At 38.0% G+C, this 144,179-nt stretch overlaps 1 protein-coding gene across 2 annotated transcripts; it reads left to right on the forward strand.

The window, feature by feature from the left end:
* The first annotated feature begins 5,693 nt into the window (after positions 1-5,693).
* On the forward strand, positions 5,694-113,109 carry EPC2 (enhancer of polycomb homolog 2). 2 transcript variants are annotated; one of them, XM_082840741.1, is made up of 14 exons: positions 5,694-6,071; positions 48,124-48,283; positions 72,716-72,861; positions 83,765-83,971; positions 90,085-90,233; positions 91,228-91,360; positions 93,749-93,940; positions 97,220-97,309; positions 98,588-98,733; positions 98,843-99,186; positions 107,648-107,784; positions 108,958-109,117; positions 110,060-110,393; positions 111,384-113,109. In XM_082840741.1, the coding sequence occupies exons 1-14, from the start codon at positions 5,919-5,921 to the stop codon at positions 111,454-111,456; spliced, it is 2,424 nt and encodes an 807-aa protein (XP_082696867.1). In that variant the 5' UTR covers positions 5,694-5,918; the 3' UTR covers positions 111,457-113,109. The 2 variants fall into 2 exon arrangements, with proteins under 2 accessions (XP_082696867.1, XP_082696868.1); XM_082840742.1 differs by lacking the exon at positions 5,694-6,071 and adding an exon at positions 6,201-6,551.
* The last annotated feature ends 31,070 nt before the right edge of the window (positions 113,110-144,179 follow it).

Here is a 144,179-nt window from a genome sequence, read left to right on the forward strand (position 1 = left end):
CCAGGAATAATTGTAAATCTTCTGAGCAATCATTTTATCTAATGGACATTGTGACCTGTGAAGCTGACAAGGTTTCCTAGTTTCACACAGCTATGAAACGCCACATTACTAGGAAACTTACAGCCCAAATGTTATCCTAGCATTTTAGCTACTCTCAAAACCCACCTGAAATCCCTTCTGAAAAAAAGGTGAGGGGTGTAGGTGAGCCAGTAAATATCTAGGTAACTAGTGTATTTTATTTCAGTGGTTTCTGTTTCTTTCTCTGCCAAGGTCACCATTAGTAGCTGATGAAAGACAAGCAAACCTGTTTTCTAATTTGGAGACAAAGTTGTTTTCCTTTCTGCCTCCTAACAAGTCACTCTGGAGTTCAGAGGTCTCTCAATATGCTGATATCAGGCCCTTTTCTTAAGAAACAGGCCATTTTGTTCTTGGGAACACAAAGATAAGGTCAACAAGGTGTGTGGCTATTACTAAATCAATTACCAATTTTCTTTAATTCAGGATTCCAACGGCATATTCCATTCACAAATCTGTGTTTATAAACATTAGTCTTTTTTTTCCAAAGAAGATGTTGGGGGTAGGAGTTTATTAATTAATTAATTTATTTTTGCTGTGTTGGGTCTTCGTTTCTGTGCGAGGGCTTTCTCTAGTTGTGGCAAGCGAGGGCCACTCTTCATCACGGCGCGCGGGCCTCTCACTATCGCGGCCTCTCTCGTTGCGGAGCACAGGCTCCAGACGCGCAGGCTCAGTAGCTGTGGCTCACGGGCCCAGTTGCTCCGCGACATGTGGGATCCTCCCAGACCAGGGCTTGAACCCATGTCCCCTGCATTAGCAGGCAGATTCTCAACCACTGCGCCACCAGGGAAGCCCAACATTAGTCTTTTGGTGGTGGGAGAGAGAAAAAAATAGGTAAAGGAAGCCACATTTAGAATAGCAACCCAAGGTTCCTAACAATGGACTCCTCTCATCTAATACTTTGGACCCCAGAGAGCTCGATGCTCTGAGCCTGGTTTACTCGTCTGAGATGCACCAGCACATCAGTGAAACTGAACTGCCCTCACAAGGAGAGAGAAACCACCTTCCAAGTTACTTTTCAGAGATGCTTGAGGAGAAAAGGATGCGCTAGTGGAGGAGGCCAGGGAAGGCAACTGAGAAGAATGGATGTTACGGGAGACCTAAGCCAACAGGAGATGTGCAACTGCAGCCCCAAAGCCCCAGATTCTCCACTCCAACTCTCTACTGAAAATAACATGAAAGGTCCAGCCAGTTCCATGAATGTAACGTGGCTTCAGCTGAATGGCAGCTGTGCTGAATTTAAAGTGTGGAATTTCCCAAGGGCAAGGTAGGTGGATTGGGAAGGAGCCTATGTTACCTCCTGTGGACTTGCTCCAACAATTATTTCTCTGTTTCAAACTCAGCACTTTATTAAAATAAGTAGGATCATAATCATCACCTCCATGGAACCTAGTGCCTCTCAGAAATCCAGAGCCCTGAAGTTAAATCTACATAGCTTACTTGCTGTTTGGACACAGATAACTGTCCTCGTCAGATTCATTAGCTCTGTCACAAGAGCTTTACTGATTTCTGGTATCTCTATTCAGAAGCTTGAGTGAGCAGCGTCAATCTATTCCATGTGTGGGGTACTGGGTGTGTTTTCCGGTCAGGATGGGGCAACAAATGAGACAGGCTGTCGGCGTGATTCAAAATTGAGTGTTGTGCACCCTCTGGAGCTATGTGTTTCCAAATCTGTTTCCTCCAATTACATGTGTCTCATTTTTCCTTGGTTAATAAAACACAAAGCTTATGGGCTGATTATTTTTGAGTCTGTCTGGACCCTTTGTGGAACTTGGGAAGTAAATCGTCAACTTATACACAAGGTGGCACCCTGTGATTCCAGCCAGGTCTGAGAGGAGCGTTGCTGCTAAGAGACAGAAGCACAGCCGCCAATTTTTATTTAGCATCTGGTTTTCCCACTGTGGGGAGTATAAAGGTGGAAGTAGATGTTTGGCATATCACCTCTGAGCAAAGCCTCTGTCCCCATGTCTCAAAGATTCAGAGTTGCCTCAGTAAAAGGGCACTGGAAGCAGGGGGCTGATTCCAGTTGATGGTAATGAATGCAGACCCCACATTCAGATTACATATGGAAAACAAGGAAGCTTTATTGGTACTGGGCTCATTCCTGGGAACATAAGGGGGAGGGGTGGGGATGCAGTTCACATACCAACCCAATTAACTTTCAATTGGGTTTGCCGAAATAAGGAGCCAATTAGAAAGAACGTGACATTTACAAAACTCTGGAGTAGTTGAATAGCAACTGTGTTTACTAGTTTTAAGGTTCCTTTCAAAAGGTAATTTGTTCATTATTTCGAAGCTGCCTGCCCTGATCGTAGTAGTACGGGGAAGTGGAAACTGGAATATAATTTCAATTCTTACAGTTACTTGACCTTTCTAATTTAGAGTACATTTAGAAGTAGTTTTATTTTGATATAGCTTTAAAACTATTTCTAATTCTTGGGTGTTTATATATTACACTTGCTTGGCCAAATTCATGTCCTTTGGAATTGGTCCAGAGAATATTTGAAGTGGACTGATTTTAGAATGACTATATTCAGTGCATTGTATGTGGAAACTAAAATAGACTATTAGGCTGCACAATCATTTGAAACAGGTTTTGATAAAGACATTTTATAACAGGCTGTACTTCAAAAGTTGAAGAATATTTTTCTGTTTTTAGCACTAACAAGTGTATGGGTATTCAACAAATAGATTAGAAATAAACTTTATGAAAAATAATATTTGTATACAAATAAAAGCTACTTTCCAAATGTGAAACAGAGGCATTCTGGTTTGGGCACTGAATTTGAAGCCAAGAAAACACAGGCTGTGTCTCACTTGAAAAGTGTATTATGTTATTTGCCTCAAACTGTTTTATTCCCAGCTCTATAATCATTGCCTACAGGGCAAGAGGAAAATGGAGATTTGGGGGAAAAAATCTGCTACGTGGTCAAAGAAAAAGAACAAACCAACAACTACTACAGCAAAAACCCATTCCTGTAATAGAATTTCAGGTTTCACAAAAGTTTCTTTGAATGGCTTTAACTGGTTCTAAAATTCCTAGGCCCAAAAACAGGAAGCTGAAGAGCCAGTTAGGCCATAAGAGCAGATATTGGCAGCAATGGCTAGGTCAGGTGACAGGCTAAGAAGATATGTGAATTCCAAGTGGGAGTGGAATGGGGTCAGTATCACTGAATTTTTTCAGGGGATATCAGTCAACAACTATATAGTAGGTGCCGGCTATGCGTGAGGCATAGAACTGGGGATACAGTGATTAACAGAGCAGATGTTGGTCCTACCCTCCTTGAGGCTATTGCATCCTTAGGCTCTGGGTTATGCACTCTATTAGCCATTGGTTGGAAGGTCTCAGTAATTTGGATCAGCAAGTTTAGAATGATGAGTGGTCAATAAACTGAAGAGCTTGGATAACAGGGTGGCATTGCTGAGAAAACAAGAGTTTTGGAGTCAGGCTAGACCTGGATTTGAACCTACTTCTTCAAGTTTATTATTGTTGAAACTTGGCAAACTATCTGTCTGAGCCTGTTTCCTTATTAGTAAAATTGTAATTGTAATTTCTTCACAGGGCTATAATGAGAATTAAGTGGGATTCTATTAAAATACAATTAATTGAGATAATAGATACACAGTACCCCTAGAGTGGCTGGTATATTATAGATACTCAGTATTTTCTTTCTTGAGAGAGAGTAGCAATAAATACAGGGAACAGAAGAAAGCTATCATTTCTGAACCTGAGAAGAGCCAGATGAAAGTACTGGATGACTCATTTCTTCAACCATTGCTTGCCCCCACCCCTCTCAGGCTTGAATCCAGGGCTGACCCCCTCCCAACAACATCTTGTTCTTCCTTGCAGAGAATTGGAACTGTTCCAGAGGGTAGTACTCGGATCAGGACATGCCCATAAGCTTGAGGAAGGTATTGCTTACAAGAAGTGAGTCACTGCACCTCCATTCTTTAGATGGAAAACACTCAAGCCCCACTAAAAGCCTGAATTTCTTGCTGGGCCAAAGGGGTTAGACTATGCCATGCAGTCTATACCCACCATTTTGCCCTCAAAGCGGGAGGTGGAGAGAAAAGGGAGGACAGGAAGGAAAAAGATAGAAGGGAAGAAGTAGATGAGGAAGTGGAGGAAGAGATGGGGCTTTGATGTCCCATAAAAATGACAGTAGGAATAGGTTTTTTTCTATTCTGGATGTCAGCAAACCATCGACTTTCCTCTGAGCTAGGCAAAATACTTATCAATTATTAGAAAATGGCAAAATGTGTTACACTCTTCCTAGGGATTTTGTAGGAAAACTGTAATGCTTAAAGTCTAACCAAGGAACTCAGCTAAACGAGGTTGATGTCAACAATAGGTTGGTACTTATTTGAGTTAACTGGATTTTCTCTCCTCTTTAGAACTTTCTCTAACCGGTTCAGGCTAAAGAAGTCTCCTTTCTCTGAACTCTCGCGGCAGTTACGGCCTGTACGACTCATTTGGTAATTACTCATGTTCTAGTGCCTTGTATCGCCTATATAGTTTTCTTCAAGTGATAATTTTTTTTTGCCGTCATTTATCTTTACGGCTGCCCTGTTCTTCAACTATTTAAATCTCTTGCTGTTAATCATCTGTCCAACCTTTCTGTCATCCCATCAATGTGAAAGCTGCACAGGGCAGGAACTATGTATCTCAAACTTCTTTGTGTCTTCCACAGCACCAATATTTTACACAGATCGGCCACGTGTGGAAATGTGTGCTGCCTTGGTTAAATGCTACAAGCTTAATTTTTAAGAACTCTAATATTTTTGAAATCAGAAGTATCTATCATCCACTAAAGAATTCTATGAAGTTTGGGTGACAGGTTCAAGCGCACTTGTTGCATCTGGCAGCCTCAAGCGTTTTTCCTCATTGCCGTTAGCATCCTCCCGGCGAAAGCGAGGATGCCTTACCTTGGAGAGCTCTTTCGGTCAGGTACTAAAGAGAGGATGCGGGGAAGAGGGCTGGGACTGCGTAAGCGTTTTCCCGGCAGGAGAGACCCGGCAGGTCTGCGCGTCTCGGAGTGGGCAGAAGGAATGGACCTTTCGCACCTCTCAGGGATGTGCGAATTGGAGGATGCGAATTAGCCAGCGCTCGGGGCGCCTTGGAGATAAGCTCTTTGTAAGCAGAGGCTCGGTGGGGCAGTTGTGGCTCCGGTTGACATTTTCCTTTCGCGCTCACAGACTTCTGCACGCTCGCGCTGCTCAGCGCGGCTGTGTTTTGCCCGGCACCGTCCTCCGGGGCACCCAGCGAGATGGGTGGCGGGGCCGCGGAGGCAGAGGCGCACGCTCGGGGGCGCGGGTTAACTTGCGCACCTGGCACCTGCCACACGGCGAGAGCGCGGGCTGCCGAGCGGAACGCCGCCACCGCCCCCTCACCCGGAGCGGCCCGAGGCTGAGCACGCTCCCGCGGGCCGGCCGCGCCGCGGAGAGAGTGGGTGGGCAGGCGAGGGAGGGGAAGGGAGAGGAAGGAGGGAGGGAGGGAGGGAGAGGGCGAAGCGCGTCCCCGCGGCGGGGGCGCGCTCTCGCGCGGGCTGCCGGGATCGCTCGCCGCCGCTGTGGTAATGTCCGCCATGTTGGCCATGGCGCAGGGAGCGGATCGGGCGGGCGAGCGGCGGATCTAGTGTGTGGAAGCGGCCGCGGGCGGCGGGGGGCTGTTTTCGGGCGGGGTGGGCGCCCATGCTGTGGCCGGGGGCAGTGAGGAGGAGGAGGAGGAGCGGGCCGGCCGCGCTGCACTGAGGAAGGAGGTGGAGGAGGCGGCGGGAGTCCTCCCCCCCTCCCCTCCCGCCCCGCCGCCGCCGCCCGGGCTGTTCCTGTAAGGCGGGGAGACAATGAGTAAACTCTCCTTCCGAGCGCGGGCGCTGGACGCCGCCAAACCGCTGCCTATCTACCGCGGCAAGGACATGCCTGATCTCAACGACTGCGTCTCCATCAACCGGGCCGTGCCCCAGATGCCCACCGGGATGGAGAAGGAGGAGGAATCGGTAGGGACTCGAGTGTTTATTACCCCCCCTTCCCTCCTCCCCCCTCCCCTTTGTCAGTCGGGCTTCGCCATTCACAGAGCGCTTTACGCTCGCTGGAGGGCGCCGCAGCCGCTCTAACGCATGGGACCCTACGCCGGCGGAGTAGCGTAAACCCTCTCGGCCGGCGCAGCGCCCGCCCGCGGCCGCCATGTTGTTGCGTCCCAGTGTTGTGATTAGCTCGCAGCGCCGCTTACGCTGCCGTAAGGGGGCCTTGCCGTAAGCGGCGGCCCGGAATGGCGCAGGGGATGTTCTGGCCGCACTTGGCGTACGGCCTCTGTTTACCTTTTTTTTTTCTTCCCCCGGCGCGGGATGCGAGGGATCCTTTAACTAGGGAAGATTTCCCCCCCACTTTTAGATTTAGTTTTGCATTGGGTTCTCTTTGAAATGACTTAACGGAAAGTAAAGCGCTTTCAAAACAAACATCATCTTGCTTCTAGCAAGGTAATCCTCGCTCCCCGGCCCGCTTGGGTGCCCGGGATGGAGGTGGTTCAGCACTGCGGCGGGGGAGGGCGGGGGCCGCCACTACCAGCAGGATGTAGCGCTAGAAAGCCGCTGATCGGCTAGCTCCGCTCCGCGGAGCGAGTTCGTTCGGCCTGCCTAGCCGGGACGGCGCCCGCTCAGTGCGCGGCGTTAGAAAGGGACCGGGGATGTTCAGCTGCGAGCCGCCGGCGCTGCGCTGTCCTCGCGCCGCGCTCCGGAGAATTGTCATGTGCGTTGGGGGGGTGTCTTTTAGAAGTTGAGGACCTACTGCATCGAAATTGACAGCTGCATTTTTTATAACAACAGCAGTTTAGGGCAAAAATGCTTTTTCCCCCTGATGGGTTAAATTTTGGATACGGTTGAATTTCTCCTGGCTTGACAATGTTTATGACTCTGGAGTGGTGTTACTTGCGTGCGAAGTTCATAGTAACTGCAACCTCAAGAATTTCTTCAATGAACCTGTGGTCCCGCCTTATTGTCAACCCCGGGTGTGCGTGGATTGGTTCTCTTGCTTCTGTGACTGTCAAAAGAAGGCCTGAGGTTTCTGTGATTGGTTTTCTCTTTTGACTATTAATATTGCAGGAAATGCTTTTATGCTTTTGATTGGCTGCTCGAGTTGTGACCTCATTATATTACCCTGTTATTACTACTTTCTGCTGTGATTGAATCACGTTTCTCGGTGTTTGTTTTTGAAAGCCTTGCACTTGCCGTAGAAGAAGTATGTCCTCAATATCAGATGAACATTCAACTTTTTAAAAAGTAAGCAAGATAAAAACCCAACATTTATGCTGAAGGTTTAGAGCTACGTCAAATGTGAAAATTCTTTCTGTTTTTAAATAAAATTTATTTCTAGCTTAGCTCAATTTTCCATGGGAAAGATAATTAAAATAAGGAATAGTATGTACAAGAATTAATTTAATTGAGCTTTAAAAAACACAACTTGGGATTCCACAAAGTTACATTTCTATTAATGTTATTTCCCAAAAAGAAAGGTGGCTAATGAGTCTTTTTAAAAAAATTATTTTATTTATTTATTTTTGGCTTAATTAATTAATTAATTAATTTGTTGGGTCTTCGTTGCTGCGCGGGGGCTTTCTCTAGTTGCCGCGAGCGGGGGCTACTCTTCGTTGCTGTGCGCGGGGTTCTCATTGCAATGGCTTCGCTTGTTGAGGAGCACGGGCTCTAGGCGCGTGGGCTTCAGTAGTTTTGGCACACAGGCTCAGTAGTTGTGGCTCGCGGGCTCTAGAGCGCAGGCTCAGTAGTTGTGGCGCACGGGTTTAGTTGCTCCGCGGCATGTGGGATCTTCCTGGACCAGGGATCAAACCCGTGTCCCCTTCATGGGCAGGCATATTCTTATTCACTGCGCCACCAGGGAAGCTCATGAGTCTTAAAGTATCAATATTGTATGTAATTACTTGGACCCTATTATTTTGGTTTGGGAAGAACTTGAATCAAGAAACTTGTTCTAGAATGAATAGTTAGCCCCTGGAAGATATATTACTTTTTGCAAACAGTGATTAGCAATGTACTTATTTATTGCTTTAGGTCCTTGGTCACATAGGTCTTGGTATTTTATCTTAATTTAGAAGAAAACTTGCAATTTAGTTCCCGTTTTAATGATGCATTACAAATAAATGCTTAACCCCCTTACAATTTTGTACTATAATGCTAACCTTTTCAGTAAAACTTGTGATTTTCAATCTAGAGCATGGGTGCTAATTTTTATTATTTTCAGTAGCCTGCTTCAACTGCCCAATTTTAGGTAAGAAGAAATCCAAATTCTGGTAGAACTAGAGTTGCAACTCAGGACTTTTGACTCTTTATCCTGTCTTTTCTGCCTCTTCAATGTTACAAGTGAAGGTTCTTAAAATCAAAACTGTGGGCTTCCCTGGTGGCACAGTGGTTGAGAGTCCGCCTGCCGATGCAGGGGACACGGGGTCGTGCCCCGGTCTGGGAAGATCCCACATGCCGCGGAGCGGCTGGGCCCGTGAGCCATGGCTGCTGAGCCTGCGCGTCCGGAGCCTGTGCTCCGCAACAGCAGAGGCCACAACAGTGAGAGGCCCGCGTACCGCAAAAAAAAAAAAAAATCAAAACTAAGCAAACTCTGACAGTTAAGATTTATAGTCTAGAGTCTTTTGCTTTCCATAATGTCCAGTTGGGGTGTTTTTTTTTTTTTCTTTTTTAGTAGTGCATTGCCTTAACCACTTGGCCACCTCGTCCCATTCGTTTTCTTTTTTAAAGTAACATATAGGTCAGAGGACTTGTGCTTCAGTGAGTAACAGCCAATTCAGTTGTTCTCGTCGTATTTATAGGACCTATTAAACATAATTATTTGTTCTCTATATATTCTGCCTTGATAAACAGTTCTAAGAAGCAGTAAAATATAAATTTCATGAATGTGTCACTTGAGTTGTGTTTCAATTTAACTTCCATTATGAAAATATTCTAATTAGTTCCCTTTGTAAGTATATTCTTTTTAATCACATAACTTGTTAAAAATCAACAACAAAAACCTTGGTTTATGGGTTTATAGTTGTTGCTTGGCATTTCTAAATCATCCACAGTATGTCCTCTTCCTGCTTGGTTGGCAGAATAATTTGACTTCACTTTATGGGCTTCATGGATCCACTGCCCCCATCTCCCTATCCCCACACCCCGGCCATAAGATGAAGGACTGTCTCCGTGTAGCTATTGGACTATTATTAGACTTTGTTTATGTAGTCATAAACTCAGTTTTGAGTTACATTTTGATAATACCTAGGTGAGGTGGTCTAGGTGTCCTTTGGCACTGAAGCACTCTGTCATGGCTGGCCATATCATTCTTTTAGTTCTTCTCTTTTGGACACGAAAGCATACTTCTTTTCTTTCCTTTCCTATGTTCATCGTATGTGCCTAAGGTCTGCAGTTGGCATCCTCTTATAACTCAGTGTCTCTGGTGCTCCTCATGGCACTTGGTCTAGGTCAGATACTTTAGAGTTACTTAGAATCTAAACAACCAGAAAGATCAGGTAATTGGTATTCTGCTACCTCCCCAGGAGTGTTGTATAATGATAGCTGATGATTTTAATAATATCTACCATTTTTTGAAAACTTGTTGAGCTGCAGGTACTGTGCTAAGAACTTTAAATATATTATTCCATTTAATCCTCTTTCAAATCAACTTTTTGAGGTATAATCTATATAAAATAAAACAGACCCATTTAAAGCATAGGGTTTAAAGAGTTCTGGCAAATGTGTACACCCATGGAAATATCATCACAGTCAAGATATAGGAACATATCAAATACCCTAAAAGTTCCCTTTTGCTTCTTTGCAAGTCTGTCCTTCCAGTGGTTCTAAGCCTTCTTTCACTAGATTAGTATTGTCTTTTTTAGAATTTCATATAAATGGAATCATACATACTTTTTTATGTCTGGCTTCTTTTGCTTAGTGTGATGCAGTAAAGATTCATTCCTGTTGGGTATATTAGTCTATATACTGAATGCTGAATAACATTTCAGTGAATTGATATACTATAATATATTCATCCATCCGTCTGTTGTTGGATGTTTGAGTTATTTCTAGTTTTTGGTTTTCATTTAATCTTTGTAACAGCCCTAAAGTTCTCACTGCTGATAACTGACAGGGCTAGAATTCAAACTCTTGTCCTTTAGTGTAACAAAAACCCATTCTCATAACCACGGTGCTTCGTATTGACTTCTTACGGAACCCCGAATTATCTTCTGAACTGTTATTAAGTTCATTATAGTTTCTGTGAGTAATTTTTACCTTTTATCATTATGGGAACTTTAAAAAGTGATATTGATTTTATTGGAATATTAAATTATTAAGAAGTGTAGTTTTTATCACTTAACTGTGTCTGACTTTTGCTCTAGGCCTTTCACATTTTTTTGGTCTTTTTTTTTTTTTCTTAGAAGTCTATCAACTTTGCTTCTCCATATATTGGCATCATTATGTTTGAGTGTTTATGGTATCTTAAGTATGTAAGAAATTTGTGGTAAACTATTTTATTTTTTAGATTTTTTCCTAATAGAATGTAATCTCTGTAAGGGCAAGGATCTTTGCATGTTTTGTTCATTAATATACTCCAGTTGCCCAGAACTGTGCCTTAACACGTAACATATGCTTGATAAATGTTTGTTGAGTGTTGGATGAGCTTCTACTTCTATACCAAGAGCTATGTTTTTGTGAAACTCTAGCTCTGTGTGTGTGTGTATGTGTATAATTCATTAGCAGAATTTGGTAAATTACTCTTCCAGATGCTCTTTTTGGTTTCTTACTTTGGAACATGTATACTTAAATACTAAATCTTTTTATTTCCTCTTGAGTCAGAGGCCTCTTTAAATGCAGAATTTCTTACGCAGAGTATGGCTGCAGTATTGGTCTTTATCTTGCGTTTATTATTCCTCTCATAGGTGTATGTAGCTTTGCGTAAAATACCTCCTCACATTAGAGTGAGCCAAAATCTACATGAAGTATATGATTCCGCTTGTTTTTAAAGTAAAAGACCATGATTGATTTAGATTGCCATTTCTCTGCTCATGTTAGTTGCCTGATTTTTGTCGTTATCTTAATATTTTAAGTGATATTTTGAATGATAGGGTCAGAATATATTCAGTCTTTCTACCATTTCAGAGTTATCTTTGGTACTAATATATTTCATGTTTCATAATAGAAGGGTTCTAGGATATAAAATACAATTTTGTAGATTGATATTGTAAAAACATTACACATTTATTATTTCATCAAAAGCAAATATTGGCCAGGTATCGTGTAAGTGCCAGGCTTTATCTGAATAAGATATTGGAAAACTGTTTAAAGGGGTTTGAATATCAAAAGTATTGTAAAGCTGTGTGCTGAAGTGTTGTTAGGATTAAAAGAAGCGTACGATACAGATCTTGACTTCAGGGAACTTAAATGAGTCATTGGGGACTTAAATGAGTCATTGGGGTCCAAAACATATCTTGAAAGTTAGCAAAAAACTACCAGGTTAAGTCAACCTGACAGACATTTAAAAGAGCATTAGAAAAAGTTAGATGTCAATATAGTTGATAGGAATAAGAGTAAACTGTTGCTGGAATGTATAGAGAAGTCTTCTTGGAAAGAAATTTAGTAATTTGGGCTTTAAGGTTTGATTTTATAGTGTATGTTGAAGCAAATACTTGAGTACAGGAATATTTAAAGCAAGTTCTATGGATGTTAAGTAGACTAAAGGAAGGTTCTTCCGTGTTATATTTTTAATCTGTCCTTGTTTATTCTTTTTCCCCTGCTGATAGAAACTTCAGGACGGTAACACTGTTATTTCTGAGCACATTATTCTCTTAGCTCTTTCTCCTTTATTTGGACATGCAGATGGCTTTCATTTCTTTTCTTCCCCTTCCTTTGTTCCCTGCTATATCTTCAGCACTAGAAACTGTTTAGAACATAGACAGCACTATGTAAATATTTGGTGAATGAATGAATAAAAGTTGGGATGGAGATTAGATTTTTGAAAGAGGAGAATTATACCAGATTTTAGATAGTTTTAAATGTTAGGTCCAGGAGTTTGTAGGAAGGTGTAGAACAAAGTATTGAGGTGTAAGTATGAAGTCTGTTTCTAGTTTTGGTTCTGTCCTTAAGGGGCCATGTTATCTGGGAAAGTTTGCCTACCTTCTCTGAGCCTCACGTCGATCATCACTACCATCACAGCTACCATTTATTGAGTGTATGTTAGTGAGTGTGTTGAGCATGTGCCAGGCACTTTATTAAACTCAGTAGGTGATTTAGAGCTCATTATAATGGTAGGATGTGTAGATGCTATTATCTCTTTTCCAGAAGAAGAAACTGAAGCTTTAGAAATTAAGCAACTTGCCCAGGGTCACCCCTACCTATACCAGAACATGGGAGAGCTAGTATTTTAACTCATGCCCTGTGGGTGATTGACTCCAGTGCTCTCATCTTCACCATTGCTTCATCTGTAAAATGAGTGGGTTGAGAACTAGATGATATCTAAAGTTCATTACATCTCTTCTGTTCAATCATTTATTAGCCCATGGGCACGGAGGAGTCATTTTGTCTCAGGGAATGATGTTATGAAAGAAACTTTGTAGAGAATGCCTTTTGTAAACATGTTCCTTTTTTAAAAAATGTAAAGGAATGGTTTATCTGTTGTCTTAAGTTTAGATTTCTTATGCATCAGTTCTTTAAAAATGAGGCCTAGGGTTTCCCTGGTGGCGCAGTGGTTGAGAATCTGCCTGCCAATGCAGGGGACACGGGTTCGAGCCCTGGTCTGGGAAGGTCCCACATGCCGCGGAGCAACTGGGCCCGTGAGCCACAGTTACTGAGCCTGCGCGTCTGGAGCCTGTGCTCTGCAACAAGAGAAGCCGCGATAGTGAGAGGCCCGCGCACCGCGATGAAGAGTGGCCCCCGCTTGCCACAACTAGAGAAAGCCCTCGCACAGAAACGAAGACCCAACACAGCCATAAGTAAATAAATAAATAAATTTAAAACTCTTAAAAAAAAAAAGAGGCCTAAAGATATTTGACATGTGGGACCATTAGGTTGGTTTCAAGTAACAGAAACCAAATTTGATTTCTTTAAGGTTCCTGGGGGTTGTCTCACAGGCACCAAGGAAGGTTTGAACAGTCAAGGCTTGGCTAGCCAGGAACCAGGGCAGCTGTGGGCCCTTCAGCAGCAACTGGCATTAATATCACTCAATTCTAGTAATTCTCGACTTTTGAGAAGTAGTATAGGGTAGTGGTTAAGTGCATGTATTCTGGAGCCAGACTCTATGGGTTTGAGTCCTTGGGCGGATTAATTTCATCTGTAAAATTTCATGGGGATTGTTGGGAAGATGAATTGTAGTGTGCTTGGAATAGTTTGTGACATGCAGCAAGCATTCAATAAATATTAGCTATTATCATCACTGCTGTATTTCTTTTAGCTTCAAACTCCAGATTCCTTGCATAGCTCTAATCCAGAGGGCCGACTTTGGGGGAAATATCAAGAAGTAAGGGATGGAGACAGTGATCAGTTCTTTGATGATGCATTCTGAAGATGGGCATTAGGATAATCTCCTAAATCTCTGTCTGTTGAGATGTGGTTATCTTATATCAGAGTTTTTAACAAGTATCAAGATCAATGTCAGACACTTCTGAAGGCAAGAATTTTATAAAGTTACACTAAGGAAGCTTTTGAAATAATGCCCAGTTCATCTGTCAGAAGATGACTTTCATGTGGTTGAATGTTGTGTTTAACCACATTGTATTAAAGTTTCACACTATTTCATGCAAAACAAACAAACCGACAAAGAAACAAAAACAAAGCCCTCCAGATTCCTGAGATAGAGGACATTATTGATTTAGCTTGTATCAGGTATCTATCTACTTCTAAGTCAAGGAACAGGGGAAGTTAGTATACAAGTGCTGTTAAGGGCTACCCTCCTGAGAATGGGGCTTAGCTAGAGAGCTGCCCTGAGAGACCTACTACTGGTGATATATAACATCATTATTAGAAGTTACGAAGTTAGATTGGTTTAATCCGTGGTTTGACCCAAGGTGAATGTGTATACTTAGTTGTGTTTTTGCAAACCTCAATTTGTAAGGTGTTCTAAGGAGATTAGAATATTTTGTATTATGGGTTTTTTTTTTTTGTTTTTTTTTTGCGGTACATGGGCCTCTCACTGTTGTGGCCTCTCCCATTGCGGAGCACAGGCTCCGGACGCGCAGACCCAGCAGACATGGCTCATGGGCCCAGCTGCTCCGCGGTATGTGGGATCCTCCCAGACCGGGGCACGAACCTGCATCCCCTGCATCGGCAGGCGGACCCTCAACCATTGTGCCACCAGGGAAGCCCCTGTATTATGTTTTTTAATGAAACTTGAATTAAGGACTGTAGAAGAAGTCTCCAAAATCCTTTTAAAGAAAGCAAATGTTCCACACTTACTAATATTCAGAGCAGTAAGGGATGAAATTTTCTGTGACTTCAAATAAATTATTTAACCTTCCTGGCCCTTAGTTTCCTCATTTGTGAAATAGAATTGGACTGAGAATTGGACTGAATGACCTTTAAAGTACCTTTGGCTCTAAAAATTACTTGCTTCTTTGAATTCACATGTCTACTTACTGGGCATATTGTACAGAATGTAAATCAGATGAGAAGAACTAATAAATGAGAGACTGAATATTAGGAAGATATTAATAGGTAAAATTTAACTCTTTAACACTATTGGAATGCTGTCTATTTGGTTTAGAGTTCTTTTTTTATGAGGATCAGTTACATTTATCCACTATCTTGTACTATTTTTTCCTAGAGATCAAGAGAGCAATCCACTCTGTGTGTTTTGCGTATGATCAGTTCCCTTGCTTTCATGAAATTTTCACTATCTTTACTGTTATTACTGATTGCTATAAATGTTTTGAATTTTGGTATACTTACAGCTCATAACATGAGTTTATTTTAATTTTTTAATATCATGTTTTTCACTTGAGGGGTGTGTGTGTATGGGTACGGTTATAGCATGACAGAGTAAGTACATGTGAGAGAATAGACATTTATTTTCTCACGTAGACCAGATGCCTTAAGGATGCTTTCATTTCTTTGTTTTATTCAGCACAGGCTGGATACCTACCCAGGCACTTATGTGATAGAAAGTTTGTAATACAGACATTGACCATGATCCTGGCACTGGGATTGAATTTGATTGTATTACTAAATATACAGTTGGGCATCTTACTTCATTTTAAGTAGAGGTGAAGTAGAGAAAGTAATGGAAGCATAGGGGACAGCATGAGGAGGAAAGGATGATAGGTAGGAATAAGCCATGAAGCAGACCCATGTAGATGGCAGAAGGTCCATTATAATTATTTGATTTTTATCTTAAAACTGATTTTTTGCCTTGTCTACACTTAAATGGAACAGAACTTCAGATTTGCCTACTTCATTATGCGTTACTGTTCTTTGTGGGATTAATACTGGAGGAAGAGGGCAGTCACTTCCAGATTCTCCCTACCACCATTTCCTTATATCTGCTTTTAGGTTTCTTTTTTCTCGTCAGCTAGTTTTACTTGCAGAGGAACGCAGAGTGGAAGAGTCTGCCTGTCTGTTAGCTCTCTAACTCGCATCCGTATCTTTGCTTTTCGCTTTCTTACCTCCTTTTTTGTCGTTGTTGGCAGAAGAGCATGAGATTGTTGGTTGGGGAGTTGACGAGCAGCCCTAAATTGTACAGCTAATTTGATGAAGTTGTTGGAACTTTGAAATTGTGACGTAGGTTTCAATTTTGGCTTCTATCACTTTCCCTCTGGGCAAGATACATTACTTTATCTCTTTAAGTCACATTTCTTCGTATGTTTAATGAGAAGTATCTCAAAAGGTAATTTTAAAGATTACCTTTTTTGTAAAAACTTAAGTCAGTGCCTTATACAGATGACTGCTATTTTTTTAATTATTAAAGACGATTTTCAGTTATACAGGATAATAAATGTGAAGGAATATAGAAGAGTAAAATATACAGAGTATCTTCATACATTACTCTGTGGTGTGGTTTCACATTTTTTCTCCTGCCAGTTAAATATATTTTTATAGCTTTCAAACATTAGCAAATCAGTATGTATATTTTGCTCCTTCCATCTTTGTTTCCTGGCAGAGCAGTTAACAATCAAATTGATTAAAAAAATGAAAGTCTTTAAAAATTAGCAGCCAAGAGGACTAAATCTTCAGCTAATTCTCAGAGTAATAATTGAATCCTGAATAATTGCTAGTTAAATATTGTATTTGTTTTTAGAAGTTACTATTTTTTTTAGACAGATTAGTCATGGAGGAAACTCATGGAGATTTTAGTGATGAAAATCTGTTCAGTGGGAGGTGTACACTAGAGAATGAATGATGAGAGATATTGTAATATACCAATGAACCCTGGGATGAACACCTAAGTTTGGGAACTAGCAGGCTACTGAAGAGGGTAATCTTGCCATTTGTTTGATCCTTGAGATGTTTCTAAACTGGGACATTTTTGACATTCAGTTCGTAGCTGGTTGAATGGACTGTCACAGGCATACCAGGATGTTTGTTACATCAGTCTTCTGCCCACTAATTCCTGGTAGTATTCCAATTGGAATAACCTCCAAATGTTCCCTCCCTCAAGTTTTCCCAATGTGGACTATTGCAGTTGATTTGAGAACCATTATCCAAGGCTTCTTAAATTTTTTTTGTGACTTGGACTCCTTTGGCAGTCTGTTGAAACTCCTCAGAATGATGTTTTAAATGCATAAAATCAACTAAACTAGTTATATTGAAATAAGTTATCGAAGTATTAAGACAACTTTTAATTTACATGCTTTATTAACACATTAATAATAGGATCTAGAGTTGGATCTGATTATCTTTTCGAAGTAATGGTAAGTATAAATATTTTGACAAGTGCGACCACTGTAACATGACAATGAAAAGGTTTGTGATTTCTGTTGCATTGCTAGGTCACAAGTATTGCTAATACTACTGTGGTCTGTTACCTATGTTAATAATTGAAGGAAATGGTAAATTTGTTAGAAGTTAGTGAAATTAGAGAAATGATTATTTTCTCATCCAAGTTCATGGGCCCCTCAATGCTTTCTGTGAATGTTTTGGGGAATATGACCTGAGGTTCAGAACCCCTCAAGAGTTTCTGTCGCCTAAATGGCAGTTCTATTTCTGTGTCATCCTTGTCCCCAAAATATAGTCAGGCTACGGATTTTATCCCCATCATTATAAAGGAGATGCTACTATAAACAGAATTTTTTTTTCATGTTTAAGACATTTTGTAGCTTTTTAAAATTGAAAAGTAATAGGCCCACATGATTTAAAGATAAAAACCTTATAGCAGAAACTAACATACATAAAAAGTAAATGTCCTTCCCTACGTCCCCAGACACTCTACAGAGGCAGCTATTGGTAGCATTGTGTGCATGTGCGTGCGTTAGAAAATTTCTAAACAAATGCTTTTTACTTGGTAAAGTGGACACATTTTTCTTTTGTTGTTCATTTTATAAGTGAGTAATATGTGACCTTAGAGTTAATTTTTTAATCTAGAGTCATAAAGTCAGGTAATTTTTTTTTTTTTTAAAGTCAGGTAATTTTGATTTTAAATTTCTTCTCTTTAAAATCTCTCAGGAATTGAGAATTGGCGTATTGTAGTTTTCCGTTGGATTGTTTGGAGTTTGGTTATCAAACCTTAACTTGTTATTCCCATGTGGGAATTTGGTTGTTAGTACGCCTTGCATTGTACATAGTAAGGCTTTTATTTATTTTCCTATATATAAAGTATGTTAAAGTCAGATTAACTATTAAGTAACTTGTCAGTGTGTGTTTTCTCTAACAATTATTTACAGTTTTGAATAGCATCCTAGGTCAGAAGAGCAACAATAGGATACCCTTTTGAAGAAAGCTGTCTTATTTCAGGTATCACTTCGGTAAGGTGGATCTTTCGTACAGATTGCACCCTGTCAGACTTTCACTGTAGTAGTCTGTAATGTTTATTTATTTAGTAAATAGCTCCATGAACACAGGAATTGTGTGTGTGTTACCTTTGTGTCGATCATCCAATACAGTAAATGACATATGGCAGTTACTCACTAAATATTTGCCAACAGAATGAACAACGTCTGCTTTGTACTTGAGATACAGAAAGGGATAAGATGTGCTACCTGTCTTCAGCTTGTACTTCCCCCGAAAAGAGTACACAGATAACTCCATGTGAGGTTTAGTGTGTTATGTGGAAGATAAAAATGATATTGTGGAAATTTGTGTCACAAGGGACATGATTTGAATTGGAGTAGTATATATGAATTTAAGTAATAGCTAATTGAGTATAATACATTATTTAAGTAATTTTTACAAATTAGTTTTGAAATTATTTCCATATGCCAGAATGCCATGAGTTTTTAAAGATTCATGTCATTACTTTTCATATTGAGAAGTGTGTAACGCCCAGGAGAGTTGTTAGAGGGTTGAAAGAATTTTTGTGGTCTCATGTAAGTTCACCTCTTAGGACAGGCAAACTCGTGTTAAGAATAGTGCCTGTTTAAAGAGTTCTGGGGAAAAGGAAACTTTGTGTTATGGAGAATGGCCTAAAGAAACAGTGCTGCTTGATTATTAGACAGTGTACAGATTTACTTCCTTTTGTTTAAAGCACAGGGGCCACTTTCCATAAAGAAAGCACTATACTAGGAAGAAGATTGTCTATACATTATAGGTGCTTTGATAAGTAGTAGTTACCCTTCAGTCTTATTTGAAATAGCTCAACCATCTTAGCAGAATTCATCAGGTCTCTCAAAATACCTCAAGAAAAAAAAAATTACAAAAGGTTTAGGTCAGTGATTTTCAAATTTCGGCATGCCTCAGAATCACCTGGGACACTGATCAACTGGGCTCCATTCCCAGAGTGTAGGGTTCAGTAGGTGCAGGATGGGGCCCACAGAATTTGCATTATTAACAATTCCCAGGTGATCCTAATGCTGCTTGTCCAGTGACCCCACTTTGAGAACCACCAATTTAAGAGGGAAAATAGTTGTTCTCATCTTGGCCACACATCACATTATCTGGGATGCTTTTGTAAAGTACAGGTGTAGGCTTTCCCCTAGGTTTACCAATCAAATCACAATTTATGGGTGATTCTGATTCTAGATAGGAAAAAAGGATTAGTATCTGTGCCTATGATCCCTGCCTTTCTGCCTTGCCATTTTACCACTCCTTTCAGGGTTCCTTCTCTTGTGCTCTCATTCATTGGCTTTCAGACTTTTTTGACTGTAACTGTGTGTGTGTGTGTGTGTGTACCCCAAATAAAGTACAGCTTGACACACACATACGAATATACAGTCAGTTTTTATTTTTTGTAGTAGTTATGTTCTATAAAGTTGCCATGTACAATGAAGTAGCGAATATTGAACCATTGCTCCTCGACTCCTTTTAGCCTCTGGTCACAGTATTTCATCAAGCAATCAATGCATAACCTTGCATTATATATGTTTCTGTTAAAGATACTTTTATGTGTTGTTGATTTATTGACATTGAACTCAGAGCCAGCAGCACTATAGCTCATGCCTGAATGAAGCTTGTCTAACACATATTTTCTCTGTAAGGCACATTACAGCCTTCTTCTGCTTAGAAACATTAGACAGCACCTCACTGTATTTGGGGGAGAGGCGCGTAAACAATGATATCTTCAAAAAAACCCCACAAAAATGTGAAAAGCATGGCACTGAATAGAATGTTAAAAGGACACGTGTTTACAGTATGAGAGCTGAAGCAGGAAGTCAGAGCATTGCCTAGTTTGACCTCAGCTGGGAGCCTGTGGACCAGTGGGGCGACTCAAATTCTTTGCCACTCTGCACATTCTGTGAATGACTGTGAAATCAAAGTATTGATTGGGGTCACAGATAAACTTTAACTAGTAGATGAATTTGCAAGAATGGAATTTGTGAGCCAGTGAGGATTGGCTGTACATATTTTTTCCCTTTTCATTTCTGTTTTGTTAAATGAGCTACTCTGTTGATTTCATTTCATGATTCACCAGTGGTTCAACCTACAGTTTGAAAAACACTACTCTAACTCAGCAACAGAGATTATGTATTATTTACTCCTTATGTAATGATAAAGTAGTAAGTGATATTAAACTCTCTCTCCATGTGTACACACACACTCTCTTCTTTCATTTAGAGACCATAGGGTTTAATCTTGATAATAGGGAGCTAGGCTTTTGGAGGTACATCATCAGGTTTGTCTTTGTAAAAGGTCAGTATTGTCAGATGGATCGTGGAGGGCGGCACATGGGTGGTAGCAGCAGTGGGGGCGGCGGCGGCAGTGGCAGAAGACTAGAGACAAAGCTAGCTATGAGGCCAGTGCACTGGAAATGGGATTTCTAGCTGTGTGTTTTCAGTAGATTTGTGATAGAGTAAAAACAATTTCGATGCCTCGCGAATTAAGAGGTTTCAGTTGTCTTAATTTTATATCAGGGTTTCTTAACTAATGTCTCTGGTACCTAGATAGACTTAATGGGGTCTGAGAACTTACTGAATTTTTTTTTTAACCACAGTTTTATATGTATGTCTCCTCCTTCTCTCCAATCACCAGTTATCATGGACTAAATGACTCAGAGGAAGTTAAGAATCTCTTTTTAGTAGATAATACAGATTTTTTTCATTGTTAAGCCTCATTTTATATGAATTTCAAAGTTCTAAATATTCTGAGATGTCTAAGGAGGTATTTAAAAAGCCCTATATTGAGTTTATACTGTTGTGAAATGCAGAATTTTTTTTTTTTTTTTTTTGCGGTACGCGGGCATCTCCCGTTGCGGAGCACAGGCTCCGGACGCGCAGGCTCAGCGACCATGGCTCACGGGCCTAGCCACTCCGCGGCATGTAGGATCCTCCCAGATCGGGGCACGAACCCGCGTCCCCTGCATCGTCAGGCGGACTCTCAACCACTGCGCCACCAGGGAAGCCCAAAATGCAGAATTTTATTCACGGATTCTTGGAGTTTTTACATGGAAACCCATCACCGAAGAATATAAATGTATTGATTATAAAGGAAGAATCTTTGTTTTAAGCACTAAAGTAAAATGTATTGTTCGCCTGTATTGCAGTGGAATTGTGTTTAGAAACAATGACATAATTAAGAGTTGCCTAACTTGTTCACGTTCTACTGTTAGGACATTAATACAGCACAGTAAGGTACTCATTCTGTAGATCCAGTTTTTTCATCCAAATGGATATCTAATTGTCCAAACACCATTTTTTAAGAAATTATTTCTCTCTGGTTTGAGATGCGACTTTCCTCATATTTGAATTTTCTGAGGCATTTGGGTTTATTTCTTAACTTTCTGTTTTGTTTCATTGTGCACAAAGTTTATTGTCTTTATCGTTAATCATTTCATTATCTTTATTTTTTTTATTTTTATTTTTATTTTTTTGCGGTACACGGGCCTCTCACTGTTGTGGCCTCTCCCAATGCGGAGCACAGGTTCGGGACGCGCAGGCTCAGCAGCCGTGGCTCACGGGCCCAGCCGCTCTGCGGCATGTGGGATCTTCCCGGACCGGGGCACGAACCCGTGTCCCCTGCATCAGCAGGTGGACTCTCAACCACTGTGCCACCAGGGAAGCCCACTTCTACCATTCTTATTACTCTCCTTTTGCAGAGTGTTTCTTATCATTGTTGCTTATTTTTGCATATGAATTTATAATTATTTTGTCTAACTCCAGAAAAAAAATGTTGGTGTTTTTATTGGAATTCGCCATACATTTATAAATTAGCTTGTAAGGAACTGACGTCTTTGTGATGTTGACTTCCTATCGAGGAACATGGTTTGTCGCTTCATTTGTTGAAGTCTACTTGATTATCATTCAGGAGCATTTTTCTTATATTGGTTTTGTGTGTTTTTGGTTAAGCTTATTCCTAGGAATTTTATCTCTTTGGTTGCTGTTGTAAATCTAATCTCCTTTTCCATTATACGTTATAACTTGTTATTGCTTGTGTTTTAAAAAGCTGTTGACTTCTGTATGTTAATTTTATATCCTGTGACTTTATTATTTAATTGTTGGTACTTGTTTTTGAATTGCTTCTCTTGGGTTATTGAAATATAGATATCATATCACTTGCTAATAGAGGTAGTTTACCTCTGCTTTTCCAAATAGTATACCTCTAATTGCCAGATAGAAGGAGATGCATAGGGCAAGGTGTGGGGAGAGGGACAGGGAGTGTCCATGTCTTCACTGAGAGTGCCATTCTCCCAGCACCTCCATGTGTTCACCAACCTGGAAGATCTCTGAACCCAGTCCTTTTGGGTTTTTTTATGGAGGCTTCATTGCATAGACACGATTGATTAAATCATTGGCCATTGGTAATTGATCTACATTCTGCCGCACCTCTCCCTTGCCCAGAGGTCAGGGGAGTGGGTCTGAAAGTTCCAACCCTCTAATGATGTGATTGGTCCTCCTGGCAACCAGCTCCCATCCTTAGGTGCTTTCCAAATGTCACTTCATTAACATAAACTCAGTGGTGTTTAAAAGGGATTTGCTAGGAATATCAAGACACTTTTATTAGTCTTATCACTAAGGAAATTCCAAGGGCTTTAGGAGCTCTGTGCCACAAATGGGACAAAGACCAGATATATATTTCTTGTTTTAAATCTCAATATTACAGTATTACGTGTAATTTTCAAAGAATTAGAATTTTGTTACATATAGTGACATTATTTTAGCCAGAATTTTGTATTTGGCAGATATTTTTGTAAAATAGATTTATTGAGGTATGATTGACACATAAACTGCACATACTTAACGTGTACAGTTTGGAAAGTATTTACATCTGTATACACCTGTGAAGCTATTACTACTGTCAAGATAATAAACATATTCATCACCTCCAATAGTTGTTTCCTCATGTCCCTTTATAAGCTCCCTCCCACTTCAGGCAAACACTGATCTGATTTCTATCACTGTAGATTAGTGGTTGCGTTTTCTAGACTTTTATGAGATCATACAATGTGTTTTCTTTTTTGGTCTGGCCTCTTTTACTCAGCATAGTTGTTTTGAGATTCATACATATTTTAGCATGTATCAATATTCATTCCTTTTTATTGCTGAATAGTGTTCCAGTTTATGGACATACCACAGTTTATCCATTCACCTGTTCATTGGATTTTGGCTATGACAGATAAGGCTGCTGTGAACGTTTATGTATGAACATCTGCTTTCATTTGTTTTGGGTAAATAATACCTGGTGGGTGAAATGGCTTGAATGTATGGTCGGTAAATTTAAAACGTTTCATTAAAAAAAAAAAAAGAGCTGTCCAGCTGTTTTCCAGAGTGGTTAATACCATAGCGGTACCTTCTGGGAGCTGTTTACATAGTTTAGGACCTTGCTACTCAAAGTTTGGTCTGTGGATTTGTTGTTACCTGGGAGCTCCTTAAAATTGCAGAATTTCATACTCCATCCTACAGCCTGTTGAATCAGAATGTGCATTTTAAGTAGATCCTTAGGTGGTTCAGAAGCACATTAGAATTTGAGAGCTCTGGTTTAGAGCTGTAGTTCTCAACCTGCTCCACTCTCCCCCCACCCCCCCTTTTTTTTTTTTTTTGCTATAACCACTTGAGGGCTTTGACACTTCTGTGAAATTCTCAAATGTGGCTGGGAGATGGAGGAAGGTTTTTAAAAATCTTGACAGATAATATTGATAAATTTGAAAGTTCTGTCCCTCTCAGATGATTGCTTTCTGGTGATTTGCTTATGGCAATAAAGTGTTTTTGCCTGTTGCCCGTTTCAGATTTGGTAGTTTCAGGAGGAATTGCTTCCCAGGCATTTTTCTAGTGTAGAGCTCTCTAGTTTGGCACAATTTCTTGTGGGTAAGAGATACTCATTTTCTTTCTGTGTAATTTATCTGGTGAATGGGTCCATTTGCTAGCATTTTTTCCCCCTAATGTTCTTACTTTTCTTTTTCATAACCAGTGGTCTAATTTTTGGTTATTTTCATATATAGGTATCTTGAAATTTTCAGTATGGGTTATCTATCTACTCTTAGTATTCAAGGGATGCAAAATAATAGAAGTTGACTGTTAATCAATAGATAAATTAACTGAATATCAAATAATGCCTTTTAAAGCCAAATATCCATCATTTATTTTGCCTGCTGTTTCGAATTTTTTTCTGTTACTACTCATCCTCATTTATTGTGTGAATATTTAAGACCAAGCCACATTGATGTTAGTGTCACCTTCCTAAATTAGTGTTGATGTTGAAGGTCATGGTCTTAATGAGCATTAGAAAATTCTCAATTTAAAACAAGGTTTCCAAACTTCCCTGGTGGTCCAGTGGTAAGACTCCACGCTTCCAGTGCAGGGGGCATGGGTTTGATCCCTGGTCGGGGAACTAAGATCCCACATGCTGCACCACAGGGCCAAAAAATAAAAATTCTAAAAATAAATACATAAAATGAGGTTTCAAAACCCACAATTAGATAACAAGAGAGTAAACATTTACTTTATCAAGTGGAACAAGTTAGTGATGTATAACTTTAAATTGTTTTCCAAAAGTTGATTTGTTAGACATTCTAGAATTATAATGCTTGTGATAAAATATTTCTACACAATAAGATTGCTTTCACTTTTTCACTTCTGTTTAAGATGAGTTACTCAGACCAGTAAAGCCCCTTATCCCCATTTCTTCTTTATATCCCCACAAGCAGTTAAGGGAGAAGGAGAAGCAATGAGTGATTCAGTTCTTAATCATTTAAAATTTAACACAGCTGTTTTTCAGAAGAGAAAAATCTTTACCCTGTTATTAAATTCTAAAAGGAATTTATTGCAAATGGGCACTTATCTGTTCAGTTGATAAATGCCTTTATTTTTTTATAAATTTACTTTACTTTTGGCTGCGGGGTGGGGGTGGGGGGGTCTTCCTTGCTGTGCGCGGGCTTTCTCCAGTTGCAGCGAGTGGGTGCTACTCTTCATTGTGGTGGCTTCTCTTGTCGCAGAGCACGGGCTCTAGGCACGCCGGCTTCAGTAGTTGCAGCACGCAGGCTAAGTAGTTGTGGCTCACGGGCTTAGTTCCTCCGCGTCATGTGGGATCTTACCGGACCCATGTCCCCTGCATTGGCAGGCAACCACTGCGCCACCAGGGAAGTCCCGATGAATGCCTTCAAATACAGTTTTACAGGAAAAAAATAACAGAAACATGAATAATCTGACTTTATTTTATTGATTTTTAGCTAAAGCTGATTATTTCTTTGGGAGGCAAAGTTAATGAAGTACCTGCAAGTTTACTTACCAAGGCAGTATTTAGAATACTAGAGGAGTGGACGACTAGTATGTGCTTTAGGCCCATGTTTTTCAAAATTTCTGTGGTGAAAGACCAGTTTTTTTAAATTAATTTTAATTCATTGCTTGCTAATACTTTTCTCAAGTATAAGGAAAATGAGTTACTAGAAAAGCTAAATAAAAGAAAAATGTGGAAAATACAAGGACTCTTTTTTTTAATTATTAATTTTAACAGACAAAATTACTGTCAAAATGCTTCAGAACTTCCTAAATGCTTGTTCTAAATTTCTATACCACAATCTGAGTACCACTGCTTTAGACTGGTGGTTCCCACAGATTTATTATCACATTGGAACTTGTTAGAAATATAAGTTTTCTGGTTCTATCCCAGACCTACTGAATCAGAAAATTCTGGTAGTTTTGCTAAGCAATCTGTTTTGAAACAAGACCAACAGATGATTCTGAAACACACTGAAGTTTGAGAGCCACTGCCTTGGCCTTTTTCCTAAAATGCTGATTAACTGGGCTTTTTTAGGTGGAACTGGATAGAGTTTAAACTTGAGTGCCATCTATTAAGTAAAAGAATGAAATATAGGGTTGGTTACAAAATTAAATCTGTCGCAGATTCTTAAAAAATAACACATGTAATTAAAGTAAAGATTGAAATGTTTGATGTGCTAAATGAATAAAGAGAAGATTCTAGTGTTTTGATACCAGGATTATGGATCACATAATTAAAATTATTTTGATAGAGTTGAAAAGCTTGACACTGGTCTCACCTAGATGAAGACTTAGTTGGTCAGAACTCTTCATGCTTGTTAAGACCTCAGGGTTGCATAGCAACTGATTCAAACAGCTGTAAGTTGGATGGGTGGCAGGTTGTTTCAGTATATATTCATAGGAACTAGAACATTGTTATATTTCAGTGTTTGAAATGGGGTCTTTGTCTTGATTAATCTGTTTTATCTTCATTGTCCCGTTGTTTGTAACTAGGAGATAGAAATACAGTTGATTTTTGTATATTGATTTTGTATCTTGCAATATTGCTAAACTCGCTAATTTTAGAAGGTTTGTCTATAGATTACTTTGGGTTTCCTACTTAGAAGGTCAAATGGGTCTGTGAATAAAGGCAGTTTTACATCTTCTTTTCTCAGTCTGGGTGCTTGCTCACTCCATCTTTCTGCCTGCCTGCCTCCTGTCTGGTGATTACACTGAGTAGAACCTCCAGTACAATATTGAATAGAAGTGTTGAGAGCAGATATCCCTGTCTTAGTCCTACTTTTAGGGAAGAAGTATTCAATATTTCAATTAATTATGATGATGTAGTTTTTTTGTAGATGCCTTTGATCAGGTTGAAGAAATTCCCTTTTATTTTTAGTTTTCTGAGAATTTTTGGAGTGGATGTTGGATTTTGTAAGTGCTTTTTTCTATGTACAGAGATGATCATACAGCTTTTCCTTTTTTGATTTATTATTATGGTGATTACATTGATTTTCGGTGTAAACCAGAGCTGCATTCCTGGGATAAACCTCATTTGGTCATGTATTGTCCTTTTAATAAATCATTGGATTTAATTTGCTAAATTTTTGTTTAGAATGATTACATGTATGTTCACAAGGGATATTTGTAGTTTTCTTTTCTTGTAAAGTCTTTTTCTGATTTTGGTATCAGAGTAATACTGGCTCCATACAATGAGTTGGGAAGTATTCCTTGCACTTCAGTGTCTCGGATAATTTTTTTGTAGAGTTGGTATTATTTCCTCTTCAAATATCTGGTAGAATTTACCAGTGAAGCGATCTGTCTCTAGGTTTTTCTGTGTATGAAGGTTTTTAACTACAGTTGAATTTCTTTAATAGACATAAGATTACTCAGGTTACCTATTTCTTCCTGAATGAGCTTTGGTAGTTGGTTTCTTTCAAGCAGTTTGTCCTTTTCATCTAATTGACAAGTTTATTGGCATGGATCTGTTCATAATATTCTCTAGGATGATGTCTCTCTTGTTTCTGACATTGGTAAATTGTGTCTTCTCACTTTTTCCCTCATTGATCTGGCTAGAAGTTTATCAATTTTATTGATTTTGTTAAAGAATCAACTTTTGGTTTCATTGATTTTTCTCTGTTGATCGTCTTTGTATTTCATTGATTTTCACTTTGATCTTGATTATTTCCTTCCTTCAGAGTTTACTTTGGGCTTAATTGGCTTTTTTTTTCTAGTTTTTTTTAAAGTGGAAGCTAATGTCATTGATATGAGACATTTATTTTACAATGTTTAGAAGCTATAAATTTCTTCCAGAGGGCTTCTTCAGCAGCATCTCACAACCTGTTTTTTTTTTATTATTCAGTTTAAGATACTTTCTAATTGCCATTTGATTTCTTCTTTGATTCTTGAGTTATTTAGAACTCTGTTATTTAGTTTCCAAATACTTAGTGGTTTCACAGAGATCATTCTGTTAACAATTTCTAACTTAATTCTACTGTGAGAACATAGTTTGTGTGATTTGAATTCTTGTAAATTTTTTGTAATGTAGTTTAGAATATATCCTGTCTTGGTAAACGTTCCCTGTAATTGTGAAAAGATGTATGCTGCCTTTGATGGATGGAGCATTCTGTAAAAAGTCAGGTCAAGTTAGCTGGTAGTGTTGTTGTTTTATTTATTATTGAGAGTGTGGTATTGAAATCTCTAATGTGGATTTATCTATTTATCCTTGAAGTTGTATTCGTTTTACTTTATCTTACTTTTTAACATTTAAAAAATTTTTATTTTTGGCTGCGTTGGGTCTTTGTTGCTGCACACGGGCTTTCTCTAGTTGCGGTGAGCAGGGGCTACTCTTCGTTGCGGTGCGCAGGCTTCTCATTGCGGTGGCTTCTCTTGTTGCGGAACATGGGCTCTAGGCGCACGGGCTTCAGTAGTTGTGGCTCGCAGGCTGTAGACTAGAGTGCAAGCTCAGAGTGCAAGCTCAGTAGTTCTGGCGCACAGGCTTAGTTGCTCAGCGGCATGTGGGATCTTCCTGGACCAGGGCTTGACCCCGTGTCCTCTGCATCAGCAGGCGCATTCTTAACCACTGTGCCACCAGGGAAGCCCTGTATTCGTTTTAGTTTCATGTATCTTGAGGCTCTGTTATTAGGTGCATAGATGGGTCGGGCTGTAATGTTCTCTTGACTAATTGATCCATTTAAGCATTATGAAATAAACTTCTTAATCCCTGGTGACAGTCTTTGCTCTTAAATTTATGTTGGATGTTAATATGGTCATAATAAGTCTCTTTGATTAGAGTTAGTGTGGTGTATCTTTTTCCATTTAAAAATTTTTAACTTGTTTATGTCTTTATATCTAAAGTACATTTATTGTAGGCTGCCTATAAATTGGGTCTTAAATTTTGTAATCCAGTCTGGCAATTTCTGTTTCTTAATTATCTTGTTGAGACCATTTATGTTTAATATGATTTTTTTTAAGTTAAGGCTTTATTATTTTTTTCTTTTTTTAACATCTTTATTGGAGTATAATTGCTTTACAATGTTGTGTTAGTTTTTGCTGTATAACAAAATGAATCAGCTATACATATACATATATCCCCACATCCCCTCCCTCTTGCATCTCCCTATCCCACCCTTCTAGGTGGTCATTTTTAGAGCAGTTTTATGTTCACAGCAAAATTGAGGGAAAGATACAGAGATTTCCCATATAGTCCCTGTCCCCACAAGTGCATAGCCTCCCCCATTATCAACATCTCCCACCAGAATGGTACGTTTTGTTACAATGTTACATGTTTTTAACTATTAATGAGCCTACATTGACAAATGATAAATGTCCAAAGTCCATACTTTACATTACAGTTCACTCTTGGTGAATTCTGAGGATTTGAAAAAGTGTATGATATGTATCCATCATTATGGTATCATAAGAGTGTTTTCACTACCCTAAAAATCCTGTGTTTTTATTGCTTCCCTCCATCCCCCTTCAACCACTGATCTTTTTACTGTCTCCATTGTTTTGCATTTTCCAGAATGTCATATTATTGGAACCATTTTCAGAGGGGTGACTATGGGTCTTGAGCATCCATGGATATTGATATATGCAGGGGCTCCTGGAACCAGTCCCTCTTGGATACGGAGGGATGATGACTCTTTCATGGGTGGTGCCTTTGGTGTTGTATCTAAAACATCATTGCCATACTCAAGGTCATCTAGGTTTTCTCGTATGTTATCTTATAGGAGTTTTATAGTTTTGAATTTTACATTTAGGTCTGTGATCCATTTTGTGTTAATTTTTCTGAAGGATGTAAAGTTTGTGTCTACATTAATTTTTTTGCGTGTTGATGTCCAGTTGTTCAGGTACCGTTTATTGAAAACTGCCTTCACTCCATTATATTGCCTTTGCTGCTCTGTCAAAGATCTGTTGACTAGGGCTTCCCTGGTGGCGCGGTGGTTGAGAGTCCGCCTGCCGATGCAGGCGACACGGGTTTGTGCCCCGGTCCGGGAGGATCCCGCATGCCGCGGCGCGACTGCGCCAGTGGGCCATGGCCGCTGAGCCTGCGCATCCGGAGCCTGTTGCTCCGCGGCGGGGGAGGCCACAGCGGTGAGAGGCCCGCGTGCCGAAAAAAAAAAAAGGTCTGTTGACTAATTATGTGAGTCTCTTTCTGGGCTCTCTGTCTTCTTCCATCGATCTATTTGTCTGTTTTTTCCCCAGTACCACTCTGTCTTGATTACTGTAGCTTTATAGTCTTGAAGTCAGGTGGTATCAGTTCTCTAATTTTGTTCATCTCCTTCAATATTTTGTTGGCTGATCTAGATGTTTTACCTCTCCATATAAACTTTAGAATCAGTTTGTCAATACCCACAAAAGAACTTGCTGGTTTTGATTGGAATTACATTGAATCTATGATATAAATCAAGTTGGGAACAATTGACATCTTGATGACATTGAGTCTCCCTATGCATGAACATGGGCTATCTCTCCATTTAGTTAGTTCTTTGATTTTGTTCATCAGAATTTTGTGGTTTTCCCTCAGAAATAGTGTATACATTTTGCTAGATTTACAACTATTTCATTTTTAGGGTAAATGATATTGTGGTTTTAATTTCAAATTCCACTTGTTAATTACTGGTAGATAGGAAAGTAGTTTATATTTACCTTGAATTGTGCAACCTTGCTATAATTATTTTATTAGTTCCAGGAGTTTTTTGTCAGTTCTTTCAGATTTTCTACATAGACTATCAAGTCATCTGTGAACAAAGACAATTTTATGTCGTTTTTCCCAATGTGTATATCTTTTATTTCCTTTTGCTGGTCTTGTTGCAGTCACTAGAACTTCCAGTATGATGTTGAAACAAAATAGTGATAGGGGACATCCTTGCCTTATATCTGACCTTAGTGGGGAAGCTTCAGGTTTCTCACCATTAACTATAATGTTAGCTGTAGATTTTTATCAAGTTCAGGAAGTACTCTATTACTAGTTTACTGAGACTTAATATGACTTTTTTTTTTTTTTTGCGGTACGCGGGCCTCTCACTGCTGTGGCCTCTCCCATTGCGGAGCACAGACTCCGGACATGCAGGCTCAGCAGCCATGGCTCACGGGCCTAGCCGCTCCGCGGCATGTGGGATCTTCCCGGACCGGGACACGAACCCGTGTCCCCTGCATCGGCAGACGGACTCTCAACCACTGCGCCACCAGGGAAGCCCTAATATGACTTTTTATATGGTTAGGTTTCACTCTGTCATCTTAATGTTTTCTATTTGTTTCTTCTGTTCTTTGTTCCCTTTTCTTATTTTTCCTTCTTTTTGGATTATTTTTTTATGATTCCATTTTATCTCTGTTTTTGGCTTATTACACATAGGTCTTTGTTTTGTTACTTTAGTGATTGTTTTAGGGACTTGGTTCTCAATTGGGTCTGATTTATTTCCCGGAGGACACTTGATAATTCCTGGAAGCTTATTATTTTTCACAAGTAGAGGGTGCTACCGACATCTCTTTAGTAGAGGTCAGGGATGCTGGTAAATATCCTACAAAGCACAAGGCAGAATTCCACAACAAAGAATTACCTTGCCCAGAATATCAATAGTGCCAAAGTTGAGAAACTCTGATTTTGGGTATACATCTTTATTCCAGTCTACCTTCAAGTGACATACCACTTATGTACACTGTAAGATCCTTACAATAACATACTTCCACTTCTCCCTGTCCAGCCCTTATGCTATTGTTTTCATGCATTTTACATATGTATAAACCCTATAATACATTCTTATTTTTTAATTTAAAGAACCAATTATTTTCAAATACTTCAAAATAATAAGAAAAAGATGTATATATTTACCATTGTAGTTATCATTACTCCTGCTTTTCATAAATATATCTTATATCTAGACTTTCATCTGGTATCATTTTTCTTCTTCGCGAAGGACTTCTGTTAACACATCTTGTAATGCAGGTCTTCTGGTGATGAATACTTTCTACTTTTGTACATCTAAAAATGTCTTTATTTCACCTTTTTTTGTGTGTGTATTAAAGCACATAAGTTTATCTTCTTAACAATTTATAAATGTGCATTACAGACTGCTAGCTGTGTGAATTGTACAACAGATCTCTAACTTTGTTTTTGAAAGATATTTTTGCTGGACATAGAATTATAGGTTGACAATTTTTCCTTCTAGTATTTAAAAAAATGGTGCTCTAGTCTTCTCACTTGGATTATTTCTGATGAGAAATCAGATGTCATCCTTATCTTCGTTCCTCTATGTTAGCATATCTTTTTTCCAGTCTGGTTAATGGAAGCAGGTGATCTTTCTGGCCCTGAGTGACAGGCACTGTTCCTGCTAATCCTTTGTTATAGTTCATTCTCCACTGTTACGTAGTTTCTTCACACACAAGTACTGATGAATATTTTGCTGAATACTCCAGGGAACCCTCTGCAGATCTCCTGCATCCTCTCTCTGTGTAGTTCTTTCCTCTTTGGTACTCTTCCCTATGGACTTTAGGTGCCTTAGTCTTCCTGGACTATTATTTCTGTCCCCTCAACTCAGGAGGTCTTCTAGCCTCTGCCTCCGTTTCATCCTCGTGCTCCACAACGTGGAATATTCTTTGAAGGTAGTAAGATAAGGCAGTCGTGGGGCTCACTGGTTTTAGTCATTGTCCTTTATTGCCTGATGTCTGGTGTTTAGAAAACCATTGTTTCAACTCTTTAGCCAGATTTTTGTTGTTGTTGCTTCAGGTATAAGGGTAAATTCATTCCCTCTCCCTTTTTTTTTTGCAATTTTTTATTATGATAAAAATTCACATAATATTTAATTCACCATATTAAAGTGTACAGTTCAGTGGTTTTTAGTACGTTCACAGTGTTACGCAGTGTCACAGCTGTCTTATTCCAGAACACTTCCATCACCCTAAAAAGAAACCCCATACCCATTAATCACTCTCCATCCTACTTGTTCACCAACCCCCTCCTTAATAACCGCTAATATAGTTTCTTTATGCATTTGCCTATTTCTGAACATTTCCTATAAATGGAATCATACAATATGTGGCCTGTTGTATCTGACTTCTTTCACATAGTGTAATGTTTTAAAGGTTCACCCATGTTGTGGCATAGATCAGTATTTCACTCTTTCTTATAGCTGAATAATATCCACTATATGTATTTCATCTTTGTTAGAGTGGAAGTTAGCTGCTGAAGCCTTTTAACTGGTTTCTGCTGCTGCTTTTATCTCCCAGAGTCCATATTTGACCTTGGCAGGTGATTTTAATATGCTGTCAGGACTAAGAATCAGATTTGGAAAGTTAGTTCTAGAAGAGAAGCAGGTTTAGTTAGAATAGGATAAGGACTTATCTAGAGTCCTTTTTTCTTTGTCTTCCTCCTTTTTTTTTTTTTTTTTTTTTTTTGATCATGAAAGGGATCAGTTTAAGTGGTTTTAAAGATTAGCACTGGTTGCTTTCTTGTAGTACGTATTCTTTGAGAAAATTGTAGAAAATATAGAGAAGAAAATAGAGACCAGCTACAGTTTCAGTACCTAATACTTTGACACATTTCTTTCCAGCTTTGTTTTTTTACTTTTTAATTCTGCATTTATGCATGCTATCACCTGTTATTCTATTTATTTCACTATAATTGAGATTATCTTCAATATGTGATTTTGTTGCATGCTTTTTCTACTTAATGTGTAAGCATTTTCATGTCATTAAACTGCCTTGCAAAAAGTTTTGAATGGCAGTGTGTAAGTTTATCATATGCCAGTATTGGAGATAATAAGGTTTTTTCCAGTTTTACTTATTATAATTATTGTGTAAATAATAGATTAACTGTTAGAAAGTTTTTGAAGGCTTAGAAACATATTACCAAACTGTTCTCCAGAACATACCAATTTACACTTTAACACATTCACTAGCACTCATTCTTGAAAGTGTCTGTTTTACTCAGCACAATTTCACCAGCATTGTGAATAATGATTGCCATACCAGCATGTTTTGTTTACATTAAATTTTTGTTTACATCAAAGGTTATTTTTTCTAGATTTTTAAAATCAATTTTATTGAAGTATAATTTACATACAGTATAAAGTATTTGTTTATTTTTTATAATTTATGTTATTTTTTTGGCTGCGTTGGGCTTCCGTTGCTGCGTGCGGGCTTTCTCTAGTTGCGGTGAGTGGGGGTTACTCTTCCTTGCGGTGCGCGTGCTTCTCACTGCAGTGGCTTTTCTTGTTGTGGAGCACGGGCTCTAGGCGTGCGGGCTTCAGTAGTTGTGGCACGTGGGCTCAGTAATTATGACTTGTGGGCTCTAGAGCTCAGGCTCAGTAGTTGTGGCACTTGGGCTTAGTTGCTCCACGTCATGTGGGATCTTCCCGGACCAGGGCTCGAACCCATGTCCCCTGCATTGGCAGGCAGATTCTTAACCACTGCGCCACCAGGGAAGCCCAAGCATTTATTTAATTTTTAATTTTATTTTATTTGACCGTGCCATGTGGCATGCAGGATCTTAGTTCCCCAACCAGGGATCAAACCTGTGTCCCCCACCGTGGAAGTGCGGAATCCTAACCACTGGACAGCCAGGGAATTACCATAAAGAATTTATTTTGTTTATGGTTTTGTGTTTTAATAAACAAATATACCTGTGTAACCACCATCCCAAACAAGGAATAGAACATTTTCATTCCCCACAGAAGTTCCATTTAACCTATTTGCAGTCATATCTTCCACCCCCTTTTCAGGCAGCTACTGATCTGATTTCAGTCGCTATAGATTAGTTTTGCCTGTTCTCAAACTTCATATAAAGGGAACCATACAGAATGTAGCTGCTTGTATCTTGTTGTTGCTTGTTGTACTTTTGAGATTCATCTATGTAGTATATATGATTAGTTTGTCTCCCCCACCTCCCTCCTCTTTTTTTCTTTTAACTGAGTAACATTCCTTTGAATGAATGTATTTACTTTAGTCACCTGTTAATGTGCGTTTTTATTGTTTCCAGTTTTTGGCTGTTTTGAGTAAAATTGCAGTTAACGTTCATGTGCAAGTTGTTTGTGGACATGCATTTCACTTCTCAGGTACACACTTAGCAGTAGGATTGCTGGGTCATGTGATAAGTGTATATTTATAAGAACCTGCCCAATAGTTTACAAAGTGGTGATACCTTTTGACCCTTCCACCAGCAGTTGCTGTTGTCAGTTTCTTAATTTTAGTCATTTTGTGGGTGTGTAGTCAAAACTGTCTGCGATTTTATTTTGCGTTTTCCTGATACAAAGATGTTGAACATTTTTTCAAGTGTTTATTGGTCATTCCTGCATCTTCTTTTGTGAAATATCTGTTTAAATCATTGGCTCATTTTCTTTTAAAAGTGGGTTGTTTTGGGGACTTCTCTGGCGGTCCAGTGGTTAAGACTCTGCTCCCAGTGCAGGGGACACAGGTTCGATCCCTGGTCGGAGAACTAAGATCCCGCATGCTGCAATCTGCAGCCAAAAACAGAAAAGAAAAAAAAAGGGTTTTTTTTTATTATTGAGTTATAAGAGTTATTTATATATTCTGCATACAAGGCCTCTCACATACTTATTGTGAATACTTTTTCCCCCAGTCTGGCTTGTCTTTTTATTTCCTTAAGAATGTATTTTGAATAGCACAATATTTGCATTTTGAGGAAGTCCAGCTTATCAGTTCTTTCATTTATAATGTGTTTTGCTTTATGTTCTAAGAAATCTTACCCAAACCCAGAGTCACTAAGATTTTTCTCCTGTGTTTTCTTGTAGATGTTTTACAAGTTTAGGCTTTGTGTTTAGGTCTGTGACCTTTTTTTTTTTTTAAACACAGATTCCTAGAATCTTCTCCCAGAGATCCTGGTTTAATAGGTCTGGGGTGGAGTCAAAGAATCTAGTTATTTGTTTTGTTTTTTATAATTTATTTATTTGGCTGTGGCAGGTGAGTTCCTTAGTTGTGGCTTGCAGGCTCCTTAGTTGTAGCACGTGTGCTCCTTAGTTGCGGCCAGTGGGCTCCTTAGTTGTGGCATGAGAATTCTTAGTTGCAGCATGCATGTGGGATCTAGTTCCCTGACCAGGGATTGAACCCGGGCCCCCTGCGTTGGGAGCTTAGAGTCTTAACCACTGCGCCACCAGAGAAGTCTCTGTGACCTATTTTTGAGTTAATTTTTGTGTATAGTTTGAGTTAGGAGTATAGGCTTATTTTTTTCCAAACTGACGTCCAGACAATTTGTTGGCAAGACTATGCTTACCCCCATTCAGTTCCCCCATTAATTGGCACCTTTGTCTAAAATTCATTATGTGTATGTATGTATGTGGGTCTATGTTTAGACTTCTTTTCCATTGCTTTATATGTACATTCTTATGCTGATAACACACTGTTTTGAATAATTTAGCGTTATATTTTGTAATGTAGCTTGTAATCAGATTGTATGTTCTTCAAATTTCTTTTCTTTCAAGATTATTTTGGCTATTTTGCCTTTCCATATGAATTTTAGAATCAACTTGTCCATTTCTGTAAAAAAAGAAAAAAAAAAGCCTGTTGGGGTTTTGATTGGGATTGTGTTGAGTGTCTAGATGAATTTTGGGGGAAATTTTACACAAGTAAATTTTTTGAACAGTATTGAACCTTCCAATTCATGAGCATACTACATCTCTCCATTTATGTTGATGTGCAAGTTTTACACATATTTTGTTAAACGTATCTGTAAATATTTAGTGGTTTAACACTGTTGTAAATGGTAATTGCTTTTTATTTTTATTTTTTAGTTGGTAGTATACAGAGGTACAATTGAGTTATTAATATTGACTTGCAGTCTTGTTAAGTTCACTTTTTAGTTCTAGTAGCTCTGTTGAGATTCCCTAGGATTTTCTCCCTACATGATCATATTATGTGCAGTTTTACTTCTTTTTTTCCAGTCTGCCTGCCCTTATTTCTTTTTCTTTCCTCACTGCAGTGGCTAGAAACTCAGGGAAAATGAGGCCTAGAAGTGGTGAGAATAGACCTTTTAGGCTTGTTTTTGCTCTTGGGGGAAAGAATTCAGTCTTTGACCATTAAGTATGATGGTCTGTAGGTTTTCCTTTGTGCTGCCTGCCCTTTATCAGATTGAGGACATCTTTTTCTTGCTTTCAGTGAATTTTTTCTTATGAATGGGTGTTGAAAAAAGATTTTGAATTGTCAAATTTTCTAATTTTTTTTTGCTTTTGTTCTCAAAAATTTCGCTACTATTAATATTGCACTTTAATTATATGTTTTAATAAAAATGAGAAACTTTTATCCTTGACAATGTGCTGTGGACTATTCTGAACACCTTATTAACTTATATAATCATCACAACAGTCCTTTGAAGTGTATATGGTCTAAATTTTACAGATAAGCTTTAAATCATTATTTTCGAAAGGAATGTAAATTTCTTTCCCAATCCCCTTCATTGTAGACCTATGAATATTCATTTCTAATAAATGAGGTTTGTTTTTTCTCTTTGTGTTATAATTTGGGTTCTCTTCACACAGTCATTAATTTTGATTATTTTTAGAGCATGTGAAACATAAACAGGGTTTTAAAATTCAGAACTGTTAAAGGATATATGCTCAGAGAATTGTCACTCCCTCCTTATCCTTTCTACTCCATTCATAATACCCTATTCTTTGTGATTCTTAGCCAATTTATGATCAATTTTGTGAAAGTTCCATGAGTACTTGAGAAGAAGGGGGATTGTGTGTGAAGTTTGATAAATAACTATAAGTTCTACCTTATTAAGTTGCTTATTAGGTCCTTGCTTGTTATTTGTCCACTTGATTTGTCTTGTGCTGAGAGTGGTCTTTTTATATATATATATAGATTTATTTTATTTAGTAAGTTAGTTAGTTAGTTTTCGACTGCGTTGGGTCTTCTGTGGCTGTGCGCGGGCTGTCTCTAGCTGCCGAGGGCTTCTCATTGTGGCGGCTTCTCCTGTTGCAGAGCACAGGCTCCAGGCGTACAAGCTTCAGTAGTTGTGGCACATGGGCTTCAGTAGTTGTGGCTTGCGGGCTCTAGAGTGCAGGCTCAGTAGTGTGGCACACGGGCTTAGTTGCTCTGCGGCATGTGGGATCTTCCCGGACCAGGGCTCAAACCCGAGTCCCCTGCATTGGCAGGTGGATTCTTAACCACTGTGCCACCAGGGAAGCCCCCTGAGAGTGGTCTTTTAAAATTATTTTTAGTGTATCTTTGTCTGTCTTTGCATATCTGTAGCTTTTTCTTCATGAAATGATTATTTGATCATAAATTATTGTTGATATATAGATATTCATAAATGTGTATAGAAGTTCAAGATCTTTGTAATGAATTGTGGGTTTTGGGTCATGCTTAATGCTCTTTGGCTTGAATTCTACTTGTCTGATATTAGGATCTGCTTGTCTTTCTTACTGTATTCCATTACCTGATAAACTTTTCTGTTCCTTTTACTCTTTTTCACTCACTCTTTGTGGTGATGGTGGTGGTGGTAGGGTATTTCTTGCATAAAGCATATAGTTGAGTCTTTGGTTATGAGACAAGTTGAAAATCTTTTTGTTTTCATAGGTGAGATAAGTCCACTCACATTTATTGATATGACTGAACATGTTTGATCTCAACTCTTTCATAATATTTAATTGTTTTGTATTATGTTATATTGGCTAGTTTCTTTTTTTATTTTGCTCTCATCTTGTTTTCCTTCTCCCATTTTTAGTTGCATTATTTCTACTTTACTGTGCAGATGTTTGTACATTAGTGCTCCAGCCTTTTCCCCATCTTTGACATATATGTATATATGTGTGTATGTGTGTGTGTATATATACGTGTGTGTGTGTGTGTGTGTGTGTGTATAGTTTTGTTGAAATTTTCCATTCATATCATGGTTGGATGAATCCAAGATGGTGATGGGCTACACTAGTCATTTGTGGCTGGTGAGCATTTGAAATATGGCTAGTCTGAATTGAGATGTTCTATACGTATAAAACACATGTGTTACATACAGGTTTTTAAGACTTGGTGTGGAAGAAAAAATGTAAAATATCTCCATACCTTTTTATATTGATTACATGTTGAAATGATAATGTTTGGATATTTATATTGGCTTAAATAAGATATATTATTAAAATTAATTTCATCCTTTTTCTTTTTACTTTTTTTGGTGTGGCTACAGGAAAATTTTAATGTGTGGGTCACATTTGCGGCTTCCATTACATTTCTTCTGAACAGTACTATTCTAGTAGATTCCTCAAAAGTCCCCTACAGAATTCCCTGAGTACTTTGTATAGCCTTGATACTTAAAGGATAACTTAGCTGGATGTAAAATCCTTGATTCATACTTTATGTTCATTGAGGTTTCTGAAAATGCTGCTCATTGATGCTTTGCTTTATGTTATTTTTAAAGTCTGATGTCATCTGATTCTTTTAGCCTTTTAAGTTATTATTATATGTTATTGTTACTATTATTGTTTGCTTGGAGGCTTTGAGGATTTTTTCATTATTTTTGAAACAAATATATGTCACAGTCTGTTGTTCTGGGTTACTTTTGCCAGGTACTTGATGAGCTTTTTTTATTGTGGTAAAAAATGCAGAGCCTAAAATTTAGTATCTTAATCATATTTAGGTGTACAGTAGTATTATACAACAGATATCTAGCACTTTTCTCATCTTGGAAAACTGAAGCTCTATACCCATTGAACAACGACTTCCGTTCTTCTCCTCCCCCAGCCCCTGGCAACCACCACTCTTTCTAAGAATTTGACTACTTTAGACCTCATATAAACAATGCAGCATTTGTCCTTTTGTGACTAGCTTATTTCACTTAGCATAATATTCTCAAGGTTCATGCATGTTGTAGCATGTGTCAGAATGTTCTTCCTTTTTAAGGCTAATATTCCATCATATGTACATACCACACTTTGTTTGATATCCATTTATCTGTCAATAAACATTTGGGTTTCTTCTACCACTTGGCTATTGTATTATAAATAACACTGCAGTAAACATGGGTGTGCAAATATCTCTACAAGATCCTATTTTCAGTTCTTTTGGATATATTCCCAGAAATGTGATTACTGGATAATACGGTAGTTCTGTTTTCTAATATTAAGCCTTCTAGTCCATGAACACAGGACATCGTTCATTTACTTACGTCTTTCTTAATTTCTTTAGGCAGTGTTTTGTGTTTTTCAGTGTACAAGCCTTTCACCTCCTTGGTTATGTTTATTCCTAAGTATTTTGTTCTTTTTGATGCTATTAAGGTGGGATTGTTTTCTTAATTTCCATTACAGATTGTTCACTGTATAGAAATGTAACTGATTTTTGTGTGTTGATCTTCTGTCTTATAACTTTGTTGGATGCGTTCACTAGGTCTAACTTTTTTTTTTTTTAATGTGTGAAATCTTTAGGGTTTTCTACATAAAAGGTTATGTCATTTGTGGGCAGAGATATTTTTACTTCTTCCTTTCCAATTTGGTGTTTCTTTTTCTTGATAATTGCTCTCCCTAGGAGTTCCAGTATTGTGTTGAATAGAAGTGGCAAAAGCAGGCATTCTTGCTTTGTTCCTGATCTTAAAGGAACAGCTTTCAATTTTCCACCATTGAGTATATTGTTAGCTGTGGGCTTTTCATATATGGCCTTTATTGTATTGAGATGATTTTGTTCTGTTCCTAGTTTGTTGAGTGTTTTTATCATGAAAGAGTGTTGAATTTTTTTCAGCATGTCAATTGAAATAATCATGTGGTTTTTGTCCTTCATTCTCTTATTATGGTGTATTACATTAACCAATTTTCATATGTTGAGCATTCTTGCATTGCAGAAATAAATCCCACTTGGTCATGATGTGTAATCATCTTCATGTGTTCAATTTGGTTTGCTAGTATTTTGTTAAGGACTTTTGCATTGACATTTATCAGCAGTATTGGTCTGTAGTTTGTTGTTTTGTATTTTTTGTTTTTTTACTTGTAGTATCCTTCTGCCTCCCCCCTTCCAGTTTTATTGAGATATAATTGATACATAACATTGTATTAAAGTGTACAACATAATGATATATGTATATGTTGTGAAATGATTACCACAATAAGTTTAGTTAACATCTATCACCTCATGTAGTTACTTTTCTTTTTTTCTTGTGAGTAGGACTTTTAAGGTGTACTGTCCTAGCAACTTTCAAATATACAATACTGTATTAACTGTAGTCACTGTGCTGTACATTAAACCCCCAGGACTTATTAATCTTATAACTGGAATTTTGTACCTTGTGACCACCTTTACCCATTTCCCTATTCCCCACCCTCCTTGTAGTATCTTTCTCTGATTTTAGTATTAATACTGGCCTCATAAAATGAGTTTGGAAGTTTTCCCTTCTCTTCAGTTTTTTTTTTTTTTTTTTTTTTAAGATTTTGAGAAGGATTGTAGATGAGTCTTTAAATGTTGGTGGAATTCTCTAGTGAAGCCATCTGTTGATGAGCTTTTCTTTGTTGAGAGGTGTTTGATTACTGATTGAATAGATTCAATATCCTTACTGTAGTTCACGGTTTTAATTTTTTCATGATTTAGTCTTGGTAAGCTGTATATTTCTAGAAATTTATGTGTTTCTTCTGAATTATCCAATTTGTTGTTATATAATTGTAGTAATCTCTTATGATCCCCACCGCACCCCCCATCCCCCCGCCACCCTTGTGGCATCAGTTTTAATGTCTCTCCTTCAGTTCTGATTTTTGGTATTTGAGTGTTTCTTAGTTCGTGTAGGTAAGGGTTTGTCAATTTTGTCGATCTTTTCAAAACAACTTTTAGTTTTGTTGGTGTTTTTAAATTTCTCTGTTCTTAATTTCATTTATTTCTGGTCTAATCTTTATTATTTCCTTTCTTGTACTAACTTGGGGTTTTGTTTGTTCTGTTTTTCGTTCCTTGAGGTGTAAAGTTGGGTTGTTGATTTGAGATCTCTTTTAATGTAGGTAGAAATTTATTGCTATAAACTTCCCTCTTAGTATTGCTTTTGCTGCATCCCTTAAGTTTTGTTATGTTGTGTTTTCATCTTCATTTGTCTCTTTTCTAAATTCCTTTGTAATTTCTTTCTTGACCCATTGATTGTTCAAAAGTATGTTGTTCAGTTTCTACATATTTGTGAATTTTCCAATTTTCCCTTTGTTCTTGATTTCTACTTTAATTCCATTGTGGTTGGAAAATATACTTGATGTAATTTCAGCCTTCTTAAATTTGATAAAACTTGTTTTGTGGCCTAACATGTGATCTGTCCTGGAGAATGTTCTGTGTGAGCTTGAGAAGAATGTGTACTCTGCTGCTGTATGAAGTGTTCTGTTTATGTCTGTTAGGTTCAGCTGGTCTTTGTGTTGTTGAAGCCCTATGTTTCCATATTGATATTCTTTCTGGTTGATGTATTCATTATTGAAAGTGGAGTATTGAAATTCCCCTGACTCAGTAATTTCAAATGAACTCTTCTTGAGTTCACTAATTCTTTTTTCTGCTTAATTGATTCTGCTGTTGAACCCCTCTGGGTGGATTTTTTTTTCCCCCCAATTCAGTTACTGTAATTTTCAGGTCCAGATTTTCCATTTGGTCTTTTTAATGTTTTCTATGTCTTTCTTGATATTTGCATTTTGTTCATGCATCATTTTCCTTGATTTTCTTTAGTTGTCTATTTGTGTTCTCTTAGTGCATTGAACTTTATTAAGATGATTATTTTAAACTTTTATTGTCAGAAAATTCACAGATCTCCATTTCTTTAGGGTCAGTTTCTGGAGATTTATTTTGTTCTTTTTTTTTTTTTTTTTTTTGCGGTACACGGGCCTCTCACTGTTGTGGCCTCTCCCGTTGCGGAGCACAGGCTCTGGACGCACAGGCTCAGCAGCCATGGCTCACGGGCCTAGCCACTCCGCGGCATGTGGGATCTTCCCAGACCGGGGCACAAACCTGCATCCCCTGCGTCAGCAGGCAGACTCTCAACCACTGCGGCACCAGGGAAGCCCTATTTTGTTCTTTTGATTGACCCATTTTTTTTCCTGTTTTTTTCATGTGCCTTTAATTTTTGTTGTAATTTGTGCATTTGAAAAAGTAGCCACCACTCCCAGTCTTTATGAATTGGCTTCATACAGGGTAAGGCCCTTACCAATCAACTCAGGTAGGGGGTCTGGAAGCCCCTCAAACCTTTTCTGGAGATACATCTTCTTTGGGCATCTGCACATAATTTCCCAGTTAGAGAGGTTTACTTGTTTCTTTATCCGGATCTTGTTGTAATCTTTTGCTCCCTCTGGTGTTTGTCAGTGGTACTGCAAGTTTTCTGGTGTTGCAGCAAGACTCTAAGTTCTTTTTTGTTCTCCACAACCCCCAGGCATCCAAAGAATGCTGGTTCAGTCAGCCTTCTGAGTTAAGTGAGACAGAAGATAGTCCCTTGGGCAACTTCCCAAAAAGCTGGAATGTTAGACACACGTTCCACTTTTCTCTTTCCCTCCCAAGGGAGAAGCTGTGAGCAGAATGTTTTCTCCTGATTGCTCCAAACAGTATCAGATCTTGTCTCGTTATGCAAGTTCTTGTGTGCCATTTTGCTCCCTGTTGGGCTTTTTTGGATAAGTAGATTCATATCTTTTATCTTAAATACTAGTTCTGTTGCATTTTTTGTTCTTTCTTCAAGGACTCCAATTATATGACTGTCATTTGTTCTTTGCCTGTTTTTGTATCCTATCATTTTCTTTCTTACTCATTTTAGTTCTTTTTTCATCTTATTTTTATTCTCTTGATTATTTGACAGCCTTTATACAACACACTTATGTCTTTGAGTACATTTTGCATTGGGCTTCTAGTAATTTTAGTTTTCATCTCTGAGGTAATTGTCTTTTTCTTTCTTTCCTGAGTTCAGTCAACTCTTGCTATTTTTTTTCCCCTGAGTTTTTTGCCCCCTTCTCTGATTTTAGTTTTTAAGTTCCTTATTCAGGTGACTTTTTTTTTTTTCATATCCATAAGTGTTTCTTTCGAGGATATTTAAGTTTGGGACATTCTTAAAGTTTTCTTCTCCACCTCCACTTTGGAGTAGAGAGAGTTCATTATTAGATGTATAGTTGAATCTCGTTTTTTGGGTTTTAATAATAGTACTAGACTTACTAGGTTTTCTTTTGTTCGTTTTTTGTAGATTTGGGGTGGTTCACAACATTCCTAGTTCAATGGTTCCCTTTTTTGTCTGTGTAGACTGTGTAGCATGATCTGCTTTTGAGGAGTAGGCAGAGAATAGCTTGTCTTGTTCTGGCTCTTTCTAGCTAGTGTTTCAAAATCCCCATCATTTGGTTTTCTGCAGGATAGGTGAGGTGGTCTCAGTTTTTATATTTTTCTTCTCTGCAAGGATTTGAAACTTCCTCTTTTGATTTTGATCTCCCAGAATTTTGCGGTATTCTGTTTTGTGCTGATGGCTCATTTCTAATTCAATTTGTTATAGTGGCTTTTTAAGTTTCTTAGTCCTTTACTAGTAAGTTTAGTATTATAGTGAGGTAGAGTAGGTGAATGTAGTTATTCAGTCAGGTATCTTTAATTGGGAATTTTAGATGTAAATTTTTAAAACATCAACGAATAATGTTTGACTTTGTATGCAGCCTAACCCAATACATTCTGAAACCCTACAAATTGGGGCATGAGCTTGGCAAGATGGAAAAGAGACATACAAATAATGATTCAAATTTCAGTCCTGCTGATTTCCGTCATAGAAATCATAGAGTCTTAGTGTACTCATATCCAAAAGAAAAAATATTTCTACTCTGTCCCTGTAGGATTGTGCCTGATACTTATTATACATGACTAGAAGTCATTAATTATTTAGCGTCTTTTAGTTTGCGTTTAACGGCTTTTCATGTAATTTCATGTGTTACTAGGAAAAGTATAAAGTACAGAGAAAGTATAATATTTCTAGGGAAACACAAAACGTGTTTAGGTACAATATGGTAGGTTTCAAAAGGATATTTCAGAATGTCAAAGTAACCATGAGAAGTGATTTTTGTGTATTTTGGTGGAGAGTCCTTTCATTTAGGATGTTAAACTTTTATAGCATTTTTCTTTTTTTTTTAGTTTATGGAAGAAATGTAGATTTACTATTTACTATAGAAAGTTTCTGAAACTGCAAAAGGGGACAAAGAAGAAATACTTATAGCATTTTGTGGAGTGTTCTATTCTGTATTCTTCCAGGCTTTTTTTGTGTCAATAGAGGTCTAAATTATGTTGTTTTTTTCTACTACCTAAGAGTTCCATTTTATGGATATGACATAATAGATATACTAAGTCTGTATTTATTGCTATTTAGACTTTTTTTTTTTTTTTTTTTGGTGCTATAAACAGTGCCATGATGAGCATTTTCATTTAGTCAGTGTTGCCCATTTCTTTGTTGCCTTTTGATGAATTCCATTAGTGGAGTTAGTGGGTCAAAGGCATGCTTTTTTAAAGGAAAGGAAATTAGGTAGTGCTTGGTTTTTAGTTTTTTTTAAAAATTAGGTAACCTCACCAGTGTATGATGCAGCATGTAACAAGGAATCAGCATTACTCATGTCAACATCTTCCCCCAATAAAATGACAAATCAAAACCAGTACCTACTTTGAGCCTTTTGTATGTTTGCCACTGATTAGTCTGTAGATTAAAATGGGGGAGGTGTCATGACCTGGCCTCAATTTCTGGCTGCATCTGTCATCTGTAGGCCGCATTAAGAAGGGAGTCATCCATGATCTGTTTTTAAGTTTTTTCATTTGTAAAGTTAATGTTAAATCTTAATCTATTAAAGATGTATTTCAAAATTGGATAATACCTAAAAATGTTTTGTATTTAGGGCAAAGTCAAATATATATCAAAAGACTCTCTTCAAATAAAAAATGTACTCAGTTTCCTTTTTTTACCTGTGTCTGTAGATTATTAGCATTACAAGAACATGGTTTTTTATCTGTCAGACTTTTCTAATAAGGATGGAACAGTCAAGGAACACTGGAATCAGAGTCCTGAAATTTGGCTCTCTTATACATCATTCCTATTTGCTAAGAGCAAGTCACTTGTTTCCTGAGTCTCATTTACAAAATGAGATAATATCTACGCCTGTGTCCCCAGATTGTAAGGAGCTAATAGACATGTGATTGTGGGTGTACTTCGAGAGCTGTAAAACATATAAATGCAGGGTGGCATTGCATATTGCATCACTTTCTTTAACTAGGAGAGGTGAAATATCATGAAGGTAATAGGAAAGTATAGGCTTAAATAATGCTAGAAATTGCCAACCTCAGTCAAGGCCTGGCTTCCTAGTTTCTTGATGCTGTTTGTTTGTGTGTTTGATCCCATCACAACTTCTTAGACGACTCAAAAATTTGAGTACTAATAGATTTTAACTAAATCAATAGTAGTTTTTATATGGGGAAATTTACTTAGTGCTCCAAATTGGGATTCTACCCTATGAAGAAAAACATATTTCTTCCTTGCACTGAAGGTGAAGAAACTTTCAGATCTAAACCAGCACCCACCCTCATGTCCCTTTGTTCAATATTTGCCTTTTATTGAATGTCTCTGGGCTTTTGTCCATTTTGGATATTCTGTTTTCTCTGCCTGGGTTGTTTTCTTCTTTTCCTCTTTTGCCTTGCTAAAAATCCCTGTTGATCCTAAAACTCTTAATTTACATTTTACTTTCTTTGGACATCTTTATCCTCCCAAAACGAGTGGTTTGACTAATTGAAAAGAGATACGCTTGTCAAGCTCAGATCGCATACTCAGGTATCTCTCTTTCACTACCTAAGTTCCTTAATAGCAAAGTCTGTCTCTCATTCACTCATAATTCTCAGGGACAGGAGTAGTATCTGGTGTCTGCCAGGTACTCAGAAATGTGTTGAAAGGATGGCTGCTGATAAATAAATCTTAATTTATGCATTGCAGCATAGCCAGTACTCTCTCTCTTTTTTTTAATTGGGATATAGTTGTTTTACAATGTTGTGTTAGTTTCTACCGCACAACAAAGTGAAGTAGCGTTCCCTGTGCTATATAGCAGGTTCTCATTAGTTATCTATTTTATACATGTTAGTTAGTGTATATATGTCAGTCGCAATCTCCCAATTCATCCCCCCCCTTCCCCCCTTGGTGTCCATACATTTGTTCTCTGCGCCTGTGCCTCTATTTCTGCCTTGCAGACAGGTTCATCTGTACCATTTTTCTAGATTCCACATATATGCATTAATATATTTGTTTTTCTCTTTCTGACTAACTTCACTCTGTTTGACAGTCCCTAGGTCCATCCACATCTCTACAAGTGACCCAATTTTGTCCCTTTTTAAGGCTGAGTAATATTCCATTGTATATATGTGCCACATCTTCTTTATCCATTTGTCTGTCAATGGGCATTTAGTTTGCTTCCATGACTGGGCTATTGTAAATAGTGCTGCAGTGAACATTGGGGTGCATGTGTCTTTTTGACTTATGGTTTTCTCTGGGTATATGCCAGTACTCTTTTAGGTAAGGAAGTAACAGAAGGCCTCTCTGATGACATGAGACTGAAGGAATTTCAGAAACAATCCATTTGGATATTTAGGAACCTTAAAGGAGAGGAGAAGTGTGGCTAGAATAAAGTTTGGGAGGAGAAAAGTAGGAAATAAGGTCAGAGAGGTATAAAGCCTTGTAAGCGTTGAGTGATTTTAACCTTTAATCTAAATATGAAGGGGATCCTTTGGGGAATGACATGACCTAATTTACTACCTTCCACAAGGTAAAGGTGCTTTGTTGGGAATGGTCCATAGTGGGTCAAGGGAGAAAGTGTCCATTAAGTGGTGGAGGTAATGAAAAGTTACTAGAATCTGGGTGTATTTTATAAGAACTTTTTGTTTCACCTTTGTTAAAAAATATTTCCTGCCGTGATAGTAATATATTCAGAATTTTGTACTGTTAAAGTTTCAGGTATATAAATGCAGAAGATACTTAAAATCTGTGATACAAATTCTTTTCCTGTTATTTGCATGTTTTTCTGTCATCTTGTTATTGGTGATAAACACCTCAATTAATTTAGCAAACCAGAGGATCGATTTTCTTGTAATGTTAAATTCTTGAGATGTTAAATTCTAGTTTGTGAATGTTTAATCTTTTTTGAAAAAATCCTACTTATTAAAATTGTAATCATCTAACATGGTATCAGTATGAGTACAAGTATTAAGGGAGAATGATAGCAATGTTTTCTGAAGGTCTGTGGCAAAGGAACTGTTTAGAATTGATTCTTAAAGCACTGTGCAATTATTGAACAGTAAATTGTAAATAGAATTTTGCATTGAATTGACATTATTAAAACAACTCATGTTGCCTACTTTACATTTTCCAGGAACATCATTTACAGCGAGCTATTTCAGCACAGCAAGTGTTCAGAGAAAAAAAAGAGAGCATGGTCATTCCAGTTCCTGAGGCAGAGAGCAATGTCAACTATTACAATCGCTTGTACAAAGGAGAGTTTAAACAGCCAAAGCAGTTCATTCATATTCAGCGTAAGTTTGTTAATTCATTGTTTTCTGTTTGTAATTTAAATTTATCAACCGGTGAAAAATCCTTTCTTTTTGCCCAAAGAGATTTTAATTTTTCAGTTTGTATGCACTGATTTATAGAAATGTTAAACGTGAAAGAATAAAATCCCTCTATGCTTACATCTCAACTTCAAGATCATTTGGAGTGTGAGTTGCATTTGGAACATTTGATAGTTATGTAGTACAGGATTTTCTATAGCACTTACACTTTATCATACAGCTAAAAGGTGGTAGATTACCATACCCAAATAAAAATTTATTTTTCAAGGCCTAGTGGCAATTATGCTGATTAGGGGCAGGTCTTCTAAAATTTTTAGAATTAGATCCTACACTTCTACCTTCATGTAGTTTTTATGGAATTCTAATTCTGCCTCCTTCGATTCTCTTATTTTTGTCCCCATCGTTACTATTTAAATGATCACCATCTTTTGCCTTAAAACTGTTTCACTGATCTCCTGACTGTTCTGTTTACTATCCACCATCTCCTATCTTTACCCTCTTCTAACCTATCTTCTCCACAGGTCCACTGGCACCAGAGTGGTCTTCTGATCAAATCATGATGTGGCTTAAAATCCTACTGTTGTTCTTTATTCTACAATAGGAATTTTCAGCTAATTTTGCAGACAGAATGCTGGTGTCTTGGTATCTTGTCTGGCTGTGTTTAAAAAAAAAACAACCTTTAGTAGTTTGTTAAAATAGAGATTCTAGGGCTGTGTCAGGCTTCCCTGTATGAGAATCTCTGGTATGCAGCCTGGTAATAAGTTTTTTTAAAAAGTTCTTCAGGTGATTCTGAAACGTCTCCAGATTCAAGGCTGGCTGTAAGATCTACTATTTTTCATCGATTCTAAGATGTGCCTTTGTCATATTTGAAATGAGATTACATCTTAAATTGCTTTTCTCGTGGATTAAAATCTGGTTTGTCTAAAGAGAATTTCTACTTGTTTTTGCCAGGCATCTGGGGACCAACCTGAGACCACCTTAAAGTCTTTACTTGTTTGTTTTGTTTTATTTGTTTGTTTTTGGACCACACTGGTAGCTTTAGTTTTATTTGTTTGTTTTTTTAGACCACACACGTAGGCTGTAGACCTGCTTGGAATTCAGTTCTCAGCGAGAGGTTTTTTCTCCCCTCCTTCCACCTAAGGGCAAGTTGAGAAATATAGTTTCATGCTGTTCCTTTCTACATGGCTGGTTTATTTCTTTATCTTACGCTGAGGCTGTTGCCCTTTGGTAGTATAGCTTTATGCAGGAGTATTCTATTAAATTTATTGATAGACCCCAATATAAAGCTTTTTTTTTCTTTCTTGCAGTACATAAAGTAATGGTGCATCTTATATAGATTTGACAAAATTTAGTAATAGCCAGATTCTCTAATTCGAATACAAGGCCCTTTGTGATTTGTTACCTGCTACCCCTTTAACCTCATTTCCTGTTGCTCTTTCCCTCACTCTTTGCATCATAGGGAATAACTTAAAATTATCCACATTTGCCTTGTTGTTTCACATTTCACATTTCCTTGCATATGCTCTTCAAGTCTTCTTTCCCTTTCTGTAGCTCATTTAAGACCTAACTCCCTTTTGAAGCTTACCCTGATTTCTCATTCTACCTCTCTTTGCTTATCTTAGTACCTTGTACATACCTCTAACAGAGGACTCAGCATACTTGATTGCAATTGTTTGTAGCCATTCTTTCTCTCCTTTTAGACTGTGAGCTCCTTGAGGGCAGGGACTATGTTTTATTTTCCCTTTGTATCTTTAGTGTTAAATGCATGGCTTATAGATGCTCAATAAATGGCATGTTTGTGACTGGTTCAATTGTTTTTAAATGGCTTAAAAGCCCTTAGGTGTCAAAAGCATTTTCCAGAGACTTTTCCCCTAAGGATTCAAGAGAAATACACTTGCAAAAATTGTGTGATTTGTTTCCACTATGTCTTTGACTTTGAGTCCCTTTAGCGTGTTGAATTTTCCTTGTCTTTGTATCAGGAATGAGATAGCTGTTCTTAATATGAATTTTAAGGATTTTTTAAGCCAACGTATCCCCTCCCCCCTTTTTTTGTATTTTAATAACAATGTAGCTGGACAATAGGACCATTTGTAAAAGACATTGTAGGAAACTGGAACCAGAAATTGGATGTAACCCATCTGGGTGGGGCCCATTAGATACAATAAACATTAATCTGTGTTGGTTTTTTCATTTCATTTTATTCTATTGTTGTAATAAATGGAATAAAAATAATAGAAAATTATTTTAACTTTCATTTTTTCTCTTTTAGTCTGTCAGCATATATATATTTTATATACTATACTAAATTGTACTACACATACAGTTTTTTTCCTGCCTTTTCTACATATATTTTAAGTTCCTCAGGTTTTTGTAGTCTCCTGTTGTCATTTTCAATGTGTATATAATTTTCTATCAAATTTATATTCCATTATTTGCTTACCTTTATGCCTATTATTGACCTTAAGTTTATCTGTACTAAAATTTAAACTCGTTATTGTTGACTCTTTTTTCAAGGAAGGCTTGATATAACTTCTTTCTAAGCCCTTGAATACAAGGAATTTCAGAAAATATTGCTCTGGATTTTTCTTTTTCTTCTTTTAATGATAGATTTGAAAGAATCACCTCCCATTTCCCTGGCTAGAAAAGCATAGTTGCCACAGTAGGGCGGCTTAGCTCAGGCCCATCACATTGCTTGCCTGGGCTCTTGCAGACACCTTTGTATTGGTCTGCCAAAGTATTGTATTGTATTGCTCTGCTCTTGTCTTTGTACCTTCCAGTCATCCACACTGCCACTGTTGTGATTGGTACCCATTTAGAATTTTTCAAAGACTCACTGTTGCCTGTGGGATAAAATTTTAACATATTTGTATGGTGTTTAAGGCCCTCCTTTGTGCCTGTCCAGTCACAATTTGCTGTGTATTCTTCCACCATGACATCAGCCTCATTGAAATGAACTGTTGGAGGTCTGTTTCCTCCACTAGACTGTAAGTTCCTCAGGAACAGAAGCTGCATCTCATTCTCCATACATTCCTACACTACAGTCTCAGTACACCGCACCCCACCCCCCATTCCTCTAACCCTTCACACTTCCAGATACAATAATAATGAGCTCCTTTTAGATCTCTGACTTATCTCTTATTTTTTCATGCCTCCAGGGCTTTACATAGCCCTTTACTTCTCTTCTCCTCTTTTTAAAATACAACTTGTTCTTCAAGGCTCGTCTCCAGGACTACCTTTAGGAGCCTTTTCCTGACCCCTCTAAGCAGAGTTCTTGGCACTGTTTACCTCAAGCCCTCCTGTGTTGTGTGCATCGACCACCTGCAGTTGTGATTGTTTGCCCTCTGTTGCTTCACTAGTTCATAAGGCTCATTGAAAGGAGGGACTTCTTTTTTCCCTTTTAATTTTACTGCTTACTGTAGTACCTAGCATATGATTAGGTATGCAGTTAAATATTTGCCAAATGAATAAATCAGTGAATGAATGGTGAAGATATAAGCGTACACATCATGACTCTTTTGAGACATTGATCTCGTAGGACTCAAAATTATATACAGAATAAAATACAAGAATAAAATTATTGGTGTGTACAGTGAAATTGAGAGACCTGCTTTGTGGATCAGGTTAAAAATTGAGCTCACTTATTCACCAACAGTGTCATTTTAGGACAAAAATTATCTGCCAAGAAGGAGTTAGGAGTGGAATGACTCCAGTCTTGGTGTGGATGTGAGATAAACCTGCCTGTTCTTTCCTGTCCCTTTTGGTACCAGTTCGCCATAGTAACCCATATTGGTATTCTGGGGAACTTATTTGATCACAACACATTGTGGTGTTCTGACCAGGTCGAAAGCATCTTGGTGACCTATAGTCATTGATGACCCAAGATACTCAAACTGTTCCTCATTTAAGCTAATTCTACACATTGGTCAGTTGTGTGACATACAGAAAATGCTACTTCTGTTTTACTTACTGTTATAACAAATTTACTTTGGGTACCTCAACCCAGATGTTAAAATTCTTTCATTCCTTTTGGAGTTTAAGAACTTCATTAAATTCAAGATCCAAACCTTTTTTTTTTTTTAAGGAAATGACTGTTTACATAGCAATAAATTCTTTATTTTGACCTCCCATTACCCCTTTTACTTAATATCATATTTTACAGTATCTCAGAATTTTAGAAAGTGAAGGAACTTAAGATATTGTTTCATAAGTATTCTGTAGTTAATTTATGTCCAGTTTTGAACTCAATTAAATGCTTCTTTGAAACAGGACTCCTTTGCTTGTTTTGAAATGAAGGTTCACTTCCCCTTCTCATTGCATTACTCCTACACACACAAATCAGTAGAATGTCTCACCTGTTTCTTGGCTGAAAGAAAGAGTTCAGGAGAAGGAATTGGTGGGGTAGCACCCCTTGTTATCTGTCAGGCAGGGAGAGGAACCCACTCAAAGGAAACTGAATTCTGCTGTTTGTGTCTGCAGCCAACATCTTAAGCCCTGGGAAGGTGCCTGTCCATGCGTGTACACTGCTGTACACCTCAGTACACTTGAAACTGACTCCTCAGTTCAGTGAAGCTGACCGTTGTCAAGTCTACAATTGGAAAAGAAGAAAAATTCTGCTTATTTAGTGTAAGGTGGACGTATGTATTCTACTAGGTTTTCAGCAAGAGTGAGACAGATGCTGATCTAACATCCAACATTAATTTCATTATCCTTGGAATGTTTTTTGCTGTTCTCCCTATTAAACAAAAATGATGATAACTGACCTTTTGCTTTGTCAGGGCAAATATGTTTTGATTGGAAGGAGTTGGAGAAGATACCGAATGAAGAGCATTGTTTTGTTTATACAGTAAAACTTTTTGGTGGAAAGGATGCATTCTAGGAACATCATTTCTTGTAAAAATGTCACTGGATATCTATTAAGAAATCATATTGAGCAGAAATAACATCACACATTTAAATAAATACCAGAAAAGCCAGGCCACAAGTATAGGAGTGGATTGTATCAGATTTGTGGATAACACATTCCAGGTGAAGCTAGATTCCAGGTTGAGGTGGTTAGAGGAGTGATATCAGGGGCAGTGAGCAAGGTCAGGCCCTGAGGGCAACCTGCATTCAGGTTAGCTGGCTTTAAGGGTCTTCCTCTCTTCTCAAGATTGTGCTGAGCCTCCTATCCTTGGATAAAGCTGTGAGTGTGGGCAGTAGTGCTAAAATGGTAGAGCAGTATCTGGGTAACTACTAATCCAGGAAAGGATGAGGAGCCCTAAAACTTAGAAAATTACATATTAAGTCATTCCAGGTATTTGGGAAAGCGAAATAATCATTTGACAGTCTGGGATAGAGAAGTGAAAGAGAAGTCTGAGTACAAGGAGCATGCCCCTTGGGCCTATATGCATTTACTTATGTCCACTATTTTAAAAAAATTACCATGGGCATTTTTCACAAAACTAGAACAATACTTTTAAAATGTGTGTGGAAACAGAAAAGACCCTGAATAGCCAAAACAATCTTGAGAAAGAAGAACAGAGCCAGAGGAATCATGCTCCCTGACTTCAGACTATACTACAAAGCTACAGTAATCAAAACAGTATGGTACTGGCACAAAAACAGACACATAGATCAATGAAACAGGATAGAGAGCCCAGAAATAAACCCACTTGCTTATGGTCAATTAATCTACAACAAAAGAGGCAACAATATACAATAGAGAAAAGACAATCTCTTCAATAAGTGGTGTTTGGAAAACTGGACAGCTACTTGTAAAAGAATGAAATTAGAACATTCTCTAACACCATATGCAAAAATAAACTAAGAATGGATTAAATGTAAGACTGGATACTATAAAACTCCTAGAGGAAAAAATAGGCAGAACACTCTGACATAAATTGCAGCCATATTTTTTTGGATGTGTCTCCTAAAGTAAAGGAAATAAAAGCAAAAATAAACAAATGGGACCTAATTAGACTTAAAAGCTTTTGTGCAAGAAAGGAAACTACTGACAAGATGAAAAGACAATGTACTGAATGGGAGAAAATATTTGCAAATGATATCAATAAGGGATTAATATCCAAATATATAAACAGTGCATACAACTCAACATCAAAAACACAACCTGATTTATGAATGGGTAGAAGGGGACTTCCCTGGTGGTCCAGTGGTTAAGACTCAGCACTCCAATGCAGGGGGCGCGTGTTCAGTCCCTGGCAGGGAAACTAAGATCCCACGTGCTGCCTGGCATGGCCAGAAAAACGAGGGGGGGCGGGCAGAAGAACTGAATAGACATTTTTCCAAAGAGGACATGCAGATGGGCAACAGGCACATGAAAAGATGATCAGCATCACTAATCATCATGGAAATGCAAATCAAAACCACAATGGGGTGTCACCTCACACCTGTCAGAATGTCTGTCATCAAAAAGAAAAAAAATAACAAACGTTGGTGAGGATGTAGAGAAAAGGGAACCCTCATACACTGTTGGTGGGAATGTAAATTGGTGCAGCCACTGCAGAGAACAGTATGGAGGTTTCTTAAAAAGCTAAAAATAGAACTACCATACGACCCAGCAGTACCAGTCCTGGGTGTATATCTGAAAAAAACAAGAACACTAGTTTGAAAAGATACATGCACCTCAATGTTCATAGCAGCATTATTTACAGTTGCCAAGATATGGAAGCAACCTAAGTGTCCATAAACAGATGAATGGATAAAGAAGATGTGGTATATATACACAATGAAATCCTGCTCCCAAGCATGCTCCCAAGACCTTGTAATTAAGGCGAGCCAGAAATTGAACCAGGCAGTCAGATTCCAGAATCCATGCTTTTTTTTTTCTTCTAGTTTTATTGAGATATAGCTGACATACAGGACTGTGTAAGTTTAAGGTGTACAGCATAATGATTTGCCTTACACATATTTTGAAATGATTACCAGAATAAATTTAGTTAACATCCTTCACTTCATATACAGAAAAAGAAAAAAGAATAAAAATATTTTTCCCCCTGTGATGTGAACTCTTAGGATTTACTCTCTTAACAGCTTTCATATGTAACATAGAGCCATGTTAACTATAGTCATCATGTTGTACATTACATCCCCAGAACTTACTTATCTCATAACTGGAAGTTTGTACCTTTTGACCACCTTCATCCAGTTATCCCTCCCCCAGCCTCCCACCTCTGGTAATCACAAGTCTGATCTCTCTTTCTATGAGTTTGGGATGGGGGGTTGGAAATTTTTTTTTTAATATCTACTTCTAAGTGAGATCATACAGTATTTGCTACCTTTCTCTGTCTGACTCAATTCACTTAGCATAATGCCCTCAATGTCCATCCATAATGCCCGTAAATGGGCAGGATTTCCTGCTTTTTAATGGCTGAATAATATTCCATTGTACCACAACTTTAGTTTGTCGATGGGCACTTAGGTTGTTTCTATGTCTTGGCTATTGTAAATAAGGCTGCTGCAAACATGGGGGTGCATATATCTCTTCAACACAGTGTTTTCATTTCCTTTGGCTTATTCCCAGAAGTGGGGTGGCTGAATCATATTGTAGTTCTATTTTTAACTCTTTGAGGAACCTCCATACTGTTTTCCATAGTGGTTCTATCAATTTGCATTCCTACTGACAGTGCACAAAGGGTTCCCTTTTCTCCACATACTTACCAGCATTTGTTATCTCTTGTCTTTCTGGTGCTGGTCATTCTAACAGGCATGCGGTAATATCTTGTGATTGTGATTTGCGTTTCCCTAATAATTAGTGAGGCCAAGCATCTTTCCATGTACCTGTTAGCCATTCATGTATCTTCGTTGGACAAATGCCTGTTCAGGTCCTTTACATAGTTTTAAGTGGATTAATAGGGTTTTTTTTTAAACATTTTTAGATTTACAAAAGATTGAGCAGATAGTACAGCGAATTCCCATATACTACCTCCTACACACACACACACACACAAAATTTCCACAATTATTATCTTGCATTAGTGTGGTACATTTGTTACAGTTAATGTAGTCAGTACCTTATTAACTAAAGTCCATTCTCTTTGGTGTTTGTGTTGTACAGTTTTATGGATTTTTAAAAATCCATGTCATAGATCCACCATTACATTACCTTATAGAATAGTTGAATTACGATAAAAACTCCCTGTATTTTCACCTATTCATTCCTTCAGGTCCCTGGCAACCACTGATCTTTTTGCTCTCTCTGTAGTTTTGCCTTTTCCAAAATGTAATATAGGTGAAATTATACAGTACATAGGCTTTTCAGACTAGCTTCCTTAACTTATCAGTTTGCATTTAAGATTCTTCTAACTTTTTTTTGGCTTGATAGTTTTTTTTTTTAATCATTGAATAATATTCCATTGTATGGATAATTCAGAGTTTGTTTATTCATTTACCTATTGAAGGACACCTTGGTTGCTTCCAATTTTTGGCAACTATGAAAAATGTACTCTAAATAATAGCATGTTTTTATGTGGACGTAAGTTTTTATCTCTTTTGGGTAAATACCTAGGAGTGCAATTGTTGGTTTGTACAGTAAGGCAGTGTTTAGCTTTGTAAGAAACTGCCAAACTGACTTCCAAAGTGGCTATTCCATTTTGCACTTCTACCAGCAGTGAACGAGAGCTCATGTTGCTCTGTATCCTCATCAGCTCTTGGTATTGTCAATTTTAGAATTTTAGCTATTCTAATAGGTATGTAATGGTATCTCATTATTTTGACTTGTAATTCCCTAATAACCTAGGATGTTGAGTACCTTTTCGTATCATTATGTGCAGTTTGTATATCTTCCTTGGTGAGGTGTCTGTTGGATCTTTTACCCATTTTTTAATTGGGATCTTTGTTTTCTTACTGTTGAATTTTAAGTGTTCTGTGTATATTTTGGAGTCCTTTATCAGATATGAGTTTTTAAAATATTTTCTCGCAGTCTGTGGTTTTCTTTTCATTCTTTTAATAGTGTCCTTCATAGAGGAGAAGTTCTTAATTTTAAAGAGGTCTAACTTAATTTTTTTCTTTCATGGATCTTGCTTTTGGTGGTATTTCTGAAATTTCATCACCAAACATAAGAGCATCTAGATTTTCTCCTATGTTACTTTCTAATAGATTTATAGGTCTGTTTTACATTTAGGTCTGTGATTCATTTTGAGTTAATTTTTGTGAAGGGTGTAAGGTCTGTGCCTAGATTCATCTTTTTTAATATGGATGTCCAGTTGTCCCAGCACTGTTTGTTGAAAAGACTATTCTTTTTCCATTGAATTTGTCTTTGCTCCTTTGTCAAAGATCAGTTGAGTGTATTTGTATGGGGCTATTTCTGGACCCTCTGTTCTCTTCCACTGATCTTTTTGTCTATTTTTTGGTCAATAGCACACTGTCTGAATTACTGTAGCTTCATAGTAAGTCTTGAAGTCAGTCCTCTGACTTTATTCTTCTTCAGTATTCTGTTGACTATTCTGGATTTTTTTGATTCTTCATATAAACTTGAGAATCACTTTGTCAGTACTGATTGATACACAAAATGACTTGCTGGGATTTCGATTGAGATTGCGTTGACTCTTTAGATCAAGTTGGGAAAAGCTGATGTGTTAACCAAATTGAGTCTTCCTACCCATAAACATGACTGTCTTTCCATTTATTTAATTCTTTGATATGTTTCACCAGAGTTTTGTTGTTTTCCTCATATAGAACTTTTACGTATTTTGTTAGATTTGTACCTTAATGTTTCATTTTTTTGGATGCTAATGTAAATGGTTTTGTGTTTTTAGTTTCAAATTCCACTTTCTCATTGCAGTATATAGGAAAGTGTTTGACTTTTGTATATTAACCTTGTATTCTGCAACCTTGCTATAATCACTTAGTTCCAGGAGTTTTGGGTCATTTCTTTAATAGAATGTATATACATATGTACATAGACAAGCTTATCATCTGTGAACAAAGACAGTTTAATTTCTCCCTTCCGAGTCTTTATAGTTTTCGTTTCCTTTTTTTTTTTTTTTTCTTACTGCGTTAGCTGGGACTTCTGGTACAACGTTGAAAAGCAGTGCTGAGAGGGGACATCCTTGCATTGTTTCTGATATTAGTAGGAAAGCTCTTAGTTTCACACCACTAAGTATGATGTTTGCTGTAAGTTTTTTGTAGATGTTCTTTATCAAGTTGAGGAAATTTCCCTCTATTCCTAGTTTGCTGTCAGTTTTTATCATGAATGGATGTTGGATTTTGTTAAATGCTTTTTCTGCACTATTTCTGCATCAGTAATCTAATCTTCCACCTGTGGGAACTGTAAAAGGAAGGCAAATTAAATCCAAAGTAAACAGAAGAAAAGAAATAGGATAAGAAATAGAGCAGAAATCTACTGATACCAATAGAGTTTTGGTTTTTGGTTTGACCAGAAAGCAAAATAGAGCAGAAATAATTATATCTATTGATATAATTTTGATTTTTTTCTTTGTTGATGTGGTGGATTACATTCATTGATTTTTTTTTTTCTCAGCTTTGCAGGGAAAAAAGGTATTTATCACAGGTACTGTGATAAATCTCACTTGGTCATGGAGTATAATTCTTTTTATACAGTTTTAGATTCTGTTTTATTGAGGATTTTTGCTTCTATGTTCATGAGAGATATTGGTCTGTAGTTTTCTTGTAATGTCTTTATCTGATTTTGGTATTAGGGTAATGCTGGCCTCATAGAATGAGTTAGGAAGAATTCCCTCTGCTTCTATCTTCTGAAAGACATTGTAGAGTATTGATACGATTTCTTCCTTAAATGTTAGGTAAAATTCACCAGTGAGCCCATCTGTGCCTGGTACTTTCAGTTTTGGAAGATTATTAATTATTGATTCAATTTCTTTAATAGAGACAGGCCTATTCAGATTGTATATTTTTTCTTGTCTTTAATAGAGACAGCCCTATTCAGATTGTATATTTTTTCTTGTGTGAGTTTTGGCAGATTGTGTCTTTCAAGGAATTAGTCCATTTCATAAAGGTTATCAAATTTGTGGGCATAGAATTGTTTACAGTATTCTTTGACCATCCTTTTAATGTCCATGGATTCGGTAGTGATGCTCCCTATTTTTAAATTTCTGATATTAGTAATTATGTTGTCTCGTTTTTTCTGAGTTAGCTTGGCTAGAGCCTTATTGATTTTACTGATCTTTTCCAAAAACCAGCTTTTGGTTTTGTTGATATTTTTCTCTATTGATTTCACTGATTTTTGCTCTATTTTTTACTCTATTTCTTTTTTTCTGCTTACTTTGGATTTAATTTGCTCTTTCTTTTCCAGTTCCCACAGGTGGAAGATTAGATTATTGATTTTAGATCTTTCTTCTTTTCTAATATATGCATTCAATGCTTAAATTTTCTTCTAAGCACTGCATTTTACATCCCACAGATTTTTTTTTTTGGTTTTTTTTTTTGGGGGGTTACATCCCACAAATTTTGATGAGTTACATTTTCATTTAGTTCAAAATATTTTAAAATTTCTCTTGATATTTCATCTTTGACCATATTTATAAGTGTATTGTTTAATATCTAAGTATTTTGGGATTTTCCTGCTATGCTTCTCTTATTGATTGCTAGTTTAATTCCATTGTGATGTGAGAGCAGATATTGTATGATTTTTATTCTTTTAAATTTATTAAGGTGTTTTTTTATGTCCCAGGATGTGGTATCTTGGTCAGTGTTCCCTATGAGCTTGGAAAGAATGTGTAATCTGTGTTGTTGGATGATGTGGTCTATGGATGTCTATTATATCCATAATATGATTGATAGTGGTGTTGAGTTCAGCAATGTCGTTACTTCCACGTTATTTTTGGGTTTTTTTTGCCGTGCGCGGGCCTCTCACTGTTGTGGCCTCTCCCGTTGCGGAGCACAGGCTCCGGACGTGCAGGCTCCGGACGCGCAGGCTCAGCGGCCATGGCTCACGGGCCTAGCCACTCCACGGCATGTGGGATCTTCCCGGACTGGGGCACGAACCCGTGTCCCCTGCATCGGCAGGTGGACTCTCAACCACTGCGCCACCAGGGAAGCCCAAGTGTGTGTTTCTTAAAAACACATTCTTTTACATAACCAAAGCACAGTTATCAAAATCAGTAATTGCCACTGCAGTTACCTAATCTGTTCACCTCATTTGTATTTTAATAATTGCCCCATTAATATTCTTAATAGTGAAGGAAAACTTCAGATGATATGTTGCATCCAGCCATCACATGATGGCTTTGGGCTATTCCTAAATCTTTTGTGCATCATACCACTGACATTTTTGAGTACAGGCCATTTATTTTGTACAGTGTTCCTCAATTTGGGTTTGCCTGTTTTCCTGGGATTTGATTCAGGTTAAAATGGGTGTTTTTGTTATGTTTTTTAAATATTTATTTATTTATTTGGCTGCTCTAGGATCTTTGGTGCAGCGTGCGGTATCTTCATTGTGGTGTGCGGGATCTTTAGTTGCGGCATGTGGCCTCTTAGTTGCAGCATGCGGGATCCCTGACCAGGGATCGAACCCAGGCCCCTAGCGTAGGGAGCTCAGAGTCTTAACTGCTGGACCACCAGGGAAGTCCCTAAAATGGGGTTTTTGTTGTTGTTTTGTTGTGGTAAAAAACACATAACAAATTTTCTCTATTAACACTTTTTCAGTATACATTACAGTATTGTTAACTATGTACACATCATTGTACAACAGATCTCTAGAATTTTTTTTTAATTTATTTATTTTATTTATTCATTTTTGGCTGTGTTGGGTCTTTGTTGCTGCGTGCGGGCTTTCTCTAGTTGCAGCGAGCGGGGGCTACTCTTTGTTGCAGTGCGCAGGCTTCTCATTGCGGTGGCTTCTCTTGTTGCGGAGCACTGGCTCTAGGCATGCGGGCTTCAGCAGTTGTGGCATGCAGGCTCAGTAGTTATGGCTCACGGGCTCCAGAATGCAGGCTCAGTAGTTGTGGCACATGGGTTTAGTTGCTCCCTGGCATGTGGGATCTTCCTGGACCAGGGCTCGAACCTGTGAGCCCTGCATTGGCGGGCGGATTCCTAACCACTGCGCCACCAGGGAAGTTCTAGAATTTTTTATTTTGTATAACTGAAACTAAACAATTCCCTGTTAACACCCTCCCCACAGTACCTGACAACCACCGTTCTACTTTTTGTATCTGTGAATTTGTCTACTTTAAGTGGAATCCTGTGGTATTTGTCTTTTTGTGACTGGCTTATTTCACTTAGCATAATGTCCTTGAAGTTCATCCATGTTGTAGCATATGACAAGATTTCCTTCTTTTTTAAGGTTGAATGATATTCCATTGTATGTACATACCACATTTAGTTTATCCATTCATCTGTTGATGGACATTTTGGTTGCTTCCATATCTTGGCAGTTGTAAATAACATTGCAGTGAACATGAGTGTTCACATATCTCTTTGAGATCCTATTTTCAGTTCTTTTGGATATATGCACAGAAGTGTGATTGCTGGATCACATGGTAATTCTACTTTTAATATTTGAGGAAACTTCATATTTTTTCCACAGTGGCAGCACCTATTTTATCATCCTACCAACAATGCACGGGGTTCCAATTTCTCCACTTTCACCCCAAGTGTAATTTTTTGTGTTGTGTTTTATTTTAGAAGTGGCCATCCTAATGAGGGTGAGATGACATCTCATTGTAGCCTTGTGTTTCCCTAATGTTTAGTGATGTTTAGCATCTTTTCATATGCTTGTTGGCTATTTGTATATCTTCTTTGGCAAATTGTCTATTCATATCCTTTAAATCGGTTATTTGGTATTTTGTTCTTGAGTTGTAGGAGTTCTTTATATATTCTTACATAAAGATATATGTTATACCCTTATCAGATATATGTTTTGTAAATATTTTCTCCCACTCCATATTTTCACTCTTTAGATTGTTTCCTTTGCTGTGCAGAAGTTTTTAAGTTTGATGCAGTCCCATTTGTCTATTTTTGCTTTTGTAGCCTGTGCTATTGGTGTCATATTCAAGTAATCATAGGCAAATCCAGTGTCACGAAGTTTTCTGCCTTTGTTTTCTTCTAGGAGTTTCAAGTTGACATTTCTATATGATGTAAGATAAGTGTCCATCTTCATATTTTGCATGTGGATTTCCAGTTTTTCCAACACCATTTGTTGAAGAGACTATCCTTTCTCCATTGTTTAGCCTTGGCACCCTTTTTGATCATTTGGTCATATACATAATGGTTTATTTCTTTGCTGTCTGTTCCATTGGTCTGTATGTCTGTCTTTATGGCAGCCACACCAATTTGATTATTGTGTCATTGCAGTATGTTTTGAAGTCTAAAATGTGTATTTTAAAATGAGATATATCTACCATAGGGCTGTTTTTTTTTTTTTTTTTTTTTTTTGTAGGGCTGATTTTTGAAAAGAATATTTGGTGAAATCTTCTTTAGTTAAAGAGTCTCTTTTTGTAAAGGAAATTATTCATTGCTCTCTAATTCATGCTTTATACATTTGGATTTTTTCAGATCTATTAAGATTTCTATTTTAAATCTTTCTGATATCTTCTGTATACTGAGTTTACTTCCTTGTCCATTTAATACTTTGCTAACATTAAAACAAGTCTATTTATAAGAATACTGCTGTTTAGGGCTTCCCTGGTGGTGCAGTGGTTGAGAGTCCGCCTCCCGATGCAGGGGACACGGGTTCGTGCCCTGGTCCAGGAAGATCCCACATGCCGCGGAGCAGCTAGGCCCGTGAGCCATGGCCGCTGAGCCTGCACGTCCAGAGCTTGTGCTCCGCAACGGGAGAGGTCACAACAGTGAGAGGCCCAAGTACCGCAAAAAAAAAAAAAAAAGAATACTGCTGTTTAATTTCTTAAGTTCCTGACCATTTAGTGGGCTAGAAAGATACGTTCTCTTTCTGTGACTTATTTATTAATTATTTTACACTATAGATATTAATAGAATGTGTGTTCTTACTGATATAAAATATATAATTGTAGAATTAGTTTGTACTAATTAAGCCAAGATACTGCATGAACCCAGATGTCTGAGTGAGGCTTTTTGTCCTCCTACTGTACTTGTTGAAAGATTGGTTGAGAGTGAATAAGATAAGAGGTTTGAACAGAAGAATCTGGGGATCACAGTACATAGGGATCACAGACCCAGAATATTTTCTTAAAACACAAAATCATTTTTAGAGTCGCAAAGTAACATGATTTTAATTTATCTTTAAATAGATAATGCATTTAGAATATTCCAAAATAAAAACAACTTCATCCCTGTCTACCCTCTACTCTAGTCATCCTCCCCTTATACGTAACCACTTGTATTAGTCTATCTATTCTTTTAGGGTTTTGTTACACAAATTGAAGTACATAGGAAATGATATTCTTATACCCCTTCTTACAGAAAAATTAACACACTATATGTACTTTTTAGCATATTTTGTGTGTGTGTGCGTGTGTGTGTAAGAGTATAGTCTAGAAATTGTCCTGTATCAGCGTGTAGAGTGTGTCCTCATGCCTTTTTACTGCTGCATAAGTAGTCCTTTGTGTTTGGGATGTGCCAGTTTATTATCCATTTTCCTATGGAAGGAAACTTGGATTGTTTCCTGTCTTTTGTTATTACAAATAGTGCTTCAGTGAATAATTTTGAATATAAAGAATTTCATAAGGGTACGATTATATCTTTTTCTTACAGAAGTTATCAAATTGCCCTCTTTAAGGGTTATACCGGTTTGTATGTCCACTAGCAAAGTATGAGAGAGCTTGTTTCCCCATATCCTGGTCAAAAGATTGCTTTTGAATTTTTTGATTTTTGCCAGTTGGTAGGTAAGAGATAATACACCTCAGTGTATCAGTAGTAATTTTTTTAAAATAAACTTTTGATTTTGGAAAAATTTTAGATTTACAGGAAAGTTGTGACGGTAGTACAGAGTGTTCCTGTATACCTCTCATCCAGTTTCAGTTTCCTCTAATATTATCATCATGCATTAATGTGGCACATGTGTTGAATCTAAGAAATGATACTGGTACATTATTATCATTACCTGAAACCCAGATTTTACTCTGATTTCTCAGTATAGTTTTAATTTGGATTTCTTATGAATGAGGTTGAGGGTCTTTTCATGTGATTAGAATCCATTAGCATTTTTATGTCCTGAACCGTTACTTGCCCAGTTGTCTACTGAGTTGTTAGAAAACACGGGAGGAAGAATCTGAAGGAGGAGAAAAGAGAAGACTAATAAGAAAAAGCATAATTTGAGGGAGAATAAAGGGATCATTATCTTTATACACCTTTTTTTTTTTTAAAATCAGTATCACACCCCCTGGGTCCTATCTGATATCATTAGGCTCCTTCCCCTCTCTAACTATGAAAATCTCTACCCGAAAATTCAGAGTATCCACTTACCCATTCTCATGGTCTGTGATTCCCATAGTTGTAGTCATTGCTACTGATTTTGACCAGTAATACTTTTTTTTAATATAAAAAGTGAATTCTTCAAAGTGGGAGAGGAATGTAGTTTGTTGGCTAGTCAGCAGAAAGACTACGAGAATAATCCTGATTATAGTATAAACCTGGAACTCCTTACAGAATAAATTAGTTGGTAGACAGCCTTGGATCACTATATAATCTTGTAAAAAGTGGCCTTGAACTCTTCTGCACTTCACTTTCTTTTTCTATACATTGGGAGGAAAGTGTAAGTAAGGTCTCTAGTCAAGTCTTATAACAATAGGAAATCTTGGGGAATCAAAGTCAAGAATTCTGACTTTATCAAGATTCATATGATCTCTTGGTACAACATTTAGAATAGCTAGATTTGGAGGTTATCAGAACCTTGGAGAGCTCCAAGCAGAGGAGGAGATGGTGCTTGGGTTGCTTCTGAACTTTGAGATATACTAGTTCATCATTAAGTATCTTTGAAAGTTATTTGAAGCCTGAGGATCTTAACAATACAAGAATTTTTAAAATTCATTGTATTTCACATTAGGAATAAGTAAAGTTTATAATCTTTTAAGAGTGAAGACTTGGGTTTAGGTTAGAGGTCTTCAAAATGTTGTCCAGCATCACTTGGGAACTTGTTAGAAATACAAATTCACAAGGCACACTCCAGATCTACTGGGTCAGAAACTGGTCATCAAGCTCAGCAATCTGTTTGATTCAATCAGATGATTCTGGTGAATGCTTAAGTTTGAGAAACACTGTTTTAAAGGCTTTGATGCTACTTATGTCAAGGAGAGACTTATGAGCCTTTGTCAGATCCCTGGACTTCCTTAGAGTTAAGTATGTGGGATCTTAGGAAGATGTTTTATTCCAACTGCTTCCTAGTTCATAGCTCTACCTGGTCAGAGCCCACTTTATTGTACACTGGGTTCCATTTAACTGAGATTTAGATATGCAATAGCATTGCTGATGCTAGACTTGTAAAACTCTTCAACTCTACTTTTAAAATATATATATATATATATATATATATATACATTTTATATATGTGCATACAGCTTCCGTGGAGATATGGTTTTGAATTTTTGTCCTACTATTTGAAGGTACATTGGAATCATATAGCCTCCTATCCAAACTCATTATTGATAATTTATGTCTTTTGTAGTTAAGCATATTCTCTGTCTTTTTTCCTGCTACCCTCTCTGTCTGGAATTACCTTTCACCACTTTCTCTATGCTTTATGGTGTTGTTATCTATCTTAATTTATCAGGGAGCCTGTTACACATGTTGTACATGTTGTATAGTCAGTGTTTGTTGTTACTGGGTTCAAAGGATTAATAAACATAATTTTGGAAAGTTGTATAAGAAAGGAAATGCAGAGCTGGAAGAAGAGGTAGACTAGAGAGTTTTTAAATGAATGACACTCTTATAAGTGTTATTGTTAATACTTTCAAAGAAGAACCTTTACAAAACAAGGTGCACTAGTGCCTCCGTCTTATTTTGTTGCTTGCATCAAAGGGATTGGGGGAAAAAAGAAAGAAAGGAAAAAAAAAGAAACAAAAAGGGATTGGATATTGGCAAATAGTGTCCAGAAGTAAGCATTTAAGAAATTTAAAGATGCATGAAAGTAGGAACTTTGTATAATGTTGCTTCTTTTTATGTTAAAAAAATTATCATTGATGATTCATAGGTAAATGTTGGACATTTTCTAGATGTAAAATAACTTTAAGTGGGAAAGTCTTATTAGAGTTCGTTCTCATTTTAATTTTTATTGTTTGTGGGTTTTTTTGGGTTTTTTTTGTTTTGGTGCGCGGGCCTCTCACTATTGTGGTCTCCCGTTGCAGAGCACAGGCTCTGGACATGCAGGCTCAGCGGTGATGGCTCACAGGCCCAGCCGCTCCGCGGCATGTGGGATCTTCCCGGACCGGGGCGCGAACCCATGTCCCCTACATCAGCAGGAGGATTCTCAACCACTGCGCCACCAGGGAAGCCCTATTGTTTGTTTTTAACAAATCCTTGAGTGCCTGGTGCATTGGGTTCGCAGTATCTTCTTTTACATGCATTGTAGTCAACTGGCATTTGTTTTATTTGTAAATTAATCTTTTTTATCTTTGGTTATTAAATGTATGTAATTTATTATCTTAATAATTTAAGTCCATGGCTGAACAAAAACAGTCTTTTAATTTATTTCCTGTTGACAGTCAAAGAACTTTTTATTACAGTTATTATGATTAGAAGGGTTTAATTTAGCATCTGTGTGGTATAGTGGGAGAAGCACTGAGCTCTGAGTCAAGACCCTGAAACCTGTGCTCAACTCACCAAAGTTCTTAACCTCAGTTTTCTGATCTGTAAGATAAGATGTTTCCAACTCTAGGTCATGTAACTTTTTATTATTTGTAAACTTTTTTGTTTTGTCTTGCTTTTTAATGTGACCCTGGCATACTAGAAAAAGAAAAAAGGTAACAAGGAGATTTGAAAGAGAAAATTCAAAATGGATTCCAGGAATAAGAAAAAAAACTTTTTAAAAATGAAAATTATCCAGTTTACTTTATGACAGTGAGATTTTTACTGTATTAAATATTGTTGAGTAAACATTTTTTACATTTTTTAGTTATGTAATTTTCCTCCACACCTGTTGTTTTTCCACCAACACAAGGAAAGGGAATTACATGATTAATTGAACATCGGGGTTTTGGTCTGCAACTATCCTTAGGAACTATTCCTTTTTTTTTTTTTTTTTTTTTTTGGCTGCGGTGGGTCTTTATTGCTGCATGCAGGCTTTCTCTAGTTGCAGCAAGCGAGGGCTACTCTTGGTTGCGGTGCACGGATTTCTCATTACAGTGGCTTCTCTTGTTGTGGAGCACAGGCTCTGGGCACGCGGGCTTCAGTAGTTGCAGCACGTGGGCTCAGTAGTTGCGGCACATGGGCCCTAGAGCATGTAGGCTTCAGTAGTTTTGGTTCATGGGCTCAGTAGTTGTGGCTCACGGGATCTAGAGCACAGGCTCAGTAGTTGTGGCACACGGGGTTAGTTGCTCCGTGGCACATGGGATCTTCCTGGACCAGGGATCAAACCCGTGTCCCCTGCATTGGCAGGCAGATTCTTAACCACTGCACCACCAGGGAAGTCCCAGAACTATTACTTTTTAAGATTTTTACCCTCTGTTTACTAGAGAAGAGTAACTACTATATAATTTGGGTAAAGGTAATTGGAGTCTAGATCTCCCAGCATATTTTGTTTATTCTAGTTTTCCTCTTGACAGGTTGCATATAGATTTAAAAATTTTTTTTACAATCTTGAGTATTCCCATTCTTCCTTTCTGTTTTTAGAACCTAGCACATTATAGACCCTTAATGATATATGTTGATCTTCAGAGAAAATAAACTCATAAGGAAAGGAATCTGAAAGCATAGTAATAAATATTGTCTCCATTCTCATGGCCTTTAGTGTCTGCAGCCTTTTCTTTGATTCCTGTTCAGAAGACAAGCAACTTTAGGTAAAAAATGTTCACTAATAAAAATGGAGTAATTTTGATAATAAAAAAACATTTAAAATCAGGAATTGCTGCTCTCTTGTTTATATCACTTTATCTACATGTGAAACTTTTAAATCTCAAGAGTATTGTTTATGGTTTGTTTCTGTTTCAAATTGAAGATAAAAATGTGTGTATGAGTGAATTTTTAGGTGAAAATTTTTTCTTTAACATGAAAGTAAACTTAATTGTTAGAGGTGTGGAAGAAGAAATATACAAGACAGATACTGACTCAGTGTAAGAAGCAGCTGTCAAACAATACATCTGTCTGCCCCTTCACTGGAAGTATTCGAGGTGGATTGGGCAGCCCTTTTTTTTCTCCTTGTTAGTAACTTTGTGATTTTAAACAATTACTTTTTTCATACTAACTGTCTGTTGGGGTTTGTTTGGTTTTTGAACTAAGATGGTAGGGAGAAGGGTCTGCCTCTGTGGGCCCTGATCTTCCTTAGATGGAACTCCAGTTTCTCACTCTTGAGCACATAAAGCGATCTACTTAGCCACTTGACCACATTGGCCAGACCTTGAAGCGAAGCTCTCAGGAAGCTTTGTCTGCTGTGGAGGAGGAACTCCTTCAGAAATTTTCCTTCTTAATCATATTTGTTTTAAATTTTTTGACTGCCTTTGTTTAAATTTTCTTCTTAGGAGTCAGCTTTGCCCCTTGTGACTCAGGAACAGTGCATAGTGGGACTTGTACCTTTGCTAGGTATTGTGTGCTATTGATGAGCACAATTTTGTTTCTCATTGGGGTCTTGGTGCAGACCAGCTTATTATTAGATGCTTTGTAGACCACACAGATGACCCTAGTTTGCCCATTGTTTTACAAGATACCTATTACTCTATGCTGTGTAGAAGGAAGAAATGCAAAGCCTTCTGGTCTTCAGATTTGTAAACTGTTCTCCTGTCCCTCTGCAAGTTGAAAGTGAGGATATGTACATAGGTGACCAGTGTATAGAGCTTCTTCAGTAAATCTTCATGTTAATGTTTTCTGAATAAACAAGCCCAAATATGGTTGTGTGCATTCCTAATCTTTTAGTCCAGACAGCTTTGTTGAGCTTGTTAGCAGTATACCCATGAGGTGTTTCCATCTCCTTCATGGTGAGTTTTCAGATTTCTCGATATATGAGGTACATGTTCCATGGATGTGTTTGTGAATATTCGTAATGTATTCTCTGGTCACTCTCTTTTTGATGGCAGAATGGCCTTTTTTCTCTTTATTTCCTAGAGCCATATTGCCTGGGACCTGGTAGGAAAGGAAGAACATGAGGGATATTGCCAGGCTTGTTTTAAAAGGGTTTACTCATTTGGAATGGAAATTGCATTGTTCTCATCGGTAGCACACAGTATCCATCAGGGGTGCAATTCCCTTCCAAAGAACTAGAATTCAGAAATATGTACCCAAGTTGACCTCTTTACTGCAAGTATCCAAAAGAAGCATGATATATAGCCATACTGCTCCTCTAAATCAGAGGACAGAAAAGATGTAAACTGGGATATGGTCATGTAATTCAAAGGATATATTATAATGCTTTGTTAAGACAAACAAACAGTATTCTAAGCCCCACCTGAGCCAGGTGCTTGACAGACGTGGAGCTGAGTGGTACTGGGAGGGTTGCTTTCCACACTTCCATCTCTGGACACAGCCCATGCCTTACAACACCTTGGCAGATATCTGACAATTCCCAGGCTCGGCTGCAGGCAGCTGCATTGCTGGACCAGTTCTGGAGTTGAATAGTTTTGGAACTAACCAGATGTAGGAGAGACTTGGGATGCACTGCGGGAGAAATAAATAAGTAATGATTTTTAAACACACACACACACAAAAACAATGTTCTAAGCCCAGTGACCACCAGGTATGTGTGTTTGGGAGGAAAATCTTGAGAGACGGAAAGTTCTTTTCCTATACAGGAGTGTTTACAAGTATAAGTCAATACTGTCAAACTCCAAATGAGGAACTACAGACAGGGATTCATCTCTTCATCTACCATACCTAGCTTTCTACCTGACGTATTAAGTAAGCATTTAATAAATTGAATTAGTACTAAACCAGGATTTTGTATGTTTTACAAACATCTTTTGATTTACTCTGTAAGTTGTTTCTGTGATACATGTAGGAGGTAGGTATTATTTCTAGACAGTAATTAGTATATCCATATTTTTGGTAGCATAAGCAAAAGAAATGGTAGTAGGAAATTATAAAATCCTTCTTGTGCTTTCTAGAGATGGATGGTGGTGGTGATTGCACAGCATTGTGAGTGTACCTAATATCACTAAACTGTACACTTAAAAATGGTTAAGATAATAAATTTTGTTACTTGTATTTTACCACATTAAAAAAATAAAACACTTTCTCTTGACACCCCCATCCAAAAAAAAGTGCTTTGAATGCAAATTGAATGTGAGTAGTAACATAGATGCTTATATAATTATGTAGTTGATTGCCTGTGAAATATTTTTATATACATTTCTCTCATTTATTTATCAATTGGTAGATTTATAAACAATATCTCATTCATTACAAAAAGAGCTGTGACATGGGGAATCTGTATTATTTAGGATTTTATAAGAAAAATAATATCAGGACAGGTGATCTGGATAAAATTATTACTTTTGTTCTTAGTAATACACATTTGCTGTACAGACTACTCTGCACAAGTGTTTATGATACCAATTAGCTCAACAACAATCAATAAAAGGGGGGAATGAGGTCAATACTACATGGAAGTTGTCCTGGTTCTTCTATGATTTTTCTTTGCCAGAGGGGGCTGGAATAGCAACAGAAGGATTAAAATCTTCAGTAGGGAGGAGCAAAGGCTTTTCCTTGACTGCTCAACATGGAAAGAGTCCTTTCAACTCTATATTAAAAAAATTAGGGCTTCCCTGGTGGCGCAGTGGTTGAGAGTCCGCCTGCCGATGCAGGGGACACGGGTTCGTGCCACGGTCCGGGAAAATCCCACGTGCCGCGGAGCCTGCGCGTCCGGAGCCTGTGCTCCGCAACGGGAGAGGCCACAACAGTGAGAGGCCCGCGTACCGCAAAAAAAAAAAAAATTAAAAATGAGTGCCTGCACCTAAGATGCCTTTCCCAGAAAGGTATACCCCCTAGCCTTGCACAGGTCTCATATAGAGGCAGGTTGCATTTCCTGCTGGAGCCCCAACGCGCCAAGTTCCCTTACAGTCTGTGTTCTCTCAGTATCCACAAGCCAGCAATTCCATTCTGTTATTTTTGTGCATTTTTAGTATCCCTTGAGGTAGTAGACGTGGCCATCTACTGTAACGTTTATGGTTTGCTTGGACTCTGATAACACAAAGTTACATAGATTTTACATAAGCCTGTTATTTTTGGTGTACAATTTTGCATATAGAGGATTTTTTTTTTGAGGAACTCATATATCATGTTATAGCAGGAATGTGTATACTTTTTATAGTACTAATGTAAATCAAATTATAGTGGTCCATTCTAAATATTAGTGAGTACCTCATGCTGATTTTTGTCAGTTCATAAAAAGAAGCAGTTGACTTCAGGGGCCCAGAAATAAATTTCTGGGCACATTCAGAATTCAACTTCTCAGAGCTAGGCAATCCTTAAAGAAGATTTCATTTTAAACAGCATATTTCTTGCTGTTAGCTCACATCCCTAAGAATATTCCAAGCAGTATCTCTTGATAACGTGACATATTGGTTGTTCTCTTTGTTAATGGATGATAAAGCCTGAGAGATAGCCAAGAGAAGAAACTGTACCCCAAAAAAGTGAAATTTTGAAAATTATACTTTCCTATCAATTTTTCTTATTTTTCATACTCTTCCTCCTCCACCTTCCTCTATTTCCCTTTCCTCCCACCCTCTGCCTCTGGTAACCACAAGTCTGATCTCTTTCTATGAGTTTGGGTTGTTTTTTAGGTTCCACATAGAAGTGAGATCATACATTATTTGTCTCTCTCTGACTTATTTCATTTAGCATAACGCCCTCAGGTCCATCTATAATGTTGCAAATGTTAATTTTATTTATTTATTTTTAAAGAAAACTAGTCTGTCAGGCCAGCACCTCTTTTTTTTGTTTGTTTAAATCTGTTTTATCTCCAGTGATTTGAAATGCCATTCCTATCATATATTTTATACTTGAGTTTATTTCTGGACTGTTAATTTAGTTCCATAGCTTCTCTTTATGCTCCCAACTACCATGTGAATAAATATCTTTTTTTATAATTGCTACTTTATATTTTAATATATATATTTGTGACCCTTTATTTTTAAAATAAAAAGTTCTAGTTGCTGTTTTTACTGTTCTGTGAAACTTTAAATCATATGTGAATTAAAATTTATTTTTTCTTCAACGGAATCTCTAAAACCAATTTTTTGATGTCTGCTCGTGAACTCCTCTTTGGTCAATGCTTTATACTTTGGGAGTATCCTGTGGTTGAATTTATAGACTCTATATAACTCCATGATTTCTCCTGAGTTTGAAGAATTTTTTTTTCTTTTCTAGCCTTTAATCTAGACAACGAACAACCAGATTATGATATGGATTCAGAAGATGAGACCTTATTAAATAGACTTAACAGAAAGATGGAAATTAAGCCTTTGCAATTTGAAATTATGATTGACAGACTTGAAAAAGCCAGTTCTAATCAGGTACTGTACCTTGTAAAAATGTCTCTTGTATTAACAGTTAATCTAATTAGCAGCTTTATTTTGCATTTTCTTTAGACCTGAGTATATTACATTTTACTGTCTCTTGAATTTCTTTTCCTGAGATCCTAGAATTTCTATTTACAATATTCCTTGACAGTTCAATATTCCTTAAGGAATACTTAAGCGTACTTTCTTTGAATAGGAGCATGAAGAGTACAATTCCGACTTTTTTCTTATTTGGATATAAAACTAATACTAGTTACATTCTTATAATATCTTCTTGATCCTTTTCATGGAGCTGTCTTTCTGGTGCTTCAGTAACTTAACTGCTTGGCTGGTGTCTTAGGTAGACACCTCATACCAATTCAATTACTCAGATTTATATTAAGGTACTCTTATCATTTAAAATGTATTTTAGTTTTACTTATTTATATATTATTTAAAATTTTAAGTGAAGGAAAAATTATTCACAAAGTAATAAAGAATTTTCTTTAATAGGACATTCTATGTATGGTATAGAGAATTTAAAATGGTATGTTTCTTCTGGAAAACAGTTAGGCAGCATATGTCAGGAACCTTAAAATGTTTATACCTTTTGATTTCGTGGTCCTACCTCTAGGAATCATTCCCAAGAAAAATAATTAGTGAAGGTGTCAGAGATTTCTGAACAGGGTTGTTAAGAATAACTTATAAGTTGTCTGTAGGATGGAATATCATACAACCATTAAAAATTGTTATTTTGAAGAGTATCTAGTGGCACAGGAAGTTGATCATTATATAATGTGAGATTTCAAAAACAGGACACAGAATTATTGAAGGTTTGTTTAAAGCATTTCTACATGTGCATAGAAGAACAAGAATGTACAACAAAATGCCAACAATGGTTATATTTAGGTGCTGGAATTATGGGTGATTTTTATGTTCTTTATTCTATTTTTCTGTATTTTCCAAAATTTACTATAATGGGCATGTGATGATATTACAATTACATTTTAAAACTATTTTAAAAAATAATTGTTGGTATACCTCTGTGGTATATTAATATGCTAATTTTTATTAATGTAGTAAGAAGTTACCACTATAAATAAATAAGCTTTTTACACTAGACTGTTAAAAGTTTTCACTTGTTTACCTATACAAATGCATTATTTTCCCCCCAACTTCCAAGTAAGTCCTTTAACTCCCTGAGGCATTACCAACTCTTCAGAACATTTCCCAAACTTTTCCATTGTAAAGTGACTTTCTTGCATTTTTAGCCTTTCTACCAGTCTCCCCGACCCCATTTTTTTAAATTAAAATAAGTTTTCTATTGAAGTATGGTTGATTTACAATGTTGTGTTAATTTCTGCTGTACAGCAAAGTGATTCAGTTATACACCGAGCTGAGCTACTTGTGCCATACAACAGGTTCCCACCAGCTATCTGTTTTACACATGGTAGTGTATTTATGTCAAACCTAATCTCCCAATTCATCCCACCCTCCCCTTCCTCCACTGTGCCCACTCGTCCGTTCTCTGTGTTTGTGTTTCTATTCCTGCCCTGCAAATAGGTTCATCTGTACCATTTTTCTAGATTCCACATATATGCGTTAATAGATGATACTTGTTTTTCTCTTTCTGACTTACTTAACTTTGTATGACAGATTCTAGGTTTATCCACATCTCTACAAATGACCCAATTTCATTTCTTTTTATGGCTGAGTAATATTCCATTATATATATGTATCACATCTTCTTTATCCATTCATCTGTTAATGGACCTTTAGGTTGTTTCCATGTCCTGGCTGTTGTAAATAGTGCTGCAATGAACATTGGGGTACATGAGTCTCTTTGAATTATGGTTTTCTCATGGTATACCCAGGAGTGGGATTCCTGGGTCCATATGGTAGTTCTACTTTTAGTTTTTTAAGGAACCTCCATAGTGTTTTCCACAGTGGCTGTATCAATTTACATTCCCACCAGCAGTGCAAGAGGGTTTCCTTTTCTCTGCACCCACTCCAGCATTTATTGTTTGTAAATTTTTTGATTATGGCCATTCTGACCCGTGTGAGGTGATAACCTCATTGTAGATTTGATTTGCATTTCTCTAATAATTAGTGATGTTAAGCATCTTTTCATGTGCCTCTTGGCCATGTGTATGTCTTCTTCTTTTCTATGTATAGTGTCATGTCATCTGCAAATGTCTATTTAGGTCTTCCGCCCATTTTTTGATTTGGTGGTTTGTTTTTTTGATATTGAACTGCATGAGCTGTTTGTATATTTTGGAGATTAATCCGTTGTCCGTTGCTTCGTTTGCAAATACTTTCTCCCATTCCATGATTGTCTTTTCATCTTATTTATGGTTTCCTTTGCTGTGCAAAAGCTTTTAAGTTTAATTAGGTCCCATTTGCTTATTTTTGTTTTTACTTTCATTACTCTAGGAGGTGGTCATAAAAGATCTTGCTGTGATTTATGTGAAAGAGTGTTTTTCCTATGTTTTCCTCTAAGAGTTTTATAGTGTCTGGTCTTACATTTAGGTCTTTAATCCATTTGGAGTTTATTTTTGTGTATGGTGTTAGGGAGTGTTCTAATTTCATTCTTTTTCATGTAGTTGTCCTGTTTTCCCAGCACCATTTATTGAAGAGGCTGTCTTTTCTCCATTGTATATTCTTGCCTCCTTTGTCATAGATTAGGTGACCATAGGTGTGTGGGTTTATCTCTCGGCTTTCTATCCTGTTCCGTTGATCTATATTTCTGTTTTTGTGCCAGTACCATACTGTCTTGATTACTGTAGCTTTGTAGTATAGTCTGAACTCAGGGAGCCTGATTCCTCCAGCTCCATTTTTCTTTCGCAAGATTGCTTTAGCTATTTGGGGTCTTTTGTGTTTCCATACAAATTGTAAAATTTTTTGTTCTAGTTCTGTGAAAAATATCATTGGTAATTTGATAGGAATTGCATTGAACCTGTAGATTGCTTTGGGTAGGATAGTCATTTTTACAATACTGAGTCATCCAATCCAGGATCATGTTATATTTCTCCACCTGTTTGCATTGTCTTTGATTTCTTTCATCAGTGTCTTATAGTTTTCTGCATACAGGTCTTTTGCCTCCTTACATAGGTTTATTCCTAGGTATTTTATTCTTTTTGTTGCAGTGGTAAATGGGATTGTTTCCTTAATTTCTCTTTCTGGTCTTTCATTGTTAGTGTATAGGAATGCCAGAGATTTCTGTGCCTTAATTTTGTATCCTGCCTGCAACCTTCCCAAATTCACTGATTAGTTCTAGTAGTTTTCTGGTGGCATCTTTAGGATTTTCTATGTATAGTATCATGTCATCAGCAAACAGTGACAGCTTTACTTCATATTTTATAATTTGTATTTCTTTTTCTTCTCTGATTGCCGTGGCTAGGGCTTCCTAAACTATTGAATAATAGTAGCGAGAGTGGACACCTTGTCTTGTTCCTGAGCTTAGAGAAAATGCTTTCAGTTTTTCAACATTGAGAATGATGTTTGCTGTTGGTTTGTTGTATATGGCCTTTATTATGTTGAGGTAGGTTCCTTCTATGCCCACTTTCTGGAGAGTTTTTATCATAAGTGGGTGTTGAATTTTGTCAGAAGCTTCTTCTGCATCTATTGAGATGATCATATGGTTTTTATTCTTTAATTTGTTAATATGGTGTATTGCATTGTTTGATTTGCATATATTGAAGAATCCTTGCATCTCTGGGATAAATCCCACTTTATCACGGTGTATGCTCTTTTTAATGTGCTGTTGGATTCTGTTTGCTAGTACTTTGTTGAGGGTTTTTGCGTCTGTGTTCATCAGTGATAGATATATTGGTCTGTTATTTTCTTTTTTTGTGATGTCTTTGTCTGGTTTTGGTATCAGGGTGATGGTGGCCTTGTAGAATGGGTTTGGGAGTATTCCTCCCTCTGCAGTTTTTTGGAAGAGTTTGAGAAGAATAGGTGTTAACTCTTCTCTAACTGATAGAATTCACCTGTGAAGCCATCTTGTCCTGGATTTTTTGTTTGCTGGAAGATTTTTAATTACAGTTTCAATTTCCTTACTTAAGATTGGTCTGTTCATATTTTCTGTTTCTTCCTGGTTCAGTCTTGGAAGGTTATACCTTTCTAAGAATTTGTCCATTTCTTCCAGGTTGTCCATTTTATTGGCATAGAGTTGCTTGTAGTAGTCTCTTAGCATGCTTTGTATTTCTGTGGTGTCTGTTGTAATTTCTCCTTTTTCATTTCTAATTTTATTGATTTGAGTTCCTCTCCCTTTTTTTCTTGATGAGTCTGGCTAAAGGTTTATCAATTTTGTTTATCTTCTCAAAATCAAATTTTAGTTTTATTGATCTTTACTATTGTTTTCTTCATTTCTATTTCATTTATTTCTCCTCTGATCTTTATGATTTCTTTCCTTCTACTAACTTTGGTTTTCTTTGTTCTTCTTTTTCTAGTTGCTTTAGGTGTAAGGTTAGATTGTTTATTTGATACTTTCTTGTTTCTTGAGGTGAGATTGAATTGCTATAAACTTCCCTCTTAGAGCTGCTTTTGTTGCATCCCATAGGTTTTGGGCCATCGTGTTTTCATTGTCATTCGCTTCTAGAAACATTTTCATTTCTTTGATTTCTTCAGTGATCTCTTGGTTATTTAGCGGTGCACTGTTTAGCATCCATGTGTTTGTTTTTTTACAGTTTTTTTCCTGTAATTGATTTCTAATCTCATAACGTTGTGGTTGGAAAAGATGCTTGATACGATTTCAATTTTCTTAAATTTACTGAGGCTTGATTTGTGACCCAGGATGTTATCTATCCTGGAGAATGTTCCATGCACACTTGAGAAGAAAGTGTAATCTGCTGTTTTTGGATGGAATGTCCTATAAACATCATTTAAATCTATCTAGTCTATTATGTCATTTAAAGCTTGTGTTTCCTTATTAATTTTCTGTTTGGATGATCTGTCCATAGGTGTAAGTGAGGTGTTAAAGTCCCCCACTATTATTGTGTTACTGTCGATTTCCTCTTTTATAGCTGTTAGCAGTTGCCTTATGTATTGAGGTACTCCTATGTTGGGTGCATAAATATTTATAATTGTTATATCTTCTTCTTGGATTGATCCGTTGATCATTATGTAGTGTCCTTCCTTGTCTGTTGTAACATTCTTTATTTTAAAGTCTATTTTATCTGATATGAGTATAGCTACTCCAGCTTTCTTGTGATTTCCATTTGCATGGAATATCTTTTTCCATTCCCTCACTTTCAGTCTGTATGTGTCCCTACGTCTGAAGTGGGTCTCTTCTAGACAGCATGTACGCAGGTCTTGTTTCTGTATCCATTCACCCAGTCTGTGTCTTTTGGTTGCAGCATTTAATCCATTTACATTCACGGTGATTATCAATATGTATGTTCCTATTACCATTTTCTTAATTGATTTGGGTTTGCTTTTGTGGGTCTTTTTCTTCTCTTGTGTTTCCCACCTAGAGAAATTCCTTTAGCATTTGCTGTAAAGCTGGTTTGGGGTGCTGAATTCTCTTAGCTTTTGCTTGTCTGTAAAGCTTTTAATTTCTCCATCGAATCTGAATGAGATCCTTGCTGGGTAGAGTAATCTTGGTTGTAGGTTTTTCCCTTTCATCACTTTAAATATATCCTGCCACTCCTTTGTGGCCTGCAGAGTTTCTGCTGAAAAATCAGTTGATAGCCTTAGAGGGATTCCTTTGTATGTTATTCGTTGTTTTCCCTTGCCACTTTTAATATTTTTTCTTTGAATTTAATTTTTGTTAGTTTGATTAATATGTGTCTCACTGTGTTCTGCTAGGGTTTATCCTGTATGGGACACTGTGCTTCCTGGACATGGGTGGCTCTTTCTTTTCCCATGTTAGGGCAGTTTTTTACTATCATCTCTTCAGATATTTTCTCAGACCCGTTCTCTTTCTCTTCTTCTGAGACCCCTATAATTCGAACGTTGGTGCATTTAATGTTGTCGCAGAGGTCTCTGAAGCTGTCCTCAATTCCCTTTTCATTCTTTTTTCTTTATTCTGCTCTTCCTCAGTTATTTCTGCCATACTTCCAGCTCACTTATTTGCTCTTCTGTCTCAGTTATTCTAATATTGATTCCTTCTAGTGTATTTTTCATTTCAGTTATTGTGTTGTTCATCCCCTTTTGTTTGTTGTTTATAGTTCTTCTAGGTCTTTGTTAAAGATTTCTTGTATTTTCTCAATCCATGCCTCCATTCTATTTCCGAGATTTTGGATCATCTTTGCTATCATTACTCTGAATTCTTTTTCAGGTAGGTTTCCTATTTCCTCTTCATTTATTTGGTCTTGTAGGTTTTTACCTTGCTCCTTCGTCCGTAACGTATTTTTTTTGTCATCTCATTTTTTTGGATGGGACCCGTCCCCCATTTAGATGGAAAGTAATATCTAGTGTACTGTCCAAAAAAGTACATTAAAACTGAAGTTTGTAAAATTCAACTTAATTTGTTTTTTGAGGGATTGTCTTTTTTTATTGGAAATTTGTTTAATTATCAAATTGATACTCATTATAATTAGTGCTCACAGTTTTCCTAGGATTTTGATCACTGGCATCAGATATAATTTCAGTTTTTCTTCTTTATGTGTAAATTTTCCTAGCAAACCTAGGCTTGATCAGACTTTTGGCATTTCTTCTGTTTTCCATGATTGCTCCAAAATTCTCATGGTGGTTGAAATTATATCATCAGAAGGCTTCTTCCGTGTGTTCTGTAATTTGCTTTTTTTCATTCAGTGAGTAGTATTTATTTAGCGCTCAGGTGAGCAAGACAAGTGACAGAAGTTCTGCCCTTGTGGAGCTTATCATCTAAGTGGGTACAAGATAAACAAAAAGCATGTAAACAGTAAATTAACTATGCACTATAATCAGCACCATCCTACTTTAGTTCTCTTTGCTCAGTGGCAAGCTTCCAGACTCTAAAACAACTGGCTAGGTTCTCAGAGCTTGATAGCATCTGCTTTCTGCAGAGGAGATTAAGGTGAAGGCTTTGTTACAGGAACAAGAAAATTGTCTTATTAATAGAACCAAGCATTAAAGATAGCAAAAGCCTCCCCTCATTCCAAGTGTCTGATCTGGGGGGTTCATGGAGTTCTTTATTTTCTCTTTTTGGGGGCTAGGATAGTACCAGATCCCAGGGCAAGGAATCAAGTTTGTGGTTAAACCAATATTTATTAAGTTGGTAGAGAAAGACATAAAAGATGGACTGGGGCAGAAGCTTCTGCTGGCATTATTCTGTGGAGACTATTGCAATGAAGTCATTACTGAAAACTCTTGTTGCCAAAGTCTGTGATTATTTTCAGTTCCCATCCTTTGTCTTATTTGAGTTCTCCTTATTTCTTCAAATTGTCCTCACCTTTGTTCTTTTGAATACAATTCATGCCCTTTTGGTTTTCTTATGATTTTTTTATGACCATTCCTTCTAATTTTCTTTTACTGACTCCGTTTCATTCAACTCCTGCAAACATCAGGGTTTCTTGAAATTCTGTTCTTGGTATTCTTGTCCTGATTATTTTGGGGGGTAATATCACCTCATCGAGCATTTTTGTGGTTATAGTAATACCTATGCCTTTAGCCTTGACCACTTTCTCAAGCCCCAGGATTTTCTTTTCTCTCTTTTTGTGCTTACTGTTGGCATCTCCATCTAGATGGTCCACAGACCTCTCAAGTTTAACCTTTTCAAAACTTAACTTACTCTCTTAACTCCAGATGATCCTATACTGTATTCATTCTCTCTCCAGTGACTCCCAAAACTCAGGATCTTGTGGGGTTTTAAAATCCTTTTCCTTTAGTCCCTAAATTTTCAATAAACTACTACCCTACGTCTCTCCTTTTTTATTAAGTCACAGTTAAATTTTCAAAAGATAAGCCATATTGTTTACCTTTTAGTCCATTTTAGTTTACTGATATTGCACTGTTTAAGGTCACTGATGGCCTCCTAATTATCATCCAGGAGTCTCTTTTTAGTCTGCGTCCTACTTAATATCCCTGTAGTATTGGATTTGTTGACCTCCATCTTTCCTGATTCTTCTTGTTTCTTCATCTCCTCTTCCTTTGCTCCTCTACCTCTTGTTCTTTTCCTTTGGTATCTATCCTCAGAATTTATTCTTGTACCGTAAGCTGCCAACACAGGCACTCTCAGATGGAATTTTTTGTGACTGTGTCCTCTATCTTACTGCACTAATACTCAGTTGCAAAGTTCTTACGTTCTCTTATTGTTCAATTTGTATTTGTCTAACCTTAATTCCCATACTGTAAGTTTCTTTAAGTGTTGGATTTGTCTTAAAGTTTTTTTTGTTATCTTCCCCACAACCTGTAGCACAAATGATGGCTGATAGTAGTTATTAACTACTTACTGCTTAGTTGGCTATTTTATATGTAAAAGCATTAATTTTTACATGTAATTTATTCATTTGTGTATTAAATTTGTGCATTTATTGAAATTGCTAGACCATGAGTTTTGTATATAAGCAAACTAAATGATGGAGCTTGTTGCAGTCTAGAAAAAGAAGAATTTTTATCTCCCATCCCTAAGCCCCCAAAATAAGTAAATCAAGTAAGTCAGAGCTGTCTTCGAAATAATAAATTTATCACAGACCCCTTTGCCACTGGAATACTGATTTCTACTGCTTTCTAGTAGATGAAATGCTAAATGGCAGAACTTTTTCCTTAGATATAAAAGTAGTAGGATTCTGATTTTTGTGGATTTTTAATCATGTCACATAATTTGTGACTACTTTATCTGTAAATAGTTCTTGTCCACTCAAATTGATGCTGTCACCATGATAGCAGAGAGGCACTGATACTAGTTGCCCTAGAATAGCTAAAGATAAGTTTTACAGAATGACTAAAACCAAAATTATCCAATAAAATAAAAATTGGCCATGTGACAATATAAAAACAGCAGTTGTTGACTTACAGCTAACATAGGAAAGTAATGTCAGGATGTTTAAACTGTGTATTGAATTCTTATTACCTCAGATATAAAGAGGGTACTTAAGCACGAGGCAGAAGGACATTTCTGAAAGCAGGGGCAAGAAGCACCAGAGAAGAAAATCTGAGGCAGTGTTTTAATCTCTTGACACCTCCTGCAGGAAGATAGGAAGCAGTGTTATTTTGATAATGTTGTTATATAAGAAACTCACCACTGCTCTGCTGGTTGAAGGAAAGAGATTATCTTCCTCCCCACTCAAAGGTTAGATTAAGTTCTTGATTTAATTAGTGAAGGTTATAAAATTTTATCAGAAGCAGAATGACCAAACAGCTGAAGCACGTATAGCATATCACAGCATTGTTTCCCTTTGGTCCCCAGAGCACATGAGAGCTACCAGTTATGCTATGCTCTAAGCATTTGGTGGAATTTTGTTAGATCCAGAAAGCTCTATTTTTACTCTGCCACCGTCCTTGTAGACTTTGGAGGCACACATCACCATTCCAGAGAATTTCAGCTAACAGTGGGAGAGTGTCCACTTAAAGTTGATGTTTGGAAATATTGGTTCTTTTGGTTTGATCTCATGTTTCAGGCTCCGGCTTTCCACTTTAAAGGTCAAGTTACTCGGTGTCTCAGATGCAGTTAAGCTGACTCCACTGAGACTTTGAATAAACCAAAGAATGGCCACTTATAATTTTATTGTCATGTGGACTAGAATACTTGAGTTGATACCGTCTGTATTCTCTTCCTGTGGTCAAACCATCTTGGCAGCCAAATTATAATAAGAAACCAACTAATTAGCTTTAGTAAGCACCATCATAGGACTGGAAGTCCAGGTGATTATTACATTTATTCCATGAAGTTATACCAATATGAGAAGTCAGATCATAGCAAAAATTTATTTGCTAAGTCATGCTTTCTTCAAATGAATTCCTACAACCTGCAAATTGATTAGTATGTTGATCTTAAAATTTCAGTGATAAAAATTTTCCCCTCATTTCCAAGTTTTTAGGAGATATCTCAATTTGTTTTGAAAATGAATCGTCATCTCTAGAATGATAAAAGTAAAAAGATTGGGATAGCATCACTTCAGTAAGGGTTCACAGCTCTAAAACTCCATAATCTTTTTCTAAGCTTCACTATAAATGGATATGTGTAACCCCTAATCCATCTTACTAAAGCTGATTAGCCTCTCTGATCTTCACAAGGAGCAAGGAAACAGATGTGACCAAGCAAATTTCTACAAACTTTACTTTGAGATAATGTCAGCATATATTGGCTGCACTGATAAAGGAGAAATAGATCCCTGAGATGCCACTGTCCCAGACATGACAATGTCATTAACAAAATGAGTGTTTAGAACAAGGATTCTCTAGTATTTAATCAGCTTTGTTAGAGGAATTGTTTATATATGTAATTGGTACAAGAAATTCAAGATTGCATAGTGTTGAGACTTCTGGAAACATGCTAAGTTTGTCCTTTTCAATTTCAAAGGAGGCATGTGTTTATTTAGTTGCAATACGTTGGAAAATATTCATAATTTATTTTGGAGGGAGGTAAAAAGAAACCACCTGTAAATTCTAGTTTCTGTTGAAAAACAAAAACACTGAAAGAAGCTACTAGACTATTGAAAACTAGTAGATCCTCCAATGTGTGGAATCCCAGAATATCAGAATTTTGAAGGACCCTGGATGTCTTCCAGTTCAAGACTTTCCTGAGTCATAAATCTGTTGTCATCTTATCATTAATCCAGGCTTCTTAAATATTTTAAGTGGTGGAACGCACTACCTCTTAGGGCAAAATTCTAATTTTGGTAAATCTTAATAAAGTCTTTGTTTGAATTGTGTTTTCTGCCATCATGGTATCTGATCATAATTGTTAGACTGATCACATTTTTTCCTGTAGGTATAGTTTAATTTTAATTTTTTTTAAGCATTGTAGTTGATGACATTTTTATTTTTTATTTAGCTTGTAACACTTCAAGAAGCAAAACTGCTGCTAAACGAAGATGATTACCTTATTAAAGCTGTATATGACTACTGGGTGAGAAAACGTAAAAACTGCAGGGGACCATCCCTCATTCCTCAGATAAAACAAGAGAAAAGAGATGGCTCTACCAACAATGACCCTTATGTTGCCTTTCGGAGGAGAACAGAGAAAATGCAAACTCGAAAGGTAATATGCTGTAGTAGGTCTGCGTCTTACTAGAGCATGGACTTGAGGATATGGGGAGGGGAAGGGTAAGCTGTGACAAAGTGAGAGAGTGGCATGGACATATATACACTACCAAACGTAAAATAGATAGCTAGTGGGAAGTAGCCGCATAGCACAGGGAGATAAGCTATGTGCTTTGTGTCCACCTAGAGGGGTGGGGATAGGGAGGGTGGGAGGGAGGGAGACGCAAGAAGGAAGAGATATGGGAACATATGTATATGTATAACTGATTCACTTTGTTATAAAGCAGAAACTAACACACCATTGTAAAGCAATTATGCTCCAATAAAGATGTTTAAAAAATAAAGAAAGAAAGGTAATATGCAAATTAGATTTAACTGAATGTACCTTGATAGTATTTAAGACCAATATTTTTATTTTGCTGATAGCTTGAGTAATTTTCAGTAATTCGAATATAAAGAGAAGCTAATGACATTGTTGAACTTTATATTAGAAAGGCTGCTATTCAGTAGCTTCTGTCCCCCAGTTGTTTGCAATGTTTATTTAATACCTATGGGCTTTATAAATCTATTGGTTATACATTTTAGGCTTGCAGTTGAAGTGATGTGAGGAAATTCGTGTTAGGAAGAGAACTCTGAAGTTTTGAATTCTTCAGTAAACTGTACATTCTATACATATCCTCTGTTTGGGAAGCTTAAAAGTTCCTTTGAAACCATATTCTAAATCATGCATGTGAAAATGGACTTTACTCCCTCTAACTACTGTGGGGTCATGGGAAGTTGGGAAAGGTTCATTTTCAAGCCTGTTCTGCTAACAGTCGCAAGTAACACAATGGAACCTTTTTCTCCTTTTCTGAGTTGTCGGTTGTGTCAGATTTCGAATTGACAAACTTGTCCTAATCTGGCTTTCAGAAGCAAGATGAGCCAGAATTTTAAGAGAAATGGGGTCTCAGGCTGTGAAATGATACAGTATAGAAGAAAGCATTATTTCAGATGGTAGTCACTGCCTTCCATTTCTCATAATTAACGGTAAACATCAGACATGGTAACACATTCTCTAACATTGCAGAATATTAGGAACATATAAATGTAAAAACCATGAGGAATTATAATTGGAGGCAAAGCATTTTCTGTGGATTCCTGTTTCTCCTGAATGAGAATGCTTTCTCATTCTCTTGAGTGCTTGTCCTTGTCAGCTGTTAATATAACAGCTGTGAAGCATAACAGCTGCCAGGGATAGTACATTATAGGGGAAACTTCCCTACTGGTTAACAACCAGAGTTTTTATAACTCTTTCTTGGATTTCCCAATTGTGTATGACATTCCCTAACACAGACTGAATTTTCAGTTTGGTGTGTTGGTTCTTAGCTAAGGAAATATTAGCTATTTCTTGAAGATTTAGTGCATTGTTTAGAAAAGACTATAATGAGATGAGTTTGTAAATACAGTAAAGCTTTATAAATATGGACATGAGGAAGGAGAGGTTTATCTGGATTATTGAAAAAATCTGAACTTCCAGTTACTTTTTAAAAGAAATGTAATTGATTCAGATATATTGCAAAAGATAGACTTAGAGCAATGTCTTTTGAAGGAAAAGTACTGTTGGGCTTCTTTTACTGAATGGGTATGAAGTACTTAAAATTACCAGTATTTATTGACATACAAACAATATTACAAATGTTTAAATATGTTTTATTCTTAAATAGGTTAAATCACTATTTTCTAACCAGTGTGTTTTGAGAATTGCTAGAAATAGGTTCCTGTGTTTAGGCATTTCTCCATTGTGTAATAACTAGGCCAGCATTTTCCTGACACTCTGATTCCTACCCTTTCTCTTACCTGTTATTTTCATCTTCCTCTCCAAGGTGGTATATTTTCTTTTCCAATGGTATTTTTATTCCTCTCTGTTTTCAGTTATGGGACCAAAAACTATTCCCCTTCATGTACACTCTTGCTGCTTAGAAATGTGTATGAGTTTTAAAATGAGAAAGTTAGGAAAGCAATCGAGAGTGGACACCCTAGGTGTTCAGGAGGTGGTCAGGCATTGAGATATGCAACAATGAATACCAGCTAACAGAGGTCCTCTGCTTCCTTTTCTATTCCCACAAACGTAAAAACATTTATATAGCTGATGCAAAAGCTAGAGTAAAGGACTTCTGAAATATTTGCTTGGAAGTCTATAATTTAATTTTAATCATTAAACTAATGTTTAGTTTGGGAGTGGTTAAGTGCTTTAGGACATTCTCAAATGACAGGGTGTTAAGGTACCAGCATCTCTGAGTGCACTGACTGGGAAGTCTTGAATCAGCATATACGTTTATATGTTTAACCCCATAGGTAAAACTGTTAGCGTTTGTGCCTTCTCTCCTCCCTCTGTGTGGCAAGATAGTTAGGAGAGAAAACTTCCAGGGTAGTGGTTCTCAGTCTGGCTGCACATAACAATCACTCGTGAATTAGCCTTGGTTTAAAAAGATCTATAGTTAACTCTAAATTACAGCGGTTTGAAAGCCACTTCCCTATAGATTTGGCAGTTGGTCAGAACTATAATATGTAACTGGAACAAGAAGACAGGAATTTGCTCCAAGCAGAGACAGTTGTGAAGAAGGGTAAAGGGAATTGAGTAGATTTGAATATAGGGAGTAGGGCCATCTTAAAAGCACAGAAAAGATGTCAGTATGAACTTACAGTTTTTAATATTGATACAGCTAGAAATAGATATAGATCTATGCATGGGTATGTACATAAATATATTACAGGCTTATTTCCTAGCTCTGTTTGCGAGAGGGTATAGAAGCAATTACACTCGCATGTAAATCTTGATTTTAAATACTATTTTCCATTAAAGGGAACCAGGACTCCTTAGAAAAATGATTTTAAGTCTGGTACTAGGAAAGCATAAAGATAAGCTTGGAACATTCTGCTTTGCCAGAATATAAGAATGTGGTTGGAGCCATGTTAGAAGGCCTCAGGAGCCAGCTTAAAGGGTGACCCTGCTGATCAGATGTGGGCAAGTTTGTATGTCAAAATAAGGAGAGTAATGGATTATAACCCATAAAGTAACCCATGAGTCTATACTGATGTAAATGGATGGATGGATAGATGGATAAGTAGATGATTGATTGATTGATTGATTGATTGATAGATGAAAGAGAACACTTTTCCTTACCATAGATTTCCAACTTATAAATGTCAGTGGAATGATGGAGTTCAAAAATCACCATTTGGCAACCACCATAGTAGCAATTGTTTCTGGCAAAAGTTAGAATTAATGGAAGCTAAACTGATGGGGGAAATTTGATGAGAAACAAGATGCTTATGTAAGTCCCACAGCATACTTTTTAATTAAAAAAGGAAAAATACTAATTTGACTAGAGAAATCTGGCAAGCACCATCTTAATCAAGTGATCAATGGGGCAGTAATGGGACAAATAGGTATCATTTAACTCCTGATATGCTGAGTGAGAGACACAGTATCTCTTCTGTGATGGTCCTACCAAAAGTTTACAACATGAATTTAATTGTGGAAAAACATCAAAGAAACCCAAACTGAGGAACATTCTACAAAAATAAGTGGCTTCTGCTCTTTGAAACTATCAAGGTTATGATCACCATAGAAAGACAGAGGAACTATTCCAAATTATAGGAGAGTAAAGAGACATGACAGCTAAATGCAATTTTAATCCTGAATCGGGTCCTAGACCAGGAAAAAGAATTTATTATTATTAATGAATTTTAATAATAAAGTTATTATTGTCCCATTAATGTCCTTTATAGCAACATTATATAAATATATAAAATATGTATATAACTATTTCTTGCTGTGAAGGACATTAATGGGACAATTGGTGAAATATGAATAAAGTCAGTAAGTTAAGTAATAGTTTTATATCAATGTTAATTTTCTGATTTCGATAATGGTACTGTGATTGTATAAGAGATTATCATTGTTTTTAGAAAAACAATGTTTAGGGGATAAAGGAGCATTATATCTTCAACTTTTCTCGAAAATATTTAAAACACCATTGCTAATAGTTTATGTATGTGTGTATGTGTTTATATATATACATGTATATTGTGTCTTAGTTCATTTGAGCTGTTGTAACAAGAATGCATTAGACTGGGTGGCTTAAACAGCAAACATTTATTTCTCAGTTCTGGAGGTTGGGAAGTCCAAGTTCCAGGTACCATCCGATTTGGTGACTATTGAGGGACCACTTTCTGTTTCATAGATGGTCCTCTTGCTGTGTCCTCACATGGCATATGGGGCAAGAGATCTCTCTGGGGTCTCTTAGGGTACTAATCCATTCTCCAGGACTCCCAAAGGCCTTACCTCCAAATAAAAATCACATTGGAGAGTTAGGATTTCAACATATGAGTTATCAGGAGATGCAAACATTCGGTCCATAACGATGTGTATGTACATACATATATAGATACATACATAAAGAGAGATACATAAAGCAAGTGTAAAATATTAACCTTTGGAGAATCTGAATGAAGATATATGGGAATTCTTTATACTTTTTTTGTAACTTTTTTGTAATCTGAAATTATTTCACAATAAAAGGTTACAAAGTAGAGCAGAAAGGGCAGGACTGGGGTAAAGAAAAATTAGGAACACTAGTTATTTGGGCCTAAAGAGAGCGGGAAATGAATGAGTAAGAAAGGAGAGAAGCATACAGTCCAAGAGGAACCCTTAGTGAAAAGGAGGACAATTTTAAAAGGTTCTGGTGCACTTTTGGTTCAGCTGCTATTATTATTCATCTTTTGAATCTGTATATCTCTCATTCTTATTAGACTTTAAGCCTTTTGAGCATAGGGGACATGTGCAATACTTTGTACAGAGTGAGCACTTTTAATATTTGCTCTTGGTAATGTTAGTTTTTTTTCATTCGGAAGGTATTATTGCTGCCTGGTTACAAAAAAATATTTGCTTAATACCATGCTTTAGATTTTTGCCTTTTCTCACATAGTACTGCTGAAGGGGGAAAAAAGATTGATTTCCTTTGGATAAGATAAAAGAATGATTTATTAACATAGTATTTTTTAATATTCAGTATGCACTACCTTAATGGGACTTAGTTTAGGTAATGTTTTATAGGTGATGATTAATTTTCAAATACAAGTAACTATACACAAAAGGAAAAATGTAAAACTTTGAATCTTTCTCAAGTTTTATTTTCTCTTTTATAATCCTCCAGTATGAAACCTGGCTTTCTTTGGGTTCTTTCTAATGTCATATTGCTTTATTAAGTCAGGTATGGAAAGCTTGCTTAAATGCAGTCTGTATAGACATATAGAATGAGGGGTGGTAGTGGTCTATTTTAAAACAAATAGTTCCATGCCTAATATAAAGTAAGTATTCTGTGGATATTTGATTGAACAAAATATTTTTATTAATAGTTACTTTTATATGCAAATGATGCTGCTAATTACAATTGAGCCTTCTCTAGTTATGATAGGACTTTCACCTGTGAGTTAGTTCAAGTTACTTCTTACAGTTCAAAGTAAGAACTTCTAATGAAGTTCAGACTTTTCACTGGATGTCTTTTCTACTCTGTAATTAGGTGTTACTACACTGAAGCATGATCATTCGATTCCTTGAGATCCTTTATATCCCATAATCAGTTTTATATCTGAGTTTCTGAAGTGAAGCTTTGCTTATCATTATGATTGTTTACACTGTAGTGTATTGAACTCTCCAGCCCCCAAATAAGCTTCTCATTTTAGCTATTTTTAGGTGACCTTGATTTGACAACTCTTTCCCTCTGTCATTGCAAAATACCTTGTAACCAAATGAAAAGACTGCATTTTTCTGATATAGTAGGTTTTGTTTCAGACAGACTTTAAAAATTTTGTTTACATTGGAATTATCCCTTCTATGTCATTCCATCTTTTCAACAGCTGGCAACATTTTTTTTTAATATTTATTGAGATATTTGCTTATACTTTTATTTTCAGAGTTAAATAGGTTCTCTTAATGTAGTTGCTTTTTAGATGATTTTTTAACATTTTGCTTTTATAGAATGAATTTGGGTCTGATAAGATTTTGTTGAATGAAGCTGGAAATGTGGACAATTGGATTTATTCTTCTAAACTTGTTATTTTCAATAGAATCGTAAGAATGATGAAGCCTCTTATGAAAAGATGTTGAAGCTGAGACGAGAGTTTAGTAGAGCTATAACAATTTTGGAAATGATTAAGAGAAGAGAGAAAACAAAACGAGAATTATTGCACTTAACCTTAGAAGTTGTGGAAAAAAGGTAACATTGCTACTATTACAAACCAGTAACAGCTTTAGTCAAATGATAGGCAAAATGTAACCAAATTTAAGCTTTATAACAACTGAAATTGATTATATAACAAAATCTACATTTTTTGAAAATTGTGATTACTACTTTTTTGTTTTAAAAATCAGATTAAGTTACCAGTTCGGGTTGCAAATTTGGGGGATATTTTTGTGTGTAGTGTAGATCCGTTATATGTAATTTTTTGTTGTTGTTGCAGAATCATTGAGTTGTATTTAGAAAAGAACTTGGAGATCATTTTATCCAGTTCTCTGAATTAAAGTTTCTATTAAACAAAATTTGAGAGATAAATGTTTATTTGATTTTATTTTCTGATTAGTTAGGAAATACTTGTTTCATTGCATTTTGAAAATGTATTCTCTGATGTAATCATCCTTTTCCTACATAATTAAGTAGACTGTGCTAAACCTAACAAAATTTTGTGTGTTTGCTGAGGTAAGCATTCTAAACATCATTTCCTAGTGCTTGAAAATATAAAATATATGAGGATTCCGTCTTCTGTGTCCCTTAGAGATTAGATGGGTGGGGGTGGGGGATGGTTTTGTTTTTACTAAATCCCAAATATGGGCTTCTTTATTCCCGTAAGTTTTCTCTCTTAAGAATAATCTGATTGGGCTTCCCTGGTGGCGCAGTGGTTGAGAGTCCACCTGCCGATGCAGGGGACACGGATTCGTGCCCCGGTCCGGGAAGATCCCACATGCTGCAGAGCAGCTGGGCCCATGAGCCATGGCCGCTGAGCCTGCGCGTCCGGAGCCTGTGCTCCGCAACGGGAGAGGCCACAACAGTGAGAGGCCTGCGTACCGCAAAAAAAAAAAAAAAAAGAATAATCTGATTAATTGTTGGCTCTGTTTGATTAGTTGTGTTCCAAGTAAATGAAGTATCATTGGTTTTTTATTTCTTTTTTATTTTTAAACTGTAACATTTTCTTATATATTATTTCCTTTTCAAGATATCATTTGGGAGACTATGGTGGTGAAATCCTTAATGAAGTGAAGATCAATAGATCAGAAAAAGAGTTATATGCCACTCCAGCAACTCATCATAATGGAAATCATCACAAAGTCCAAGAATGTAAAACTAAGGTGAGTATCTTCTGGGGACAAGCATCTATGGTAGTATTGATCAGATAGTTGTTTTCTGAAGTTGTCTTATAATACTTTGGTTAAAGAAGAAAGTTATTAACATGTTTGAGTTCCTACTTTTTGCCAAGCACTTTGCTAGGATTTTTTATACACACGTTGATTCATTAATCCTTATAACTTCCCTTTGAGATAGATTTTTACCTCTGTGTGACTTCCAGATCATAAAGTTGTTAAGTGGCAGAGTCTAGGTCTAACGTCAAAGACAGTGTGCTTTCAACTATGCTGTCTGCTTCTTTATAGAATATGGGTAATTAAAGCTTAGTTATTATCACGAGCCTTAGCAAATCCTGCATCGTAGTGGCAGGCATCAAAATCTAAAATTAAAGCTTTCCTCATTGAGACTATTGGAAGTTATTCTTTTTGTCATCACCATTGCCATAACCAGCATTTATCAGTTGCTATCTGTCTTGACTTGAAAAAGTCCTATAACTTCTGGATCACAGTTTCTTCCTAATAAAGAGCACTAGTAATTACTTTAGTTTCTTAGACTGAAGAATTATATTTATTCATTATTCACTGTTCCAAGTGAATATTAAAGTATTCAGTTGAAAAATACAAAAATTAATAAAACCTTTAAGGAGCTTAGATTTTAAAAAGAAACAGGTTATTGGCTGAGCATTTAGACAGTAGAGCTGTACTGTGTAGCAAGATTTTAAAAGTGACTTAGGGTGTTTGTGGAAAATTCATCTTTTAAAAATGTGCACAATCCTCAGTTTTCATGGGTTCATTCCTAAAGGTCAAGGAAGAATGTGGAGCAGGAAGACTCCTCCATTATTCAACTCATGTCAATTCAAACAGCAAAGTTCTTTCTTATTAATCACAGGCATCTAGCCCACCTACCCTTTAAATCACACTTGCTTCGCCATAAACAATACAATAAATGTCATTTTGTACATTATTTTAAAAAATCCTTTTTAGATAAATCAATGCTTTTCCAAGGCATATTATTGGTAGGCATAGAATATGAAAATCTCAACCCCAAATTACTGACAGAATCAGCCTTTGTTATATATTGATTCTTATTTTAGATCATCTTTAAGATTAAACACCCACCCTATTTAAATATTAATTTTAGAAATATGGTTGCATCCATTGTTGCTCTACCCTGTTTCACATAGTTAACTATATTTCCTTTGTCACACATCCCACCTTAAAATATAAGTAGTTTCTGAGAAGTTGGGGGTTTCTTTTTGATGTCATAGCTACATCCATTGTATAAAACCATTTATATCTCAGTAACTTGGCATTTAAGCAACATTTTCATCATGTGTAACATTTTTGACCCTAAAGTAGTTTTTACAAAACTCTGAGCTACATGGGGAAAGGTATAACTTCCTCAATATTTTTACACTTTCATAGTGCTTGTACTTTGATGCTTAGAACAGTCATTTTCAAACGTTTTAAAGTAGTAGATCTCTATCTATTAAAAGAATGCCAAGGGCTTCCCTGGTGGCTTAGTGGTTGAGAGTCCGCCTGCCGATGCAGGGGACACTGGTTCGTGCCGTGGTCCGGGAAGATCCCACATGCCGCTGAGCGGCTGGGCCCGTGAGCCATGGCCGCTGAGCCTGCGCATCTGGAGCCTGTGCTCCGCAACGGGAGAGGCCACGGCAGTGAGAGGCCTGCGTACTGCCAAAAAAAGAAAAAAAAAGAATGGCAATATGTTAAAACAGAAACAGAGCTGCTCTGTTGAGGAGAGGTGGGTGCTAGAACCCACCCCATCAGTCAGTCTCTTTGCCAGATGGCCTCTCACATACCACCACTGAACTCTGGGGTACCTGAGAACAGTTTGATTATTGTTCAGTTGAGGCAGTAATTATTCATTTGAAAAAGTGAAGTTTTTTTCCTAATTAATAAGCTTATCTGTCTCAAAAAAGTTACCCCACATGTAGGCATTTTTAAAAATTGAAAATGAGCATAGAAATGAATTATGAATTTATAATCTAATTCAAGTCATTTTAAAAATAAAAATAGTTGTTAATTTTCATCATTAATTAGTAGATTTAAATAAAATTAAAATATAATTTAAATACTTTTTAAATGCTGGATTGCATAATAGAACAATTTTTAAAAATCATTAACATCTTAGTTTAAGTATTGATAACAATGTAAAAAGTAAATTTAAGTGTCATAATTATTTTTCACTGTAATTTGTGAAAGCAAAACATTTTTCAGTTTATGGTCACATAATAATTTTTGCATATTAAAACCAGAAAGTAAAATCACCTCTGGGGTAAAAATGTATGTTTTTTAAAGAGCAGTATAGTTTTTCGTGCTTTCTAAAATGATTTTCATTTCTTCCTTTTGGGGGAAAAATCGTCATGTAAACAGCACCCGCATCATTTGTCTTTGAAAGAAGAGGCTTCTGATGTGGTTCGTCAAAAGAAGAAGTACCCAAAGAAGCCTAAAGCAGAGGCTTTGCTAGCGTCTCAGCAGCCCGCTCCTGAGACACTGCCTGTGATCAATAAGAGTGACATTAAGCAGTATGACTTTCACAGCTCAGATGAAGATGAATTTCCACAGGTGCTTGTTTTAAAACTATTTTAAAGACATTTTCCTCTAGTCTTTTGTATTGCTATATTTTAAAACATAATTGACATCTTAGAGTTTTGATTCTTGCTTTCTTCACCTAATGTTATGATATAAACAGTTTCCACGTTATTTATGTTTGTTACTGAAATGGTATTTACTTCTGTTATTTTCTATCAGTTGAATAAAGTTTATTCTGTTGTGTAGCATTTAGGTGGTTTTCAGCTTTCCCTTTTACAAAAATTGACATCTCTACCTCTTCCCTCTGTATTTAAAATAGATTATTAGAAATGGAATTCCTGAACTAAAGATTATAAATATTTTAAGACATTTAATACATCATTGTAAATATTCACCAACAATAATTCCACCAGCATTGTATTTTACAACTTTTAATGTAAATTCTGCTAATTTGTTTGGCAATAACTATTTGATTCTAAAGAAAATTTAGAACTGGTTCAAGTTTTAACTTGTGAAAATAATTATTTGGTTATATCACAACAGTTTTATAGCAAAATGTTTGCAGTGTAAAAATCTTAATTTTTGTTTCATATGTGCTATCTTTAAAACAAGACCTTATTTTATATATTAAAGGATCAATTTAAAACATACATTGTTTAGCACCTGATCTAGCAATGCCCTCCTTTTTTCTTTTCCGTATGTTGTAGGCAACCTAAAGAGAGTACTATAACAAGCTTTATCATATTTTAACATTTTGACTTACTTGATTTAAAAAACATTTTTTTTTTAACCAACATGACAGATATGTTTGGAAGCAAGACAGTTCATAAAACACCTTGTTGTTGTAACTATTTAAAATCTAGAGTTTACATAAAACTTGTCCCCTTTGGCTAGATTATATTAGTTTTATTCTTTTGTAGATGATTTAGTTTTTCTACCCCAGATAATATTTTAGCATTCATACGCGTTGTAACAAATGCACAAAAATGTGTTTAATTTCGTATGCCCTTAAAAAGCACTTAAATGAAATCATTTATTAAAATTGTCAGAGGATCATGTAGTTAGACTCAGGCAGGGCTTTGAATAGTCATGGGACATTAATTAGATGACATTTGAAGGAATGAGAAAACAAATAGTAGGTCTTTCCCAGGTAGAAGATGTACGGAAAGCCTCAAGGCAGAGAAAACAGCATATTAGAGGGAACTGCTAGCAGTTTGGCATTGCTGGAGCATAAAACACAAAGGGGAAGAGAGGTGAATGGAATGATGCCTGGAGTAGTAGTCAGATGGCAAATGGCCTCTATCGACATTATATATACTGAGAAGTTCTTAAAGAATTTTAAGTAAAAAATGACATAGTTAGATAAATGCATTTATAAAAGCCAGTAAAGTTTTGCTATACACTCCCAGCCCTTTAAGAATGATGCCAGGGGGATACTATGTCCAGTAGAAACTTTTCCCTTATTGCTAGAATCAGTCCATCCATCCTGATAGACACACTCAGCATACTAGTCATATATTCCTCATCTATTAAGGGATCTTCATTTCTGTTCTAAATTCATATGTTTATTCATATAGTCCCCATTCCCACATGAAATTGCATTTTGAAACTTTTAGGTTCCTCTGAGTCCTTATACTAGGTCTTTGACAACATTAATTTTTATAATGGTATTCCCCTGTTGCTAAACTGTAGGTAGGCATGTACGTAGAGTTGGACATTATTCAGTGAGGCAGCTATTTAGAATGTAGCTCTTACAAAATCAGGATTTTATTGCTAAAAAGATAATTAAAATAATATATGCTTCTTCTTTGTCCAATAAACAAGAACAAAGGAATAGGGAGCCTTAAGAGAACAAGCATTTTAACCAGACTTCTCCAACTGATTTGCAGCAGAGCAGAATAAAAACCCAGTCTCTTCTCGATCATGCTTCTGATTCTCCTAACATCAGCTCTCTCTTCCTATGTCTCAGACCAAATCCTGGAATCCCCTCCTGGGGTAGTCAGGAGGAAGGGATGCAAAAAATTTCTGAGGCTTTGTGACATCTCCTGTATATATTTTAAAAGAGGTAGATGATTTGTAAAGGAATCAAAGTGTAAAATTCACATTTGGGATTTCCTTTCAAATTTCAGGTTTGGGTTTTGTTCCCCAGGAAGAAGAATTAGCCCCAGCTTACTATTTCTGTGTCTCCCCCATAGTGTTGGTGGAGGTATATTGGAACCTCAAACAAATGCCTTTCTCCCCTGGATGACCCTGCTCAGTGGTAATTACCACAGTTTGGAAATAATGTGGAGAAAGCATTTTTCCTCTCAAAATAGGAAGAGAGGGATTCGTGAGGTAATTTGCAAGTAAATATGGTTGAGTCAGCGTTGTCAGAAAAAGAGATGTACTCCAAAGTGAAATTGCGAGACAACTGAAACTTAAGTACTAAAACTTTTTTTTTTTTAATTTTAACCATTATGGGTAGAAATTTATCTAAACCATATTATTTCCCTGCCATATCAGAGTATATCTGTATTTCATTTAATCTGTTTTTGGTGACATTTATAAAGTTTGCTGTTGTATAATATATCAGTGCTGCCCTAGAGGTCCACTCAGATTATGTAGGGATATTTGACCTAGTATCACTTGGTCCTATGCTTTTTAATATGTGACAGCTTTTTGAAAGTCTTTATTCTTTTGCTGTCAGGTGTGGTGGGCTTAGTACTTCTCTCTACAACCAGTCTGCTTACCTTTTAGCGGGTCCTCTTTCCTCTTCTGATTCTCTGCTTCTGATCTGCTAAATTTAAAAAGTGATTTATAAAAATGAGGGGAAATAAGGGACTCCCCTTTGAGTGAAATGTATGACCTTTTTGGCTTTTGGGGATGGGAGGCTATTCATAAACCTTTTTTATCTTCCTAGTTTTGGGCTTTATTATAGAGAAATAAAGTTATTGTGTAAAAACATCTCTACTTATAGGTGAAGCATAACTATTATTACAAAGTATTTATGGCCACGTGTAATATTTACAAAATGTAAATGGGATATATAAAAACCATACTAATTCTTTTTAAGCCTATAATCCTTGCATGTTCAGAAACAGTTAGGCAATAATACCATGTGAGCTTACCTGCAAGAACCAGTCCATTAAGAATAATGATTTTTAACCATAGAAAAATTTTGCTAATCTTTAAATGTTTTGGGGAATTCACTGCCTACTGTATGTAATATAGGAGTGATTCACTGTTGGTGATCAGATTCTAATTTTAGACCATTACAAAGATTGTTGACTTTTGATAACTCCTAAATGGAATGCTTCATGCCTCTTTTTCTAGGTACCGTCCCCAATATCAGAACCTGAAGAAGAAAATGATCCTGATGGTCCCTGTGCTTTCAGGAGGCGGGCAGGATGCCAGTATTATGCTGTAAGAACTTTATTTTTTGTGGTGTTTTTGTGAACTGGAATTAACAGGTAACTCATGTCAGGGTGACTTAGTCTTGATCTAAAAATGGGAAGTCAATCAGCATTTTTTATTTAATATCCCCTATGCAGATACCAGTAAAAGATGCTCGAAGGTACTGAGTCCTTTCAAAGGAGATCAGAACCCTTTATTTGGAAATTGATAACTGCTCATATTTTAGAAATCTAGCTCACTTTGGGCTTTAACTATTACTTCAGCAGTTACGACAGCTACTCACTATGTCATTGCTGGAGTTAGGTGAGCCCAGAATCTCTAATGGAACCCTAGATGGCTGATGAGTGTTTATTGAAATTTACTTTTGGGCAAGCCCATCTTTTCCATACAAACCCAGTAAATATCAAACATAAAGGAATCATTTTTAAACCTCCCCCATGGCAATATATTGTCAAATAATTATATTCATAACTTTTTGTCCCACTTAGAAAATGCTTTGTGCTGTTAAGTCAAGTTTTGGTGCATATTATATCAAGGAATGACCCTCACTTGCAGATGCTAAGGTTTCAAGTAAGGTGTAACGATGGAGTAGTGAGGATGGCTCTCATATATGGCTTTTGGAGACCTTTTGTCTTGTTGCATTATGGTAAACATATACGCTTATAGCTTTTTCAGGGGTGTGTGTGTGTGTGTGTGTGTGTGTATGTATTTAATGTAGGAGAGGTGTAGAGAATTGTTTATAAGTTATGTGTTTGAGAAAAAGGAGACAGAAAGTGGTAACATAGAAAAATAGAATGCTAGAAGAAATAGGAAGGCAAAGAAATAGACTGTATGTTCTTACAAGTAAAGAGGAAGTATGAATTTGACACATGCATACCTTCTTGAAGTGCAATTTTTACTCCAAAAAATTTCCTTCTAGTTTATCTCTGTAGGAAGTCTATAAATTACTAACTTCATTATCTCTACTTTTCTACATAAATGTTAAAAGCCACATTATTCTTTAAAGATATATTTCTTTTAAAATATAATATTATCTTAAATGTATTTGTAGTCATAAACTAAATTTAGTTTGAGTTATTTTGGTGAGTGAACTTTTAAGTCAGTTTTGTAGAATTTTACCTGGTTAATATTTAAACCCTAATTTTAAAGTTTTATATCTAAATTTTAATTGCTCTGCTAATGCTGTAGTTACTTTATTTTTATCATGATTTAACTTTTCTTCATTTCAGAATCATTCCATGAGTTTTTTTTTTTATTTTATTTTTATTTATTTATTTTTTTTTGCAGCCTCGTTTGGACCAAACTAACCATTCGTTTGAAAATTCAGAATTGGTAGATTTGGATAAGTTGAGATACAGGCATTGCCTTACAATGCTCACAGTCCCGAGAAGATGTATAGGATTTGCAAGGAGGCGAATTGGCAGAGGTGGAAGGTAAACTATTTGTTTTGACCTGGTTTTTGTTTACAAGCTGGAAGGGAGGGTATAAAGAAAATATTGTTAAGTTCTTCTAGGTAATATTTGGCTTTATATTGCTTTTCAGGGTCATAATGGACCGGATATCCACAGAACATGACCCAGTCCTGAAACAGATAGACCCTGAAATGCTGAATGGTTTTTCAAGCGCTTCCCAAACTATAGACTTTTCTTCTAATTTCTCTCGGACCAATGCTTCCAGTAAACATTGTGAAAATAGACTGTCCCTTTCTGAAATATTAAGCAATATCAGATCATGTCGACTACAGTGTTTCCAGCCAAGGCTACTAAATTTACAGGACAGTGATAGTGAAGAATGTACCTCAAGAAAACCAGGGCAGACTGTGAACAATAAAAGAGTTTCTGCAGCATCTGTAGCTTTATTGAACACCAGCAAGAATGGCATATCAGGTAAGTTGTCACTTTGTTAAAAGTACATCCTCTTCTCCTTAATTTTTCATTATCCACTAAATAGACTCTCAGGGTGAATTTTGAAGGTTTATTTTCATGATCCTACCGAGGAAAGGAACTTTATCTTAACCTATTGCATTTTTTTTCCAACCTAAGAAAGTAAACTCTATTATTGTGGTTCACATTTTACCAAAATGTCCTAACTGATACCTATAAAACCACTGGCTTGTATTTTGAATGTGTGTGCCTGGTATGGTGAATGTGTAGGCACAATGCATAGGGAATTCCCTATGGGCAAAGTGGTTATAAGCTGCTGTCAGATCATCATAGCACAATACTGTCTGCTTTTGTTAAAGAAAATTTTCATTTTATTATATTAACTTTGCTTAAATGTAAGTATTGCTTCTCAGGAGTACCATTAAAAGTTTTCTTTCTGAAAAATGATTTTTAAAGAGGTTCCCTATGAATAGTTGTAATTTTGGTCTGATAACTTACCTCTCTAATTGAGATTGGAAAGTTTTTTTCCTCTTAAGAGACATTGTATTCAAATTAATATACATAGGCATTATAAAATAATATAACATCTAGAGGATCTAAAATGTAATCTTGATTTGTTTTCTTCTGTGGATAGTCTTCTCTTTATCACACGTATACAAGTATGTATAATTTATAAATGTCTTTGTAATGTATACATTGCAAAAAATGCGTGGTATCCAGAGGCAAAGCTAGATGTGGCTTGACTTATACTATTGATATTCTTTCTTTCTCTAAAATGTATATATTTCTAAATTATTTCCTAGATGGTGCATTTTAGTATGCAAAATTGTTGTGTTAAACTTCTTCAAAGTGATTTTAAATCATTTTAGGTTGACATTTGGTCTCAATAGTGTTCCGTCTTTCTTAATTACTGAACTGTTTATTTTCAAACTTGACTTAGACATTTATCTATTTAAAGGTTGTTATGGAAAATTGGATTTGTTTGAATGATTGGAAGGTGGCATATCATTTCTCCAAATTAGTTGGTTAATTTTCTCCCAAACGAATTTAGGTAAGGAAAATGGCATCCCGTTATATAAAGTTCATGAGTCTGTGAAGTTTAATGACCTTTTGAAGCTCAAATGGATAAATACCTATTATGACTTCAGGTTGCAGGAGTCTTAGAAATCTAAAAATAGTAGGAAGTTGACGAATATTAGGTCAAATCTTTTTTTGAGCCAACTCTAAGACATTGTTCAAATTATTTAACTTAACTGGAATTCCTGTACCAAAAATTACTCACAACAGTTTTTGCCAAAAAGTGAGTTTAAAAACATCATATATAGGCATTTATAATTAGATTTGACCATAGATTGAAGTTTTTCTCTACCAATGAATACCGTAACAAAAAAGTGATTTTAATATGTTCCTTCTTAAGTTGAATATGGCCAAATATTTGCAGCTTTCTACTGTACATTCCTGATACACTCCAGATCTATGTGACTCGACTGTTTTCCAGAAAATGTTTGTTGCGCATGTTATTGTATCATCAGTACTCTGTATGTATGGATTCAGAATGTAACGTAAATAATTCCATACAATCAGTTCTAGAATTTTATGACACTACCATATATCAGCATAAAATAAGCAGTTAAAGTATTATTTTAGGCATGCATGCACTTCTCAGGGAACTTAAATCACAAATATGCAATGCTAACATCGTAGATAATAAGCCTTTTTTTATTTTTGCCTTTCCCCTACCATCAGAAAAAAAATAGTAGTTTTGGTCTGTGTAATTTTTCCTGCCTTATGTTTATGTATGTTATGTAATGGTACTATGTCTCAACTTAGTACCATTTCTTTCTTCCCTTAAAAAAGTTCAAGGTTTAAGCAACAGCTAAGCTACATTAGAATCAATGTTTTAGAATCAGGTCTTTCAAATATGTATTTAATTATTTATTACTAGAGTAAAGGATTTTGTTCAAGTTTTTTTCTCTGCTAACTATGACCCTCTAGTCATTGAGGCCACAAAGTGTTTTGTTTTTAACAAATTTCTTTTGTTTCAAAATATTAGGCACAGTGTATAAATTCATAATGAAACAAGTCTTTTTAACAGCAGTTTTGTAAACAACTGAAAAGCTATGGCAGTATTTTTGTTTGTATGGGGCGCGCCATGCCGCATGTGGGAACTTAGTTCCCCTACCAGGGATCAAACCTGGTCCCACGGCAGTGAAAGTGCGGAGTCCTAACCACTGGATTGCCAGGGAGTTCGCCTGTGGCAGTTTTAAGTACCCACCTGTACCAGTTATATTCATTACATGGTTTCTCAGTTCTGGATAGATCATTTTAAGTGGATTCAGTTATAATTCAGTAAATATTGATAGAAATTCCTTTTCTACCTAAAGAGAGGTTAGAGGAATTTTTTTTAAGTTACATTTTTATATTTGATGGACATGTACAAAAGAATTGAATCTTCATATATTTGGTTTCTTTTAATCTGTGTGTCTAACACTTTTGCCTTCTGCTTACTCTTCGTGGACTTGATCAGGAGAGCATGCATGTCTTTAAGAGTAACAGGACTGATATTCGTCAGTTACCTGGCAGAGAGTCAAGTACTGAATTTTCTGTTTCACAGCTGGGAAATCCCGGCAAATAAAGGATTTAATCAGAAATAGAAACCTGACATATATACATATATACACTATTGATACTATGTATAAAATAGATAACTAATAAGAACCTACTGTATAGCACAGGGAACTCAGTGCTCTGTGGTGACCTAAATGGGAAGGAAATCCAAAAAAGAGGGGATATGTATATGTATATACGTATATGTGTATGTATATACATATATGTATATATGTATATGTATATATGTATACGTATATGTATATACGTATAGCTGATTCTCTTTGCTGTACAGTAGAAACTAACACAACATTGTAAAGCAACTATACTCCAATAAAAATTTTAAAAATAAATAAATAATGGGGAAAAAAAGAAATAGAAACCTGATATACTTGACAATAATATTTATTTGTATCACAAGTTCCTTAGTTCTTTAAAAAAAAAACAACCTTGAACTTGAGGGCCAATGGCAAAGTATTTTCTTACTTTTATGTTGTTCTTAACCCAGTTAATGTTTTTCAAGTCATAATCTCTGTGTCCTGAACGTACTCTAATTATTATTTTCAATACGATACTGAATGGACTTAAAGGGAAACAAATAGAACTGTGTGTCATAGTTATTAGTGAGAACTAAAGACTTCATTTAGTTAACTGTTAAATAAAAGTATGTTTTCTTAATTGAAAATCTCTTCTCAAAGAATAGAAGCAGGACAGAAAGGAAAGATAGATGTGCTGAACATAGCAAGTGGATAACCAAGGAAAATTAAGTTTATACATAATTATTTAGGATCTAATATACGCAAAGCACTATGTTAAGTGTTTAAAAGTTGCAGAGTTTTAGAAGACAATAATCCTTACCTTCAAGGAGCTTATACATGGATTATACATGACAGATATTATATTCTTTATATAAATAGGTGGTAAAGTTTTCAGTCATTTGAAACTGCAGTATTTAACTATTCTTTTGAGACACTATTCTTAAATCCTAACCTTAAGCAAATATATTTCACATCTAAAAGTAGCATTGCTTGTTCAGACTTGAAGGGCTGGATTAATTTGCTTTTTTTTTTTTTTAGCATCTTTAAGGATTAATTTACTTTTAATCTTGGTTTAGACTAAAGTATCGTTGCAAGTTAACATGTTTTTTCTTTTCTCATTTGTATTGTATACTGAATAGATAGATACTAGCAACTCTTCTTGAAGCTTTTGACCAGATTCAAATATCTTAATATTACCAGTTTGTAAAATCAGCAACATTTTGGGCAGTTTTCCAAGAGAAATTCCTGGTTTTTAATTTTTCCAGTGTCTTTTCCCATTCTTTTTAAAACTGCCATAAAATGTTTGCAAGCATAAAAGTTTTAAGAAAGGTAAAACTATGTTTTTAACAACTAGCTAAGGTACTCACAAGGATTTATTTTTTTAGTTAGGGTCACTTCTAAGGGTAGGAAATGGATTCAGACTTCAGGAGTTTAAAAGATTTTAGCTTGACTGCTAAAGGAAATAATATTGAAATTTCAGTTATAACTATTTAGCTTGGATGTCGGAAGTTTAAATGGATCTTTAGTCTGTTTTCTTTATCTTCACATCTCCTTTGTTCCTCATTCCCCACCCCCTTCACCCTCTCACCTCCCATCTTCACCCTCATTATCATCCCCACAGTTTTTCAGTTTATTCATTAGTTACATTATAGGATGTGTAGTCCTGGACAGGTAATGTCGTCTTTCATGGATTGGAAGATTTGTCCTCAGAGCAGCTCCAGTGTTTTTATGTGAACTTTTACCTGATTCCTTGCTATGACCTAGAAGGTTTAAAATAGGATCTCTCTCCCCCTCCATATAGCCCCAGATCTAGCTTTTAAAACAAACAAAAATTGCGTATAGTCAGCATTGCTTCAACAAAGCATGTATTAAAACTTTTATAACAAAGACCTGCCTGGTAGGTGAAGAAGTGCTGAATAATATATTCATTTCGACTTTTAGATAATCTTTCCTACCACATTAGATGTTCTTCATTAAGCTACAAAAACTTGGTCTAAGCTAGTGTTTTTAAAAATTCATGGCTTCCCAAGAATTCATCATCTTAGCCCACTTTGAGAAACACTGCATTAAAAGTTAAAAGACTATTTTAAAAAGGCAGCAGGTACAAGCCCAAAAATCCTATGTTTATATTCTGTTGTGGGGTGGTCATCCAGAAAATACAGAAGGTGTTTTGATTAGATTTTTCTTTTTATTAGTTTATCAATGAAACATCAATACAGAGTTGACAAATACTTGTAAAGATTTCACACATACTCAAGAATATATTCTCCATGGGCCCAAGTTTAAGGAACAGTGATCTAGGGCTTTAGAATCAATACAGCAGTGTAAAATCTAGTGGAGATACCTAGAGTATGTTTTTGATGGATCACTGTCAGATTATGAGAGGGAAAGGTGATGAGGGACCAACCTAGCAGAACCACCTTATAGGAACCACATGCCTGAAAGGTGAAGAGAGAAACGAGGGATGCCTAGGATCTTTGAAAACAGAATCAACATTCTAAGGATGGTGACAAGTGTTCTAAGAAAAAGTACATGGATTCATCTGAGGAGTAAATCAGACCGATAAACCCAAGATAGGTAAAGAGCCAGGTACAAAGAAAGCCAGAAAGGTTAGAGGCTTAGTGAAAAACAGACTGTCAGTTATATACACAAAATATTTAGAAATGCAAGTGTGTTATTAATGTACAGAATGACATATTTGCATACGTAAAAGGGGAAATTCTGTAATATGTGACCTATTAGAATGTGTTACCCAGGGAGATTTGCAAAACTCCTTACTTAGGGAAAGGAACACTTCCTGTCTGTCTGGAATAGTGAAATAATGCCTTCACAAAACAATCAGAGTGTGGTTCCTTTTAAACTGACAGGACTTGGAGGTGTGGGGTAGGGGAGATGGATGACCAGCATGGATTTTACTTCTAAGCTAGCAACTCATGAGAGCAACTAGTAGAAAGAACTTGGCTTGGCCCTAAGCAAGAGAAGCAGATATCGTTTCTCTTTTCATACATTCCCACTTCCCCTTTATGCCACTACCACCCATCCATAGCTGGACCCCTATTCTGTATCTCCTTGCTAAAGAGATTTCTTCACACTGTTAAGTATGACCTTTTCCTGGTGTTATTTTAATGCTTGCCTCTTGATAACTCAGAACCAATGTAAGAAATAAATTTCTTATGGAAGTATTTCAGTAATTTATGAAAGGAAAAATAATTAGTGGAGAAGGTGCTTTCAATCACATTACCATCCTCCACCTACTAGTAAGTCAACCCTGAAGATAATTCAATACTGTGTCTGTGTCATTAAAACCATACATTTCTTACCACTTTCCACTCACCCTAACAAAATGAAAGAGGTCATTTAGGGAGGATGTTTTGTATGTGTTCCAATTCTGTGTCATGATTACTAATTGCTATTTTTGTCTAAAAGTGTTTAATGCTCTAGAAAATTCTGAATGGGGAACATAAGCATTTTTCAAGCACAAAACACCTTTTAGTAAAAAAAGAACTACATGTTAAGAATGAATCCAACATGCTGAGCTTGCGGTGAGGGGGAAGAGGAAAAAAAATGAATGTAATATTTTAAGCATATCCATATTTTGGAATTAAGTTTTATATCAGTGGTTTTCAACTAATAACAGAATCAGGGATGAGAATTTTGGTATCAAAGTCAGCCTGAGTTTTAAAAAGTTAGGCAACACTTGAACATTAATTTGAGTAATTTCAGTTGCGTCTTGGTTGGGATTTTATGAGTTTTCTATGGGGAAAAGGATGGGGTTCCTGAGCAAATTAATGGTTTCAACAAGTCAGGGCAGTAAGTAGACATATCCCCCCAGAAAACAGGAAATTTTATTAGCATCCCTTTTTAATAGCTACATAAAGTGATCATCTTTTTATAAAAGCAAGTAGAATACCTCTAGTTGGCACCACTTTGTTAGCTAATGACTACTAACCAAAAGTAATTTTTTTATTAAAAGAATACAATTTGTTCTTTCTAGTAATTTATATGTATACTTTATTCTGATTAGTAAAATTTTATAATTGTCTGACTTAAAAGCTTTTGGAAAAAGAAAAGATTCTCATTTCTCTCTCAATTTTTAAATAGCTACTAAAAGTGTATTCTCTTTATTTGGTTTATTCCTCACTTAAAATTAACCACTGTGACTTCTCACCTTTTCATCACAACATAAATCTTAGCTCTGGACAAACATAACGCTGAATTTGAGTGAGTAGACCATACATCAGATTCCAAGTCCATTTCTTTTGAATTGGTACGCTGTTTATACACATAGGACTTAAACAGATTTATTTGGGTTTAACTTAAGATTTTCCTTCCTGGCTTTGTATCTAATAAACTATTTTTCATCTCTCCCAAGGTTTTCAAACAGCTGGAAATTCATGAATACTTCACATTTTCATTTCATTTTGAAGATATTAAATTTAGAATTAAATTTTTTTTTCATCTAAAAATAGAATACTTGCAGTGAACTTAACATGTGCAAAGAAAGACATTTGATTTTGTTGGTAATTCAGTAAGATAACTAATGTGTACTTCAAAAATACAGGTAATAGTAAAATTTTAGAGTGAGCACTATCATAGGCCCAGTTTTTTTAATCTTCTAAAAATAAAATTGCTATCTCAGAACTGTTTTTTCCTGATAGTCCAGTACTAATTTTAATGATAACATTGTAGAACAGAAATGAAGGTATATATAAAGCTTTGTCCATCTCTGGGGCCTAATTCCTTTTTCATAGAAAATAAGCTGTACTTTGCATAACTTGTTATATGTCTAATTTACCATCAAATTTTTTTTTTTAATTTCTCATTTATGATCCTACTAAATGGAGAACTTGGGGACGGGGCTAGTTAAGTAACATAGGTTGAAGGTATAGTCTCCTATCTAAACTCCTTCAGGTCATATAGATTAGATAGCTAGATTACATTTAAAGGTTGGCTCATATTAGTTGGTGTTTCTTTATATGTATCTTTTCTTCCCAGCTACACTGTAGGAGTTTATAGCAGGGACCCTCTTTTTAATTTATTTTTTCCCTGTATTCATTCTTAACTCTTAATGCAGCACTTTTCGTCATAGATAGTAAATACTTGTTGATTAAGTGAAATAGTTGGGAGAGAGGAAAGAAAGCAATAAAGAAAAATAGAGTAAAATTACTCTAGTAGTACATGTATTCTGATGTGATTTAATGTTTTGTGACTCTAGTAACATACTGACTTCTGTGGAGATAGCTCTGTGTCCTCTAAATCAGTTTATCAGTGATCTCCTTAAATATCAGTGGTGAATGAAAGTTTGTTTACATTTCTTTGAAAAAAGTGTTTCTTATTGTAACTTTTTCTTAAGTAATTTTTTAAATAAAAGTTTTAAATGTCTTCTTTTTATTTGACATTTAGTAACTGTTAACAGTTGGTAACAGCATAGTTGATTACATCCGAGGATGCTGAACACTTCTCTGATTTCCAGCCCATGTTTTTATAGATAGGACTTATTTTAGACATCAAATCTATTGGCTTAAACTATGGTTTAAGTCTGAATAAAAGGGAGAATCCTTATATTTGAACTACGTTATACAGTAAAATCTACATATAGGAACTCTTTTAGCATGTGATATTAGAAGGTCATAGATATTAGCATAAGGCACTTTGGCTGAAAGATCTGTCGTTTTTATTCAGTTCTTTGCTGCTGATGTATATTGTGATTTGAAATTGCTTTTCATCTTAATCGTGGAATAACTTCATATTGTATTCTACTTGTGTTGTTAAAGGTACTTTAAAACATATGTATTTCTAAAATTAATGTCCTTTTCCAGTGACAGGGGGTATCACAGAAGAGCAATTTCAGACTCATCAACAGCAGTTAGTTCAAATGCAAAGGCAGCAACTTGCTCAGCTTCAGCAGAAACAGCAATCTCAGCATTCCTCGCAACAGACACATCCAAAAGCACAGGTAACCTGTCTTTTAATCATGGTTATGTCTATTCCTTTCTTTCATAATTATATCTTTTTTTGAAAATTTTAGTCAGGTCACAGAAGATAACCTTGTCATTACCACTCTTGATTCTGGAGATCAAACCTAAGTGTCTTTTCAGTTCATTTACATAATTTTAAGTGACTAGTTTATATTTTATGAGAGGAGCACTAGAGCCAAATATAGTATTTTTAATTTAGGAAAGAAATAAGTACATATTTTTGGAAGGGTTATTAAGAATTCATAGAAGTGATTATATTCTCTTAGAACCATCATCGCCCACCCCTACTCCCCCAGAAATACTTTTGTCAAGGATATGACTATCCTAACTCCTTCCTAACCTGTGCATTTAAGTGCCATGTGAACATGCCCCATGAGCTGAGAGGTAATTGTCTCGACTTGTGCCATAAATCCAGACTACATAGCCCTTTGCCTATTTGAATCACATTTCCCTGAAGAAAAAAAAATTGCCACTAGGTGAGGTTTTCCTAGGCACCATTAAATGATTGACAGTCGGGATAAGAGTAAAAATACCTTATAAAACTGTATTGCCAGAAGAAAAAAAGCCCTGCCAACACCTTGATAAGAGCCTGTAAGACTGATTTTGGACTTCCGGCCTCCAGAACTGTATGAGAATAAACTTACGTTGTTTAAGCCACTAAAAAGCTGTTAGTAACAGCTAAGCAGTTTAATACAGAATCAAAAGGAATATGACCATTAACTTTGCCTTTGTTTGCCTTTTCTGAATCTCAGGTATGTCCAACCTACTGAAACATTAGGCTAAGACACAGTTTTACATTGGGACAAAAATGACTGTTAGTCATCTCTGTTATTTCATTTTGCCCATAGTATGCAGACTGTCAAGTATTTTTAAAGGCATTCATTAACACTTATTGGCAAAATGAATAGGGCATTAAAGGTTTGGGTTGTTTACTACCCTAGCTCTTTCTCATAAATAATTGCTTCCCAGTTTTTAGTCGCTTTCCTGTTTCATATGATGAAAATAGCCTATCGAGTCCTAGATCTCTTAACCTAAACACCTGTAACTGTTCAAGATGAAAAAGGCAGCAGCCTCTTGAGTTTGCTCATTTCTTAACATGTTCGTGAACTCATGTCTAAAAAGCTGAGAGTTTAATTTTGTTTATTTTATAGGGCTCAAGCACCTCTGACTGTATGTCTAAAACACTTGACTCAGCCAGCGCCCATTTTGCTGCATCTGCGGTGGTCAGTGCACCTGTTCCAAGTCGCAGTGAGGTAACCAAGGAACAGAACACTGGCCACAACAACATAAATGGTGTAGTCCAGCCTTCAGGTAAGGCTGTTGTTTCATGTGATACTTACTAGCTCAAGGTTGCAACTCAGTGATTTGAGGTATGGTTTTTGGTTTTCAAATCCAAGGGAAAACATCGTACAAGAAATCAATCTGGACTCTTCATAGTATCTATGGATATGTATGGTGGAATAGCTGGATGTTTTCTAGAATTCACATAGAGCCTGCTCCCTGTTTCCTTCCTCCCACACCCACTGGATTCCTACCTATGTAACACTTCACCCTGCCTCGTTTTATCTACATACTGTCAGTTGCCTCACATCTTAGGCAACACATCGAGCTAATTGCTAACCATCATTGTTGAATCATTTGTACATTTATAAAAAGGTGAAATACAATTTATCAGTAAATTGGAAATTGGGTTTACCTTCCCAGCCTTACATACTCACAGGCCTGCTTTCTCTGACTCCTCCTCATGAAATACAGTATTGCTGTGAACGTATTTCTGCTGCTTACTACCGAGTCCTCAAAGATTTGCTGTTCCTATCAACCCTCAACTACTGCTCAGACCCTAGGGTTTTCCTCTTGCTTTTACATATACCCATGATTGTGATTGCCCTTCCTTACTGATGTTCTTGCATGTGTAAATTCTAATGGAAGTCCAACCTTCATCTGCACCTGCCCTCAATCTCCAGAGAGGACCTCTCTGTCCTATTATACAGTTTCCAAATATGGAGGCAGGACAATACTTTGCAAACCCTTTTGTGTAGGCTAGTAGAAAGAGGGTGTCTTTGGGGTTGAAATAGGTGAATATGTTACCAATCAGAAGGTCTCTTTGGAGAGGCCGTTATGTGGAAGGTTAATTTGGTATTTAACTAGATTACAAATGTTTGCATTTCTTTTTATTTTTAAGCTCCTAATTTTTTAAAAAGTTTAATGTCTCATGACTTGAATGGAACGATTTTTTTTTTCCTTCTCCTTCAGGAACCTCTAAAACATTATACTCCACCAACATGGCTTTATCATCCAGTCCAGGGATTTCAGCTGTACAACTTGTAAGGACAGTTGGCCACACCACTACAAACCACTTAATCCCAGCATTGTGCACAAGCAGTCCTCAAACACTTCCCATGAACAATTCCTGCCTGACAAATGCAGTGCACCTCAATAACGTCAGTGTTGTTTCTCCAGTCAATGTGCATATCAATACACGGACTTCAGCACCATCGCCAACAGCCTTAAAACTTGCCACAGTTGCTGCCAGTATGGACAGAGTGCCAAAGGTTACTCCTAGCAGTGCCATCAGCAGCATAGCAAGGTGTGTGTGTGTGTGTGTGTGTGTGTTTCAAGTATCATTCTGTCCCTTTCTGCTATCCTGTGGGAGGAAAGATACTTTTTTTTTTTTTAACTGCTCAAGCAATAGATGTCTTGTCAATTGATTGACTTGCTTTTCAACAGATACTGAATATCTGCTTAGTCTAAAGCTCTGTGACTTAGATCATTTGTTTGAGGTCACTGGTAGGATGTTTAAATGCCAATCAGAACTGTAAAAAAAAAAAAAAGGAAAAAAACCCCACATCAACTTGGGAACCATCAAACTGAAAAAATACATCAGTCTATTTTAGAAGCTTAATTTATTCTTCTATTACTTCTTTGTAGTGTAGACAGTCCGGAAGGCTAGAGTTGTTATTAGCTTCCAGAGCTTTAGTTTTCAAATCAAAATTTGTATTTTCTTCAGTATTATACACAAAGGGAAAGTAAATTATTCTATGTATATTTTAAAATTGAGAATATTCTGAAATTAACTAAATCCATGATAATGTATTTCAGATTTTTTCTTTCTGTGACACTAATGCGTGAGAATAAAAAAAATTGATTTGCATGGATTAATAACTACATGACCGTAAACCTGTAAAATTAAACTATAGTAGAAAATAATTTAAATAATATTGTGCTCCAAATGATTATTCTTTTTGAGCATCATATGCTCCATCTATTGTAAAAACACTTGGATTGTCATATGTTATATATTTCATAAGTAATTTATCATTGGCTTCTACTGAAATATTGTGTTAAATTACTGTCTTTCCTAAGTAAATAGTTATAATCAAGTTCTTAGGAATTACTAGGATTTTTTAGCTGAAGAAAACTTTTCCTCATTCCTGCATAGAAATTATAAAAATGGGAGATGTTCTTCTGCAGTATGTGTTTTGTTGTAATTACATAAAAATGTATCTATAAATACTAAGTGATACACATCATATTCTAGAGAGTATTAATGTTTATTTTACTCTTTGCCTTATTATAGAGAGAACCATGAACCAGAAAGATTGGGTTTAAATGGAATAGCAGAGACAACAGTAGCTATGGAAGTGACATAACCTAAAACATGTGGCTTTGACCTGTGCTGATGGTGTGCAGTCATTCATATTCCAGCTGAATGCAAAAGGCGACACTCTGTGGATCACAGAGCGTAACAATGGACCTAAATGGACTAGAGTATATCGGATGTTAAATCGATATATGATGTATATTTTGTAAAATTGGGAAAATCACTACCTTGTAATATAGTTTATTTGTATCATCAATATTATTTCTGTTACTTGAATAGTAGATATTCATCATCATGCTTTTGCACTTGAATTTGCAACTGAATGGATTTTAAAAAATAATTCTTTAATGGGATCATGAGCATGAAATGGGATCCTGCATCACTTGTTTTAACTATTTATTTTGCCATGTTTACATTTTGTATCTTGTAAAAATAAATCCAACTTTGTGTCTAAAAAGTTAAAGATTCATAGCTAGGAAATGAAATTCTTGTAATTTTTTTCTAAAGGAACTGTAAAGTTTTCACTTGGTTCATTTTGTTTCACAATTTGACTAGATGGACTTTTTGGTAAATAGTGGCATTTCACTGTCAAATATGAAGTTCAAGGCAAAATAGTATTTTCTATTACTGTGCAGGGGAAAGGGATGGATCGATACATGCAAATTTAATGTAGTAACTCACTTTTCCATATATTTTGAATGTATATTTCTATTTATAATACCAGTTTATAAAAAATGATTACACAGAAAAAAGGACTAGGAAAAATTATGCATCTAGCACATTTAAACTGTGCAGGTATGAACATTTTTCAAGGATTACATTTTATCTGAAGACTGCATATTTTAACTGGCTTTACCTGTACCACACCACATAAAGGATATTTTGCCAGGTATGTACTGCATTGTGTGATTGCAGTAACCATTGGAGGTCTAGATATCGAGCCATCCCGGGTGCTGGGAGGGGGGGGTCGTGGCAAGATTTTGTCTTTTCAGTTTTGGAGAGGTTTCCTGTGGCTACAAGGCAAGTAACGGGTTGGAAAACGTCTGACTGTAAGCGTTGGACACCTTCACAGTGTAGTGTTTTAGTGACTTTTTTTATACGGTTCTTGTATATTAGATACGTGTAGTGGTGTTTCAGAATGTTTGTTTATGCACTAGTTCAGACAACTTTCCCTGTTACTTGTTCTTGATAAGTGAAAACTGCAGGGAAATAAAAATACATATCAAAACATGGACATGCTGCATATGTGTTTATTTCACAATGTGCACACAGTGTAAGTTAAAATTTAAGGGAGATGATAGCACTTAACAGCACTTTTCATTTTCACAGTGCTTTCCAAGCATTAATGAAAAGAATTATAAGAAGCTCATCTGTGGGCACTATTGGGTTTCAGATAATCCAATATAAACTACCTTTGATATGAAAAGTTCTTAAAATATTTTACAGAATGTAAGTAATTTGCAGTATAACATTCATTGAAATCTCATAAATGAGCCTCATTTTATAAATAAAAGTTTAGAGTAGAATTATATTGCAAGGGGTTTTGTCAAGTAAGTACTGGGAAATGTAAATATTTTTAATGAATATGATTAAAACCATTTCAAACTTCATAATTTTATACTTTACATTTTTTATATCTGCAGTCCTGAAAGTTGTAAATTGATATGTCAGTTGATTTAATGGACCAGGGTTTCTGCTGAGAGTGGTTTTTATTCAGGTCCTGAATATGTAAAGCAATTTATGGTCAAAACCATAGGAAAAAATAAATTTAATTTCTTCATTGGTTGTGACCTGATAGGATCCATGCTCGTTTCTTCCATACTACCTCTGGAGTTACTCATTGCTGATGATATAAAGAAAATAATTTTGATTTGATGTGTAGTATGACTGTGTTCATTCTGCTTTTAGTTGGATGTATCTCCTTGCTATTAAGAACTCAAAACAACTTCAGTGCCGATTTCAGAGAAACGTTTTTATTTCCATTTTACTGAAGTAAAGCATGAAGAAAATTTGCCTTGTGATACACATGTTATAAATAATATAAGTAAAACAAAGAACTGTATTTGTACAGTTTCTGGAGATGTGGCAAATCCAGAATTTATCAGAAACTGATCACCAGTTTGTTTTTTTGTTTTTGTTTTTTAAGTAAAATAGAAAAATTAAGCCTTCCATATCTTGGTGATTGTAACTGTTTCACAGATTTCAGTTACTTGCACACACATTTTTCCAGTGCTTTTCAAGAACTTTAGTGACATATTTGTTTTTACATTATTAAATTGAAGAGTTTATTTTTGCACAGGTCCTCCACTGGACAATACCACCATTTCTTGGTTTTTCTGATGAAACTAATATTGGTACTTGTAGTTCAGTAAGCTTCTAGGGTCCTTGGAGTGTGTTTTTTGATGGGGTGGTTTGTTTGTTTTAAACAAAGGGGTAACTTTCATGTGCTGGGATATCTTGTAGTTGAGTATAGGTAAAAATAGTTACAAATTGTATTTTTCTGCCTTTCTAAAGAGAGTACCCTTTTTTTCTCCTGGTAATTCAAGATCATCATTATGATTAATATTAAGATAAAGCTCTAAGTATATTTGAAGATGTGTTACATATCTTCCTTTTGCAGAAGACCAAGGGAAAAATTAAAATATCTGGAGGACACATTTAAAAAATATATACGGAAAATAAATAAATAAATAATATATACAGTACACACACACATTCTATCTTCTAAAAAAGTGTTGAATAGGGTACTTGCAACTGTGCCTAGTGGGGTTTTTTTGTTTGTTGTTTATTGCCAGGGTTGTTTTTTGGGGAGGCAGGGGGAGAGTAGTAAGAAGTAGTAACATTTCAGAAATTGCTCCATAGTGTGTACTGCTGTATTTGACTATAATGCTGTATTTCAAACAAATTTTATTGACCTGTATGTACACCTTCGACTGAAAGGTTTTGTTGTCCCTTCACTAACTTGACAAACTATTACATTTCAAAAGGTTAAGGGTATCTCAAGTAATTCTGATTATTATGTTCTGTAACACAAGAGTTGTTTTTCTTTTAACCACAGCATGATGACAGCAAGCATCATGGAGCATGTCGAGTTCTCTCTCGGTGACGTTTTTCATTTAGTCCTAACAATTGTGTAAAGTACTATTATTTTTCCCATTTTACAGGTCAGGAAAATGAAGTTTAGAGAAGTTAGGTAACTTGCCTTATGTCACACAGCTAAGTTACTGAGCCAGAAATTAAATTCGGGTAGTCACCACACTTTTAACCACTGCCTCCCATCTTTAATGTGAAAGAAGTACCACCTTCAAAGGAGTACTTATTGTACTTCTCAGTCCACTTATTGACAGCATCTGTGTAGCAGAGTTTTAAATTTCATCTAGAAAACAACCTCCTCCACTCTTAACACCATCAGGCAATTAATGTTTGTTTTTTGCTTCCCAGACTGAGTGCATTAGATCCACCTGTGGCTTCTAGCCATCCATCAATCAAACCCAGCCCTATCAGTTTATCCTCCTCTGTCTGCCAGACCTAGCCGGTAAGTGCTAAAGCTCTCAACCAGCACAAAGCTTTGGAAGCTGGGTCTGGGCCAGGACGTGGCTGAGTTTAGCCCTTTCTGGACCTTGGTTTCCCCATCTGTAAGATGAGCAATTTCCTAAAACTCTAGAAAGGAGGCCACCCTGCCAGCTTGGTGCAGGTGTACATGTGGCCCGTGTGTCATTGATTTCTCACCAAGGAAGTAAATGATGTGGGAGCTAAGGCTGAGCATATGGTTAGTCTAGAGCTGCTTTTTATAAAGTCATTACTGTCATCGATGACTGTAAAATATTGACAATTGTATCATGTAATGCAACTTATCCTGTGCAGAACTAATAATTCTAACCAACTTCAGTGACTACAAGTCTCAGAAGGGCACAAGAATTACTTATTTTTTGGAGGAGGCATCAGTGGGGAAAACAAGACATCACAGTGCAGTAGAATATCAGAGAATTTGTTGAGCTGGGCTTTAATCCCTTCTCTGCCATTTAATTGGCTGGTGATTTTATCATCTTCATATTTCCCAACTTGTATCATAGGACAGATGGGTAGAATTAGATAACCTCTGACATCTCTGCCAGCTCTGATGTCATAGGAATCAAATCTCCCCCTACCCCTCTTAACCTCCCCAGGTGGCTCCCTTGCTTTCCAGGAAAATCACCTTCCATGACATTGTCAGTATCCATTGACTTACCAGCACCATTCAAAAGGATCAATACCAAATCAGACCCTATGCACCTTCCTACCACATCTTTTTCTTTTCGTATTTGTCTGAAGGGGGACTGTTTCTTATTTCAAACACATGGGCTTAAGCTTTTTAGTTGTGACCTACTGCAAAGCTTGACATTTTAACAGGGAAGAGGAAGGTAACACTGAGCCACATATTTCTTTAGCAGTAATTTATTTGGCACAGGATTTTAAGCATGGGCTGTCTCGAAATGGGGTCTTGTATCAAGATTAAGAGTTATGTGTATACTTAAAGATGTCTTGTTATTCTCATGAAACCTCTCTTGTAATGCATATTTGAACAAAACCCCTACTTCCCTGGCTGGCTGACTAGAGTAACATTGCAGGTCAAGAAGATGATAAAGTATCTCTGAACGTTGACCCTCCCTCAGAGTGAACATCTGTTATCCTCAGGAAAGCCTAGGATCACTGCAGTTATCTTCCACTGATAGAACAAAAGAAATCTACTCCAATCAAAAAAAATTATTTCACCTGCCGTATACAAACTGTGGATTTGATAAATAGCACATTCTAGAGCAATGACATTTGCCATTGTTGAAGACCTTTAACCATTAGCGTATAGAAGAACACTGTGTACTTCCTCTGCTCAGTCCCACGGCCACCAGGGGTCATGGGCAAACGCAGCTCCTGTCTTACTAATGGCTGTCTCTTATGTGCTCTTCTCGCTCATAAGTAGATCTTGGTCAGTGGCCAGGTAAGCCCAAATTAGGAATAGCCAAGATGCAGGATTTCAGCTTTTCACATGAGACGTCTGTATTAGTTATCTACTGCTGAGTAATAAGCTATTACAGACAACACATATATTACAGTGTGGGCTGGGAGTCCAGCACAAAGCTGAAATCAGAGTGGCAGCTGCTCTCGTGTTCTCTGGAGGCTCAAATAGGGGAGGATCTACCTCTAAGATCCCTCAGGTTGTAGACAGTTCACTTACTTGCGGCTGTAGAGTTCCTAGGAATTTGCTTCTTTGAAGCTAGCAATGGAAGAGAGAGTTTCTGCTGCATGACGTCTCTTGCTTCAGGGAAGACCTAGGCCTTTGTGAAAGGCTCATCTATAATCAGGCCCATGCAGCCTGGTATGCTTTGATTAGCTCAGTCAGCTGATTGAAGACCTCGGTCACATCTGTAAAATCACCTTTGCCATATTCTATACCTTAAGCAAGTCACAGGCCTTGACCACACTCAAGGGGTGGGAATTACACAAAGACATAGGTACTAGGGGACAGGAATTATAGGGCCACCGTAGTGTGTGTCTGCCACATCTGTGTAATTGAATTAACTCCATCCCACTCAGCCCAGTCTCCCCATCTCAGTATACCTTGGGTTAACTTCAGTGGAACTACATATTTATATAGGGAAACGATTTAAAGTACTCTATAATGCAAACATTTTGCTATTTTGTAAGTCTTAAGTCCCACAGGCCTAGATGTTGGGCAGCGGGTCAGGTCCAGGCTGGAGCTAAGCCTGCTGGCCAGCATCAACACAAAAACCTTGCGGAAACTGGAGTGGATGAGACCAGCTAGAGAAAAAGTACAATGGAAAGAGAAAAAGTATGAAGAGCAAAACTCTGAGCGTCCGTGAGGCCAGGGGAAAGTGGGGAGAGGAAGAGGCAGAGGAAGAGATTGGTAGCGATCTTGGAGGAAGATCTGGATCCAGGGGTTTCTAATTTCCTTCAGAAGAACCATGCAGAGGTAGAGTGCAGGGGGGAAGGGATGAGTGGTTTGGGTAGGTGAGGAAGTACAGGTGATGAGGATTTAGCAGTGAGGAGGTAAAAAAACAACGAGGGCGTGGATCAGAAAGCCTGAGCCCAAGCACGGGCTCCAGACGCGCAGGCGCGGCGGCCATGACTCACGGGCCCAGCTGCTCTGCAGCATGTGGGATCCTCCCGGACCGGGGCACAAACCTGTGTCCCCTGCATCGGCAGGTGGGCTCTCAACCGCTGCGCCGCCAGGGAAGCCCCCCAGGAGAGCTTTTAAAGTACAGATGTGTGGGTCTCACCCCAGGTTGACTGAATCAGGATCTCCAAAAGTGAGTCAGTATATTATCTTTTGTTTTAGTTCTTTCTTTGCTTGTGTGATTTGCTGGTTGACTGGTTTTTGGTAAGCTCCCCCAGATGGTGTTTGTTGATTGCAGCTAAGGTTGGGAATGACTAGTCTAATCTTTCTGTTTATTAGTTGTGACCATGGATGCGTAACTTTATGGAAAAGCTCAGGATTTATTTCCTTAGCTGTGAAGTAAGGAGGGTTAAATTATTTGCCCAGTCCCATTAGCTCCAAGGGCACACGGAGAGTGCCTCTCACTAAGCAAGCTTCACAGCCACTAGAAATAGTGCTGATTATGAAGCTTATAACAAATGCTTCCTTTAAAGTTTTGAGATTGTATGCTTTAAAAAATAATTGTCTTGCAGTTTATCACGGATGAAAATTATGGCTGCTTAAATTCTCTAGCAGTTCATAAGTGTACCTCACACCTTACCATCTCAAGCACTCTAAGTTCCCAGATCACCCCCCAAACATCAGCGTGCCCAGAGAGAGAATTGTCGTCCCTCCCCACCCCTGCCGCGATGTTCCAATCACCACTTTTCAAATGCTCATTCACCACCACTGTTAGATGCTTTCAGGTCGTTTAGACCATGGCTGTCAGTACATGCTTTCCAATTGTATATGACTGTGGTATTTGATTACAGGGACAAAGTTACTGTCCTTAAGAAGCTGTCTTAGGCGAACTTTTCTTGCCTAACATTTACACAGCATTTGGGACTTCGCTTTTTTTCTCTTTGTATGTACTCTTCCCTGCCGTGAATTTGAATACTATCTTTATCTGGTGACTTCAAAATTTTTATCTTTATCCCAGAACTCTACGCTGAATTCCATTCTTCTATATCCAATGCTTTGTTGACGCCAACACTTGGAAGTCTCACAGACATGCCCACACTTACCATGTGCAATCTTTCGCCTGCATGCTCCCAAATGTGTTACCGCCACCTCTCCATCCCACCACTGCTTGCCCCAGTCTTCGCCATCTCAGATGTGACATCTAAGACTCACCTTGATTCCTCCCTTCCCTCAACCCAACACCTGGAACAGTCCCTAGACGAGTCTTTTTTTTTTTTTTTTTTTTCCGACAAGTCTTTTGACCTGAGCTCCAATATATATATTGAGTTCATCTGTTTTTCTCTGCACTGCAGCAGCGCTTCTCCCCACTTCTGTTCTTGCCCATTTCCAATCAACTCACGTGGTAGCAAATGTTATCCTTTGGAAATCAGGTTTTCTCAGTTGTTTCCTAAAAACCCTCCCACTGCTTCCCATTGCATTTAAAACCCAAAATCCTACCATGACTGTAAGATCTTTCGTGTCTTGCACTGCCTTCCTCTCCAAACTCATCCATATTACTTTATCGCCTCACCACACTTGAGCCCACTGATGGATTCGGTCCAGACTTTAATGAATGATTTCCTGCCTCAGTGCCTTTGCACATGGGCTTTCCTTCTGCCTAGAATACTCCTCTCTGCCTATTCGCTAGCTCCTTTTCATCTTTTAGGCCTCAGGTGTCCCCTCTTCAGAGAGGTGCTCTGTGGCCGTCCTCCGCTGTTATTCTCTGTCCCTTTATCTGTGAGTGATATGGAGGAAATATTTTAAATTATTTGTCTGCTTACTAGTCCTTTCATCTGCCTCATGAGCCTCGTGATGGCAGGAACTGGTTCTCCATCGTATTTCCTGCACTCAACACAGACCCCGGCACATGGTAGTTGCTGAAATACTTGTTGAATAAATAAATGAATGAGTAACAATTAGAGCTTCAGAGTCAAAAGATTTATTTTTTACTCTTTTTATTGTTATTTTAAACCAAAATGTGGTGACCACTAAACTTAGTTTTATTTCTCTTGGACTTATTAAACAAACAGATTTGAAATCTAAAATAGTTCAGTTACACTTAAAATGATTGACCTATAGCTTCAGAAACTGGTCTTCCCCATGAAGCTTCCTTAGGAGGTTGCTGTCATCTTTAATCCAAAACCTGGCAGATGGTTGTGGGTAGATAGTGGCAGAAAATAGGCTTTGTTTTAAGATTTCCAAAAGCTGTTTTTCTGCTTATATTTATACAAAATTAGCAGTTGTGCTCAAGTATAAGAAAATCAGGGAGCAGATTGGGTAGCTGTTGGTTTTGTCATTGTGTTTGTGAGCTAGAAATATTTCTTCATCAATGATCACTGTAAGTCTCGTATCTGGGGTTTGTGACTAATCACTGTTTCCTTAGGCACTATGCTTTCCAGGTGTATTTTTGTCAAAAACTCAGATTTCAACACACTTACCAGGAATGCATTGAGTTATCAAAGCTTTCCATTTAAGCTATTATAGTTTGGAGAGAGAATTCTTGCTCACACCAAACCCACATCAAATGTTTGCCAAAAAATGCAAATAACATTTGTACCCAGCTGTTGATATTTGACACCAATTCTCTTCCAGATGTCGCTTGAATTAGGGTTAATTTTTCATCTGTAAACCATCCTGTCCTGGGTGCTTTAGAAAGTGCTATTCTCTCCAACCTCCATCACTGGCAGGTGAGATTTGTCTCGGTGTTTATGAATGAAGTATAGCCCTTTTCTCAAAGGCTTTGCCTTTTTGCATTCTGTCTTGGGGAATAGATTGCACAGACTTTTTGTAACTAAAAAGGAGGCCTACTGATGATCTTGTCCAACCCTCTCATTTTACATATGAAAAAACGAAGACCCAGCCAGCTGAAGAAGCTTATCCGGAACTAAACGGTGCCCAATCTGGGACTAACCCCAGAAGGCTGCCAATCCTGTGTGCTTTCTGAACATTCATAACCTTGATCCAACAAATGCTTGTTTAAGTGGTTTTCAGCTCTTAGTTATAAGTTCTATTTAAAAATGTCAGATGGCCATGTTACTAGTGAACATTTAGATGCTTTGTTATACACACTGCGTAAGTTAGGAGACCCTTAAAAACTACATGGCTTGAAATTAGTATTTTAGTTGTCTAAATTCTACCCCACCCGAAAGTAAGTCATGGACCCCTTCTTCCTTTGTTTGAATTTTATGGCTATACGTTTTTTGTTTTTGTTTTTCCTGAGATGACATTCACAACATAAAATTAACCATTTAACAGTGAACAGTTCAGTGGTATTTAGTACACAATTCAGTGTTGTGCCACTACCACATCTAGTTCCAGACATGTCAACACCCCAAAAGGAGACTGTAAGTAACGCACAGTTCCCTCTCCCTCCAGCCCCAGGCAACCATCAGTCTGTTTTCTGTCTCTATGGATATACCTTTTCTAGATATTTTATATAATTGGAACCATATGTGACATTTGTGTCTGGCTTCTTTCACTTAGCATAATGTTTTTAAGGCATATATACATTGTAGTATATACCAGTGCTTTTTATGGCTGCAGGATATTGCGTAAGTGTCTACCACAATTTATTTATCCGCTCGTTTGTTGATGTGTTCGTTTTTGGTTTTTCCCACCTTTAGGCTATTGTGAATAATGCTACTATGAACAAGTGTATACATTTATTTGCTTAAGTACCTATTTTCAGTGCTCTGAGTATATAACTAAGAATGGAATTGCTAGGTCATGTGGTAATTCTATGTTTAACTTTTTGAGGAAGCCACAAACTGTTTTCCACCATGACTAAACCATTTTACATTCCCTCCAGCAATGTACAAGTGTTCCAATTTCTCCACATCCTCGTTAACACTTATTATTTTCCTTTTAAAATATGTATATGTATACGTATACGTATATGTATGTATATAACCATCGTAGTGTTTGTGAAGTGGTATCTCATTGTTTTGAGTTGCATTTCCCCAGTGACTAATGAAAGTGAGCATCTTTTCATGTGCTTGCTGGCTATTTGTTTATCTTTTCTGGAGAAATGTATATTCAAGTCCTTTACTCATTTTTAAGTTGAGTTGTTTCCCTTTTTATGTTGAATTGTAAGACCTCTTTATATATTCTGGATATAACACCCTTGTAACTCATATGATTTGCAAAGAATTTCTTCCATTTTGTATCTGATCTTTTCACTTTCTTGATAATGTCTTTTGATGCACAAAAGTCTTTAATTTTGATGAATTCCAGTTTATCTATTTTTTCTTTTGTTACTTGTGCTTCTGGTACATTATCTAAGAATTCACTGCCAAATCCAAGATCATAAAAATTTACTCCTGTGATTTTTGATAAGATTTTAATGATTGTGAGCTCTTATATTTAGATCATTTATATATTTTGAGTTAATTTTCATAAAAGGTGTGAGTTAGGGGACCAACTTTATTATTTTGCATGTGATACCCAATGGTCCCAGCTGCATTTCTTGAAGAGACTCTGCTTTCCCTGTTAAGTGGTCTTGACACTTGTAGAAAATACAGGTGTCTGGCCATAGATGTATGGGTTAATTTCTGGATTCTTAATTCTATTCCATTGTTACACACACACACACACACACACACACACACACACACACACACACACACACATATATATATATACCCTTATACCACTACCACCATTGCTTTACATAAGTTTTGAAATCAGGAAATGTGAGTTGTCCAATTTTGATCTTTTTTAAGATTGTTTTCATTATTTGGGGCTCTTACAATTCCATGAGAATTTGAGGATTGACTTTTAGAAATCTGCAAGAACACTGATGGACTTTTTATAGGGACTTCATTGAACTTGTATATTTCTTTGGGTAGTACTGCAGTCTTAACAATATTAAGTTTTCCAATCCATGGACATGGGTTGTCTTTCCATTAATTTAGATCTTAATTTCTTTCAGCAATGTTTTGTAGTTTTCAGCATACAAGTCTTTCACTTCCTTGGTTAAATTTCTTTTATTCTTTTGGATACTGTTTTAAGTGAGATTTTCTTAATTTTTTAACAGAGTGTTCATTTCTGGTATACAGAAATACAACTGATTTTGCATACTGATTTTGGGTCCTGTAACTTTGCTGAATTTGTTTATTACCTCTAGTAGTTATTTTTGTGGAATCTTTGAGATCTTCTATGTATAGGATCATGTCATCTGTGACTAGATAAAGTTTTACTTCTCCCTTTCCAGTTGAGATGGCTTTTATTTCTTTTCCTTACCTAATTACTCTGGCTGGAACTTCTAGTACAATATTGAATAGCAGTGGTGAAAGTGGGTACCCAAGTCTTGTTCCTGATCTTTAAGTGAAAGCTTTCATTCTTTCTCTATTAAGTATGGTGTTAACTGTGGGTTTTTCATAAATATCCTTTATCATATTGTGGGAGTTCCTTTTACTCTTAGTTTTCTGAGGGTTTTTTGTTGTTGTTTTTTATCATGAAAGGGTGTTGGATTTTGTCAAATGCTTTTTTCTGTGTTAATTGAGATGACCATGTATGTGTTGTTTTGTTTGTTTGTTTGTTTTTATAGTTCTATTAACCTGCATTATGTTGATTGATTTTCTCATGTTGAACCACCCTTGCATTCCTGGAACAAATTCACTTGGTCATGGTATATAATCCTTTTAATATGCTATTAGATTTGGTTAACCAATATTTTATTGAGCATTTTTGTGTCTATATTCATAAGGGATATTGGTCTGTAATTTTCCTGCGGTGTCTTTGTCTAGCTTTGTTAGCAGGTTAATACTGGCTTTATAGAATGTGTTCTCTCTTCTGTTTTTTGGAAGAATTTTGGAAAGATGGGTATTAATTATTCTTCAAATGTTTCAAATCACCAATGACTCTGTATAGTGCTAGAAGTGGGGGGGGGGTCTACTACTGGTTCAATCTCTTTACTTGTTATGGTCTATTCAGGTTTTTAATTTCTTCTTGGATCAGGTTTGGTAAATTGTGTATTTTTAAGAATTTGTTCATTTCATCTAGGTTATCTAATTTTTTGGCATTTAATTGTTCATAGTATTTTCTTATATTCCTTTTTACTTCTGTAAGGTCAGTAACAATGTCTCATTTTCATTTCCAATTTTAGTTATTTGTGGTTTTTTCTCTTTTTGCTTTGTCAGTCTAGCTAAAGGTGTATCAGTTTAGTTGCTTTCAAAGAATTGACTTTTGGTTTCATTGATTCCCTCCATCATTTTTCTGTTCTGCATTTCACTTATCCCCACTCTGATCTTTATCTCCTTCCTCTACTAGCTTCACATTTAGTTTGCTTTTTTTTCTCTAGTTTTTCTAGTTGAATTAAAGTCTTTCTCTAATAAGTCCAATGTCTGTGTCTCCTCAGGGGTAGTTTCTATTAATTTTTTTCTAGGAATGGGCCATATTTTCTTGTCCCGATACATGCTTCATCATTTTTTGTTGAAAACTGGACATTTTGAATACTATAACATGGTAACTCTGGAAATCAGATTTTTTCCTCTCCTTAGAGTTTGTTTTTCTTGCTTGTTGTTGGCTGTAGCTGTTTTTTAGCAACTTTTCTAAAGTATATTTATAAAGTCAGTATTCTTTGTCATGTATGGGTTTCTGGTGTCTGTTTTTTATCTGTGTTCAGCTAGCGTTTTAATAAAGATTTCCTTCAGTCATCCCCTTCCCTGGTTGGTGGCGGTGGGGCCAGGGTGGGGGGGAAGTTGGCAGAGAAATAAAAAGTTTTAAAAACACAAATAGGGACTTCCCTGGTGGCGCAGTGGTTAAGAATCCACCTGCCAATGCAGGGGACACAGGTTCGAGCCCTGGTCCGGGAAGATCCCACATGCCGCGGAGCAACTAAGCCCATGTGCCACAACTACTGAGACTGCACTCTAGAGCCTGCGAGCCACAACTGCTGAAGCCCGCATGCCTAGAGCCCGTGTTCCGCAACAAGAGAAGCCACCACAACGAGAAGCCCGTGCACCGCAACAAAGAGCAGCCCCCTGCTCGCCGCAACTAGAGAAAGCCCTCGTGCAGCAACAAAGACCCAACTCAGCCAAAAATAAATAAATTAAAATAAATAGATAAAAACACAAATATTTCCCAGTCTTTGCAAATTGCTTTGTATTGGAGCACTCCTTCAGTGTTTAGCCAGGCTATTTATAACTCTGCTTTAGCCTTCACTTCCTCTTGGACTCAGCCTAGAGATCAGCTGGAGGAGAAAGCTTAGAGTCTTCTCAGGTATCTTCTGTGCATGTATTCTGCCCTGGGCATGCATGTGGCTTTCTAAATTCCCCAGTGTGGAAGGGCCCCTGCGAATTCCCTGATTTCCCAAAACTCTCTCCCTAGCTTTTCCACCAAGCCTTTGGGCACTTTGTGCTTTAGTTATAATCTTCTTGCCCCAAGTAGCTTTGGACAGTTGATTTGCCTTACAGTATTTTCAAGGAATGTCTACCACTTTTCTACCCTGAGCGAGTTCCAAGTTAGGCAAAACAAAAACAGAACACCAGTATCAGTTCTTCAGGTAACTCCTAGACAGGTTAGAATAGACAAACACAATTCTTTGCAAGTTAGGTTTGTTTTGCTCCTTTTGGAACCAGAGTCCTACCCTGGGAATGTGGACCATCATCTTCAAGACCACTGATATGCCACAGAGGTTAGTGGGACAAGGGCAAAGAAAAACACCACAAAGCTTTTCTACCATGTTTAGGTTGCCTTTTTCTTTTTCTTAATTAATTTATTTTACTTATTTATTTAGTTATTTTTGGCTGTGTTATGTCTTTGCTGCTGTGCGTGGGCTTTCTCTAGTTGCGGCGAGTGGGGGCTACTCTTTGTTGTTGCGGTGCACGGGCTTCTCATTGCAGTGGCTTCTCATTGCAGAGCATGGGCTCTAGGCACGCATGCTTCAGTAGTTGTGGCACGTGGGCTCGGTAGTTGTGGTTCATAGGCTCTACAGCGCAGGCTCAGTAGTTGTGGTGCATGGGCTTAGTTGCTCCGCAGCATGTGGGATCTTCCTGGACCAGGGCTCAAACCCATGACCCCTGCTTTGGCAGGCAGATTCCTAACCACTGCGCCACCAGGGAAGCCCCATGGATTGCCTTTTTCTTGATATAGGGTTCCCTTGCCTGCTGTAAACCTTTGTTTTCCAGAGTTGACAAAGTTGGTTCTAAAATTTTTTGCTTGATTTTTTTTGATGTTTCTGTGGCGGGATGGGTCCTTGGAACTGCCTGCTCTACCATTTTCACTGACATCTGGCAGATATAGTTTTGCCCATCTCTTTATTTGTAATCTCTATCATTCTCGTTGTTTTGTGTGCGTCTCGACACAGCATAGATTTTATAGAATTGTGTATTGCTGGTTTTTTTTTTTTTTGGCCGTGCCATGCAGCATGTGGGATCCCAGTTCCCCGACCAGGGTTTGAACCCTCACCCACTGCATTAGAAGTGCAGAGTCTTAACCACTGGACCACCAGGGAAGTCCCATATTGCTTTTAATAGATCATTTAAGCCCATTTACATGCTTTGACATGAGAGAGATGTTTTGTCTCAGTTCTTTCATATTGTTTTACGTTTAACGATTGTGTTAATGTTTATGTGTGTGCATGCATGCTTGTGCATGTGTTTCATCATGTGATCTGCTTTCTTTGTTCATCTTTGTTGTCGTTGTAGTCCTCTTTGTGTTTAAGAAGGCTTCTCTTTTTTGTTTTAGTGGTTCTCTTTGCATGTAGGTCATTGTATAATTCATACTCTTAGTTCCTTCTTTCTTTAAACAACACCTAGTGGTTCCCTACCATGAGTAACAATTTCATTAGCTTGTGTCTTCCTTGCCCTGCTGCCCCTCTCTTCTCCAGCACCAAATTTTAGTCAATAATAACTTTGTTTTCCCTTTGTATGCTAAAAGTACTTACGCTTATGTTACTATAAGTGATATCCTTTGATTCTCAGCTATTTCAAAAGGGATTGTCGGGCTTCCCTGGTGGCGCAGTGGTTGAGAGTCCGCCTGCTGATACCCCGGTCCGGGAAGATCCCACATGGCGCGGAGCGGCTGGGCCCGTGAGCCATGGCCGCTGAGCCTGTGCGTCTGGAGCCTGTGCTCCGCAGCGGGAGAGGCCACAGCAGTGAGAGGCCCACGTACCCAAAAAAAAAAAAAAAAAGGGAAGTAAAATAAGTGCATTGACAGTCCCCTTTTTTTGTTTGGTTTTTTTGTTTGTTTTTTGCGGTACGCGGGCCTCTCACTGCTGTGGCCTCTCCCGCTGCGGAGCACAGGCTCCGGACGCACAGGCTCAGCGGCCATGGCTCACGGGCCCAGCCGCTCCGCGCCATGTGGGATCTTCCCGGACCGGGGCACGAACTTGTGTCCCCTGCATCGGCAGGTGGACTCTCAACCACTGCGCCACCAGGGAAGCCCTTACTTCCCATTTTATCTCCCATTTTTGTTAGTTTTATTATTTCCACATTGTTAGAACACATGACATTAACCGCCTATTCCCACCTTTGTTTTAATTACTACAGTTTTTAATATTTCATAATATCTAGTAAATTAAAGATATTATTTTCTCAGTAACTTTGGTTATTCTTGCAACTTTCCATATGAATTTTTATTTTATATTGGAGTATAGTTGATTAACAATGTTGTGTTAGTTTCAGGAGTAAAGCAAATTGATTCAGTTATACGTGTACATGTATCTATTCTTTTTCAAACTCTTTTCCCATTTAGGTTATTACAGAGTATTGAGCAGAGTTCTCTGTGCTGTGTAGTACGTGATTGTTGGTTATCTATTTTAAATATAGTAGTGTGTACATGTCAATCCCAAACTCCTAATCTATCCTCTCCCCCACCCTTCGCCCTGGTAACCATAAGTTCGTTTTCTAAGGCAGTGAGTCTGTTTCTGTTTTGTAAATAAGTTCATTTGTATCATTTTATTTTAGGATTCCACATATACGCGATATCATCCATATGCATTTTAGAATCAGTTTCCTAGGTTCTAAGATCTATGTAGGCAGTTTGCTTGGAATTGTACTGTATCTTGGAGAAATTGAATGGAATATACCTATAGATATCTTTGCAAATTTGTTGTTAGCCTTACTCCTAGGCATGATTTTTGTTGCTCTTGTAAATTACTTGGAAAACCATGATTTCTTCATTAATTTATTGCTTGTTTTTTTCCTTAACACCAAGGGGTACCCTGGCCTTTACTCCCTCTCCTTGATCATCTCTGCACTTACCTCCAAGTGGTTCCCTATCCCCTGCTCCTCCAGTGCACCTCAATACAACTTAAACAGCCGCAGATATCATTCGTCTCATCACACTGACCATCTATCCTTCAATGCTGGCCAGTGATCACACTAACCAGTCTGTCCTCAGTGCCAAGGTTATACTTTTTTCCAATTCTATGTCTTAATAAGAGCCACTGTTTTTGTTTGTTTGTTTTTGCGGTACGCGGGCCTCTCACTGTTGCGGCCTCTCCCGTTGCGGAGCGCAGGCTCCGGACGCGCAGGCTCAGCGGCTCCGCGGCATGCGGGCTCCTCCCGGACCGGGGCACGAACCTGTGTCCCCTGCATCGGCAGGCATACTCTCAACCACTGAGCCACCAGGGAAGCCCCAAGGCTTGTCTTCTGATGAGGCTGCCTTCTCCAACGAGGCTGACTTCCCGTTACTTCCCTTTCATAGCACTTGAACTCATTACGGAGTGACCTCATCTGCCTCTAAGCTACTTAAGGACAGGGAGGGACCTCCGGTGACTTCTCCACCCATGCCTGGCACATATTAGGCACAAACATATTACCTGTTGGACTGAACGAATTGGATTTCTTCTACCAGTGGGAACGAGAAGGTTGTTCCCTTGTTCAAGATAGTCCCTCTTCTGGACCATATAGCAAGTTCTCTTTCCCATCTTAAGAGATCCCTCTACTAAGGGGTCCCTCCCCCAGCTCACCAGAGGATGTGACTCAGGATTTCAGGTGACGATTGCACGGAGGCTGGTGCTCCTCACGGCCCCTGACAAAAGTGTGTGTGTGCAGACGGCTGCCAGCTGGGACTCATTGTCCTCTGGAGCTCTGCCAGGCCACCCTTCCATACATACGTGGCCTGCATCCCTGCCCTGCCCAGACTCTCAGTGTTCCCGGTAGTGAGCCTGGTGGCAGCTATGCCTCTGTCCTTTGCACAGGAGCCCTGGCCCCTTACCCCTCATTCCCATCAGCTGAGAAGCTTTCCCGCAACTGACACAGGGCCAGGGCTCCTGGATCCAGCGCCAAGAAACATTTTGTAATAACTTATAACCACAATGCCCAAAAGTCTAACCTTGAGGATATCTGTGAGTCACACACACATACCAGGGCTGGCAGCCTCACAGGAACACGGGGCCAGAGGGCAGCTTAGAAGCGGGCACTCAGCACGGTGGGCACTAGGCTGTTAGAACTTCTTGTCTGTCCTTCCACGTGCCCTTCTTTGCTGTCCCTTATCTCTGCCATACCAGGCCACCCAGGGAGCAGTCTCTGGGGCAGGGAAGATGGAGCAGGGAGTCGGGTGGGCTTTGGCAGCCCTCATGGTCTACAACAGCCGAGAAACATTGCCAGCTGCTTCTGGACCTCATGGCTGTTTTGGGGCTGCAGAAAGTAACGTAGATCTCTCTCTCTCGCTCTCTGTCAAGACATTGCTTGAACATAAATTTTTTTCAGCCGTGTTGACATCTCCTGCCTACCCCACCCCTTTCTCCCAGATGCTCTGGAGCATACGCCAACCCCCAGTAGGAAGAATGTCACCCTCCAGCACGAGGAAGTTACGCACCGTGTGTGTTTCGTTAGCACCGCCTCTCAGGGCATCCCGCTTTTTGACTCCGGTTTTAGGATTTTACTTCTCATCACTGTGAAGTATTGAATATATAGGCCAGCACTGTCCAGTAAAAATGTAATGCAAGCCGTATCTGTAATTTTAAATTACATTAAAAATGTAAAAAGACAGGTGGAATGAATTTAACAGTATTTTATTAAACCCAATATATCCAAAATATTATAATGTCAACATGTAATCAATGTAAAAATCATTAATGAAATTTTTTGTTTTGTTTTTTGCGGTATGCGGGCCTCTCACTGTTGTGGCCTCTCCCGTTGCGGAGCACAGGCTCCGGAAGCGCAGGCCCAGCGGCCATGGCTCACGGGCCCAGCTGCTCCGTGGCATGTGGGATCTTCCCGGACCGGGGCACGAACCCGTGTCCCCTGCATCGGCAGGTGGACTCTCAACCACTGCGCCACCAGGGAAGCCCTGAAATGTTTTTACACTCTTACTAAATCTGTTTAATGAAAGATGATGATATACTTTTAAAAAATATTTATATTAATTAAAATTAAATAAAAGTGTAAAATTCAGCTCCACAGTCACACTGGCCACATTTCAAGTGCTTGATAGTCCCAGGTAAGGAGGGCTATGGGCTGCACAGCATATGGCGCAGACAGTTGGGAACAAAGTGACAGGCTCGATTAGGCAGGCCAGCTTTCAGGATATTGCTTGGTTTTCCCTGCGCAGTCGCTGTGTCTTTTATTTTCTGTATTCTGTGGCTTTGACCCTGGAAGGACTGCCCCTCCCAGTTCCTAGAGAGAGCAAACAGCACATCTGTAACCTGCCTCCCTATGCAAAGCAGCCAGTCCAGAGCCTGCTCCCCAGACACCGCTGTCGGGCTCTCACTCTCTGCTCTTCCCTGCCCTAATCGCCCCCAGACCAGGAAGCAGACTATTAGGGACAGCCCCGTAGTCATCGAAATGACTCAAACTAGCCAGTCCAAAACAAGCGTATCCTGCCTTGCCCATGCCTTCTTGAGAAGCCACAGTAAAGACTCTCACCCATGTGTTCTCCTTGTTCTCTCTGCCTCCTGACCCACCCCAGCACTTCTGGATGTGGCTTCCCTGCATGCTGTAGCGTGGCTCCTGTTTCTAGGGAACTGTGAGTTCAATAAACTTCTTCCTTCATGACAGTCAGTTCAGTGTCTGTGTGTCTCATCTCAGGTACCCATAAACCACCCTGTTCTGGGGCTTATCTTCCTTTTCATCCACCTCGTCCTCCCCCCCAGTCCTGGCATGCTCCTTCTTATTTCTTCTTTGCTCTGAGCATGATGCTCCTGTTTGGTTAAGCTCCTATTTCCTGAGCAGGCCCGCCATGTACAGTTGTGCAGGTTGTGTATAGCAACCAGTTAGGGCTGATACCCAGCCTGCATTGGGTCGGCCCTAGGAGGTCCCTCTTTCTGTGGGCTGGCAAGACTGTTTCTGGGAACCTCCCTGCCACCCTCCTACCTCCCTAAATCCAACCCATCGTGGAGCCCTTCCAGCTGTTTGCAGACCTTGTGCTCCTGAAATAGAAGGCAGGATCCTACTCATGTTGCTGCTCTGTTATCGCACTGGAATGTATCCTCCTCCCACAGGAAAATTCTGCAGGAAGGTGGCCAAGCTGCCTGTGGAGCCTCAGTGGAAAGCAGAAAAGATGCTCTTTTGCCTCCTCAGCCGTTCTGCTTCTGCTTCTAGGTGGAGTTCTCACCATCACCCACCCAACCCCACTCCCATCCCATTTATACCAGGGAGGAAATGACTGAAGACAGCTTGAGGCAGGGCCCTCACCCCTTGCCTCCTGCCTGTAATTCAGTAGTCCTCAAGTTTTCCAAGATTGGCTCTTGAGGTCTAGACTAGATCAGTGCATCTCAAACTTTAAGGTGCATCAGACTCGCTGGAGGACTCCTTAAGACACAGATGGCTGGGCCCCACCCCCAAAGTTTCTGACTCTGGGATGGGACCCATGAATCTGCATTTCTACCACGACTCAAATGAGGCCGGTGCTATTGGCTCTGGGACCACACTTTGAAAACCACAGCTCCAGATGTAGTGCTCCAGGTATCAGCACCACCTGAAGTGGCCGTGACCCTCGTCTCCACTCCTCAAATTCAGATGTCCTTGCTTTGCAGAACACGGTGCCTGAGCTTTTTGGGCAGAGAGTCTGTCCTCACGTGGATCATTTTGTTTCCCCTCAGCAAGTCTTGCATATCCTCTCTGTGCAAGCTTGTTTGCCAGGAACAAATATCTAATAGTTTTGCAGACTCTTTGTGTGTGTGATACCAAGGGATGATGGTAATTTTCAAAGCGCCACAGAAGTATTACATGGAATTCCTCCAGTCCCTTTACCCTGAACTGAGTGACATTGGGGTTCTGATTCCAGAACAAATAAGGATTTTCTGGACTCATGGGCTGTGAACGTCACAGGGAGAAAAACCAAGAAGCGTCTTATTTTAGAGAAACCTATCTCTCCCTGGCTCGTGCCCTTTTCCCATTTGATAAAAATGGTGGCTCTTCAGGAACCCCAGCTCACCTTCTGAAAGCCACAGCAGCATTGGTGGAATAGTAAAAAGAAAAGCAAGCCCTCTCCCCACGACTTGGTGCCAGCTTTCCTTGGAGAACGAGCGACGAAGCCTCACTAAATGGCAGCAAGTTGAAAATTGTTGGCAAGAGAGGAGATTTGCACGCAACACTGAAACCCCTCTGCAATCGTCACTTCCAAGTTGTGACTGCCTGTCTGTAAGGACACCTTGGATGCTTCCCCAGATTGCCGCAGCCTCCAAAATTGGACCTGGTATTATAAGCTGACGTCTGGATATGCTTTCTCTGGGGTGGGGGGGAGGGTGGTGGAAGAGAGAACAGATTTTAAAGAGCTCCTTAAGTTAAAACCCAAATCATATCCAGTCTGCACAGTGAGAACTGCCTGAGCCAGGCACGCTTTCTCTTTGCACAGCCAGTCAATGACACAGAGGTGGCCCCTGGGAAGGCTTGTCACTGAACTCTTTCAGCACCGGCGGGCAGGGCGATCTTCAAGACCCACACTCAGCAGCAGTGGAGAGCACAGAGCTCATTTAAAATCAGAGGTTCTGAACATCACCATCACTTTTGGAGCTTTTTAAAAAATACCCATGCCTAAGGTCCTCCCCAGACCAATTAAATCATTATCTCTGAGGTTGGAGCCTGGGCCTCAATAATTTTCACCCTGTCCCTACCCAGGTAACTTAGATGTGCAGCCAACATTGAACGGCACTGCTTTCGAGCCTGCAGGCCACTTACTGGCTGGGTGACACTGGAAGGCTGTTCAACTTCAGTTTCCCCAGTGATTCAACGTGGTGGACATGATTTGCCTCCCAGAATTGTAGTGAGTAGCAGGAGAGGTGAATGGGTATGTAGAGCTTGGCACAGTGGAGGGACCACAGTAAGTGCTCAATAAATGGTATCTTCTGTTTTGAGCTGAGCAATTGAGGGCTAGCAATTGGGGGAAGGTCCTGAAGTGTGGAAATGGAATGAGAAATAAAATTCAAAACAAAATCCAAGGAAATGAAATGGCAAGCCATGGAATATTGCGAACACTTAATCCTAATTTTATCTGATGAAGGACGAGGATATAGAAAGACTATCCAGGATATAGAAAGAATATCCAGGATATAGAAAGAATATCCAGGATATAGAAAGAATATCCAGGATATAGAAAGAATCTCTACAAAGCAGTGATAAAAAGATAAACAACCCAATAACAAAGGGTCAGAAGACTTCAACAGACTCCTCACAAAAGAAGATATACGATTAGCCAATAGGTGCATGAAAATGTGTTCAATGTCATTAGTCGTTTTAGGGAAATGCAGATTAAAATTGCAGCAAGAGATCACTTCGTACCCATTGCAACAGTTGGAATTCAAAAGCTTGATAATACCAAGTGCTGGTAAGGGTGTGGAGCAATTGGAAGGCTCATACATTGTGGATAGAAGTGTAAAATGGTTTGATCGCTTCACAAGTCTGTTTAGTAGTTTCTCATAAAGTTAAGCATATATTTACAATGCAACTCCGATCCCAGCCCAAGAGAAACAAAAACATATGTCTACAGAAAGACTTATACAAGAATGTTTACAGTTGCTTCATTTGCAGGCAAATACTAGAAACAACCCAAATGTCCATCAATTGGTGAAAGGATTGACAGACTGCAGCATGCTACTAAGCATTAAAAATGATCTACTAGGGGCTTCCCTGGTGGCGCAGTGGTTGGGAGTCCGCCTGCCGATGCAGGGGACACGGGTTCGTGCCCCGGTCCGGGAAGATCCCACATGCCACGGAGCGGCTGGGCCCGTGAGCCATGGCCGCTGAGCCTGCGCGTCCGGAGCCTCTGCTCTGCAACGGGAGAGGCCACAACAGTGAGAGGCCTGCGTACCGCACAAAAAAAAACAAAAAAAACCAAAATGATCTACTAGTTCAACCGCAGAGATAAATTTCAAAACATTATGTAGTTGTGAGAAAGAAGTGAAACACTGAAGCATTTGTCCTGTATGAGTCCCTTCATGTAAAGTCCAAAACAAACAAATCTAATCCTCGGTGACAGAGAACAAATCAGTAGTTATGTGTGAATGGCTGGATGGGATTGAGTAGAGAGAGGCATGAAAAACTGTCTTGAGGATGGAAATGTTCTACTTCTTGTTGGAGGTGATAGAGACATGAAATTTCCATGTGTCAAAACCCATCAACTTGTACAATTTAACCTGTGCATTTTATTTATGTAAATTATACATCAGTAAGAAAGAGGTTGGGGAAACAAATAATAAAATCTCACACAGGAGAGTCTAAGCGTTTAGGTGCAAAGGATGAAAACTGGAAGAAGGATGAATGTATGGCTGCCAAGTTCACCACCAACTATTTTTGCCCATATCAGAGGACGTATCTGTGCCTAAAAGGAGGTGTAAAGCATATTTACATATAATATTAACCAAGGATGTGTGCCCTCCACAGAGGAGTATGATCTGCTGTCTCTCACGTAGTCCTCTTGTCAAGTTGAGATGATTTCCGTTCTCCAAGACTTGTAGAAATAAAATCTTTTGGCAGGGCAAAACCATTCCTTGTAGATTTTCAACTTGGATATTTACCAGAGACTAACGTCAAAATATGATGTTGTGATAGCTTGTCTTAACCCAGCCAGTACCCAGGAGCAAACCTGTAGAGCTTCCAACTGGCCAAAGATGGGCAATGTGAGCATCGCTGAGGATGATGACTACAGTGGATTAAGTACATCAAATATGTGTAAATGCAAGAGTGTATAATAGTATTAAACCAGCAATGACACCAATAGTAAATCTAACTGGTCACCACTGGAAGATGCTGAGGAACCAAGCCATTACTGTGAAAACAGTAAATAAAAGGAAAGAAGTAAGCATTTGTCTTGACTTCTCTTTACTAACTGTGCCACCAGCTAGAGCAGTAGTACACAAGGTGACATTTATTTTAGTAGAAGTATTCCAGCTAATAAATAAAGAATCGTGGATTTTGAATATCATAATTTTGGATCTTGGAATGTTACTCTTAACATCACACAAAGAAAGCAGCAAGCCATTGTGTGCCTCCTGATGGAAGTGCACACCACCATCCAGCAGGTGTTCTTCCCAAAGTCTCCCGCCTGAGTCCGACCAAGCCTATAGATCTACCTGCCAATGCAGAGAACACAGGACCCCATGGATGCAGTCAGCTGAATGCCAACTTGGGAAACTGTGGGACAAACAGCCTGTTTTTTTTTCCCAACAAATTACTTGTAAGAAAAAAAAAAAGATGGAAGGGAAACCTATAGATTAAAGAAAGTATAAACACATTTCATCCAATTACTGTGTGTGGACTTTAATTGGATTCCAATTCAAACAAGCTGTAAAAAAGAAACAATGAAGAATGAAGTTTATGAAACAATTAAAGTTCTGGATATTTACTAGATATTTGATGATATTATTGATTGATTCTTAGGTGTGATACTGTTATATATAAAAGAGGAGTCCTTATACTATTTTGAGATAGATAGTTTTTTAATTTACAGATGAAGTAATATGATATCTGGGATATGCTTCAAAATAATACGGGAGGAGCAAGTGGATGGGATGTAGAGGAAACGAGATTGGCCCTGAATTGGTACATACTCCTCCTTTTGAAGCTGCTGAGATGCACAGAGCAATTCACTATACTATTTGGTCTACTCTTGCCGGTATTTGAAATTCTCCATAGTGGACACTTTTTTTTTTTTTTTGCAGTACGCGGGCCTCTAACTGTTGTGTCCTCTCCCATTGCGGAGCACAGGCTCCGGACGCACAGGCTCAGCGGCCATGGCTCACGGGCCCAGCCGCTCCGCGGCATGTGGGATCTTCCCGGACCGGGGCACGAACCCGTGTCCCCTGCATCGGCAGGCGGACTCTCAATCACTGCGCCACCAGGGAAGCCCTTATAGTGGACACTTTTAAAAAGCAGAACTGGGGCACAATTTTGGTGACAGCATTACCCTGTTTGAATATGGACATTATGTGTGCTTACTAATTTTCAACAGCAACAGAAAAAAATATGCTTAAAAATCTGTCAAAATGTAAATGTGACATCAGTTAAATAGAAATAAAATATATAATTTTCAAATAACTAAGGGAGGGAAAAATATAAGATCCTTGAAAGTCCAGTAAAAGTCAGAGGGAAATAAAGGAATAACACAGTGGGAATTCCCTGGACACAGTGGTCCAGTGGTTAGGACTCCTCGCTTCTGCTGCAGGGGTATGGGTTCGATCACCGGTTGGGGAACTTAAGATCAAGCATGCCATGCAATGCAGTGATTCCATGTGTGTGGAGAAGACCCTATGTGTTTGTAAATGAAAGAAAAACGGAAGCCCAGGCTCTTAACTCCAAAGAGAGGAGCAGGATAGCAGTGGGAATAAGGCAGACTTTCATCTTATTTACTTGATATTATTTGAATTTTTAATATAAATGTATTAGTTTGGGGAACTTTATTGAAATATCAAAAGGAGATGACAAGTTTCAGCCATACGTAGGACTGGTTGACCTTGAACTTCTAACTCGATTTTCTGGGGCAGGGCCCATGCACCACTTGCTTGCCTCCACTCCAGGCGATTCTGTCGAGCAGACCACACTCTGACGATCTTAAACGGTGGAAAGGACAAACCTGACCAGAATTTACTGTTACAGAAATAATGTATAGGACATGCAGTACTCAAAGCTTACTGGTTTGTTTGTCTCACTATAATAAACTATTTATTTTATAATAATTTTAGATTTACAGAAAACTTGCAAAGGCAGTACAGAGAGTTCCTGGGTCCCTAATTGCTAACATCTTATGTTACTATACTACATTCCTCACAATTAGGGACCGAATATTGACACATCATTATAAACTAAAGTCAGTGCTTCATTCAGATTGTCTGAGTTTTCACCTCATGTCCTTTTTCTGTTTCGGGATCCCACCGAGGATACTGCGTGACATTTAGTCCTTGTGTCTTCTCAGATTCCTCTTGGCTATAAATAACAATTTCTCAGACTTGTTTTGTTTTTGTTGACCTTGACAGTTTTGAGGAGTATTGATCAAGTATTTTGTAAAATGTCCCTCAAGTTGAGATTGTTTGACGCTTTTTTCACAATTAAGCTGGGATGATGGGTTTCTGAGAGGCAGATCCCAGAGGTGAAGTGTCGTTCTTTTCCCGACATATCAGGACTATAAACCATTACCACGACTTATCACTGATGATGTTAAACCAGACCATCAGAGGAGTTTCGTATCATATACAATCGTCCAGAATACAGTTCCAGAAGAGATTCTTCAACACGTTTACTAGTAACATGGAATGTCTTCTTTTTTTCTTTTATTAACAAGATAAAGTAAATAACAAATATTCCATTACTCCTGATGTAGTTACAAAGGCTTGAGGAGGGAGCGAGGCTTTGGGAGCTCTGTGGATTGCGTGTTTTTGTCTCACTTCTTGACAGCACCAGGGTCTGACGGTGGTTTTCTCTGAGATCATTTATGTCCCACAGGGGAGCCCATGGCCTGGCTGTGAGCATCAGAAGAACTTCTAAGAACATGGAAGCCAGCCCTGAGCACCAGACCGGATCACAGGTATCAGGCACTGTTCTTTTCTTTCTCAGTCACTTAGAGGCTGTTTTTTTCTTCCAAGAACTTTACATGGGTTATCTCCTTTATTTTTATTTATTTTTTAAAATCTCCCCAGCTGATGCTGATGTACATTCGTTGTTAAGAACCATTGCACTAGTTCAGTAGTTCTTAACCTTGACTGTACGTCAGCATCATCTGAGGGAGCTTTTATGTATGTATGTATGTATGTATGTTTTTGGCCATGCCACAGGGCATGAGGGATCTTAGTTCCCCGACCAGGGATCGAACCCGTGCCCCCGGCATTGGAAGCGTGGAGTCTTAACCACTGGACCGCCAGGGAAGTCCCGGATTATCTCATTTAGTCCTTTTACAATCACCTCACAAGGAAGGCATCTGTATTTGGGGGCCTCCCTGAATGCAGAGCCTGAGACAAGGATGTGTCTGAGCTTGTCTAGGGGAAAGTGATCCCAGGAGCAGGGAGAGTGAGGTGGAGACAGGGAAAGTCACTCCAGAGAATGGTAAGGAGGTCGCTCTACGGGCAAGAGAGGCCTGATACCCTAAGATATCTAAGGAGCACACGGAATGCCCCCAGATCTTCTGTCCCAAGCAGAGGAGGTTAACTGTCCCTCAGCTAGGCCACTGGCCCACTGGCTCCCATCTGCTCTTGGTGGAGGGTTCCTAATGGGGGCTCAAACTTCCCTGCACTTCCAACACAGGGCTTCCGCTGCTTCAGAGAAGGCCCTGAGGCCCAAACGCCTGCAGGCTGAGAAGCACCGGGTGGGTTCCTCAACAGCAAACCTGTGAGTGGGAGAGTGAGGCGCACAGAACTTGCCCCCCAGCCACCCGCTGTGGCTGAACCCAGAGGCTGCCGTGGGTTGGCGCCAAGCACTGAAAGCCTGTACGAACTTCAGCAGCATCCCTGATTTACCGATGAGGGAACTGACGCTGAGCGAGGTGAATTGACGCATCCAAGGTCACACAGCTGGTAAGTTACACAGTCGAGATTGTCACTCAGGCTCTCATGAATTCATCTCACATCTTTTAACCATTACGCTTCTCTGTCCACTGTGTTGCCTGCACTTAAAGCAACGCTACGTCTCGCTCATGGATTCCATTCAACATCCTCATCTTGATGCACTTTCTCCTGGCCCTGTGCCCTAACCCCCCATTTCTTACGTGGCTAGGCCCTGCTGGGTCGTGTGTCTCCCTTTCCCACCTCCCTCTGCGCCTCCTCGTGGCAGGACCGAGAGCCCCAAACTCCTTTTCCACCTGTTCTACCTCTCAGCCAGTCCTGTCTTCTATCGAGCGAGCAGTTTCTGATACTCCCACCTGTGCTGTGAGCTGTGCCTGGACTTGGAGGGGAGGGTGGCTTGCTGAGTCTGTGCTCAAGAGGAGCTCGTGGCTTGCCCTCGCCCAAGCCAGGCTGCGTGCAAAGCTCCCAGGGCCTGCCCTGTCGGCGGCCCAGAGGCCAGTTCACATGGTCCCCACACACACCTGCTGACCTGCCTGTGGTATCAAACTTCACTGGCCACTTGGCTCTGGTCTAATGGTTTTTATCCAGCTGTACTTTTTTTATCTTTCTGTTTTGGTACTAAATTCCTAGAGGTCATGGACCATCTCTGTGCATCTGCCCTAAAGTCACGGGAAGGAGCCTTGCTGGCTGTCCCTGCCGCTAAGTCAAGTTTCCTGGGTTTGGTCAAAATTGCGTGGACAGAGGTCCAGATGAGGGGGCTGAGGTATCAGTGTGTACACGTGGCTGCGACTTGTTCCGTTTTTCAACGTGTGTCTATTTTATCAGCTCCTTAGGCTGAATGACCACGTGTCTGTTCTTTCCTGTCTGTCCCCTGACGTATGTATGACTGCTGCTGGGATGTGAGTCCACATGGGTCCAGGATGCGTGGCAGCCTCCTGTGTTCGAGCCAAGGAGGTGAACAGGGATGGATTCTACCATCCACCGGGCCTGGACTCTGGCAGGTAGTTGGTAAGCGGGACAACTTATGGCGTGAACAATAAGGAGTTGCTGCCAGAGAGGCCAGAATCTTAGAGAATGATGTAGGAGCTGAGTCCAGAGTCTGAGATCAGGAAGGAGGGAACAGAAGAATACCAAGCGCTGGAGCTGGCAGCTGGATTCAGAATCCACGAGCTGTCCAGGGACAACCAGCCCAAGCAGCATAAAGGAATGGGGCTGGGCGCACAGGCAAGGCCCCCCCCCCATCGTGCTCGCTCCACTGCAGGGGTGGGATCAGGCCGGCCAGCATGGGCCTGTGGCCAGGGGACGTTCCTGACTCAGGCAGGGAGGGCTGGGCCAGAGGCTCTGCAGGCCTTTTTGTCCTCTTGGCTTCTTTATCTCCTTGGTCATGCGGTAGCTCCCTGGATGCTGGTCCCGCTGTTGTCCAGAGGTGGGCAGAGTCTGCAAGGAGGCAGTGGGTAAGTGCAAGCAGTGGCTGGTGGAAGCAGAGCCTGGGGGTTGGGGGATGGAGAGGACTGGGTGCAGGTGCCCAGCTGCGGCTGGAAAGAGTTTTTGCTGATTCTTTAGGGCCCAGAGGCCCAATGTCCATTAGAGCTCAAAGCCAAAACGCCTTGGCAGTTCCAGCAGGAATAATGGTATTGAAGGGGAAATGGGGTCAATGCAAGAAAGTAAAGTGCTGGCACACTAGCACACTGGTTAAAGAATTTGGAAAAGCCCAAGAGCTGCTGAAGCAGCTTAAGACTTTGTAATAAACACTAAAGGAGGTGAATGGGAGAGGGAAGCCTGGCAGGGCTGCCCCAGGCAAATGTGCAGGTTTTGTCTTCAGCTCATCCCTTCTTGTTGGGGCCTCACTCCTTGTGCAAATCTCTCCCACCCGCTATCATCAGTGACGTCAGCAGATGTGAATTAAGCACGTATTGTGTGCACAGCATATAGGCAGGCCGTGAAGATGCAAAGAAAGAAGTGAGAACATCCAGAGGCTCACAGCTGGCATGGGGAAGCATCACTACAGCTCTTACAAGGGAGCCTGGACCAGAGCCGGGTCAGGGACTGGGACGCTGCAGCTGCCCCTCTGTCGCTTTCCTGTGACAGATGGAGCAGTGTTTTTTCTTTAATTTTAGCGTCATTCTTGATTGACAACTCCCACGATGTGACTGCCTTTTCTGGCCACAGCAACATACTGGCCAGGGTCCTCAGGATGGTCCACATTGTTAGAAACATCGGGTTAGGAACATTGGGCACCTTGCTAGTCCTCTCTCACCCTCAGTTTCCTCATCTATAAAGCAAGGCAGTTGGACTTTGGAACAGACACTTGTCAAGGTCTTTTAAAGACTAAGCAGAATAGTGCTTCTTGTACTCTAACGTACATCTGACTTAACCTGTGGATCTTGTTGAAATGCAGGTTCTGCATTCAGCAGGTCTGGGTGGGGCCTGAGAGTCCGCTTTTTTTTTTTTTTTTTTTTTTGCGGTACACGGGCCTCTCACTGTTGTGGCCCCTCCCCTTGCGGAGCACAGGCTCCGGACACGCAGGCTCAGCGGCCATGGCTCACGGGCCCAGCCGCTCTGCGGCATGTGGGATCCTCCCGGACCGGGGCACGAACCCGTGTCCCCTGCATCGGCAGGCGGACTCTCAACCACTGCGCCACCAGGGAAGCCCGAGAGTCCGCTTTTTGAACAAACTCTCAGGTGATGCTGATGCTGCAGGTCCATGGACTTACTTTGTGTATCAAGAAAAAAGATCACATCGCATGATACAATGGGAAAATCCAAGGCTTTCCATCAAATAGCCCTGGGTTGGAAGGCCAGTGTTGCTACTATGTGGTCTTGGACATGTTCCTTAACTTCTCTGAGCCTCAGTTTCCTCATCTGTAAAATGGGACAATACCAGTAGTAATATCCCCTCTTTCATTTATGATTTTAGTATTTTGAGTCTTCTCTTTGTTTTTTTTGGTCAGTCCAGGTAAAGGTTTGTCAATTTTGTTTATCTTTTTGAAGAATCAACAACCAGGTGATTTCACTGATTCTCCTGCTTTTCTGTTCACTATTTTTTAAAAATCTCTGTTCTAATCCTTACTGTTTTTTTCCTTCTGCTACATTTGGGTTTAATTTCTCTTTTGTTTTTTTTACCCACTGTCTTAAGGTGGAATGTTAGGTTGTCAATAGGCTCCAGAACTTCAAAATTGCTTTCCTGGACAGTTTCTGCTCGACAACTCTTGTCTAGGTGGGGAGACAGATTTCTGGAACTTCTTACTCTGCCATCTTCTCAGAACCCTCCCAAGACTAGCTTTTTTTTAGGCTGGTCTTTGACATTTGTTTTGACGCCACTTGGGCTGTTTTTAGCAGTGTCTTTCCCTAGTTCTCTCTGGTGAACACGTTAGCCTATGTTTTAGCTTATTGGTCTTAATTAGAAGGACCTATTGTTCTCTATAGCACTCTTAGGCTTGAGCTACTGCACACGCTGTTTCAGATAAAGTCCGTTCTTTTGATGAGAGCCTTGGAGCTCTCTTTTCTTATGCACTGACTCTCCTTGGGCAAAATTTCTCAGCCACCACTCTGAGCAATGACTGGTATGGTAGTCTCTAGTCTTCTTGGCTTGCCTCTACCCTACAAGTGAGCACTGTGATGAGGGTGATTGAGGCCCCAGTGTTCTTGTTTCGTCAAGCCTGGGATAGAACCTCCATCCTATAGGTTAAGGCGGGATGGTAGTAAAGTTCTCATCAGGAATTTAGCCTCTTTACTTTGGAGATGGAGGGAATGAGAAATGCTGATGGCTTGGCTCTCCTAGGGAAATATGGTAACCATTGATTAGGAGATGAGGGGAGAGAGAGTCCTGTCTTCTGGATCACAGCTCTTTGGAGTGGAGCTTCCGTCAAGCTGAGATGGGTAGGGCGAGGGAGGGAGTAGGGCATGGCTCAAATGCCGTGGACACTTGCTATTCTTATCAGGTTTAATATATTTTCTTGAATAAATGTTGCTTCATTTGTTGTATGCCCATAGGACAATTTCCAGAGATTACAAATGTTTGTTTTAAAACTGGTTTTCACCAGCTTTGCTTGTTTTGCTGGGGACTGGGTCCACTCAGCTCCTCATGTTACCATCCTGGAAGTGGAATTCCCGTCCAATCCATTCTATGACCCACTGAGAGGAGGTTTTCTTTGGGGCATTTTGATCAATACCATTACTTTGTTTAGAAACTTTCAAAATTCCTGTGCCAGAGACTATAGTTGAGATTTAATAGCCATTTCCCCCTTCCTCCTCAAGCACAGAACCCCAGTGTTATTTGAGGCAGCAGTGCACCCAGACAAAAGACTATATAGCAGTTAGGTGTGGCCAGGTAAGTGAATTCTGGCCTCTAAGTGGATGTATTGCCTGTGTCTTGAAGAAAACTGCTTAAAGGGAGCTGTTCAGTCAGGATTGTGACCCTTTGCCTTTCTTGTTGACTAGAATATGGTCCTGATGGCTGGAGTGCTAGCAGTCACCTTGGACAATGAGGCAATCTTAAGGATGGAAGTCACGCAGTGAGGGTGGCAGAGTAGAAACATAGAAAACATTTTTACTTTGATTCCTGAGTCCTTTGTTACTTCCTGGAGCTGCCATATCTGTCCTGCATTGCCTTCTTATAACGAGTATAAATCTTTGTGTGTTTAAGTCACTGCTTTTTCAAATGTCACCTCCTCTAAGTCTTGCTTGACCCCTTGAGAGCTAGAAACGCTCTCTCTTTCCTTTGAATTCTCATAGCACTTGCCTCTAACTCCCTGTGGCATGATACATGATGTAACGTTTCTCCTTGTATTAACAGTACTCAGCTTTATGCTGAAAGGAACCAAATGGCTAGCCTAATAAAATCTAGTCCAGATCGTCCAAGGCCGGCCATGGGGGAGGAATCAACAAGTGAGGAGTGCTGGCTGGACCTCAAAGCCCTCATCCTTGCCCTGAGATTCACTTCTCTCCTGGGGCTTTCTCCCTACTACCTATTGGCTAGCTTCAGGGACCACTGCTTTACCTTTGAGGGTTCAACCCAAGTATGAGGACAGACAGCACTCAACTATTCCCTTAATTCCATTTGGCACAGCTGAGAACAGGCTAGAAGATATTCTTTAAAGATTATTGAAAGCTCTGAATAACAAAGGAGAAATAAATAAGACAGTAAAATAACACCAGTAAAATCATCTATTTCACTCCCCTTAGCTTGGGGGCCCTGCAGCATGCTTTGGTGCCTCCATGTAACAGATACCTTCGGTCCCTTGTCATCTTCACATTCCAGTGGCCAAGCTATCCAGATGCAGCCATAACATTATCTTAAAGCCTTTGGAGTATGAAGGTAGTGGATGTCTGTATCTGGCATGCCCAAGCTGAGACCTGGATCCTAATACTTTTTGAAACAATATCAAAGAGGATAAAAAACAAACAGCTTTTGTAATTTAAAAGCTGCCTTGTAGGGGACTTCCCTGGTGGTCCAGTGGTTAAAACTTCACCTTCCAGTTCAGGGGATGCAGGTTCCATCCCTGGTCAGGGAGCTAAGATCCCACATGCCTCGGGACCAAAAAACCAAAACATAAAACAGAAGCAATATTGTAACAAATTCAATAAAGGCTTTAAAAATGGTCCACATAAAAAAAATCTTTAAAAAAACCCAACTGCCTTGTCAAGGTAATTATTTTGAACCTAGAGTTACATTCAAATGGAAATTTTATAAATGCAAATGTAAAGCAAAAATCCTCTTGTAAATGAAGATATTTGAGACTAGTTC

This window comes from Leucopleurus acutus (genome assembly GCF_964270905.1).
Source record: "Leucopleurus acutus genome assembly, chromosome: 6".
Classification (NCBI taxonomy): domain Eukaryota; kingdom Metazoa; phylum Chordata; class Mammalia; order Artiodactyla; family Delphinidae; genus Leucopleurus; species Leucopleurus acutus.

Excerpts from the sequence above, each read along its gene's own strand:
- EPC2 (XM_082840741.1), top strand. The coding sequence starts at position 5,919 with ATGAGTAAACTCTCCTTCCGAGCGCGGGCGCTGGACGCCGCCAAACCG. Across the intron at positions 48,284-72,715 it reads GCAGTTCATTCATATTCAGC|CCTTTAATCTAGACAACGAA; the intron begins GTAAGTTTGTTA and ends TTTCTTTTCTAG. Across the intron at positions 107,785-108,957 it reads AGACACATCCAAAAGCACAG|GGCTCAAGCACCTCTGACTG; the intron begins GTAACCTGTCTT and ends TTTATTTTATAG.